Source organism: Chiloscyllium punctatum, unplaced genomic scaffold (genome assembly GCF_047496795.1).
Source record: "Chiloscyllium punctatum isolate Juve2018m unplaced genomic scaffold, sChiPun1.3 scaffold_282, whole genome shotgun sequence".
Classification (NCBI taxonomy): Eukaryota; Metazoa; Chordata; class Chondrichthyes; order Orectolobiformes; family Hemiscylliidae; genus Chiloscyllium; species Chiloscyllium punctatum.
Genome location: NW_027310016.1, coordinates 142251 through 286429, shown reverse-complemented (window position 1 = coordinate 286429; position 144179 = coordinate 142251). Strand labels below are relative to the sequence as shown.

General features: G+C 44.2%; 1 long non-coding RNA gene and 3 other non-coding genes across 6 annotated transcripts; 3 read left to right on the top strand and 1 right to left on the bottom strand.

Annotated features, from left to right (window-relative positions):
* The first annotated feature begins 27720 nt into the window (after positions 1 to 27720).
* On the top strand, positions 27721 to 27792 carry trnah-gug (transfer RNA histidin (anticodon GUG)). Its single transcript has one exon. It is a non-coding gene; the product is annotated as a tRNA-His (tRNA).
* A 25579-nt stretch (positions 27793 to 53371) lies between these two features.
* trnah-gug (transfer RNA histidin (anticodon GUG)) lies at positions 53372 to 53443 on the top strand. The gene has a single exon. It is a non-coding gene; the product is annotated as a tRNA-His (tRNA).
* Positions 53444 to 78492: 25049 nt separating this feature from the next.
* On the top strand, positions 78493 to 78565 carry trnad-auc (transfer RNA aspartic acid (anticodon AUC)). Its single transcript has one exon. It is a non-coding gene; the product is annotated as a tRNA-Asp (tRNA).
* Positions 78566 to 81523: 2958 nt separating this feature from the next.
* Positions 81524 to 127631, bottom strand: LOC140472218 (uncharacterized). Of its 3 annotated transcripts, XR_011957475.1 has the most exons (5): positions 118275 to 118338; positions 114824 to 114932; positions 108452 to 108558; positions 82156 to 82225; positions 81524 to 81735 (listed from the first exon to the last, which is right to left on the bottom strand). It is a non-coding gene; the product is annotated as an uncharacterized lncRNA (long non-coding RNA). The 3 variants fall into 3 exon arrangements; XR_011957476.1 differs by lacking the exon at positions 118275 to 118338 and adding an exon at positions 127608 to 127631 and having other exon boundaries at positions 81524 to 82225; XR_011957474.1 differs by having other exon boundaries at positions 81524 to 82225.
* Between the last annotated feature and the right edge of the window lie 16548 nt (positions 127632 to 144179).

The window sequence follows — 144179 nt, the reverse complement described above, 5'->3', positions numbered from 1 at the left end:
ATGTCTTGGTACTTATGGACACCAACGATATAAGTAGAAAATGAGATGAGGTCCTCAAAGAAGAATTCAGGGAGGTAGGAGGGAAGTTAAAGAGGAGCACCTCAAAGGTAGTGATCTCGGGAGTACTACTAGTGCCACGTGCTAGCCAGCGTTGAGATAAAAAAAAACAAGACAGGTTGAACACATGGCTTGAGAGATGGTGTAGAAGGGAGGGGCTCAATTTGTTAGACATTGGGGCCGGGTCTGAGGCAGGTGAGACTATTACAAAATGGACGGTGTACATTTGAACCAGACTGGAACCAATGTCCTTAGTGGGTTTTTTTGTTACTGCATTTGGGAGTATTTAAACTAATGTGGCAGGAGATTGGGAACCAGAATAGAAAACAAGTAGGCAGTGATGTGGAGACTGTAAGAATTATGAAGATTGCATTCATAAAGGGCAGAGTAGGCGGAGAGTAGATGAGAACAAAAAAACTGGTAGCCTAAAATGCATCTCCTTTAATGCAAGGAGATTAGTGTGAAAGGCAGATGAACTTAGGGCTTGGATTGGTGCCGAGGAGTATCATGTCATTGCAATCACAGAGGCTTGGTTGAAGGAAGGGCATGAAAATTGGCAATTAAACGTTCCAGGATATAGACGCTTCAGACCGGACAGGGAGGGAAGTAAAAGGGAGGGGTGGAGTTGCGTTGCTGGTCAAGGACGATATCACAGCTGGGCTAAAGGAGCACACTATAGAGGTCTTGGATAGTGAGGCATTATGGGTGGAGCAGAGAAATAGAAGGGTGCAGTTACAATGTTGGGGCTGTATTACAGGGCTCCCAACAGTGAGCATGTGGTAGAAGAACAAATAGGTAAACAGATTATGGAAATATGTAGAGGAAATAGGGTAGTGGTGATGGGAGATTTTATTTTTCCCAACATTGACTGGGATATACTTCACGTCAGAGGTCTGGATGGGGTGGAATTTGCAAGAAATGTCCAGGAGAGTTTTCTACTGCAGTATGTCAATAGTCTGACGAGGGAAGAGGCCATATTGTGCCTAGTACTGGGGTACATGCCAGGACATGTGGTAGAAGTTGCGGTAGGGGATTTCTTTGGGAACAGTGACCACAATTCTGTATGTTTTAGAATACTCATGGATAAAGAAGAGAGTGGTCCTAAGGGAAGAGTACTAAGCTGAGCCAAGGCTAATTGTATCAAAATTCGGCAGAAGCTAGGAAATGTGGAATGGACACAGCTATTTGAAGGGAAGTCCACATTTGAGACGTGGGAGGCTTTGAAAGGTAGGTTAAAGATAGTGCAGGATAGGCATGTCCCTTTGAAGGCAAAGGATAGGAAGGGCAAGATTCGTGAACCGTGGGTGACAGGAGAAATTCTACGACTAGCAAAGAGGAAAAGGGAAGCATACATAAGGCTAAGGGAGCTAAGAACAGAACGGGCCCTGGAAGAATATCGGAAAAGTAGGACAAGTCTTAAACAAGGAATCAAGCGGGCTAAAAGGGGTCATGAAATATCTTTAGCGAGCAGAATTAAGGAGAAGCACTAAGCATTTTATTCTTATACAAGAAGCAAGAGAGTGACTACATAAAGGATTGGTCCACTAAAGGATAACAAAGGAAGGCTGTGTGTCGAACCAGAGAGAATGGGTGAGATTCTGAATGATTACTTTGCATCAGTGTTCACTGAGGAGAGGAACATGAAGTATGTTGAGATTAGAGATAGAAATTTGATTAGTCTTGATCACGCTGACATAAGTAGCGAAGATGTGCTGGGTAGGCTAGTGGTTATTAAGGTGGACAAATCCCCAGGACCGGATGGGATTCATTGCCACGGAGTGCAGTGGAAGCCGGGACGCTAAATGTCTTCAAGGCCGAGATTGATAGATTCTTGTTGTCTAGAGGAATTAAGGGCTACGGGGAGAACGCTGGGAAGTGGAGCTGAAATGCGCATCAGCCATGATTGAATGGCGGGGTGGACTCGATGGGCCGAATGGCCTTACTTCCACTCCTATGTCTTATGGTCTTATGGTCTTATGGATCTATCCCACGTTGCTAAGGGAGGCGAGAGGGGAAATAGCTGGGGCCCTGACAGATATCTTTGTGGAATCCTTAAATACAGGTGAGGTGCCGGAGGATTGGAGGGTCGCTTATGTTGTCCCCTGTACAAGAAGGGTAGAAGGAATATTCTGGGTAATCAAAGATGAGTGTGTATGATGTCAGTGGTGTGAAAGTTGCTGAGGAAGGTACTGAGGGATAGGAACTACTTATATTTAGAAAATAATGGGTTTACAGTGATAGGCAAAATGGCTTTGTGCAGGGGAGATCGTGCCTTACCAACTTAATTGAGTTCTTTGAGGAAGTGAGCAATTTGCTAGATGAAAGAAGGGCTGTACATGTCACATACATGGACTTTAGTAAAGCGTTTGATATGATTCCCCATTGTAGACTAATGGAGAAATTGAAGTCATATGGTGTGCAGGATATTCTAGCTAGGTGGATAAAGAACTGGTTGAGAAACAGGAGACAGACAGGAGTTTCACGAAATGGTGAAAGGTGACCAGTGCTGATCCACAGGGGTCAGTGTTGGGGCAACTGTTGTTTGTAATATAAATAAATGATCTGGAAGAGGACACTGTTGGTATGATCAGCAAGTTTGCAGATGACACGAAGATTGTTGGAGTAGCAGAAAGCATAAGGGACTGTCAGAGAATTCAGGAGGATATAGAGGGACTGGAGATTTGGGCGGAAAGTGGCAGATGGTTTCAATCCAGACAAATGTGAGGTAATGCATGTAGGCAAGACTAATTCTAGAGCGAATTATACAATGAACGGAAGAGCCTTGAGAAATGTTGATAAGCATAGACATCTGGGAGTGCAGTTCCATTGTACTCTGAAGGTTGCTGCACAGGTGGATAGAGTGGTGACGAAGGCATATAGTATGCTTGCCTTCATTGGACGGGGTATTGATTATAAGAGCTGGCAAGTCATGTTAAAATTGTACAAAGCATTGGTGCGGCCACATTTGGAATACTGTGTACAATTCTGGTCGCCACATTGTCAAAAGGATATAGACGCCTTTTGGAGGGTTTTGAGAAGGTTTACGAGGATGGAAGGTGCTAGCTATGAAGAAAGGTTGAGTAGGCTAGGTTTATTTTCATTAATAAAAAGGAGATTGAGGGGGGACCTGATTGAGGTTTACAAAATCGTGAAGGGTTTAGGCAGGGTGGATAGAGACAAGCTTTTTCCCAGGGTGAAGGATTCAATAACAAGAGGTCACACTTTCAAGGTGAGTGGTGGAAAGATTAAGGGGGATACATGTGGCAAGTACTTCACACAGAGAGTGGTGGCCGTTTGGAATGCGTTGCCAGCTGAGGTGGTAGAGGCAGGCATGGTAGATTCATTTAAGATGCGTATGGACAGATGAAATAGATGGAGAGCAGAGGGATACAGATGCTTAGAAATTGACCGACAGGTTTAGACAGAACATTTGGATCCGCTCAGACTTGGAGGCCGAAGGGCCTGTTCCTGGGCTGTAAATTTCCTTTATTCTGTTTTGTTGACATATACTTTCCTTTTCATGTTGTATTTGTTAGAAGGTGAGATGTTGGGAAGTGCTTTAGGCAAAAAGGGCCCGAATGTCCTTGGTCACACGTCACGGATCGAATTCATTTCGGGCATCCATTCACCAGGACAAGAAATGAAATGTCAGCCTTCATTACAAAATGAATCATATGTGGGAGTTGTGGAGTGTTGTTGAGGCAGTATTTCGGCTATTGTGGAAAGTTTTTCTGACCTTTATAAATCAATGGTCTCCTTGTCACAGAAGCAGTGCAAAGCTGTTTTATCAGAATAATCTCTCGGATGATGGTAACACGAAGAGAGTGTAAAGGAAATGGATGCTTAATTTGTAGCATGGTGAGAGAATAAGAGTTGACTGCATTGAAACTTGAAGATTATGGACGAACACACATTATGTTCAGAGATAGACATTGATGGCACAAGAAATACATTTTCCCCAAGATATGTGCTTCTTGATAATTTATGTACTTCTGTGAAGCTCCTGTATTGGTTGGGAGAGAGCTTTAGGCTCTGAATGAACTCTCATTGCCTCAATGTGCAGTTGGTGTGTGACCCTGCACTGAAAGTCACATTGTTCACTAATCTGTCAGCAGCTGCAATGCCTAACTCCTGAAAATGTTAGCCGCTCCCAACAGCTTCCATAGGGAATACCGGTCTGGCTTCTCGGAGATGTCCTCTCTCCTCACCATCAACAAACCATATTAATGTATACATTGTGGACCATTAGCAATGGAGCCAGGAGGAACGACATGGAGCAGTCTATCCCTGCAGTGTCTGTTTCATTGGTTTGTCTTGTTTGGTCATAAATAACATCGTCTTATTTCTGTACAATGGGCTTGAGTGGCTGAATGGCTACCTCATGATGTCATGGGAGACGCTCAAGAACCTGACTGGGCGAACCGTGGTTCCTGTTTAGCAGCTCAATGTGTTTGACTGGACTCCTTACCTTCCTGTGTAATAGTCAGGATGGAATGAATGGGCTATCCCTATTCTTATCCAATAACATTGATGGGCGGAATGACCTCCTCACATTCCAGTGAAGTGAGCTTGAGTGATGACGGAGCACCTCTCTTTACTCCGGTAACGCACAGTGTCCAGCAGGACTGTTACATGAATGTTACAGACACTTCAACAGCACAATCCTGAATGTTGTCCGGGTCTTCCTGCACATGGACACAGGCTGCTTCAGGAGGTGAGGGGGGGGGCACATTATTCTAAACCTTACATGATTTTCAGTCACCATCTCCACTTCTGAGATTCTGATGGGGGGAAGACACCGAGGCGCAAATGAGGATGGTTGTGCTGTGCATCTCCCGCAGAGATGTCCCGAGACTCAGGTGGGACATGTCAAAGAACCACAACCATCTTCTTTGTGCTGAATCACTCCAACCTGTGGGGAGGTTACACTTCATTTCCATTATGTTCAATTTTCTTCAGGTTCCTTGATACCATCCTCAGTTAAACACTGCCTTGTTGTCAGGGCCAGTCACCTGGTTTTTATATATTTTGTTGATGTCAATAGGTCATGGTGTATAGTTGCGGTGTGTTTCCTTCTCACAGAGGGGAGTTATCGTCGGGACTTCACTCTTCCACAGAGGAAGGGGAGATAGATCATTGAGGTAGTTGGAAGAAGGGATGGATGGATGGTTGAAACGGCTGACGCTCCAGGAGTTGGGGCTTAGAGCAGATCAGCCATGATCCAATTGAAGGGAAAGGCAGACCGTAGGAGCAGAATGACCTACTCCTGCTTCTCATGTTCTTGCATTCTGTTATTGGAAGGTTCATCGTTTTTATTTTCCTGGAAGTCCTGTGAAGGAATGTTGTAGTCAAAGAGACCAGAGGATTTTGTGAGCAATTTCTGGGTACAGTATGTGGTCATTATTCACTATGAATCTGGGTCAACAACATGACAATTAAATGGAGACAGAGGAACTTCCGTAAAGAGACAGGAGGGGACTGTTTCACAGTAACAGCAACTCTTTTTCCCAAGAACGTTTTTCAATCCACACTAAATCATTTTGACTGTATTCAAGGGATAAATGATCACCTCGGTTTCTGTGCACCAGGTAGTAGGAATAAGTGGTCTCCAACTGCTCGTGAATGGCCGATTGAGGGGCTGAATGGAATGGGGCGAAGTAGGACTGAGGAACAGGAGTGGGCCCCTGCACGACCAGGCACTAAGGTTGTGGCTGATCAGATTGTGATCTCAGCCCCACGTTCCTATCTGCAGTTCATTATCCTTGATTCACTTTCCCGTCAAATATTTAACTAACACACCTTTAAATAAATGCAAACACACAGGTACCACAAACCTGTGGGTAGGAGAAATTCCCACTCAAATGGCCTCTTGAGAATTTCTCCTTATCCCTGTTCCTACCGAGGTTAGAGAGTCATTGCTTTTTTTTCTAGTCACACTCCTCCAGACATCACGACAAATTATCAGTGTAACTACCTGTGTGATATGATAAATGATATCCATCTCAGACTGGGTCAGGTTCAGTGTTAGGAACAAGTCAGATAGGTTTCTTAAATATGTAAAAATAACTAATCTAAAACCAAAGCAAAGTTACTCGAATTACGATGGATACATAAATGCAGTACAGTTTGAACATCGACAATATGTACATCAACATTTATTTTTCAATAAATCTGAGACACAGAAACATGTATACGAAGACACACGCACATGCATGCAAGCACACACTTCTGAAGGCAAACAGAAAAAAATGGAACTCTGTAGAATATTAATTCAAAAGACCTCTGTCCAAATAACAGTTAATTTCAGAATAAAAGCAAAATTGAGAGAGTTTCAATTGTTATTCTGCCTATGAAGTGATTCTGCCTCACAGAAGCTGCCAACACTGGGGTTTCCTCATGGAACAGTTTGATTTGGCTGAATTCCCTTTGCTGCAGGCAGTGGAGAGATTCCAAGGAATCCTCAACAGGAACCCTCAAAGAGTGCTAAAGATGGCTGATTGGTTTTCAGCTCTCATATGTTGCTGTAGAGACGTACAAGTAGAGACGGAGAAATGGCTGTTGTTTCTACGACAGTTTGCATTTGCTCCCTCCCTGATCTGAAACATGCAATAATGTGACCCAAACACCAACCTGGACTCGGTACGATCTGGTTGAATATTCTCCTGATTGAATGACTCCATCCCTGTTACCTGCTTCATTTAGGAATAATCTGTAACTTATAATTTGAAGGTATATTTATATGTGCCTACATGATTTTTGTACAATAAATTCATGTCTTCATAGTACCTGTGTTAAAATGAGTATGTTGTTTTCTTAAATTAAATCCATAGTTTTATTCTCCCATCCCTCAGCTACGCCCCAATACACTCTCCTCAGGGTCTTATATGGTTCAATATAATCAGCTTTCATTCTCAGGTCTGAAGTACTCTGACCTTGTAGAGGCCATGAGGCCCATCGATGCGGGATCAACCAAGGTTATTTTCTGAGGCTGGAGGAGTCCAAACCAGAGGGCAAAGACTTAAAGTGAGAGGGGAAAATTTAAAAGATACCTGAGTGGTATCTTTATCACATAGAGGGTAGTGCGTGAATGGAGCGAGCTGGCAGTGAAAGTGGTGGAGGCTGGTACAATTACAACAGTGGAGGGGTGGATGGGTATATGAATAAGAAGGATTTAGAGAGTTATGGGTCTAATGTTGGTAAATGGTTTTACATCAGATTGGAATATCTGGTCGGTGCAAATGAGCTGGAATGAAGGGTCTGTTTCCATGCTGTATGACAGTATGGTTCTATCAGGCCTTCATTCTAACAAGGAGTAAAGTGAAGCATCTGTGAAAAGCTTCCAAAACAATTGCATATTTTTTCTCTTTCAATTTCAAGGTTCATTACTGCATACAATACATTTGATGTAGTCTCAGCATTGTCATGTACAGATACAGTAAAACATCCCGGTGATTATACCCGATAGCTTTTGCATGAAACAGCATCATTCAATACACTTCCCTAATCCCTTGCTGAATCTGCTGACTAGGTTTATATGGCTCATGTACCGAGACACACACATCCCTCCGTACCAATGCGTTCTGCGATATTCTCTCCATTTAAGTAGGTTACTGTTATTTTATCTGTTTTACAGAGCACTGACTTCCCTTAGCCCTTGTTATACTGTTTTCTGCCAAATTTGCTCACTAACTTCCCCTGTCGGTATCCCATTGCAGAGGCTCCATATCCTGTTAAATGACTGTCTTGGCAAATCAGCTAAATGAACTCCAATCCAATCAGTCACCTCATCCAAGTCATTGGTATAGATTGTAAATTGTTGGTAATGTCACATTGATTCCTGAGGCATTCCACCAAGTTACAACTTTGCAACCTGAATATAAACATTTATCCTGAATGTTTGTTCCCTGATAGTTTACCAGGTTTCCCCTGTTGCTGGCCAGTAAGCTAGAAAGGTAGGATGGCCTCATCCTACACTATGTAATGGACTTAGCTGGCTCAATAACCTCAATCTATTCCTGTGTGAATCCTTAGAGGGCAGAATGGTCTCCGTCTGTCTCATTATAACGATGCTGACTGGCTAAATGGGATCTTTCTTTACCCCTGTAACATTATTGAGTGTCTGAGAAAACAACATATCGGTTAGGGGCAGCAGCTGGCCATTCAGCCCCTTGCACCTGCTGCACCATTCAGAATGTGCATTGTTGATGTGATTGTTACTAAACATCCCTTTCCTGTCTGTACCCAATAAACATGGATTCTCTTGTACATCAAAGATCTATGGAACTGAACATTGCTACTTCGGCATGAGAACACCACAGATTACACAACCCTAAACAGAAAGGAACATCCCTTTCTCAGTCTGAAATGGGAATCTCCTTATTCTCAAAATATGGCCCCTTCAAACAAACACCACGCTTTTGATATAAAAGGAGACAACAATTAGAAACAGATATTGATCACTCAGCTCCTCAAGCCTGTCCACTTTCTCATTAACTCTCCTAAATCACATACTTACCAAATGAGCCTCCACTGACGTTGTGGAAAGACGATTCCAGGCACCACATGATCATATGAGCAATGAACCCTGGAGCAGAATTAGGCTATTCAGCCCATTTTTGTCTGCCACGACATTTGATCGCTGCAAAAATATTTCTCAACCCCATTCTCCTGCCTTCTCCAACTGACCATTGATAACTTATTAATAAAACGTATATATCTCTGTATTAAAGACAGTGTGTGCCTGTATGTGGGGGTATGTTCATGTGTTTGTGGTTAAACGTCCATATCTGTGTGCGTACCTCTGTGTGCATACGTTATGTATGTTAGTGTCAGTATCTCAGTTTGTGTGTACCTCTGTCTGCATCTCTGTGCAAAGTTGTTTTTGAAGTAAATATAATGAAATTGGAATCAAAGTCTCCCCCCTCCACTGTCTCTGTCTGTCCCTGTTGTTTGCAGAGTTCATAGAATTCCTAAAGTGTGGAAACAGACCCTTCGACCCAAAACATCCACACTGACCCTTCGAAGAGTACCCCACCCAGACACGTTTAATTACAATCCTATGTTTACTCACCACTAATGCCCCTAACCTATACATTCCTGGGCACTATGGACAATTTAGCATGGCCTATTCACCTAACATCCACAACTTTGGACTGTGGGTGGAAACAGGAGAATCCGGCGGAAACCCATGCAGACACGGAGAGAATGTGAAACTCTACACAGACAATCGCCCGAGGGTGGAATCGAGCCCGGGTTCCTGGTGCTGTGAGGCAGCAGTGCTCGCCTCTGAGTTTAGTGATTAGATACATACAATACTTCCCTCTGCTGGCCTCTCCATACCACTGCATCAATGGCAGAGTTTTCAACTCACTCAGAAGATAACAAATCCTTTACTGTGAAACTCTCAAATTGCACGGTCGTTTGATTTTTCCAATAATATCTTTGGAAGCATAGAGCTGTTTTGTCCGACACTGAGCAATGTTATTCCTGCGTCACTAGCAACACTACTGGGCCTTTTTCAGGACTTTTCAAAACTTTCTCCCATAAGTTTTAAACAGTGCAAGTCACAGAATGAGAAATCAATTCATGTCATCTCCTGACAAAATGGATCACTCAAAGGTGAACATTTCCATTCTGACAGGCCCAAGTATATTTTCAACCTTCCATCTACCAGCATTGTGTGTGCGAGCCTGCTCGTGTTTGCGTGTGTGTGTGTATTCATGGTGCTGTCAGTTTGGATCATGCTATGAGCTCTCTCACTCTCTCCCTCCCAGACTGAATCCTCGAGGGTTGTCACTCTCTGCCACTGTCACTGCAGTCGGGTGGGGAGGCCAGCTGAGGGAGAGATTGGTTCATTTTCAGCACCACAGAGACGGTCAGACCTGCACTTACATACAGATACTCAGAGTCAAATACAGACACACAGGTACGGGTGGTGGTGGGGAGAGATGGATATCGGGCACTCCACCACCCGGCTTGTCCCTTTCTGTCCTATTCCAGGCTGTTTCTCTTGGAATGCGAGAAATGGAGGGAGGGAGTGAAGGTGTGAGTGGGGGTCCCTGCTTTTCCTGCTGGCATGGGTGTGGGGGGGAGGGTGGAGATGGTGATGTGTCCAGTGGTAGTCAGTCCATAGTGTTGTATCCAAACAGTGTTCTTAAAGAGAAAGATATAGTGGAGGGGAAAGAGAGCGAGAAGGAAGGTGCTGCTTGCAGCAGTGAGAGGGGTGGAGCATGAGCCTTGTTCGGGGGTCGGTGCTATAACAGATATACAGTGAGTGTGAGGGAGCAGGGAGAATATGGTGACCCTTATCCTGTGTTGCTGGACATTTCCTCAGACCGCAGATACTGCACTGAGCTGGGTGGTGAGCTCAGACCATGCTCGGTGGGTCTGGTGGTGTGGCCCCTCTGGGAAGAGAATAGTCCTCCTCTGTACTAGCCCATTCACCAGGACCTCCGTGCCCCTGTCGACAAACCGTGGTTTAATTGCCCCTCAGCTGCCATGCTCGGGATAAACTGTGCAGGTCATCTCCGAACAGAGAAATCTCAACCGTGTGCCCATTGGTCTTTTAAAGATGGTACTCGTGTCAGGGATCATGGAATATCCAGGGGCATCTGTGCGATGGTGAGTACGTCCAGCCATGATGGGTGGGAGAATCGGGCTGGTATTGAATGAGAGGGACACCATGGGGTGGGGTGGGTAGTTAATGAGGTGAGTTCCATAAGATAGCACCAGGAAACTAGCTCAGCCTCGTACAGACAATCCCTCTGTCTCACTCAATGAAAATGTCACTGAAACAAATTATTGTTAGTTTCAACCCAATGAGTCAAAGACTCTGCTGACCCCAATCCCATTTACAACGCTGCAGCTGTTTGACCAATGCTCTCCATCACAGAGAAGGAGCTAAACGTCACTTTACCTTTGGGAGTTAAGGCAGTGGGGAGGGGGTGGTTGAGGTATCGGGGGGGGGAGCACATTATGGCAAGTCATTATTATGCCATAGTTTCAAAATAGAGATGGAAAAGCATGAACCATGTCGAAAACTTAAAGTTCTAAATTGTTGAAAAGCCAATTTTGATGATATTAATCAATAATTTTCCAAAGTCGATTGGGACAGATATTCGCAGAGAAGGGGAGAAGCGGGAAGCCTTCAAAAATGACACATCAGGAGGAGAGAGACATTATGTCCCTGTTAGGGTGAAGGGTAATGGTAGGGTTCTTGGTCAGGTGGAGGAACAGAGGGATCTTGGGATCTATGTACATAGATCTTTGAAGGTTGCCACTCAGGTGGATAGAGTTTGTAAGAAGGCCTATATAGTATTATCGTTCATTAGCAGAGGGATTGAATTCAAGAGTCGTGAGGTGATGTTGCAGCTGTACAGGACTTTGGTTAGGCCACATTTGGAGTACTGTGTGCAGTTCTGGTCGCCTCACTTTAGGAAAGATGTGGAAGCTTTGGAGAGGGTGCAGAGAAGATTTACCAGGATGTTGCCTGGAATGGAGAGTAGGTCATACGAGGATAGGTTGAGAGTTCTCGGCCTTTTCTCGTTGGAACGGCGAAGGATGAGGGGTGACTTGATAGAGGTTTATAAGATGATCAGAGGAATAGATAGAGTAGACAGTCAGAAACTTTTTCCCCGGGTACAACAGAGTGTTACAAGGGGACATAAATTTAAGGTGAAGGGTGGAAGGTATAGGGGAGATGTCAGGGGTGGGTTCTTCACCCAGAGAGTGGTGGGGGCATGGAATGCGCTGCCCGTGGGAGTGGTAGAGTCAGATTCATTGGCGACCTTTAAGCGGCATTTGGATAGGTACATGGATGGGTGCTTAATCTAGGATAGAAGTTCGGCACAACATCGTGGGCCGAAGGGCCTGTTCTGTGCTGTATTGTTCTTTGTTCTATGTTCTATGTAAGGCTGGTACGTATAAGGAATTCTGTAGGATTGGAGAAGTTGAGGTTCTGGTCATGGATAAAAGGGAAGCGTGTGTCAGGTATATACAGCAGGAATTGAGGTTTTTTTTTCCTTAATTCATTCACGGGATGAGAGTGTCCCTGACAAGACAAGCATCTATTACCCATCCCTAATTGCCCAGAAGGCAGTCAATAGTCAACCACATTGTTCTGGGTCTGGAGTCACTTGTAGGCCAGACCAGCAATGGATGGCAGTTTGTTTCCTTAAAGGGTGTCAGTGAGCCGGATGGATTTTTCTGACAATCGGAATGATCATCATTAGCCTCTTAATTCTTGATTTAACGTGAATCACTAGAAGAGTCTGAAGGCAACAAGAGTATAGTTAAGAGGGAAATTGGGAGCATAAAAAGGGGACATGTGATAGCTTTGGCAAATAGAGTTAAGGAGAATCCAAAAGAATTCTACAAATACGTCAGGGACAAAAGAGTAACTGTGGAGAGAACAGGACACCCTTAAAGATCAGCAAGGCTCCCCATGTGCAGAACCACAGGAAATGGGGGAGGTACTGAACGAATATTTTGTATCAGTATCTACTGTGCAGGAGGATATGGAGGCTGGAGAACTTGGGAAATAAGTATTGACATCTTTGAAAGTGGCTGCATTACAGAGGAGCGGCACGGTGGCACAGTGGCGCAGTGGTTAGCACTGTTGCCTCACAGCGCCAGAGATCTGGGTTCAGTTCCCGCCTCAGGTGACTCTCTGTGTGAAGTTTGCACGTTCTTCCCGTGTCTGCGTGGGTGTGCTCCGGTTTCCTCCCATAGTCCAAAGATGTGCAGGTCAGGTGAATTGGCCATGCTCAATTGCCTGTAGCGTTAGGTAAGGGGTAAATGTAGGGGTATGGATGCGTTGCGCTTCGGCGGGTGGTGTGGGCTTGTTGGGCCAAACGGCCTGTTTCCACACCCTAATCTAATCTAGCTGGAGGTCTTAAAACATGCAAAGGAAGGAAAATGTCCTGGATTTTATTGGATGCACGCTTGAACTCTGTGGGATGCTAGGAAAGTAATTGCTGGGCCCCTTGCTATCATCAATAGCCACAGATAAAGTGCCGGAAGACTGGACGTTGGCTAACGTGGTGCCACTGCTTAAAGGATTTATTAAGGGTAATACGGAAAAGCCAGTGAGCCTGACGTTAGTGGTAGGTAAGTTGTTGGAGGGGATTATGAGGCATATGATTTTCAAGCATTTTGAAAGGTAACGACTGATGAGGGATAGTCAACATGACTTTGTGCAAGCAATATTGTGTCTCACTGACTTGACTGAGATTTCTTTGAAGAAGCGACTAAGAAGATTAATTGAGATAGAGTGGTGTACATTATCGATATGGAATTCAGTAAGGCGTTGAATAACATTGTACATGGTCATCTGTTTAACAAGGTTGGTTCATATGAAAGCCATTTGGTTAAAAAACTGGCTCAAAGGTCGGAGACAGAGGGTGGTGGTAGAGGCTTGCAATATCCTGGCAAAGGTTGCAATGCTCCCCCTACTGTGCAGACAGTCCAGTTTATGTAGTAATCCACTAGCACGGCCTGCACAACTCTCCATCTTAGCCATTACCTTACCTCAGTTCAGAATTTGAGGCAATGGACCATTCTAGCCGATCGGGCAATGTCTCCATTCAATGTTTGTTTTCTTAACATTGTCTCCCTTATCCCGTTATTCCGATCCCCCCATCTCCTTATCCATATTTTCCGCAAGTTACCAATTATTTTTTTTTCTGTATCTTTCCCTGGCCTTTAGTTTTGAATCCCTCGTGCATCGAGTGCTGGCATTGTGAATCTCAGAAACAGTGAAATGGTGGATGTCAGGCTGTTGTTCACTTCCCGATGTGTCCCATGTGGTTCTCCATGGACAGGTGTTCCAACAGATTTGACTCTTATGTTTAAAAATTGGTATGCGCCTGTCTCTCTCAGTTGATGTGCGGTCAGTAACACGAGGAAAATCCTGGAGTATAATTGTAAAGGAACAGGCATCTAACTTGTAGCTGAGGGGTTTCTGACTGACTCCTGCTATTGAAAAGTTAGTGGAGGGGCTGGGGATGGTTTGCTGGATGTTGTGCTGTGAGCTGCCTCAGACATTCAGGGAGACCTGAGGATTTGCTGACCCAACTCTGGATAGAGCATGGGGACTGTAGTTACAGCTTCTAGGTCTGTAACATGAACAACAAATGGAGCAGAGGCTGCAGAGAAGGGAAGCTCTGAAACCACAGAGTGAGTGTATGTGGGGAAAGAGATTTGCTGGATCTGTCTATGTTTTTGCCTGGACAAGCACATACTCTCACTCTCCCCATTACACACACTGATTCCATCACTGTCACACTGACCCCCTCACACTCACACCATTACAGTCACCCTGACCTCCCCACACTCACTCCATCAATGTCACACTCACCCCCTACACTCACTCCATCACCGTCACACTCATCCCCTCACACTCATTCAGTCACCCTCACCCTGACCCCCACACACACACTCCATCACCGTCATCCTGACCCCCTCACACTCACTTCATCACCGTCACCCTGACCCCCTCGCACTCACTCCATCACCCTCACCCTGACCCCCTTGCACTCACTCCATCACCGTCACCCTGACCCCCTCACACTCACTCCATCACCGTCACCCTGACCTCCCCACACTCACTCCATCACCCTCACCCTGAACCCCTCACACTCACTCCATCACCGTCACCCTGACCTCCTCGCACTCACTCCATCACCCTCACCCTGACCCCCTTGCACTCACTCCATCACCGTCACCCTGACCCCCTTGCACTCACTCCATCACCGTCACCCTGACCTCCTCGCACTCACTCCATCACCCTCACCCTGACCCCCTTGCACTCACTCCATCACTGTCACCCTGACCCCCTCACACTCACTCCATCACCGTCACCCTGACCCCCTTGCACTCACTCCATCACCGTCACCCTGACCTCCACGCACTCACTCCATCACTGTCACCCTGACCCCCTCACACTCACTCCATCACCGTCACCCTGACCCCCTTGCACTCACTCCATCACCGTCACCCTGACCTCCTCGCACTCACTCCATCACCCTCACCCTGACCCCCTTGCACTCACTCCATCACCGTCACCCTGACCCCCTCACACTCACTCCATCACCGTCACCCTGACCTCCCCACACTCACTCCATCACCGTCACCCTGACCTCCTCGCACTCACTCCATCACCGTCACCCTTACCTCATCACACTCACTCCATCACCGTCACCCTGACCCCCTCACACTCACTCTATCACCGTCACCCTGACCTCCCCACACTCACTCCATCACTGTCACCCTGACCCCCGCACACTCACTCCATCACCGTCACCCTGACCTCCTCGCACTCACTCCATAACCGTCACCCTGACCCCCTTGCACTCACTCCATCACCGTCACCCTGACATCCCCACACTCACTCCATCACCGTCACCCTGACCTCCTCGCACTCATTCCATCACCGTCACCCTGACCTCCTCACACTCACTCCATCACCGTCACCCTGACCACCTCACACTCACTCCATCACCGTCACCCTGACCTCCCCACACTCACTCCATCACCCTCACCCTGACCCCCTTGCACTCACTCCATTACCGTCACACTGACCCCCTCACACACACTCCATCACCATCACCCTGACCCCCTCACACACACTCCATCACCATCACCCTGACCCCCTCACACACACTCCATCACCATCACCCTGACCCCCTCAAATCCAATTATAATTGTGTTAAATGCAGTCACTCTGGCCTCCGCTCTAGATTTCCGCTGTGTATTTTCTTGTTGTCCATTTTTAAAACAAGGCTTCAATGAGCACAAATTAAGCATCAGTGAGCAGGTTGGTGCTGAGGACGTGTTACTTCATACTACTGTAGATGAGATCTTCCATCACTTTATTAATGATGGGGATTAGAGCAATGGGGCCGTCATTAATTGTCTGGTGTTTTGTCTGTGTATGTACAGGACACAGGATAGTTTCCCACATTGTCAGGTAGCTGCCAGTGCTGTATCCCAGCAGGAACAGCTTGAATGGAATGTTATAAGGGCCCACAGCTGTTGCAATCTCCAATCTCGCCAGCCACTTGCAGATACCATATGAAATGTTTTGGATTCGCTTAAGACTGCCATCTGGAGGAGACTGAAATAGATCATCCCTTCGAAACTTCTGTTTGAACATTTCTGTGAATGTTTCAACCTTAGCATTTCTATTGTTGTGCTGGGCCCTTCCATCATTGAGGAAGTTCGTATTTGTGGATCCTCCTCCTTTGAGTTGGTCGATTGACCACGGCTATTCACCCTGACTGCATTTGACAGGATTGCAGAGATTAGCTCTGATTTGTTGGTTCGATCAGTCTGTCATTTGAATCTTTTGCTATCTGGTGAGTAAGTGGCCCAATATGTTTAGCTCACCTCATTTTGAGGTGTAGCTGGTGCTGCTCGTGGGAGGCCCTCCTGCATTCTCAATTGAACAAGGGTTATCCCCTGGCATGATGGTCAGGGCAAAGTGAAGCATATGGCAACAGTGACAGTGAAAATTGTGCTGGAATAAAATTCTACTGCTGTTGGTAATGTTGGGGTGTATCTGAATAGGATACTCTTTGTAGGTTTGGTGCGGACTTGTTGACTGAAGTGCATGGTTCCACATTGTAAGGACTTTATGATTTTTATGATTCACGTAGCACAGCCCAGTACTCAGTTACTAAAGATTTCCTGTTTAGCATGATGATACAGAGGATATTCATAATGTAAAGTGAGACTTTGTCTCCAGAAATACTGTGTGCGGTCGTCACCATTCACAATAGAGTCATCGATCAATGTGTCTGCAGCTTGTCGGTTGGCGATGATGAGATCCAGTCTGTTTCTATCTCTGTCATTCCCTCCTCACCCGGTACAGACCCAGTCTCACAACTATGTCGTTTTGGATCTGACCATCTCTATCAGCAATGCTGCTTCTTAGTGGTGGTTTTGAAATCGCCCACCCAGTATATATTCTGCAGCTTTGACACTGTCTCAGCGCTTCCACCAAATGTTGTTCAATGTGGAGGGATATATCTGATGCATCCCTGGATATATCTGATAATGACCAGGAGAAGTATCCACCTTCATACATTCTAATAGGTGCAACAGCACCTCTACTGTGATATGGACTGTTCCCCAGATATGACCACTAACTTCCCCAAGATTTTATGCCTTTCTTCATGGTAAACCCAGAGGAGAAATATCCATTGAAGACCTCGCCCATTGCCTGCGGTTCTATGCATACATGTCCACTTTGGTCCTTGAGGGGTTCAATTATCTCCCTCGTTATTGTTTTTTTCAATATACTTTTAAAAATACCCCTTTGGATTCACCCTAGTCATCTCAGCCAAAGTTGTTTCATGCTCCCTTTTGTCCCTACTGGTTTCCTTCTTCAGTAAACTCTTGTATCCCCTGTATACCTCCAGGGCCTGCCTTGTTCCCAGCTGCCGTTATCTGAGCCATTCCTCCACCTTTCTTTTCTGCTCAAAACCTCAATATCTCTTGTCATCAAAGCTTCCCTCTTCCTGTCCTTTCACCCTCGCAGGTACATCTAGATATTGAACTCTCACTGTCTAATTTTTAAAGTCCTCTCATTTGCCAGAGGTCTCTTCACCTGCAAACAAACTGGTCCGACCAACCCTTGCAGGCTCCTGTTTAATTCCATTAAAATTCACCTTATTCCAATTTAGAACTTGAATCTGTGGACCAGGTTTGTCCTTCTTCATAACTGTTTTAAAATTAAGAGAACTGTTGTCACTGGTCCCAAAGTGCACCCCCCACTGTCTCCTGTCCTGCCCTATTCCACAAGAGTAGGTCAAGGTTTGCCCTTTCCGCCTAGTGCCCTCTCCATACTGCTTGATGATACTTTCCTGATGCACTTTTTTTTAGATTACTTACAGTGTGGAAACAGACCATTCAGCCCAACAAGTTCACACCGACCCGCCGAAGCACAACCCACCCAGACCCATTCCCCTACACCTAACACTACATGGCCAATTCACCTAACATGCATATTTTTGGATTGTGGGAGGAAACCCACGCAGACACAGGGAGAATGTGCAAACGGAGGGTCGCCTGAGGCTGGAATTGACCCCAGGTGTCTGCCGCTGCGAGGCAGCAGTGCTAACCACTGTGCCGCCCACTTAACCAATTCCTCCACATCAAAGCCCTTATCCATCTGGCAGTCCCAGTCTATGTTAGGAAAATTAAGATCGCCTATTATGACAATCCGTTTCCATCTGCAAACCTCCTCATTTTCCCAACATTTTTATTCCTTTTAGGGGCCTAGAGTACAACCCAAATAATATCGCGATCCCTTCTTATTTCATAGCTCCACCCACAAAGCCTGACTGGATGATCCTTCAGTTATTTTATCTCTGATTATTGCCGTGATACTTGCCTTAATCAAAAATGCAACTCCCCCTCCCCTCCTTCCACCACCGCTGTCCCGCCTAAAGCACCTGTACCCTTGCATGTTAAGCTGCCAGTCCAGTTCCTCCGTTAGCCATGTTTCTGTAATGGCTATAATATCCCAGTCCCACGCACCTATCCACGCCCTGAGTTTATTGGCCTTACCTGTCAACCCTTTTGTAGTGAAATAGATACAATTTAACCAACAGGCATTCCTTGCTCCCTGTCATGTTCCAGCCTGACCTGCCTCTTCACTTGACTGTTTCTGATTACTCTATCTCTTTTCAGCCTCGCACTTGCCTCCCTGCTCTTGAGGATACCAACCTGTGCCAATCTCGTTTGAACCCTCCATTGGAGCACAAGCAAACCTGCCTGCCAGGATATTGGTCCCACTCCAGTTCAGATGCAACCCAGCCATCTTGAACAGGTCATCTCTCCCTCAGTAAAGATCCTAACAATCCAAAAATCTGAATTCCGGCCTCACAATTTTTTTAGCTTCACATTCATCTGCTATATACTGCTGTTCTTACCCTCACTAGCACATGGCACTGGAAATCATCCAGAGATTGTCACCAACAAGTCCTGGCGTTTAACATTTTTCCTCGCTCTCTATAATCACACCGCAGGACCTCATCCCTATTTCTACCTATGTCATTTCCGCCAATGTGCTGTTCCCCCTCCCCCTTGAAATATTTCTGCACACATCTGTGACACCCTGGATCCCGACACCTGGGATGTTACACACTCTCCTGCATTCCCATTTTCGGTCACAGAATCTCTGCCTGCCCTCAACCCCTAACTATCGACTCTCCCACCACGAAAGCCCTTTTTATCTTTACCATTTCCCGCTGTGCCCCAGAGACAGTTGTAGTGCCACCAACCTGACTACTGTTGCTTTCCCCGAACAGTCATACCCCCAACACAATCCAAATTGGTATAGCTGTTTTCGGTGGGAATGGACACAGGCGAACCTACACTCTTTGCCTTTCCTGATGGCCATCCGCAACTCTCTGCCTACACCTTAGGTGTGACTACCTCACGAAAACTCTTATCTCTGATGCGCTCAGCATCTTAGATGACCCTGAGTGCATTCAGTTCCAACTCCAGCTTCTCTTCAGTATTTACGAACGAGAGGGACTGTATTGTTGAAGAGGAGAGTGTGAAACGGACTGATAAGCTAGAAGAGATATCTGTTAGGAAGGAAGATGTGTTGGACATTTTGAACAACTTGAGGATAGACAAGTCCCCCGGGCCTGACGGGATATATTTCCTAGGATTATGTGGGAAGCAAGAGAGGAAATTGCAGTACCGTTGGCAATGATCTTCTCGTCTTCACTGGCAACGGGGGTGGTACCAGGGGACTGGAGAGTAGCGAATGTTGTGCCCCTGTTCAAAAAAGGGAATAGGGATAACCCCGGGAATTACAGGCCAGTTAGTCTTACTTCTGTGGTAGGCAAAGTAATGGAAAGGGTACTGAGGGATAGGATTTACGAGTATCTGGAACGGCACTGCTTGATTAGGGACAGCCAGCACGGATTTGTGAAGGGTAGGTCTTGCCTTACAAGTCTTATTGAATTCTTCGAGGAGGTGACCAAGCATGTGGATGAGGGTAGAGCAGTGGATGTAGTGTACATGGATTTTAGTAAGGCATTTGATAAGGTTCCCCATGGTAGGCTTATGCGGAAAGTCAGGAGGCATGGGATAGAGGGAAATTTGGCCAATTGGATAGAAAACTGGCTAACCGGTCGAAGTCAGAGAGTGGTAGTAGATGGTAAATATTCAGCATGGAGTCCAGTTACAAGTGGAGTTCCGCAGGGATCAGTTCTGGGTCCTCTGCTGTTTGTAATTTTTATTAATGACTTAGATGAGGGAGTCGAAGGGTGGGTCAGTCAATTTGCAGATGATACAAAGATAGGTGGAGTTGTGGACAGTGAGGAGGGCTGTTGTCGGCTGCAGAGGGACTTAGATATGATGCAGAGCTGGGCTGAGGAGTGGCAGATGGAGTTCAACCCTGCCAAGTGTGAAGTTGTCCATTTTGGAAGAACAAATAAGAATGCGGAATACAGGGTTAATGGTAGGGTTCTTGGTCAAGTGGAGGAATAGAGGGATCTTGGGGTCTATGTACATAGATCTTTGAAGGTTGCCACTCAGGTGGATAGAGTTTGTAAGAAGGCCTATGGAGTATTATCGTTCATTAGCAGAGGGATTGAATTCAAGAGTCGTGAGGTGATGTTGCAGCTGTACAGGACTTTGGTTAGGCCACATTTGGAGTACTGTGTGCAGTTCTGGTCGCCTCACTTTAGGAAAGATGTGGAAGCTTTGGAGAGGGTGCAGAGAAGATTTACCAGGATGTTGCCTGGAATGGAGAGTAGGTCGTACGAGGATAGGTTGAGAGTTCTCGGCCTTTTCTCGTTGGAACGGCGAAGGATGAGGGGTGACTTGATAGAGGTTTATAAGATGATCAGAGGAATAGATAGAGTAGACAGTCAGAAACTTTTTCCCCGGGTACAACAGAGTGTTACAAGGGGACATAAATTTAAGGTGAAGGGTGGAAGGTATAGGGGAGATGTCAGGGGTGGGTTCTTCACCCAGAGAGTGGTGGGGGCATGGAATGCGCTGCCCGTGGGAGTGGTAGAGTCAGATTCATTGGCGACCTTTCAGCGGCATTGGGATAGGTACATGGATGGGTGCTTAATCTAGGATAGAAGTTCGGCACAACATCGTGGGCCGAAGGGCCTGTTCTGTGCTGTATTGTTCTATGTTCTATGTTCTATGTTCTATAACAGGGTCTTCCAGGAGCTGCAGCTGGGCACACTTCCAACACGCATGTAGTCATCAGGGATAATGGAAGTCTTCCTGAGCTCACACCTCCAGCAGGAGGAACAGGCGACGGCCCTACCATCTTAACCACTGTCAGACTAAAGAAGAAAGTTAATAGACGTTAACTAAGCTAACCTGTTGTTCGCTGAAGCCTCTCAAGCCTAAGTCTTACTGCTGACTCTGCAATTTTACCATCACGCCTCTATATACTCCTCTGCATATAGTTCTGGTTCTAGCTGGATGGCGACACTACAGGGATGCAGTGTGTGGGCATCATGCCTCCTGCACCTGACATTCCCAGGCAGTCACCCGTCCAAGTACTAACCAGGCCTGAGTCTGCTTACCTTTCAGAAACAGACATTTTCAGACTAGTATGGCAGTAGGACTGAAGCACGCCATTCTACCAATCCATAACAACCTGTGCTTCAGCTGCAGGTCACTGCCTGGCCTTGGAGGGTATCTTGCTGAGGGTTTCCTTCTGGTAGTGGTGACTGTGCCGATGAAAGTTTTCACCCAAACATCGCATCCACGTTGTTGTAGCTCTCTGCTGGAACTCTCTGTCTATTAGAACTGCACGTGTGATTTACTTGCATCCATCAATTGCATTCCAAAGTGGATCTCACTCCAGAGGGACAGATGGTGATGTTCCAGTGAGTACAGGGCTATTGGAAAAAAAACTACCATCAGACATTGGAGCAACAGATTCCCATCCATTCATTGAATCTGCTTTTCCTTTCAATTTGGTTGTGTTTAAACTTATAATCCTTCATTCAACTTTCCTGCTTTTTCCCGGTAACCCTTGTTTAAAAAAAGTCTCTCTCAACCTTGAAGATATTTAATTATCCAATCTCAACAGCCTTCACAATTTTCTACAGCATGGTGGCTCAACGGTTGACTCTGTGGAGTTTGCACCTTCTGCATGTGTCTGCGTGGGTATCCGGTTTCCTCCCACAATCCAAATATGTGCAGGTTCGGTGAATTGGCCATGCTAAATAGCCCCTCTGCATTCATGGATGTGTAGGTTAAGGGTAAATGTTGCATAACGGATTTGGGTAGGGTATTCTTTGAAGGGCCCGTGTGGACTTGGAGTGCTGATGGGCCAGTTCCCATGCTGGAGGGATTCTATGAATTGTTTCCCTCCCACTGATGGGAGATTTGGTGGTCTCAATCCCTTGTCTTATTTCTAGCACACTGTGTGAAAGTTTAATCTACATTAGATGTTGTCTTGTTCCTTTCACACCTCATCTCCAGTCAGTGAAAACAATAAAATAAGGAACGTTTCAGAGTCTGTCATTTCTTCCCTCATCACCAGCCTAAGATATCAGCTCATCCAGATTAGGGATTTGCCCACACTCTATTCCACATGAACTTCCAATTCTTCCTCAGCCTCCCGGTCAAACTGCTCAAGGATCACATGGTCACTCTCCCTGAATCCGGTAACTGCTTCTCGACACTGAAGACCGATATGAAATACATGACTACCATATTATGTGGCTCCGTTCAAAGGTTGCCTCCTCAGTCCCTAATACTACCCATTCTTTCCCTTGTCAACCTCTTCCTCTTAATAAACAGAGAGAATATCTTGTGAGTCTTGTTAAACTTGCCTGCTGATGTTTTACCACGCCACTTTTGCTCTTCTTACTTTCTTAAGGTGAGCCCTACACTTTCTATGCTCCTTTAGCATCTTCATTGACCTGCTCACTTTATATCTCCATTAAGTTTTTTTTTCCCTTCTTCGGAATAATTGTAGACATACAAAGTTCTCTGGGCTTGTGTTTTCTCATATTCATCTTTGGTGTGTTGACATTGTCATCAATTTCATTTTGAGTATGTGACATTCCCCACCCCCAGACTCCAAGCCCCAGCCCCAAGTTGTTCTGCTACAGTTTTAACCAGAAGAAACGGTACTTTGGCCACATGCTGTCTTCTTTGAATAAAATTTGCGTCCCCAATCCAAAAAACTTTAATTTTTTAACCTTTTCCTCAACAAACTTAAAATATATGATGTCATGGTCACTGGTCCTAAAATGGTCTCACAATCCTGCCTGAAACACCTGACTGACTTCATTCCTCAGAATGAGGACGCAGATTTTCACCGGCCCTTGTTGCATCTTCTACATGTCAATATAAGGAGTTCCTGGAAAAAAAATCAGGCCATCTCTCTCCCTCTTAAAAAGTTATCACTGCCCCAATGAATGTTGGGAATTGACCTGCCTGAATGCAATGATCCTATTATTGTTCTTACACGCCTCAGTGAATTGGTTATATATCTCCTCCTGTCCTTTCATTTTTCTGGGGTCTATAAAATATCATTTGAAGACATTTCCAAGATATCATCCATCCTTTCAACAATACCTGACTCCTTCATAAATATTGCAACACCACTTCCTCTTTGACACCCTGTCCTGTCCTGCCGATAGTTCCGGTAGAACAGAAAATTGAGTTGTTCGCCCTGACCTCCCTCAAACACGTCTCTGTGATGGCAAAGATGTCCCTCCTCCATATGTCAACTCATTCCCTTATCACATCAGTCTGTCTGATAATGCTCCCAGCATTAACGTAAGCTGGAATATAACACCTAAAATACTTTGTACATCGGAGTTCTTCAAACATTCACTGTTTATTATCAGACTGCCCAAACCATGAATCAAAATAATAACTCCTGGTGTGAATGAATATTTGTTGAATTGTAATTTGTTTTTTTTAAAAAATGTGTAGTCATCAAGTGCAACTTTCCAGAGCAGTCAGCTCCACATACAATGAGTTTCTGATGGTTAATTCCCTGTCAGTGTGCAGAGGGGACAGCCCTCAGTATTGGAGAAACTGAGGACTGCAGTGGATAGAGATCAGAGTCGAAAACGTGGCGCTGGTAAAGCACAGAAGTTCAAGCAGAATCTGTGGAGTCGATATTTCGGGCATAGGCCCTTCATGATGACGGCATTGGTGCATTCCATTTTTTTTTATTCCATGGTTCACAGGAACCAGATTTGCTCTGGAAGGCAGCACTGTATATGACACTGAAGTGGAAAGCAGTCAATCAGTTGTTTGGACAGTGTGTAGACAATTTGATGGTAAAGACTGATTGATGGACAAACATAAGTATAAATAAATCCCCTGGGTCTGTGACGGAAGAGATTGATGTGGCATTGGCGATGATCTTTGCATCCTCACTGTCCACTGGAATAGTGCCAGATGATTGGAAGGTGGCAAATGTTATTCGCTTGTTCAGGAAAGGGAACAGGGATAACCCTGGGCATGATAGAACAGTCAGTCTTACACCAGTGGTGGGCAAAGTATTGGAGACGGTTCTCAGAGACAAGATTTACGATTACATCGAAAACCATAGTTTGATTTGAGAGAGTCAGCATGGCTTTGTGAGGAGCAGGTCATCCCTCACTCACCTGATTGAATTCTTTGAAGATGTGAAAAAACACGTCGATGAAAATCGACCAGTAAATGTGGTGAATAAGAATTTTAGCAAGGCTTTTGATAAGGTTCCCCATTCTAGTCCAACCAATCCATGCTGAACACACTGCCAAACTAATCTAGTCCCATCTGCCTCCTGCTGTACCCGCTGAGTGGTTATAATGCCCTTGTAGTGTTATTACTGTGGTGTTAATCCAAAAACCCAGGTAATATTTTGGGAACAAAGGGTTCAGGTCCTGGCATGACTGGTGTTGGAGTTTGAATTCAATAAGCATCTGGAATTGAAGAGTCTCGTGATGACCTGAAACAGTTGTGTAGAAAATCCCATCTTATTCACTCATGGAGTTCGGGAAGCAACGTGCCATAGTCATCTGCTCTGTCCCACAGGAGACTCCAGACAGATAATATCGTGGTTGACTCTTAAATGTCCTCTGGGAAATAACTGACGTACTAGGCATGAATAAATTTATTTTAAAAATCCCACTTTCACATTCATGTTTGGAATCAATTGTCCATTAAATGTTGCAAACGTACCCTCATCCATCACTTCCTCAGCAAGTTAATTGCACACGTAAAACACCTTCCCTAAAAAAATGCCTCATATGCCTTTTTTAAAAAAAAAAATCTCTCTTTTCATCTTAAACATATGCCCTCTCGCCTTGAAATCCCCCTCCTGGGAAAAGGCCGCTATCATTAACTCTAAACTTGCCTCTCAATAATTCATAAACTTCCGTCAGATCGCCGCTCAAACCCCTAATGTAGAGTGAAAACAGTCTCAACTAAGAGAAAATGAGAACTGCAGATGAGAGATCAGAGTCGAGAGTGTTGTGCTGGGAAAGCACAGCAGGTCAGGCAGCATCTGAGGAGCAGGAGAATCGACGTTTCGGGGAAGAGCCTGGTGAACGACACTTGTGCGAAAAAAAATATTCTCCTGCTCCTGGGATGCTGGCTTACCTGATGGGGTTTTCCAGCACCACAATCTCGAATCTGAAAATAGTCTCAGCCTATCCAGCCTTTCATTAGAACTCAAACCTTCCACAGGCAACAAGCGTGTATACCTTTTCTGAACCTACTCCAGCTGAATAATATCATTCCAACAACTGGGCGACCAGAACTGGACAGAATATTCCAGAAGAGGCCTCATCAATGTCCTCCAAAACTTCAACATAACGTCCCGACTCCTATACACAAAGGACTGAGCAATGAAGGGAAGTGTGTTAAATGCCTTTAAACCATCTTGTCTGTAGGTAATGCAAATGACAAGGAATTATATACCTGCGTCCCGAGTTTCCGTGTTCTCCAACATACGCATAGCCATACTCTTTTTGTTGTACCAAAATGCAATACCTTCCATTTATCCAGATTGAACTCCATGTTACATTTTTCAGTCCAACGACTCATTGGATGAAGATCCTTTTGAAACTTAGATAATCTTCCTCACTGTCTACAATTCTGACATCGCCTATAAACCTACAAAGCACGCCTGCAGTGAGTTCCACTGTTTTCTGATATCGATCAATGATTCATATTTACTTGTCGTGGCCGTGATTTAGCAGTGTGCAGGTCATACAGTCATGCAATTAACCATGAGAAAGAAAGCCGCAGACTACAGGGAGATATTAAATAATTGGAAATAAAAGTGGTGAAAGCAATTCATTGCAGGGAAGTTGGTGATAATGAAGCAAAATCCAACTTCAAACCAGCTGCCCACGCTCCAGTTGTGGCACTCAGCTGTCTCAGCAAGATGCACTGTAGATTGCTGTTATTATAAACGGGAACAAATTTTCCCTTCTGCCCCGCCTTTGACCAGAAGCACTCCCAACATCGGAATTGCTTGCGCCTCTAAACCATCATAGAAATACCGTGCATTCTCCGGTTGTGTCACAGGAGCCATTGAGTATCTCTGCGACCTCATTCCCATCTTGATTTCAAGTTGGTTATTTGCAACTGCGCCACTCAGTTCCTCTGATTCAGGGGCTGGGAACTGGGACTATGTGGCAGCAGTGGTTACTGCCTTGTGTGGGGAAACTCGTGAAGTAACCGATGTTAAACTGCATTGCTTTTGAAGTATACATTTCAATAAAAGCTTGGTAAAAACAATGACTGCAGATGCTGGAAACCAGATTCTGGATTAGTGGTGCTGGAAGAGCACAGCAGTTCAGGCAGCATCCGAGGAGCAGTAAAATCGACGTTTCGGGCAAAGGCTCTTCATCAGGAATACAGGCAGAGAGCCTGAAGGGTGGAGAGATAAGTGAGAGGAGTGGGGGGGTGGGGAGAAAGTAGCATGGAGTACAATAGTTGAGTGGGGGAGGGTATGAAGGTGATAGATGGTGGGGGGGAGGGCGGAGTGGATAGGTGGAAAAGAAGATAAGCAGGTAGGACAAGTCAGGACACGTCATGGGGACAGTGCTGAGTTGGAAGATTAGAACTAGGGTGAGGTGGGGGAAGGGGAAATGAGGAAACTGTTGAAGTCCACATTGATGCCCTGGGGTTGAAGTGTTCTGAGGTGGAAGATGAGGCGTTCTTCCTCCAGGCGTCTGGTGGTGAGGGAGCGGCGATGAACGAGACCCAGGACCTCCATGTCCTCGGCAGAGTGGGAGGGAGAGTTGAAATTTTGGGCCACAGGGCAGTGTGGTTGATTGGTGCGGTTGTCCCAGAGATGTTCCCTGAAGCGCTCTGCGAGGAGGCATCCAGTCTCCCAAATGTACAGGAGACCGCACCGGGAGCAACAGGTACAATAAGTGATATTGGTGGATGTGCAGGTAACAAATGCTGCACTGTCCACAGAGTCTTTGATGTTTTGGAGAAATCTATTTATCTCAGCCTTCAGCACATTAACGATTGAATAACCACAGCCTCTGAGGGCACCGATGTTAAACGGTCAGCCCATTCTGAGTTCCCACATATCTGCTACTGTTCGCTAAGCACTGATATTGTGCATTTGGTGCTCTGCCTAACATTTCTTATGATACTGTACTTATGGTGCATGCTAAGAGCATTTGTCTGTGGGGTGCCGTGATCGTATAGTGGTTAGTACTCTGCGTTGTGGCCGCAGCAACCTCGGTTCGAATCCGAGTTACGGCAGTAATCGCTCCGTTTGCCCCAGTCTTTTGTGAAACACAAAGGAATCAGTTATTTTAACGTTTTGATTTTCTCGAAGGTGATTTTATTTTCCTTCAAGCTCTGCTCGCTCACATCTCTGTGGTTTCATATGTCAGAATTCAAATCCACCCGTTCTCAGAGATTTCTTCCCTCCTTCGATCACTAACCGAACTTTCCATCCCATACCCCCATTTCATTAATTTGGAGATGCCGGTGTTGGACTATGGAGTACAAAGTTAAAAATCACGCAACACCAGGTTATGATCTTACAGGTTTAATTGAAGCACTAGCTTTCGGAGCGCTGCTCTTTCATCATGTGTTTGTGGAGTCATTTCCTATTTCACTAAGGCATTGCAGAATCTATTACAGACTCTCCCATTAATACCGATCAGTCTGTGTGGCTGCGGTCACTGTTGCTGGGTGAACGTGCCCCAACCCCACCATCGGGACCTACAGACTATTTGATCCATTTGGTTACCGCTGTTGTGAGTTCAATAATCATGTAGCAGCTTTTACCGGCATGGACCAGATATTATTGGGGGTGGGGGGGGGGGGTCAAGATCAGGAAAATGGCACAGAACAGTATCGCAGAAAAGCGACTTCATTGGATATGTTCAGTTTCACTGCTTTTCTGCAATGGCCGAGAGCAATTACCACTGAACACTGGACTGTTTATTCAGACACCATGGACTCGGGTTTGACTCAGACCATGCTAGGTGGTAGAATTAGGATTCAATCAATATCTGGAATTACGGATCTAAAAACTCCTATATATCCATGTTCAATTGTTGAAAAAAAAATCTGACGTCATTTAAGGAATGAAACTGCCATTCTTACCTGCTCGTGCCTTCATGTGACTCCAGACTCACTACAATATGGTTGAGTCTCAACAACCCGCTGTGCAATTAGGGATGGCAATAAATACTGCCGAACCAGCGACGCCCTCATAGTGTAACGGAATAGAAAAAAAGTTCATTCGGCTCTATCTAGATTACTTTGCGCAGTTCTGCAATTCAGAGTACTGCATGGATGTGATCGCACTGGGAACGTTGCAAAAGATTCACTGGGATATTGTCTGGGCTGAAAACTTTCAGTTGTGAGGAGTTCACTGGGGTTGTTTGTCGCCGAGCAGAGGAGATTGGAGAAGTCATGATTGAGATGTACAAAATAATGAGGGATATGGATAGAATAGACTGAAAGAAATGTTTGTTATTGGTGGAGAGTTTGAACACTGGGGCCAAGAGACTTCGGAAAAAGGCAGAAAGTTTTGAGTAGATTTGCGGAAAGGGTCAGAGAGGCGGAAATTGTTCTAACCTTTAAAAAAAATGGAGATGTGAATTTGTGATGCCAAAATAAATAAGACTATGCGCTAAACGGTGGAAATCTTGATTCAGGTCGTAAAGCAGTTGTGTTGGACAAGTGCGGCTACAACAGGCTGAAGGGCCACCTTCGATGTCGTTGTCCTCCACGGTATCGTGGTTAGTGTCTCCGCCTGTCACAGGGCACAACTCTCCGCTGGGGGCAACGGAAAAGTTTTAAACGTGTCGCTTTGTTCGCATCTGAAAGTTATTAATGCTTGGCCTTCCATTCTCGATTGGATATGTCACAGGGAGGACAGTGCTGTCTGAATCAGCGTGGAGACGGACTGCAGCTCCTGGGGAGAGAGAGTGTCAGTGACAGTGCAAACACGTAACTTCAGCAAACTGCACATTGTGTTTGCGTTGCAATGAAATCCATTTTATACAGTTGTTCCTGACTGATGTGTTTATTTAAAGCAGGAATCTGAGGAAGAAAACAAAGTAAACCCATTCAGATCTGAGTGCAGAAACATTTCCAGCAGCACTAATGAGGTTGTACAGCGTAGAACCGCGTTTGGATGGATTGAATTCGGGTTGGTGGGCGCAGCAGGCTTTCACTAGGATGAGTTACCAGTGTGTAAAACCATTACACATGATACAGATAGTGTTCAATGTGATGGTACACTACAGTGTTTCGCAATGCTCTTAAGTCTGTAGGTTAGGTAGATTGGCCATGTTAAATTGCGCTGATGTGTCCAGGGAGTGACTTCAGTAAGTTAAGTGAATTATCCAGTGATAAGCTCAGCAGTCACACGATGCCAGATTTTATTCCAGCAGGTTTATTTGAAATCACAAGCCAGAGGTTGCAGGGATAAAAACAGGAGCTAGATCTGGTTGAGATGCTGTTCAGAGTGTCCCTACAGAATCTATTGGCTGAATTGTACTTTCTGCATTGTAGGGAATCTGTGATTCTATCAGAGGAAACTGCCAGCGTTTACTGGGCTGTTAAAACATTGGAGACGATGCTGAAGGCGTTTAATCGGGATGGAATTTTATTTATTTGTGTTTTGGAAAATTTGAAACTAAACCAAGGAAAACCGAATGGAAGTTTTCCGGAGTATTTGAGGTTTGGAGAGAGGAAATATGTGGTAAATTCACTCTTTCAAGTTCATAACTTTCTGAAAGTCAAGATTTCAAAACCATTGATGTAGGACAAAGAAATAATGGGAACAGAATTTCTGTCACTCAGACAATCCGTTTCCAAAATATTTGGAAAGGCACATTTAAAGACACACAAGCAGCGAGTTTCACCAGGAGAGAGACAACCTGTGGCCAGGTAAAAGTGTAAAAGTGGGGTGTAGTGGGTAGAAGGTGCGAGGAAACAATGTCTAATTTGGACGACTTTAGATGTAAAGAAATATCGGAAACGTCTGCAGCTGAATAAGATTCAGCAAAAAAAAAACTCAAAGTCGTGAAAGATTTCTATTAATATTCCACATGAAGAATTATAAATGGAACTGAGCAGATTTTGTATATTGTCAAGGAAAGCTATTCCATAATGATTAGGAAGTGACCCGTCTCTTGGAGACCGATTTCCTGCTTTAATCCCATGCCTTAAAGATGGGAGGATGATCGCCATGATGTTGGGTTCATTTGATACCCACTGAAACCTGTCAACGTAACTGAGCATCAAAACTGGCATCGTGTTTTGTAGTTTAACCTTTTGTTTTTCTCATCAGTATTTTCTTTAAGCTGAAATAAATTCGGAGCAAAATTGAATACAACATTAAGCGTTCCAATCATATAAATCCAATTCACTTCCGATCATTGGAATGAACAGAGTGAAGGTGCAGCAAAATTAATAAAATGAAACGAACAAAACTGCATTTTCGGGAATTTTACCCAGCTTACGTTCAGCCATATGAGAAAGCCCATTGAGCTAAAACATCACCTTCACTTCTCTCTCCATATATATTTCTTCACGTGAGAGAGAAACTGTCTAAAGAAATTATGCGTCAAGATTAAATGTGTGTGTGAATGTGACGGGAATTTCATGTTTGCTGGTTCATTCTGAGACAGTTCCGACTCGGAATAAATCAAGGACAAGGTATTCCTTCCAAGGACGAGGTCAATTCCTTGGATTTTGCTGGTATTATTATTCCGCTGAAAACAGTAACATAGTGGTGTGGATTCGATTCTGCTCAGGGAATATCTTATCCCCTAGGTGCCCCGTATGTAATCTTGATGTGGTCACATGTGAGCCCCTTTGCAATGGGCTGAAGTGGCCCAGAGGTGAAGGCGGCAGGTTGCTCTTCCGTTGCGCATGTGTGGATTTGAATCCTACTCGGGCTGTTACTTCTATCAAACGCAGCTGTGGTTTCCCTTTGTGCCATCATCTTCAGTATACATTGGATGGAGAATCTTGCGAATGCCCTTCATTGCACCGGAGATTTGTGATAAATCAATACCTCATCAAAGGAAAGTAAAGCAATTTGTTTATGTTGTAAGTTAAATTGGATAATGAATTTCCTCCTTTCATTCCATCTTGACTTTCTATGAATTTACCCATAGAAAGTGAAATAAATAAGGAGAAATCGGGTGCAATAGTTTATCCAGTGGGATTGTGAATTTTAATGTAATACTCCACACAAAGTTCTGATCAGTATTTCAGACAGTCAATTGAATTGAAACCACAGAAAACATTTCCAATGAAACGAATCTTTCATTCTTTCTCAACCTTTTGCTGTATGAAACATCCCGCGATCCATCATCCAGCATGATCACCAAGTTGGCAACAATATAAGATCCACAAATTTTCTTTAGTAATTACAACTTCTGCACATACCCATCTGCGGTGTGCCCAGTGCCATTTGTTGTCTTCAGGCCACAGCACATTTCTTGTTCATGAACTTATGAGCCTAGTTCCTGATCTGTCTGATCAGTTTGAGAAACCGTTTCTATCCCTTCATCCCATCCCCTCAGAACTCTAAATTTATCAATAAAATAAGGCGTTAGACCAAATGATGTAGGATTGGAAGTCGGCCAATCAGCCCATCGAGTCTGCTCCACCATTCAATGAACTCATGGCTGATCTGATAATGCTCAACACAATTCTTCTGCATTGCCTCGACAAAGCTTCATCGTCTTTCTGATTAAATATCTGTCTGGCACGGTTTGAAAATACACAACAACTCAGCCTCAACAATAGTTTCTGCAAGTAGTTCCACCGATTCACTGGCCCCTGAGCAAAGAAATTACTCCTCATTTCTGAATTAAATAGGCAATATCTAATTCTGAGTTCATGTCCTCTGGTGCTCTCCTCATACCAGAGGGTAAACCACCTGCCCATAATTACCCTGTCAGGGTCCCATGAATATTGACCGTTTATGAATGTCATTATGTTATTGTGTGATTATAGAGCTCCACTCCGCCTCCTTCGTTTCAAGGAGAATAATCCCAGCCTAACCAATCATTCCACGAGGCTCCATTTTCTCCAGTGTTGACAACATGTTCGTCCCCGGCAGCGTCCTTACATATTATTAAGGCAGGGGGAGACATTTATGCGAATAAACGGTTGAAATTTCAAGCATAGACGGGAATTGGAAGTTGAAATCAGACAGCGACTGGAATCAGATTAGTCCACACAAGGACCAAATCGAGTAATGATAACTCTGAGAAATGAGACTCTAATCATATCCCACTGACATTGAATGGCTTTACTGTACAAATTACCCTGTGTAATCGTCCACAGCGCTATTATTTTGGGCAAAAACGGATAGAAGCTGGCTACATAAACACTTTGACAACAACAACATGTTCTTGAGACATTTTTTGATTATAAAAACAACTCATTGTTCCGTGAATCCTACATCGTTTGCAAGGCACAAATGGGATGTGGAACATAACTCTCTCCATTTGCCTAGATGGGTGTAGCTTCAATAACACTTAAGGAAATGGACACCGTCCCCGACAATGCAGTCACTTGAGTGTACCCTCTTCAATACCTGCAATATTCATTCCCCACACTGCTAAGGCACAATTGCAGCAGAGTGCACCAACTACAAGATGCACAGGAGTATGTCATTTGGGCATTTTTGACAGAACCTTCAAAACTCAACAGCTGTACGGACTATAAGGACAACGAAAAATAATAAGGAAGATGCAACGAAACGCCACCAGTTTCAAGTTACCCTCCAAGGCCCATAGCACCCTGACTTTGAAAGGAATCAGTGATAAACCCATTGGTGAAATTGTCTTGATGGGCAAAGTTGCATCCTTCAGCCTTCCATATTTTATCTTACATTTTTAAAAAAATGTTGATTTATGCGGTGACCAGACTTGTGCTCAGTCCTTTAGCTGTTCCCTAACCTGGTAGTTGCTAACGTTCTGCTATGATCCACAGCCTGTGATCAACAATAGAAAATATCCGAAAACCCTCTCAATCAAATGTTTCTCCTCAAGATTAGAGTGGTGTTGGAGAAGCACAGAAGGTCCAGAAGCATCTGAGGAGCAGGAAAAATGGACGTTTCAGGCAAAAGCCCTTCATCAGGAATGAGATTGCAGCATATGGATGGAGAGATAATTGGGAAGGGTGTGGGGCTGGGGAGAAGGTAGCTAAGAGTACTGTAAGTGGATGCAGTGGGGGGTGAACATGAAATGTCAGAGAAGAAGGTGCAGTGGATAGGTAGGAATGAAGATGCACAGGTGGGACAGGTCAGGAGGATGGTGTTGAGCTGGAAGGTGGGAACTGGGGTAAGGTAGGGGGAGGGGAAATGAGGAAATGGGTGAAGTCCAAATTGATGCCATGGGTTTGAAGAGTTCCGAGGCGGAGTATGAGGCTTTCTTCCTCCAGGTATCGGGTCGTGAGGCAGTGGCGATGCAGGAGGCCCATGACCTACATGTCCTCGGGAGAGTGGGAGGGGGAGTTGAAATGTTTGGCCATGGAACACTGGGGTTGATTCTTGCGGGTATCCTGGAGATATTCAGAGACGTTCTCTATGAGAACATATCTACTCTCTCCAATATAGAGGAGACCACATCGGGAGGAATGTATACAAGAAATGACATGTGTGGAAGTGCAGGAGAAATTTTGATGGAAGTGGAAGCCTCCATTGGAGCCTTTTACAGAAGTGAGGAGGTAGATGTGCGTGCAGGTTTTGCAAATCCTGCAGTGACAGGGGAAGGTGTTAGGAGGGAAGGGTGGGTCATTGAAGGGTGCGGACTTGACTAGGTAGTCACGGAGCAAACGGTCTTGGCAGAAAGTGGATAGGGGTGGGGAGGGGAACATATCCCTGGTGGTGGGATCCGTTTAGAGGTGGCGAAACTGTCGGAGGATGATGTAATTTTTGTGGAGGTTGGAGGGATAGAAGATGAGGAGCAAGGGGGTTTTGTCCTTGTTGTGGTTGAAGGTGTGGGGTTCGTGAGCGGAGGTACAGGACATGGATGAGGTGCGTTGGAGGGCATTTTCAACCACATAGGAGGGGAAGTTGTGGTCTTTAAAGAAGGAGGCCATCTGGTGTGTTCTATGGTGGAACTGGACCTTTGGGAGCAGATGCGATTGAGGTGGAGGAATTGGGAATACAGGGCAACATTTGCACAAGAATTGGGGTGGGAGGAGGTATAATCCAGATAGCTGTGGGAATAAGTGGGTTTGCAAAAAGTGTCAGCAACATTGACCTCGTGGGATATATTTCCCTCCCCACCCCTATCCACTTTTCACAAAGACTGTTTCCTCCACGACTACCTCGTCAAGTCCTCGCCCTCCAATGACCCACTCTCCTCACCACACCTTCCCCTGCCACCACAGGAATTGCAAAACCTGCATCCACACCTTCCCTCTCACATCCTTCCAAGGCTCCAAAGAGCCTTCCACATCCATCAAATGTGCATGTGCACTTCCACACATGTCATTTATTGCATCTGTTGGTCCCGAAGTGGTCTCCTTTACATTGGGGCCAACAGACACCTTCTTGCAGAGCGCTTTTGAGAACTTTTCCAAGAGACACGCAACAATCAACCCCAATGCCCCATGACCAAAAACATCAACAACTCGCCCCCCCCCGACTCTCCCGAGGAATTGCAGTTCCTGGGTCTCCTCCACCGCCATTCCATCACCACCGGACGCCTCATTTTCCACCTCAGGACCCTTCAACCCCAGGGCATCAACGTGGTCTTCACCAGTTTCCTTATCTCCCCACTGCCACGTGATCCGAGTTCCAATTTTCTAGCTTGGCACCATCCTATTGACCTGTCTCACCTGTCTAACTTCCTTCCTACCTATCCGCTCCACCCTCTTCTTCAACCTATAACCTTTAACCCCATCTCCATTCACCTCTTGCACTCTCAGTTAAATTCTTCCCAGACGCAGTCCTCCCGTTTATCTCTCCACCCTCGAGGCTCCCAGCTTTATTCCTGATGAAGAGCTTTTGCCCGAAATGTTATTTTTTTCTGCAACTCGGATGCTGCCTGACCTGCTGTGTTTCTTCAGCACCACTCTAATCTTGATTCTGATTTCCAGCACCTGCAGTACGCACTTCCGTCCAACTGATTACCCTGTCCATTGATCTTGAATAGGCCGTTGCTAAAGTTCCAGCATCATTTCCCTGCTCTTACATTCCCATCTGCGGTCAAGAACAGAAAGTATCTCCAACCCCTCGAGACCACTTGATCCCTTGTCTAATCAACTTCAAAGATTCGTGAATTACTCCAATTTCTCTTTTATTACTTTAAACCACTCAGTATTCACACTTTTATCATTGATCCTCCCCAAATTCATTCTCACCCACTTCACTGGATTGAATTCCTTTCAGCACATTTTTTTGCCAATTGTTTACAATCTCCCTGCAGTCTATAGCTTTCTTCCTTATGGTTAACGACATAACTAATTGTTACCTGATTTGTAAGCTGCTAAATGATGGCCACGACAAATAAATATAAATCATTGACCTATATGAGAAAACAATGGAACTCATAGAAGCCATGGTTCATAATCTTGTAGAGGACACCAGAATTGGAAACTGTAAAGAAAGTGATCGAAGTTTCCAGAAGGATCTTAATCCAATGTGTCTTTGGGCTGAAAAAATCCACATGGAGTTCAATCTGGATAAATGGATTTGGCTACATCAAATAAGAGTAAGGCTTATACAATTAGTGATCGGGCATTGCATAGTGTTGTGGAAAACGAAGGCCAGGGATACAGCTAAATATTTATTTTGAGTTTGCTTCACATATAGACAGTATGGTTAAAAAAATTGTCATCCTGCCTGCGTTGCACAGTCCTTTGAGCGTAGGAGTTGGTATGTTATGTTGAATTGAATAGGACATTGTGTAAGCGCTCTTCTGGACTGCTGCATCCAGTTCTTGTCGCCCAGTAATAGCAAGGAAATTATTCAGCTGAAATAGGTTAAGAACAGGTATACCAGCATATGGCTAGTGGGGAAGGTTTGAGTTATAACGAAAGGCTGGATAGGCTGAGAATAGTTTCACTCCAGCACTGGAGTTTGAAAGGGGACCTGATAGAAATTTATAAATTATTGAGTGTTCGGCTCGAGTTAACTGTAACTGTCTTTTCTCCAAGGAGGGGCACTTCAAGACGAGAGGGCAAATGTTTTCGGTGAAAAGAGAGAGATTTAAAATAAGACATGAGAGACTTTTTTAACAGAGGATGGTTGATGTGTGCAATTCACTTCCTGAGGCAGTGGTGGATGAAAGTACATTTACAATATTTACAGGATATTTGGATCGATAAATGAGTTGGAAAGTTTCTGTGGGATTAGAAAAAAGCTATTCATTCATACCGAGTCCATTATTTATTGTCCAGAGGGCAGTTCAGAATCAACCACGATATTATGGATCTGGAGTCACATACCAGCCAGACCAGATAAGTATGGCAGTTTCCTTCCCTATCAGGCATTAGTGAATCAGATCTACAACAACTGATTCAACATCATCATTAGACTCATCAACTCGAGGTACTTATTGAAATAAAATTCCAGCATCTGCCATGCCAGGATTTGAACACGTGTCCACAGAATTATATCTGGACATTCATATTAACAATGCAGTAATAATATTACAAGGGCATTATTAACCCTTAGCAATTACAGGAGCCGTCAGATGCGACTCGTTTAGTTTGGCATTTTGTGCAGTATGAGCTGGAAGGAGTGAAAGGCCTGTTTTCATGCGACGTGAGTCTAAGACTTTGACGCTATGAAACCGGCAGCTGGTTGGGATTAACAGCAGCATTGACAGTTTAATTGACCTCCGTTTGGTATATGTAATCTTGCTGGCTACGCTGGAGTTTTTATTGGCCATTGAGCCCTTCCCACACACGGGACTGTTGAACAGTCTGTCCCCAGTTTGACTGAGAAAATGAGTTTCCACTCAGCAGGTATTTGAATTCTGCATTGCCCTGGTTTCTCTGTGATATCGGTGTCTTTGTCTCTACCCAGGGTGACCGATTGGTTCAAATCATGGCCACGCAGACGTAAGTCCCGTTGTCCATGTTGTGAATATGTTTTTATTCTTCCTGATATACCCACAGGGTGTGGATGTCGCTGGTCAGGACAGCATTTGTTGTTCATTCGCTGCTGATTCGCTGCTGTCTCGCTGCACGAGAGACATGGATTCGATCCCAGTCTCGTGTGCTTGTGTGAGTTTCCTCACACAGTCTGAAGGTGTGAAGGTTACTGGGATCAGCCATGGGAAATGAAGGGGAATGGAATAGGTATGGAGTGTGGGTGGATAGGATGTGCTTCGGAGGGATGGTGACGACTGGAATGGGCCGAATGGCCAGCCTACGCACAGTGTCGGCATTCTTGGACTCAGGGTCAGCCATGTGGTTCTGCACCTGGAGTCACAAGTAGGCAGGATTGGGGCAAGATGGTAGCATCCCCTGTATAAGGGTCATGCATGAATGGGATGCAGGAAATTAAAGTCATGTTCTCTGTTCCTGAGGTCAGGCTTCCATTCCAGGTTTTATTCGTCGAACTTTAACATTACCAGTTCCGTGTCTGAGTCCCCAAGAATGACTCGTTTATTATATAACCACAACACCACCTTCTCCAGGTTCCAGCATTTACTGGGAACAAGAAGCTGATCCTGAGCTGATGCAAACATAAACAGCTGCTACTGCCAATGTCAAGAACATTGATCCAAATAGGAAAATGAAATTTCGGACATTGCCACCCCAACTTTAAAGGTCCAACACCTTTTAGATAAGCAGTTGGCTGTATCAACAACATATACTGCTTATGGCTATAACAGAATAAATGGGGGCAAGTATTCCCTTCCGCCCCGCTTTTGACCAGGAGCATTCCCAATATCAGAAATACATGCGCTTCTCTCCCGTCATTCCATCCCAACTTCCAATTGGATCTTCTTGGCTGCTTCACACAGTTTCCCTGATTCCGGGTCTGGGACTGGAATTAAGTGTGATTGCATGCAGCAGTTGGTACTGCCTTGTGTGGGCAAAGTGATGGAGTAGCCGATGTTCAACTATAATGCTCTTGAAGTATACGTTTCAACAATATCCTGCACTGTCCCATGAGTTTGGAGAGTTTCATTAATCCCATTCTCCAGTACTCTTATTCAAGGAATCTCCACAGTCTCTGGGGACGTTAAAGTTAAAGATTCAGCCCATTCTGAGTTCCCTCATGCTTGTCGCTAAAGTCCTGATATTGTGTATTCTTCCTGACATTTCCTCTGCTACTATTCTGGCTTCAGTTGGCAAGTGTGGTCTGTGGAGTGCTGCAACCATTTAGTATTTCGTTTTCTGCGTTGGGATTGCTGCGACTTCGTATCGAATCCACATCATAGCGGTCAGTTCTCTCAAAGTTTATCTTTTGATGAAACACGGTAAGAAATAACTCGTTTTTACATGATAATGTTCTCCGAGGTGATGATTTGTTTTCCATCGAATTTTGTTCTCTGATATTTCAGCGTTTCATGTATCAAGAATTAAACTCAAAAGTTCTCGAAGATGTCCCTCTCTCCCACTCGCCCTCACTCTCTTTTCCGTCCCTCGTCCTATTTGACTGAGGAATTGCACAATCTAACATACACTTTCACGTTGATACCGTCCAGTCTATGCCATTGCACTTACTGTTGCTGGGCGACCATGCCCCAATCTCTTCATTGGCACCTTCAAATCATTCGATCTGTTTGGATATCGTGGCTGTGAGATCAATTCTCTTTTAGCAGCTTTTACTGACATGGACCAGAGATTATTGGAGCGTGAGGTTCAATAAATGAGCACAGAGAATAATTGGGGAAAAGCGACTCCATTGGAAAAGATCAGCCATGACGGCTTTCTGCAATACCCTACTGGTATTATCGCTGTTTTGTTAACACAAAAGGCCAGGTCACATTCTGGTGAGATAGGTTCGATTCTCACCACACCACGCCGGTGGTAGAATATAAATGCAAGAAATACCTCCAATTAAGAATACGCTAAACCCGTTGTGTGTAAAGCCCATCTGTTTCACTAAAGGCCTTGAGGAATGGAATCGGCCGTCCAGAACTGGTCTGGCCTCCATGTGACTCCAGACCGCTAGGCAAGATATGCTGCAGAGCCACACTGCATGCTGGCACAGAATGTAAAAAAAGGTTCAATTTGATTCTACCTCGACAATTATCTGCAATTCACATAAGTCCAGGGATGTGATCACACTGGGAAAGGTGCAGGAGAGATTCACTCGGATAATGTCTCGGCTGAAGAGATTTGGTCATGAAGAGAGACAGGACAGACTGGGGTTGTTTGTCACAGTGCAGAGGGGTTTGTGAGAAGGCATGGTTCAGATGTACAAAATAAAGAGGGGTATGGATAAGGTAGACTGAAAGTAACGTTTCCCATCGACGGAGAGATCGATCACAGGGCGGCAGAAATTTAATGAGAAAGACAGAAAGGTTTAAGTAGATGTGTGGAAAAGCGGTATAGGCCGGCGGGTGTTGGAATTTGCAACACTGTGTCTGTAAGGGTCAGAGAGGCAGGAAACCTTAGAACCTGAAGAAATATTCAGATGTGAATATGTTCTGCCAATAACTATAAGGCTATGGGCTAAACGATTCGAGTCGTTAAGCAGTTGTTTTTTTGACAAATGGAGACACAACGGGCTGAGGGGTCACCTTTGAAACTGTTGTCCTCGGTAGTAGAGTGGTTCGTGTCGCCGCATGTTATGTGGGAGGTAGGAGATCAATTCCTCGATGGGGCAGTGCAAATGTTTTAAAACTGTCGCTAATATCTAAAGTGCGGGTTATTAATGCCTGTCCTTCCATTCTCCATGGGACATGTCACAGGAAGGACAGTGCTGTCTGAATCAGTGTGGGGAAGGACTGCAGCTCCTGGCGAGACAGAGTGACAGTGATAGTGCAAACACGTGACTTCTGCAACCTGATGCTTCACTGAACTAAACTCCAATTCTGGTGTGGTTCAAACCCACAAACCTTGCACCACAGAGCTGCAGTCGCCACAATTTTACTGCACCCAAAGTTGCCGTTGTCGTGGTGGAATTGTCAACAATCACCAGGAGATTACGGAGAGTTTTTCAAGGAGAAGATCTTTTATTTGCAAATAAAAACCGTGACACTCAGAATAGAAATTCTTGAATCCCCCCGAACCTCAGGGTCCATGGCATAGAGTCATAGAGTCATTGAGATATGCAGCATGGAAACAGAACCTGCTGTCCAATTAGTCCATGCCGACCAGATATCCCAACCCAATCTAGTCCCACCTGCCAGCAACTGGTCCATATTCCTCTAAATCCTTCCTATTTACATGCCTGTTAAACGTTGAAATTGTACCAGCCCCCACAACATCATCTGGCAACTCATTCCATACACGTACCACCCACTGTGTGAAAACAAAGTTGCCCGTTAGGTCTCTTTTTTATCTTTCCCTTCTCAAACTAAACCTATGCCCTCTAGTTCTGGAATCCCCGACCCAGGAAAAAGACTTTGTCTATTTATAATGTCCATGCTCCTCATAATTTTGTAAACCTCTATAAGGTCAGCCCTCAGCCTTCGAAGCTCCAGGGAAAAGAGCCCCAGCTTGTTCAGCCTCTTCCTTTAGCTCAAATCCTCCAACCCTGGAAACTTTCTTGTAAATCTTTCTGAACCCTTCCAAGTTTCACAACGTCTTTCCGGTAGGAAGGAGACCAGAACTGCACGCAATATTCCAACAGTGACCTAAATAGTATCCTGTACAGCCGCGACATGACCTCCCAACTCCTGTACTCAACACTCTGACCAAAAAAGGAAAGCATACGCCTTCTTCACTATCTTATCTACCTGCGACTCCACTTTCAAGGATCTAAGAACCTGCACTCCAAGGACTCTTTGTTCAGCAACACTTCCATGGACCTTACCATTAAGTGTATAAGTCCTGCTAAGATTTGCTTTCTCAAAGTGCAGCACCTCGCATGTATCTGAATTAAACTCCATCACTTCTTCCCTTTTCTTGAATCATGTTTTTTTAGCTTATCAAAATGGCCAACTGTGTTAGTCAGAATTACCTCATTTCAACTATACAATAAACCAATAGTGTTAGTTCCCATTATCGTTCTACTTCTGCCACTATGCTTTTTCATAATTCTACTTAATATTATTCTACTGTCACTACTAGGTATTCTACTGCCACCTGTGCTGCAATGATCTTCCATCCCAGACTAACCTGTCATGATTAGATATTTAGCTACCCTATCTACCACAATGTTTTCCTGTCCCAAACTGACTCGACAAACTACTGATTAGATATTTAATGTCATGTCCTGCTACAAGCGTCTCAAGCAGGCTGACTCTACTATCAATTTATTATTTAAAGTCATGTCCTAAGTATTTATTGTCACGAGTTGTCCCAGCCTGCCATGATGATATTTAGTAGGTGAGTCGGACGTTATCAATTGTTATTATCTCAGCCTGCCATAGTAACCTTTCAGCCCAGTCTGACTCTGCTAATTGGTGTAGCAGCATTCCACTATTCTTATCCCATCCTGCCACACTGGCCCCATCCTGCCCCAGTGATCTTTTGACGCGAGTAGCATTCCACAGACCCCTTGTAACAGATCGTCAGTAGTTTCCATGTCTTTACCCTTTCCATGTTTTCATGCTCTGTATTTTCTGTACTGTGTTTGGATTTTTCATCAGACTTCTATTTATCTTTACCCCACTTTCTAGTACCTGGTCCTTATCCATGTGTGCTCTAACTTCTCAAGTATTCGTCTAAATGCTCCTGACGCATAGCTTTACCACACGTTCAAACAGTAAATTCCAAATAAACAACACTCTCAGAGTGAAAACGTTCTTCCTATCTCTCCTCTGAACATCCTCTTACTGGGGTTGGACGGAGATCCCTGGTTGTTAACTCTTCCCATAAGAAGTTTGTTCCTATCACACATATCTATCCCTTTAATGTGCAGCTTAATCACTTCCTCACTCAGCCCACCCCGCTCTCAGAGAAGGCGCCTGAGCTGAGCTCGTCTGTATTCGCCATGGCGATAGTGTCGTGCAGGAAAAGTATAACAAGTCAGGCAGTACCCTTGGAGCGGGAGAATCGACGTTTTCTGGCATAAGTCTTTCATCAGAAATGAGTCTTCTGGGTGGGGACTGAGAGGTAAATGGGAGGGGGTTGGGGTTGGGTGTAAGATAGCTGGAAAAGCGAATGGTGGATGGAGGCGGGGAGAAGGTGATCAGTCAGAGGGCGGGGAGATGAATGGATCCGGAGGGTGGTTCTGAGTTTGAATGCTTCAGACTGTGATAATGTCGGGGGAGGGGAAATGAGGAAGCCGCTGAAATCTACATTTATCCCGTGTGGTTGCAGGGTCCCAAGGCAGAACGTGAAGCGTTTATCTTCGAGGCGTCAAGTGGTAACGGTTTGATGGTGGTTTATGCCCGAAACGTCGATTGTCCTGCTCTGCAATTCACATGACAGGAGAGATGTGAAAACCAAGGACTGAAAAAAAGGAGAAAAACGTATAGATTTAGAGTTTATGGAAGTCGACACAGTGCAGACAGAAACCATTTGGCCAGTTGAATCTGCACTGTGCCATGGAAGAGATCCACACTCCCCCACGCTATCTTTTTAAACCCGCATTTGTGATCCCCCTACAAAAATAGAAATTACTCCCAAAGCTTAGCGAGTCAGGCAGCGTCAGTGGAGAGAAATCAGAGTTAACATTGATAATTCAAAACAGTTCCAAGGAAGAGTCTGTTGTCCCGAACTGGTCATTCTGTGTTCCCCGAGCTGTAATTCTGACTTTTGTCTCATATTTACAGCACTTACAGTCCTATCAGATTTTGTTTGCCATGTACCTGAATTGCACACCTTTGCACAGTGGGAAGGAATTGGAGCAGCCAGAGGAAACTCACACGGGAGACAGAGAGCAGGAGTGTGCAAATTCCACACAGTAAGTCACACAAGACTTGAATGAAGCCGGGTTTCTGACGCTGAATGGTACAGTTTCACTCACTGAGCCCTCCCAATATACCAGCGCACGTCCTGGAAGCGAATTGAACCCGACCTCACGCAGTGACAGGCGGTGGTACTACCCAGGAATTCTGTGCAAAAAGAAGCCGATTTGTTAATACTGGAAATTAACATTCGCTAAACTATCCGAACTCTTTTTTAAAATTACTTGGACTTTTGCCTTGTATGTGTTGGCATCACAAATTCACATCTGAAAACTTCTGAATGTTATGAGGATTTCTGCCTCTGCAACCTTTGCATGCACTGAGTTCCAGATTTTATTCAACGGCTGTTTCAAAACATTTGTCTGCACATTCACTCAAATCTTTCCTCTTCTATTTTTATATCTATGCCACCCTAACCCTGCCCCCGTGATCGATCTCACCATCCTAGAGAAAAGTTTATTTCAATCGACGCCATCCATATCCTTATTATTTTGTACATCGCAATCATGTTTCCTCTCAATTTCTTCTGCTCTAAGTAAAACGCCTCCAGTTTATACAATTTCTCTTCATAACTGAAACTCTTCTACCAGACAATATTCTGGTAAATCTCTGCTGCATCATTTGCAGTGCTATCATATCCGTGCTATCATGCGAATTGTAGAACTGCACACAATAGACAAGATAGAGCTAAATAAGCAAGTGAAATAAATGATGTAGAAGTCCACAGAAAGAGGTAGTTTCGAATAAAGTTTCTTTTCCTCAGTGCTGCCCTGCGTCCTTTTCCAGAGCCTGATGTTCCAATAATCTCTGGTCTATGTGGTAAAAACTGCTACATGTGAATTGATGTCACAACCATTGTATCGAAATGGATTGACTGATTTGAACACGAACACGTGTTTCTTCTATAACGGCACAGAGGCGCAAGAAATGCCAAAGCTGGGAGTGCTTCTGGTCAAAGGCGGGGAGGAAGATCATATTTGTCTCCGTTTATTAGATTATTAAAATACAACAGCAGCATTAACCGCACCGCAGAGTAGCTCAGCTGAAGCGTGCTGGAGCCTTGAGCAAGAGGTCAATTAATTGAAAGCCTTCTCTGAAATTTTCCTTAACAATGCGCTGTTTTGTTACTTTGACAGTAAGACCTGTTTTTGATCACATCGTCTCCACATCAGCCGCTTGCTCCCAGTAAACACTCCAATCCAGCGTACATCACTTACATTCCGACACAGCCACATATTATGTTCTCATTCCCTCTGTGATAATTAGAATTGACTATGTCATTCTCTGAGATGCAGCAATGTAACATGAAGTTGGCAGAGTATTAACAAAGAAGAACAAAGAACACAGAGAAAATTCACAGCCCTGGAACAGACACTTGGGGAGTTGAAACAATAGCAGTGAGGATTCTGAGAGGTGTTCAGGAAAAAAGAGATCTTGGAGTAAACATTCAGAGATCCCTGAAGATTGTTGCACAGGGAGATCAGATGTTTGTGAGGCTTTTGGGATATTTTCTATTGGTGACCACAGGCTCAGGATGATATTCGATCTTTATCAACCGCCAGTTTAGGGAACAACTTAAGGAATGGGCACAAGTCTGGTCCATGCAATAATCAACATTTTTAAAAATTGTAAAATATAAGGTGGATGGCTGAAGTATAAGTCTTTGCCCATCAAGACCGCTTCATCACTCAATGAATTTACCACTGATTCCTCTCCAAGTCATGCTGGTATGTGCCTTGGAGGGTAATTTGTAAATGGTGACGTTTTAGTGCATCTTCAACCTTGTCGTTATAGTCGGTACAGTTTTTGAGCTTTGACGGTTGTGTCAACAAAACCTGGATGACTTACTTCAGGGAATCATCTAGGAGGTGCTCTCTGCTGCAATTGCGCCTTAGCAGTTCAGGGAATAAATATTCCGGTGTTGAACAATGTACACTTATGTGACTGTATTGTCGTGGAGTGTGTCCAGTTCTTTCAATGGTATTGAAGTGAAACCGATCTAGCCAAATGGAGAGGGTTCTGTTAAACGTCTAATTTGTGCGTTGCAGACGATGTAGCCTTCACGGTGAGAAGAGTTGAATTAATAATCAAACAAAGTCGACCGATGGACATTATTTTGGAGTCAACTTCTTTATATGTGTGATCCGGTTCCATTTCTCCTAAATACTAGCTCCCAGGACGATTACACAGAGGAATTCAGCTACAATGAAGCCTTTAAAGGCCAATCGAATATGATAAGATTCACTTTGGTCAGAGTAATCATTGCTGTATTTGGTCCTTATATACCTCAATCCGATTCCAATCACTTTCTGATTTCAAGTTCCAATTCCGTCTGCACCTGAAATTTCAACCCGTTTCCTCGCCGAAATTTCTTCAGCTTTCTTAATAAATGTAAGGACGCTGCAGGGGACAGCAGATATTTACAAGTATGTTGCCAACTCTGTATCAAATGGAGCTCGTGAACTGATTGGTTTGGCTGGGCTTTTTCTCCTCGAAACAATGGAGGTGGAGGGGAGAATTATAAACGTTCAATATTCGTGGAATCTTGACTGGGGAGAAACGGGCATGTGGTTTTCCCCATGCTGTGAGGAGAGCACCAGAGGACATTATATAAGAATTAGATATTGCCCATTTAATTCAGAAATGAGGAGTAATTTCACAGGGACCAAAAGATCTGTGGCATTTTTCACCAATCGCTGTTGAGACTGTGTTGGTGGGCATTTCCAAACTGTGCCAGATAGTTAATCAGAAAGATGATAAAACTTTGTCGAGGTCAGTGAGCAGAAAGTAATTAAAGATTATCAGATCAACCATGATTTCTTTGAATGGTGGTGCAGACTCCATGGGCACAATGGCAAACTTCCACTTGCTTAACATTTGCTTTAACGCCTTATTTTATTCATAAATTCAGAATTGTGAGGGATAGGGATGAAGTGATAGAAAAGGTTTAATAAACAGATCAGACAGATCAGTAACAACGCTCATAAACTCAGGAGGAAGAAATGTGCTATGACCTGGGGGCAACGAATGACACTGGGCCCAGCACACGTGGTTGTGCACTGAAGCTGTGATTGCTGAAGAAAGTTGGTAGACCTTATACAGTTGGCAAGTCAGTGATCACGCTGAATGATGGATCATTGTATGATTCACACACAGCAGAAATTTGTGAAAGAATGAAAAGTTCATCTCATTGGAGAGGTTTTCTGCGGTTCCAATGCCGAGTGACTGTTTGAATAACTGATCAGATCATTGTGTGAAGTGTTAGTTTAAAATACTCATGAACGACCCCACTGGATAAACGTGCGCTCTTGTTATTTGTTTCTCTTTCTTTCGACGAAAATTCATAGAAAGACAAGATGGAATGTGGGGCAGAAAGAAAAATGCGTTCAATCTCATTACACCAATTTAATCGAAAATTGAATGGAATGACTGCTCTCACTCATCATTTCGACTTTAATGTGGTGTCGATTATTCGTGAATCACTTATGCAGTGAACGGCAAGAACAGAATCCTCGAACCAGTGTATACGAGTGGTGCAAAGAAAAACTGCTGGAGAGGTTTGTGAAGTTAGCAACCAGAGTGTGGCTCTAACCCGTGAATGTGGAGCACAGTGGTATAACAACCCACCACCATAATCGCTCAGTCTCCTCAGCACTATTTGTAGAGGTGTGACTTGTAACCTCATCAGGTTACACGTGGTGAAAGTCATGGAAATTTCCAGAGTGGAATCGAATCCACACCATGGTGTTTCTGCTTTCACCAGAATTATAATAACAACAAATATCAATAAATACCCATGTTCGCAGAATGAATAGCTGTCATTGATACATTCTGAGTCAGAACTATGTCAGAGTGAAACATAGAACAAGAATTTTCCGTCATCTTCTCACCTACGTTTGACTCGTAATTTCTTCAGTCACTTTCTCTCTCACGTGAAGAAGCAGCCATGGAGAGAGAAATAAAGGCGATGTTTTGGCTCAATGGCCTTTCTCATGTGGCTGAACCTGAATTGGATTAAATCCCAAGAAGCACTGTTTTATTCATTTCATTTTATTTTTGCTGCAACCTCACAATGTTCATTGTAATAATCGGAAGTGAATTAGACTTATCTCATTGAAATGATAAATGGTGTATTCAAATTTGCTCCGACTTTATTTCAGCTTAAGGAAAATACTGCTTAGAGAAACAAAGGGTTAAAGTGCAAAAGAAAACCCAACAGTTTTATTGCTCGTTGCTTTGGCAGATTTCACCGAGTATTAAATAGACCAAACATCATGGTGTTTGACCTCACATCCTTAACGTATTTGATTAAAGCTGGAGGTATATCTCCAAGCAACTGATCACTTCCTTTTCATTATGTAATATTTTCCCTTCACAATAAGAAAATCCACTCAGTTCCATTTACAATGGTTTAGGTGGAATATTCTGCCAAATCTTTCAAAATCCAGAGTTTTTGGAACCGAATCTTATTCAGCTGCACGTGTTCACGAAATGTCTTTATATTTAAACTTAGGCATTTTTTCCCCGCAACTTCTGACCAACTACATCCCACCCCACCACCTTTATCTAGCCACTCGCTATCTCTCTCCTTGTGAAATTTATTCCTTGTGTTTCACCAAATGTGCCTTTCCAAATATTTTGAAAAACAGATTATCAGAGTGACAGCGATTCTGCTCTCATCATTTCTTTGTCCTTCAAAGGTTTTATCAAAGGCTTTGAATGCCTGACGTCGAGATGTTTACTTACTTGACAGAGGGGATTTTCCACCTATCTACTCTGTCCAAATATTTCATAAGCATCATTAAGTCTTCCTTAGAACAGGGATAACTGTTGTAAATTTTCCAAGGCAACAAGTGAATAAAATGTTATCCTCAGTACACCCCGTCAGCATCGTCTCTCATGGTGTTACACCCCATTATTTACCGTCATTACCCTCTCCGATAGAATCACAGAATCCTACAGTGTAGAAAGGGCATTTAAGTCAATCGAGCCGGTGTCGACACCCTGAAGGGCATCTCACCCAGACCTAGTTCTCCTCCCTATTCCCGTGTATTTCACCTGAAGAAGGGGCAGCCGTCTCCCTTACGATTTCAAATAAACCTGTTGGACTATAACCTGGTGTTCTGTGACTTTTGACCTTGTCCCCGCGTAACCCATGGTTAATTCACTCTTAACATGCTTTATTCAATCCTTGGACACGAGAGGGCAATTTAATTTTGCTAATCAACCTAACCCTCCGAGCGAACAGCAGTGCGAATTACTGAGTAAATGTTCCATCATAGTGAGCAAATGGTGGATAATTTTTATTAGCTTTATACCCTGGTAACTCAGCCTCATCAATGCAAATCAACCCAAATTCAATGTATCGAAACACTACCCTTTACTCTACAATTTCATTCGTGCTGCGGGAAGTGTTTCTGCACTTCTATTTGAATGCTTTTATCCTGTTTATTCCTCACCTTCGTGCATGCGGTAAACACTTCAATCCGGAACAAATCTGTCAAATGGTTTTCATTCCATCACAGTCACAAGATGCAGCTTGCAAAAGTCACATGCTTGCACGTTCACTTACACTCTGCCTCCCTGAGAGCTGTAGCCCTTCCCCCATGAATCAGGCAGCAGTGTCCTACCTGTGACATGCCCCATCGAGAATGGAAGGACAGGTATCAATACCCGCACTTGGAAATGGAGTGACAGTTTAAAAATATTTCCATTCTCCCCAGCGGAGAACTGAGCCCTGTGACAGGCGGGAACACAAACCATTCTACGACCAAGGACAAGAGTGTCAAAGAAGGCCCTTCAGCTAATTGTGGCCACACTAGTCAAAAACAACTGCTTAATGAACTGAATCCCATTTCAATATGTTTATCCCACAGCCTTATATGTTTTGGCATCACACATTCACATCTGAATATTTATTCAGGTCATGAGGGTTTCTGCCTTACTGAACAATACAGACAACGTATTCCAAATTCCAACCCCCCCGCCCCCCCGCGCTGGCTGATAAAGCTTTTCCGCACATCTTCTCAAACTACTCAGCCTTTCTCCTTAAATCTCTGGCCCCTGCTGATCGATCCCTCCATCAATGGGAAACTCGTTCAGTCGACCCTGTCCATACCCTAACTCAGTCATATCTTGTCTACGTCTCCTTTGCACTGCGACAAACACTCCACTCTGCCCTGTCTTTCTTCCAAACTGAAACTCCTCAGCCCAAACAATATTCCAGTAAATATCTCCTGCAATTTTCTCAGTGTGATCACATCCCTGCTATAATGTGACTTGCAAAATTGCACAACAACACTCTTGCGTGAGCTTTATGAGCAGTTGTTTTAAAATTTCTGAACTAGTATGAGGGCGATTCTGGCTAAGTAGAATTTATTACCCATTCCGAATTGCCCAGAGGGCAGTTGAGACTCAACCATATTGCTATGAGTCTGAAGTCACATGCAGCCCAGACCAAGTAAGGATAGTAAATTCCATTCCGAAATGACATCAGTGAAACAGATTTTTTTTCAACAATTGTCAATGGATATATAGTAGTCATTAGATTCTTCATTACAGATATATATTGAATCCAAATTTGACGATTATGGTACGGTGGGATTCAAGCTCGAGTACTGAGACTATTACCTCGGTCTCTGGATTATCAGTCCTATGAAATTATCACAAGACCAACGCAGAAAGCCACAAAGCTGATGTTTTCCGATAAAATGTGTTTTCACCAAAACTGCCCTGGGTATTTTCCATGAGCCTGACGCTCCAATTGTCTCTGGCCTATGTCAGTAAAAGCTGCTACATGGGGACTGATTTCACAACCGCGGTATCCAAATGGACCGATTTGTTTGAAGGTCCCGATGGTGGGATTGGGGCACGTTCACCCAACAACAGTAACCGCAGCAGCAGCACAGACAGAACAGTATGAATGTGAAAGAGAGTGATAGATTGGGCATTGCCTCAGAGAAATGGGGGGAGCGGCAGAAAGGAGGTTTAATGATCGTGGGAAGGAGATAAATCTCCGACAACGGCTGTGTTTGAATCCTGATATATGAAACGCAGAGATGTGGGAGAGCGGAATTTGAAGGTAAAACAATTAATTTCTTAGCATTTATCACAAAAAAAGACAACGGAGGGAACACCTAGTGTCGTGATTTGGTTTCAAATCGAATTTGCTGTGGTCACAGTGCAAAATACCGACAACCACGATCACAGTAACCACAGAACAGGATGCTTGCAAGCAGCAATAAATATGCTAGCAGAGGAAATGTTCGGAAGAACAGCACATGTACTCAGCGAACAGTGACAGATATGTGGGAGCTGAGAATGGCCTGAATCTTTCAGTTCGATGTCTTCAGAGGTTGTGGCGATCCCTTGAATGAGAATGTTGAAAACTGAGATTGATAGCTTTTGACAAAACATCAAAGACTCAGGGGACAGTACAGGATATTGTTGAAACGTATGCTTCAATAGCATTTTAGCATAACATCGGCGACTTCACCAGCTTCCTAAAGTTGTAATCGGTGTTGCAGATAATCTCACACAATCCCAGTTCCCAGCCTCGGAATCAGAGAAACTGCGGCACAGCCGCCCAGATCCAAACGGAATTGGGATGGGAATGAGTCGCGGAGTTACTCTCTGGCTCCAGTGATGCAACAGGTGAGCGTGCAGTCCTTTTATGATGGTATGGAGACGCAAGAAATTCCTAGGTTGAGTGTGGTCCTGTTCAAGGGAATGGTTGTTCCCGTTTATACACTCATGGCGGTCGACAGTGCATCTTGCTAAGACAGCTGAGTGGCACAACTGGAGCGTGTTGAGCCGTGAACTTTGCAGTGGTGAGTTTAAAAGATGATTTTGCTGTTTGGATCTGTGTTTCCGACACTGGCGGTGGCAGCAACATTCGCTTGTATCAGCTCAGTATCAGTTTCTTCCACACAGTCAAGACTTCAACCAGGAGAAGGTGGTGTTGGGCTGATATTTTAAACTGGTCATCCCTGGCGACTGGGACACGTGGTTGGCTCCTTACTGTCCTCTGGGAAATAACTGATGTGCTAGGCATGATTAAATTTATTTTATTAACCCACATTCCCATTCATTTTTGGATCCAATTGTCCTTTAAATGTTGCAAATGTACCCTCATTCATCACTTCCTCAGCAGGTTAATTGCGCACGTAAAACACCTTCTCTCGAAAAATGCCTCACATGTCTTTTTTTAAAAAAATCTCTCTCCATCTTGAACATATGCCCTCTCGTCTTGAAATTACCCTGCTGGGAAAAGGCAGCTATGGTTAACTCTTACTTACCTCTCATACACTTCCATCAGGTCGCCGCTCAAACCCCTAACCTAGAGTGAAAACAGTCGCAACGAGGAGACCGTGAGAAATGCAGATGAGAGATCAGAGTCGAGATTGTTGTGCTGGGAAAGCTCAGCAGGTCAGGCAATATTTGAGGAGCTTGAGAATCGATTATTTGGGCAAGAGCCTGATGAGCGACACTTGTGCGAAAGGTTGATTCTCCTGCTCCTCGGATGCTGCCTAACCCGTTGTGGTTTTCCAACACTCCGATCTCGAATCTTAAAATAGTCCAGCCTATCCAGCTTTTCATTATAACTCAAACATTCCACACACGGCAATATGCGTGCATTCCTTTTCTGAACCTGCACCAGCTGAATAATATCATTCCTACAACTGGGCTACCAGAACTGGACATAATATTCCAGAATCGGCCTCATCAATGTCCTGAAAATTTTAAACGTAACGTCCCAACTAGTGTATACTAAAGACTAAGTAATGAAGGGAAGTAAGTTAAATGCCTTTGAACCATCCTGTCTGTATGTGATGCAAACTACAAGGAATTATGTACTGGCATCCCTAGCTTCCGTTCCTTTTGCTGTACCAAAATGGAATACCTTCCATTTATCCAGATTGAACTCCATGTTACATTTTTCAGTCCAACGACTCATTGGATTAAGATCCTTTTGAATCTTAGATAATCTTCTTCATTGTCTACAATACTGATATCGCCTGCAAACGTACGAAGCACGCCTGCTGTGAGTTCCACTGCTTTCTCATATAGATCAATGATTCATATTTACTTGCAGTGGCCGTGATTTAGTAGTGTGCAGATCATACAACAGTTAATCATGCAGTTAACCATGAGGAAGAAAGCCGCAGACTACAGGGTGAAAGCAATTCATTCCAGGGAAGTGGGTGAAAGTGAAGTAAAATCAAACTTCAAACCAGCCACCCTTGCTCCAGTTGTGGCACTCAGTTGTCTCAGCAAGATGCACTTTCGCTTGCTATGTTATTATAAACGGGAACAAATTTTCCCTTCTGCCCCGCCTTTGACCAGGAGCACATCCAACCTCGGAATTGCTTGCGCCTCTAAACCGTCATAGAAATACCGTGCATTTTCCGGTTGTGTCACTGGAGCCATCGAGTATCTCTGCGACCTCATTCCCATCTCGATTTCAAGTTGGATCTTCGCGACTGCACCACTCCGTTCGTCTGATTCAGGGGCTGGGAATTGGGACTCTATGGCAGCAGTGGTTACTGCCTTCTGCGGGGAGCTGGTGAAGGAGCCGATGTTAAACTGCATTGCTATTGCAGCATACATTTCAACAAAAGCTACACTGTCTCCGGAGTCTTTGATGTTTTAGAGAAATCTATTTGTCTCAGCCTTCAGCATATTAATGATGGAATCACCACAGCCACTTGGGGCACTGAAGTTAAACGGTCGGCCCATTCTGAGTTCCCACATTTCTGGCACTGTTCGCTAAGCACTGATATTGTGCATTTGGTGCTCTGCCGAACATTTCTTATGATACTGTACTTATTGTGGCGATGGTGTGTGCTTATATGTGAGGTGCTGTGATCGTATAGTGGTTAGTACTCTGCGTTGTGGCCGCAGCAACCTCGGTTCGAATCCGAGTCACGGCAGTAATCACTCTGTTTGTCCCAGTCTTTTGTGAAACACAAAGGAATCAGTTATTTTATCATGGTAATTTTTCTCCAAAGTGATGACTTTTTCCTTCAAGTTCTGCTCGCTCACATCTCTGTGTTTCAGAATTCAAATCCACCCGTTCTCAGAGATTTCTTCCCTCCTACAATCACTAACCGAACTTTCCATCCCATACCCCATTTCATTAATTTGTGGATTCCGGTGTTGGACTATGGAGTACAAAGTGAAAAATCACCCAACACCAGGTTATGATCTTACAGGGTTAATTGAAGCACTAGCTTTCGGAGCGCTGCTCTTTCATCATGTGTTTGTGGAGTCATTTCCTATTTCATGAAGGCACTGCAGAATCTAACACTGACTCTCACATTGATACCGATCAGTCCGTGTGGCTGCGGTCACTGTTGCTGGGTGAACGTGCCCCAACCCCACCACCGGGACCTACAGACCGTTTGATTCATTTGGTTACCACTGTTGTGAGATCAATACTCATGTAGCAGCTTTTACCGACATGGACCAGAGATTATTGTGGGGTGGTATGGGGTGGGGCGGTCAAGCTCAGGAAAATGGCACAGAACAGTATCAGGGAAAAGCGACTTCATTGGATCAGATCAGTTTCACTGCTTTTCTGCAATGGCCGAGCGCTATTACCACTGACCACTGGGCTGTTTATTCAGAAACCACGGACTCAGGTTTGACTCCGACGATGCTAGGTGGTAGAATTTGGATTCTATAAATATCTGGAAATACGAATCTAATAACTCCTGTTAATCTATAGCCAATTGTTGAAAAAAAAACAAATCCATCTGACGTCATTTAAGGAATGTAACTGCCATTCTTACCTGGTCGGGCCTCCATGTGACTCCAGACTCACTGCAATACGGTTGAATCTCAACTACCCGCTGTGCAATTAGGGATAGCAATAAATGCTGCCAAGCCAGCGACACCCTCATACTGTAACAGAATCGTAAAAAAAGTTCATTCGGCTCCAGCTAGATTACTGCGTGCAATCTTGCAACTCACAGAAGAGCATGGATGTTATCGCACTGGGAATATTGCAGGAATGATTTACTGGGATATTGTCTGGGCTGAAGAGTTTCAGTTGTGAGGAGAGATTGGACAAACTGGGGTTGTTTGTAGCCGAGCAGAGGAGATTGGAGAATACATGACTGAGATGTACAAAATAATGAGGGATATGGATAGGATAGACTGAAAGAAGCGTTTCTGATTGATGGAGGGATCGAACACTGAGGCCAAGAGATTTCGGGAAAAGGCAGAAAAGTTTGAGTAGATTTGCGGAAATGGTCAGAGAGGCGGAAATCCTTCCAACCTGAAAAAAAAGAGATGTGAATTTGTGATGGCAAAACATATAAGACTATGTGCGAAATCATGGAATACTTGATTCACATCGTTAAGCAGTTGTGTTGGACAAGTGCGGCCACAACAGGCTGAAGGGACTCCTTCGATGTTGTTGTCCTCCACAGTCTCGTGGTTAGTGTCCCCGCCTGTCACTGGGCTCAATTCGCCGCTGGGGCATCGTAAATGTTTGAAACCTGTCGCTCTTTTCCCCACTGAAGTTTATAAATGCCTGGCCTTCCATTCTCGATTTGATATGTCTGAATCAGCTGGGGAAGGACTGCAGTTCCTAGGGAGAGAGAGTGTCAGTGAAAGTGCAAACACGTAACTTCAGCAAACTGCATATTGTGTTTATGAAAACCATTATATAGAGTTGTTCCTGACTGATTAGTTTATTTCAAGCAGGAATCTGAGGAAGAAAACAGAGTAAACCCATTCAGATCTGAGTGCAGAACCATTTCCAGCAGCACTAATGAGGATGAACAGCGGAGAACCGCGTTTGGATGGATTGAATTCGGGTTGGTGGGCGCAACTTGCTTTCACTAGGTGGGATTACCAGTGTGTACAGCCATTACACATGATTCAAATAGTGTTCAATGTGATGGTACATTTGCTCAGTGGTTCTCACTGCTGCTAATTCTGTAGGTTAGGTGGATTGGCCATGTTAAATTGAGCTGATGTGTCCAGGGAGCGAATTCAGTAAGTTAAGTGAATTAGCCATCGGAAACGCAGTGATAAGGTCAGCAGTCACACGTTGCCAGGTTTTATTCCAACAGGTTTATTTGAAATCACAAGCCAGAGGCCTGCGGGGATAGAGAAGGGAGCTCGGTCTGGTTGAGATGTTGTTCAGAGTGTCCCAACAGACTCGATTGGCTGAACTGTACTTCCTGCATAGTAGGGAATCTGTGATTCTATCAGAGAGGACACTGTCAGCGTTTACTGGGCTGCTCAGGCATTAGAGACGATGCTGATGGCGTTGAGTGGGGATGGAATTTTATTTATTTGTGTTTTGGAAAATTTGACACTGAACCAAGTAAAACTGAAAGGAAGTTTTCCAGAGTATTTGAGGTTTAAAGAGAGTAAATAGGTGGTAAATTCACTCTTTCAAGTTCGTATATTTCTGAACGTCAGGTTTTCAAAACCATCGATGTAGGACACAGAAATGATGGGAGCATCATTTCTGTCACTCAGAGAATCCACTTCCAAAATATTTGGAAAGGCACATTTAGAGACACAGAAGCACTGAGTTTCACCAGGAAAGAGACAGCCTGTGTCAGGTAAAAGTGTAAAAGTGGGGTGTAGGGGGGGAGAAGGTTCGAGGAAACAATGTCTAATTTGGACGGCTTTAGATGTAAAGAAATATCGGAAACGTATGCAGCTGAATAAGATTCAGCAAAAAAAATCTCAGAGTTTTGAAAGATTTCTATTAATATTCTAAATGAAGCATTATAAATGGAACAGAGCGGATTTTGTATCTATTCAAGGAAAGCTATTCCATAATGAATAGGAAGTGAACCATCTCTTAGAGATCGATTTCCTGCTTTAATCCAATAGGTTAAAGATGGGAGGACAATCGCCATGGTGTTGGGTTCATTTGAAACCCAATGAAATCTACCAAAGTAACTGAGCATCAAAACTGGCATCTTGTTTTGTAGTTTAACCTTCTGTTTTTCCCATCAGTATTTTCTTTAAGCTGAAATAAATTCGGAGCAAAATTGAATACAACATTAAACGTTCCAATCATATAAATCCAATTCACTTCCGATCATTGCAATGAACAGAGTGAAGTTGCAGCAAAATTAATAAAATGAAACCAACAACACTGCATTTCCGGGAATTTTACCCAGTTCAGGTTCAGCCATATAAGAAAGCCCATCGAGCTAAAACATCACCTTCACTTCTCTCTCCATATATACTTCTTCACGTGACAGAGAAACTCTCTGAAGAAATTATGCGTCAAGACTAAATGTGCGTGTGAATGTGACGGGAATTTCATGTTTGCTGGTTCATTCTGAGACAGTTCCGACTCGGAATAAATCAAGGACAAGGTATTCCTTCCAAGGACGAGGTCATTTCCTAGGATTTTGCTGGTATTATTATTCTGCTGAAAGCAGAAACATAATGGTGTGGATTCGATTCCGCTCAGGAAATTTCTTATCCCCTCGGTGCCCCGTATGCAATCTTGATGTGGTCACATGTGAGCGCCTTTGCAATGGGCTGAAGTGGCCCAGAGGTGAAGGCGGCGGGTTGCTCTTCCACTGCGCATGTGTGGATTTGAATCCGACTCTCGCTGTTACTTCTATCAAACGCAGCTGTGGTTTCCCTTTGTGCCTCGGATCTTTAGTATACATTAGATGGAGAATCTTGCTAATGCCCTTCATTGCACCGGAGATTTGTGATAAGTCAATACCTCATCAAAGCTGTAATTAAGCAATTTGTTTCTGTTATAAGTTAAATTGGGATAACGAAAAAGAGTGCAACGTTTCTTTCCTCCTTTCATTCCATCTTGACTCTCTATGAATTTACATCGAATGAAAGGGGAACAAATAAGGAGAGATCGGGTGCAATAGTTTATCCAGTGGGATTGTGAATTTTAATGTAACACTCCACACAAAGTTCTGATCAGTACTTTAAACAGTCAATTGAATTGGAAATGCAGAAAACTTTTCCAATGAAACAAATCGTTCCTTCTTTCACAACTTTTTGCTGTGTGACTCATGGCGCAATCCATCATCCTGCGTGATCACCAAGTTGGCAACAATATAAGATCTACGAATTTTCTTTAGCAATGACAGCGTCTGCATATACCCATCTGTGGTGTGCATATTTCTTGTTCATCAGTTTATGAGCCTAGTTCCTGATCTGTCTGATCAGTTTGATAAACCTTTTATATAACTTCATCCCATCCCTCAGAATTCAAAACTTATCAATAAAATAAGGCGTTACATCAAATGATATAGGATTGGAAGTCGACCATTCAGCCCATCGAGTCTTCTCCACCATTCAACGAACTCATGGCTGATCTGATAATCTTCACCTCCATTCTCCCGCCTAACCTCGAGAATGCTTCATCGACTTTCTGGTTAAATATCTGTCTGGCACAGTTTGAAAAAACACAATAAATCAGCCCCAACAACAGCTTCAGGAAAGAGTTCTACAGAATCACTGGGCCCTGAGCAAAGAAATTCCTCCTCATTTCTGAATTAAATAGGCAATATCTAATTCTGGGTTCATGTCCTCTGGTGCTCTACTCATGCCAGAGGGAAAACCATCTGCCCGTATCTGCCCTGTCAAGATCCCACGAATATTGGAAGTTTATAATTGTTATTATGTGATTATAGAGCTCCATTTTATGTAGTGTTGGCACCATGTTTGTAAATCGCTGCTGCCCCGTATACTGTCCATACATATTATTAAGGCAGGTGGACAAAATTATGTGAGGCAACGGTTGAAATTTCAAGCACAGCCGAGAATTGGAACTTTAAATCAGCGAGCGATTGGTATCAGATTGGTCCACACTAGGACGAAATAGAGTAATTTTAAATCTGACAAATGAGAACCTAATCATATTCCATTGACATTCAATGGCTTTACTGTAACCTAATTCCCCTGTGTCATCGTTTACGGAGCAAGAGTTTGGGAAAAACGTTTTGAGAACGGCGATATAAACACTTGCACGACAAAAACATGTCCGTTGGTAGACAGTTTCGGATTGTAAACCCAACTCATTGCTCCGTGAATCCTACATCGTTTGCAAGGTAAATGAGATGTGGAACAGAATTCTCTCCATTTGTCGAGATGGGTGTGACTTCAAAAACATTAAAGGAACTGGACACCATCCACGACAATGCAGTCACTTGATTGTCCCCGATTTAGTACCTGAATATTTATTCCTTTCACCGTTAAGGCACAATTACAGCAGAGTGCACCAACTACACGATGCACTGGAGTAAGTCACCCGAGTATTTTTGACCGAACATTCAAAGCTGAACAAGCTGTACTAACGAACAGAACAAGGTTGGAACATTCAACGAAACACCACCATTTGCAAGTTCCCCTCCAAGGCCAATAGCAGCCTGACTTTGAACGGAATCAATGATAAACTCATTGAGTGGTGAATCAGTCTTGATGGGCAAAGTTACATACTTCAGCCCTCCATCTTTAATCTGAAAACTTAATAAATGTTGATTAATGCAGTGACCACACTTGTGCTCCGACCTTGAGCTATTCCCTAAACTGGTGTTTGCTAAAGTTCTACTAGCTGAAACATTCTGTGGTCAACAACAGAAAAATCCAAAATCCCTCTCAATCAACTTATTCCCCTCAAGATGAAAGTGGTGCTGGAGAAACACAGCAAGTCCGTCAGCATCTGAGGAAAAATCAACGTTTCGGGAAAAGGCCCTTCATCAGGAATGAGACAGTCTATAGGGTGGAGAGATAAATGGGAGGTCGTGGGTTTGGGGAGTAGGTCGCTGAGAGTGCAGGAGGTGGATAGAGGTGGGTGTTGACGGTGATATGTCAGAGAGGAAGGTGGAATGGATAGGTGGGAATGAAAATACAAAGGTGGGGCAGGTCAGGAGGACGGTGCTGAGCTGGAAGGTCAGAACTGGTGTCAGATGAGGGAGTGGGAATGAGGAAACTAATGAAGTCCACATTAATGCCATGGGGTTCAAGGGTCCCAAGGAAGAAGATGAGGCATTGGGTAGTGAGGGAGTGGCGAGGGGGTGGCTCAGGACCTGCATATCTTCAGGAGAGTGGGAGGCGAAGTTGAAATGTTTGGCCATAGGTTAGTGGAGTTGATTCTTGCAGGTATCCTGGAGATGTTCTCGGAAGTGCTCTGTCAGAAGATATCCGGTCTACCCAATTTAGAGGTGACCGCATCTGGAACAGCAGATACAACAAATGACATCTGTGGAAGTATAGGTGAACCTTTGATGGATGTAGAAGGCTCCACTGGAGCCTTGGACAGAAGTGAGGGGTACGATGTGGGTTCAGGTTTTGCAATTCCTTCGGTGGCAGAGGAAGGTGCTGGGAGGGAATGGTGGGTCACTTGAGGGCATGGGTAGTCACGGAGGGAAAGGTCTCTGAGGAAAATGAATGGGTTTGGGGAGGGAAATATATCCCTGGTGGTGGGGTCAATTTAGAGGTAGTGAAAATGTCGGCAGATGATGTGATCTTTGCTGAGATTGGTGGAATGGAACTTGAGGACATTCCTCGTGTCCTTGATCTGTCCTTGTTGTGTTTGGAGATATGGGGTTCATGGTTGGACGTGCAGAACATGGATGAGATGTGTTAGAGGGCATCTTCAACCATATGGGAGGGAAGGTTCCGGTATTTAAAGAAGGTCATCTGTTGTGTTCGGTTGAGGAACTGGTCCTCTTGGAGCAGATGTGGCAGAGGCGGAGGAGTTTGGAATACAGGATAACATTGGTGCAGGAGGTGCGGTGGGAGGAGTTGAAGTCTAGGTAGCTGTGAGAGTCAGTGGGTTTCTAAAAAAACATCAGTAACACTGACCTCCAGGGATATGTTTCACTCCTTACCCCTATCCACTTTCCGCAAAGACCAGTCCCTCCATGACTACCTCGTCAAGTCCACGCCCTCCAATGAACTACGCTCCCCTCCCAGCACCTTCCTCTGCCACCACAAGAATTGTAAAACCTGCTCCCACAAAACCCCACCTCTGCCCTCTGCCCAAAGAAGCTTCCACATCCATGAAAGATTCACCTGCACTTCCACACATGCCAGTTATTGCATCTGTTGCACCCGATGAAGTTTCCTCTACAGTGGGGCCACCAGACACCTTCTCACAGAGCACTTCAGAGAACATCTCCAGGACACCGGCAACAATCAACCCCAACGCCCAGTGACCGAACACTTGTACTCCCCCCTCCGCCACCCTCCCGAGGACATGCAGGTCTTGGGCCTCCTCCACCACCATTCCCACACCATCCGAAGCCTAGAGGAAGAACGTCTCATCTTCTGCCTCATGACAGTTCACCCCATGGCATCAATGTGAATTTCACCAGTTTCCTCATTTCCCCCCGCCTCCCACCTTACCCTGGTTCCAACCTTCCAGCTTGGCACCGTCCTACTAACCTGTCCCACCTGTCTATCTTCCTTCGCACCGATCCACTCAAACCTCTTCTCCAAACTAACACTCTTATCTCCCCCTCCATCCACCTATTGCTGTCTCAGCTAAATTCTCCCAAACCCCACCCCACCCATTTATCTCCCCAACCTCGAGGCTCCCAGCCTTATTACTGATGAAGGCCTTTTGCCCAAAACGCCTTTTTTTTCTGCGACTCGGATGCAGCCTGCCCTGCGGTTCTTCTTCAGCACCACTCTCATCTTGACTCTGATCTCCAGCAGCTACAATACGCACGTCCATCCAACTAATTCCCCTGCCCATTGACCTTTAGCGATCATGAATGTCCACTCCAAGATCTCTTTGTCTGTCTACACCACACAGAATACTCATTGCTTTTGTTTCTTCTCCCCAATTTCGTTAACACTCATTGGTCTGAATTCAATGCAATTCGCCATTTTTCCTTTCCATCTTATTGATACATCCCTGCAATCTCTGTCATTCCTCGTCATAGTCAACTACACGACCAATTGTTAAATCATCAGCAAACCTCTGAATCATGGCTCCTACAACTAAGTCTAAATCATTGGTCTACATCAAAAAAAAAGTGGAACTCCACTGCAAACACGCATACAAACATGGTTCATTGCTGGTCGGGGTTAACAGCTGCGATAACAGCAAAATCGGCCTCCTGCTGTTATTTGTAAACTTGCTGTTCACTCTGTCAGTTGTTCTCCAGCGTGATCACTTCTCACATGTGGGTGTGATGAGTGACCTGTGCGCATTGTGACTGAGCAAGTGAGTTTACACCTCAGCGGGTAATTGAATCCCTTCCTGCAGTCACCCCATGGCCCTGACTTCTTAGCGTTGCGGGTATCCTTTTGTCTATTTAGTTTGATAAACAGTTGAATTCGAGTCCACACAGGCACGATTCCCATTTCCCCCGTTGTCCATATATTTTTGTGCTTCCTTATTTTCCCACGAAAGGTTGTTATCGTTGGTCTGAAGACCATTAGTCCTTCATTCTTCATTCCCCTTGAACTGAGTCAGGGAGAATTTATGGGTGAACCACATTGTTGTGGGTCTGGAGTCCCATGTTGACAGGACTCGTTATGGTCGGCAGATTTCCCTTTCGAAGGGACATGAATGAATGAGTATTCAGCAATGTAATGTTATTGTCTCTGTTTCTGAGATTGGGTTTATTTTCCAGATTTTTTTCATCGAATTTAAATAACAGCAGCTGCCACGTTCCAGTCTTCAAAGTTTACTAGCCCAATATATCGCCGCTGCACTAACAACTCCCTGCTGCATTTCTCCATTCAAAGAATGACATTGTCAATTTAGATTATCCCAGACTGAGAGAGAATACTACGCGTTCCTGTGTTAGAATGGAAGCAATGTACAATGGATTGGAGTGTTTACTGGACCAAGAGAATGATGTGGAGACGATGTGAGCAAAATCAGTTCTTACTGTCAAAGTAACAAACTTCCACTTTGTTGAGGAAATCTCTTAGAATGCTTTCAATACATCAGCCTCTCACTTAAGGCTTCAGTAAGCTTCCTCTGAGCCAATCCTCAGTGCTGGTTAATGCTGCTGCTGAATCTTAATAATATAATAACTTGAGACCAAGATGCCCTTCCACCTCGCCTTTGACCAGAAGCACTCCCATCCTCAGCATTTCACACGCTTGAATAAATAGACAATGTCGTTTCACTGGTGTCGGGGAGTCCAGAACTAGAGGGCATAGATTTAAGTTGAGAAGGGAAAGATATAAAACAGACCTAAGGGGTAACTTTTTTATACAGAGGGTTGTGCGTCTTTGGAATAAGCTGCCAGAGGAAGTGGTGGAGGCTGGTACAATTGCAACATTTCAAAGGCATTTGGATGAGTATAGGAATAGGAAGGGTTTGGAGGGATATCGGCAGGGTGCTGGCAGGTGGGATTAGTTTGGCTTGGGATATTTGGTCGGCATGGACGGGTCGGACCAAAGAGTCTGTTTCCATGCTGTACATCTCTATGACTCAATGACCGCACCTTTACCAAATTTTGTCACTGGTGCCATAGAATAGCTTCATGTGCTCATTTCCTCCCCCACTTCCGGGTTGATGTTAGCGGACGTGCCACAAGGTTTGCCTGATTCTGGTTATATGAACAGGGGTTATGTTACTGACTGCAGCAATGGGAACCTCCTTGTGTGGGTAGGTTAGTGAAGCAAAATTTGAAAACTCATTGCTATTGAAACATACATTGCACCAATATCTCGCACTATCCTCTGAAACTTTCTGTTTCTTGAAATCCATCAAACTCAGTCTTCAACATGCAGTCTGATGGAACCACCACAGCGTCTGAGGATATCGAATTTAAAATTCAGCCAATTCTGAATTCCCACATACCTCCTGTCCCTCGCCTAAAATATTGTTGTGCATCTGCTTCTCTTCCTAACATATATTCTGTCACTGTAATTATTGTTATTTTTAAACGCGTGTCTCTGCATGACTCAGTGATGGTTTCAATGATAAAATATTCTGCATTGTGGCCGCAGTAAGCTCGTATGAATCCGAGTCACTGCATTTTATTCCTTGTGACTCATGCAGAGGAAGCACAGAAAGAAATTCGTTTATTTTACTTGAAAACATTCTCAGACATTATGATTACTTTGCCAACAAACCCCTCTCACACACACACATCTCTGCGAGTCATATATCAGGATTTAGACTCACCCCTTCTCAGAGTCTTTCCTCCCTCCCGCAATCACTTAGGTCTTTTACGTTCCCCCTCCCATTTCCCTTACAATCATTTTCACATTGACCCGGTTCAGTTGGTGTTGTTGCGCTCACTGTTGCTGGGTGACCATGCCCAAGTCTCACCATCGGGACCTTCAAACCAGTTGATCCATTCGGATACCGCGGTTGTGAGATCAATCCTCATGTAGCTGCTTTCACTGAGATGAACCAGCGATTATTGAAACATCAGGCTCAGGAAAAGGGCACAGGGCAGCATTGAGGAAAATAAACGTTTTTTTAAAAAAACAAGAGTTTTTTGTCGAATTGTGCATCATTTATTTCACTTGTTCATTCGGCTCAAGCGAGACCAATGTGTGTAGCTATGCCATTTATATTAGAGCAGGGATGTGATAGCACTGGAAACGATGCAGGGGAGATTTGGTAAGTTATTGTCTGGGCTGAAGAAGTGAGATTGGACAAATTAGAGTTGTTTTTCTTTGAGCAGAGGAGATTGTGGGGGGCATGATTAAGATGTAAAAAGTACTGAGGGATATGGATAGAGTAGACTGAAATACATGTTACACTTTGATGGAGGCTTCGATCACGGTTGGCCATCGATTCAAGGTCAGGGGCGGCAAGATGAGAGTGACGTGGAAAACCGTTTTCACCCAGTGGGTGGTTGGAATCTGGTATCGAGTGTCTGGAAGGGTCGGAGAGGGAGGGATCCCCATAACCTTCCACAATATTCCGGTTGGAATTGGGGATGGCAAGACATACAAGGTTATGGGTCAAGTTATTTGAAATGGAGTGTGGACAGTTCAGTGATTGTTATTAATAGCTGTCCTTCCATTCTCGAAGGGACATTTCACAGGAAGAACTATTCTGTTTAAATCAACGTGGGGGAGTACTACTGCTCCCGCGGAGTCAGAGTGACAGCGATAGTGCAAACACGTGACTTCTGCAAGCTGTTCCTAGTGTCAGTGTTGGAATGAAAATCATTAAATACTTTTGCTCTGTAGTGAGCTGTTTTTTTAGAGCAGGTAGCTCAGGAAGATATACATTCTGCCCTTTCCCACTAGCCCATATCACTGAATACCGGCACTATTCTGCAATCTTCAATACCCAGTATCGAGTTCAATTATTTTAGATACTGTACACCTTCTTACACCTTACTGCCCCACCTACACATATCATTCGTTCCAAAGGTGAATGGTTTGGCTCGGAAATCTCTCCTAGATGCAATAAACCTGCTGATTTTGTTCAGATATTTCTGCTTTTCTTTAGATAATTTTGTTCTGTTCTGATTGACCGCCTTCAGGAAGCGTGTGTTTGCACGGGAGGGTGGTCAGAGGAGATTTACCAAGGTGGTGCCTGAGCTCCACCATTCCTCCTGCAAAGATAAGGGAAAGTGAGGGCTGCAGGTGCTGGAGCTCAGAGTCGACAGTGTAGTGCTGCAAAATCACAGTACGTCAGGCAGCATCTGAGGAGCAGGAGAATCCATATTTCAGGTACAAGCCACCGCTATTTCATTATCAGCCGATTCCTGGACGAAGAACGTCTCATATTTCACCTTAGGACCCTGCAACCAGACGGGATAAATCTGTATTTCAACAGCTTCCTCATTTCGCCTCCCCATCATTATCCCAGTCCCAATTAGCACTGCTCTCTGGACACGTCCATCAATCCCCCCTCTGAATTATCACATTCTCCCTCACCTTCATCCACTTTCCCATCACCTGACCACCAACCCCATTCCTCTCCCTCAATCTCGACTCAAAATCTTCATTCCTGATGAAGGGCATATGACCGAAACATCGATTCTCCTGCTCCTCGGATGCTGCCTGACCTGCTGTGCTTTTAAAGCACTCCACCCTCGCCACTGCAAAGCTCGACTGGGGCTCTTTATCTGAGAGCGGAGAAAGCTGAGAGAGGAATTTACTAACGTGCACAGAATGGGGATAGATATGTGTGACAGGAAGAAACTTCTTATGGGAAATGTTAATAATCAGGGCGATAGATGAAATGCTAGAGAGGGGATGTTCAGAGAAGATTTAGGAAGAATGTTTACATCCTGAGAGTGTTGTTTGTGTAGACCTCACTGTTTGAACGTGTGGTGTCTTCAGGAGTTATTTGGCCGTACACTTTAGGAGCTAGAGCATGCACGGATAAGGACTAGTTACTGGAAAGTGAGGCGAGGATAAACAGATGTTTGATGAAAAACTTGAACACCATAACTTTGGGTGCAGCAAAATGGAGGCTAGTACAGCTCTGTGGCACAATGAGAGACGTGTTGGACATCTACTGCATTGTTAAGATTGCGATTCAAAGTGTGTGGGCTTGAGTCCCACCAGAATTGGAGTTTAGTTCGGATTTCAGCTGAATGAATGATTGTTCCACCGACACATCATCAGTTCCCATCGTCTGGAATTCTCGTCCCTGCTACTGACCAGAGAAGTTTCCTCACTTTCTGGGTGGTGAGTTTTGAAGGAATCGTATCATTTGAAATATGATCAGCCCAGAATCGGCTGTTCTTTCACAAAACTCACACTGCAGAAGCCCACTGTCTCGAAACACATTTCCCTTCCACAGTTACACAGAGGTTTTCGGTTTATTCAGTGTCTTTTTCCCTTTGGGCGACAGGTTGTTGTGGATGGGCTGGGAAAAGACATTGACGTGTTCAGTCAGCCATAAGGATATCAAATGGCGGGGAAGCTCTGGCGGGTGTAATGGCCCCCCTCCTATTCCTCTCTGTCTGTGCTGTTTCTGACAGAGGGTTTTAAACAATAACATGATAAGGACCCTGTGAACCTACACCACGGAATACCAAGGACCTCCCCTTTATCCCACTGCTCTCACAGCTGGAATACACAGCTCCTGTTGCAGCTTTAGATCAGACAGTGGAGGATTCTCCCAGGCGCTCTGTCAGACTGCATGCTCCTTCACACAGGTTTCCAACTGGGCACATGGACCAAACGGCCGTGTAGATATTGGGGATTCAGGGACAGATTTCCCCTTTGCCTGGCTAGAGTTCTGGCCACAGTAATAAACATGAATTTGGGACATTCAGTACCTTACCCTGGATTCTTATCACTTTAATATGTAAACTGAAATTTAATTTACTCTGCTATAACATTCTTATATCTTCAATATTCACGAAAACTGTACAACATGTCCTTGGATGTAGCCATGGTAAAGTTTGGTGATGAGTGCAGTATGTTTCATGTTGTCGGTAGGAACTTGCAGAAGGAAGTTCGGGAAGTGTCGATGAATCGAATTCTGTGCTAAATTGAAGCCGACCCAATGAGAAGCCCTGCGACATCGATAACGTCACATGGTAAACAACGCAGCGAGCCACAGAAACCCAGTTTTAAATCCCATTTTTCTGTGTCCCGTTTCCTGAACCTGATGCTCAAAAGGTCACAGGTCCATATCAGTTCCTCCTCTTCTGCCTTAGCATTAATTCCAGAACTGCAGCAAAAGTCGAACAGGCGGGTCGAAGGTCCCAGAGGTACGAGTAGGGCACTTTGTGGGCTTGCTGCCGGTGGGCTCCAGTGGAGCAACTGATCAGCGCATGGTACTGAACAGTGTGTTAAAATGCCGCAGTTGTAATTTCAATCCTTATCTAAAGCTGCTTTTACTGACGTTGATCAGGAATTATTGGAACATCAGACTGAAGTTTAGTTGAAGAGTAATGTCAAATAAAGCAGAATCTATTCGAAAACGCCAGTTTCTGATTTGTGGGATTTTTCTGTCTTTGGGAAGGGTGTCAATTATTAACCGTAAACCTGCACATATTCACCAGGTGATTATCCATCTGTGGATCGAGAAACAGAGGTGATATTTTAGATTGATGACCTTTTTCAAATCTCTGACACTGCTCTGGATTACATTCTTGAAATGGCTGTTCAACTCGTTTCATATCATCCTGTTTGCTGCAAACTCACACAGCTCATTCAACCATTCGAAAGGAATTAGATTTATCTCTTTGGGTAGATTGAATGTTGTCAGCGTATCTGGTAAAGTCATGACAAATAGTTTTGCTGCTGTGTGGAACAGAGGTTTCCAACAGGAATAAGGATGATTCTTGTCGCTGGATTTTTCGGACAAAGATCAGTGAGAATTAAATGGACTCAGTCCCGTTCCTGGTCATTGTGAACAAATGTTCAAGGCAACAGATGGCAATAATAATGATGTTTGACATTGACAGGTCCATTCCCACTCACTACAATCACATTGTATTACAGATCACGTGAGCGGAGGAGTTGATGATCCTTATGGCAAACTGAGACAGTGTGACAATTAACCCCATGTTGTTAGTCTCACTCTATCCCATAAGCCAGTTAGCAACGGACTGAGCTAACCGGCTCCCATTTAATGCAAAGCTAAAACAAACAGCTCAGTACATTAACAATTTGTATTAGTTCACGTCGAACCAGCTGCTACACCTTTCAACATCATCAGCACTTCTTACACTTAACATGTTCAGTTGCAGGTATTATGCAATTCCTTTCTGATGAACGCTAAACAATTTGCCTCCCCATCCAGGCAGCCCAGAATCCCTGTCCCTGTTAAATTCGCTCCTTGTGTGCCTGCACGTGATTTTTCAACTATTCTGAGATCATCTTCTAAAATGATTTTTTTCTTTCTGAATAATCAATTCCGATACATGGATACAAAAAAAAATCAAATTCGGCCAATCAGTTAAAATTATGCCCCAATCAAGTTTGAATTTGATATTTTTACAATGTTAAAACCAATGAAACGATCCGGCGTTTTGTGGGACAAATATCGGACATTTTGAACAGTTATCCAGAGCGGCAAAGAATAGCAAAGAGAGCAGCTAAAATACCAAGAGATGGAGAATGTTAGTAAAATCTCCAAGAGGTGCCTATCTGGAGAAATAGATTGCATAGAAAAAAAACATTAACACCGACCTGGATAAAAAATCTACAGAGGAAGATACAAAGAGAAGATTCGACAACTAGATGGTTTTTAAAATTGATTTTTTTATAAAATGTTAATGGGCTCGGGGTTGGGGAAGGTATTGTAGAGCAGAAGGTTAAAGACCGGTTGAGAGAAAATGAGTTAAAAGTAGTTATAAGTTGATTATTCTCTGTCAAATGTTAAAAAAAACAATAATGTTGTTATTTTTAACTTTAAATTGTGATTTTAGGGATCGTTGTCTGCCTCTTGAATTTTAACAGAATACAGCACGGCGTGAATCCTTTCTGTTTTGCTATTTGACATTAGAGAGGGGTTTACCTCGTCAAGTAACACCGGTTTCTGTGGTTGCTTTGTTGTTTCGCTCATTGTGCATTTCGCCTCATTAACGATTTTGAAGTTGTCCCCTCTACACAAAACGTCCGTGCTTTTGTACCATTGTACAAGAGGTGCAGTGTGTCTAAGCGACAGGACACCCGACAATAACATTCGACGCTGATTCTATCTATCTATCCTGATAGTGACCCAGGAAACAGCACTGCGCTCTCTCCTCGAGTCTGGAAAACACTGATAATGTTACATCCCGCTCTCAAGGGGCTTCTCATTCCATTGCTTTCAATTCCTCACAAAACCCGTTTCAACAGATTTTGTCACTGAGTCATTTCTTTGTTTGTGTTCAAATCCTGTGAGCAGAGGGTCATAGTTGGAGCATGATGAGCCCATAACCCAGAGGGCTGACCATATTCTGTGCACTGTACTCTGCTGTTCATCATTTCACGAACAGCAGGTAGATGTATCTATGCTCTGCAAATTTTCACGCCTGTTTTAAGAAACAAGATAAACATTTCCTGGTTCCTGCTTTTGTTGTCACACAGACCAAGATTTTAAATGCTGGGAACATACACTGGTCGAGACTGTTTGCTCTCCCACATCTGTTTTCTCCCCAGGGGGTGTTCAGATGATGGTCTCAATCGCTTTATTCTGTTCCCTGTCACTCTGATATGATGTGAGCTGTGAGATCTGTTCTCTGCACTGGGGGTAACGTGATAAAGCTTACACACATCAGTTCCTGTGTAACTGAGCGACAGGACTCGCTGCAGTAACATCCCATGCTGAGTCAGACAGCAGAGCCCTCGCGGTGACTTCGAGAAGGACATGTTCCCGATGACTGCGAGAGATTCTCTCTTTCCCAGCAGTTCTGCACTTTTCTATCAGTCTCAGATGGCGTTATTTGCACAAGGTTCCCAAAAGAAAATGAGTTCCTGTGCATGCATGATCTCCGTTTTGTTCAGTTTTCCAGAAGTTCCATAACTCCCACTCCCTCTAACCCCCTCCCGCGCTCCATAAGCCTTAATCTGGTTAATAGGAAACTGAACAGCAAACACACATTGCTCTCCCACGACACTGATTGCTAATAGAAGACGAGTTCGTCCAGCTCCCATGGTGGGAGCCCGCTCGTGGGGGGAACTGGCCAGCACAGCCTCCTGGGAACCGGGAGTCAGAGCGGCAAGGAGCTGTTATTCAAACTCAGTGCTGCTTCACTCCAAAACAACAGAAGAACTTTTTTTAAAAAAAAAACAAGGAAACTCACCTGATTTATGGATATATGCTTCTGTTGCGGTTCTGGTTTGTTGGTTTGGGGTGTGATGTCGCCTCGGGTGGGTGATGTAAGTGGAGTTTTGCATCCAGCTCTATTTTGGACTCAGGTATAACTGTGATGAGATCGAGGTCACATCAAGGTACCGAAGCTTAAAGACATACACAGTGCCTTCTTCTAGACCGTTACTAGAGTAGAAATGGATTCCCTAACTTCAAATGATGCTGATCCTGTTAATGTGGATTTTGCCGAGTGCACGTCCTGTGCGGAGTAACCTGAAAGCCTTTATCTGTCCAAAATGTTGTTTTTCTCATGCTGTGATCTGCATGCCCTTGATTACTATGATCTGCATTTACCAATCGCAAACAAAAGTTTTCACTGTACTCAGGTTCACGTGACAATCAAATAAAGTCAATCAATCAAACTACACAGACACTTCCTTATTGTTTGGTGCCAGCACAGTGAAGGTGGCTGCATGGCCTCACTTTGCACTGTGACATATTTTGTGATTCTGAGTGAAATCACAGTTAAATCAACAGAACGTGGCAAGTTAGTCGCAGGTTATATTGACACAGCCGGGACACATCTGCACCACAGAGTGTCGCACAATAATAGTGAAGACCTTTTGAAATCATCCTCTGAGGTACATGCCACACGCCAGACAAAAAGCTGAAGACTGTGTGAAGCTGCTATGGTCAGCGCTAACAGAGCGGGCCAGCGGGAGCGTATTGGGCTCATAACCATGAAATTAATGGATTGAAAACATCCTCTACTCGACAATTCCTTGTTTCAGTGTGTGTACTGTACCCGCCAGTGTTTCTCTATAATAGATCTCCATTCTATGCATTGCGTGTTGTTTCACTTTCCGCTTCCTTTCATTCAATGTATCTGAAATGAATATTTCATACCGATACACAAGGGAAATTTGCACAAATGAGGAAACACACTTGTGAAGTCCTGGAAGCTCTTTTCCTGTTCTCTGTAGGTGTGCTCTGATCGGATTCACAAAATCTTTTGCCAGAGCTGGGAATAAACTGATGAAGGTGAGACACATCAGTTGTAGACTGCTCTATGCGCATGACGCCCTGCAGTTATTCCCCACTCCGTTTCACACAGCAGTGTTCTCCCTGTGAAATGAAAAGTTGTGAATTACAATTCGATCAATTTGTTGGAGACAGAATTGCGATCCAGGCACAGCTCCACATTATTACGACATACATCACCAACTATGAATAACCACAGGGATATACAAGCGGCAGAGAGTCACTATGGACTCGATGGGCTGAACAGCTTCTGTCGGCGCGTGAGTGACTCCACACATTGATGCTGTCCCTCTTCCTGTCTCTGGGACAGAGTGGCTGATGGTGAAACAAAGTCTCATTGTTAACTCTATCTTCTGCGTTAAACTGTCTGCAGCCCCGCAGCTCAGGGACGTGGAGATGGCTCTCAGTGAGTGAGACTTTCACTCGGATCGTTTTTATCTGGGAAAGTTCGGGCTCAGATGTTCACTGCTGCCCGATTGCAGCAAAGAAGCCGATGTTACTGTTACAAAAACCTTTCTGCAGGATTGCTGTGTGAAGATGGATTTTGAACAGCAAACAGGCTGCACAAAAATGCCCTCACATGAATTTACTTGAGGGTAGAGAGTCCGGAGTGCATTTGTGTCTTACCCGCCAGCTCAACATCTTTATCGCTTCTCAGATAAATGATATTTGCAGGAAGCTCCCAATCAAACTTGCTGATTCCCAGCACTTGATGGAACTGGCTGTGCCGATGAGAGCGAGCTTTAGAATGTAACCGCGCTTGCCTCCCCTCACACTGCTTGCCGGTGGAGGGAAATAGCTGAATACTCTGCCGATGGAGACAACTTAGTGCAAACGGAAGGGATAAACAGCACTGTCCCGTGAACAAGGAGATGGAATGACAAGGCGATATTCTTAAATACTTGGATGCTTAGAAATCCGAGAACAAATTGGGATGTAGTTGGAACTGACCGAATCTCAGCTGGTTTGATGTTGGCAATGTAAGAGTGTCTAGGGCACGATCTTCGCCTAGCAGCTTGTGTTAATACTGGCATGGGAGAATGTCTGACTTCAAATCGCCATCGAGCCTTGGTTGTTTGGTTTCACTTTTTCCCGGTCGACTGATCAACTGTTTGATAAAAGGATGTAAATCATTAAGTTGCACCCTTTGAAATACCTTTGAGTTTTGGGGTCAGAAGTGTCATTATAGTGGGCATGGCACAGTACCACATGTGGTGAAAGTGAAACAAGTGCTAGAGGATGTTCACCCACAGAACCCCACTCTGAGTAAATCCACCATCTAGATATTCACACAGTTCTGGGGGTGAAACCTCAGGAAGTGGGGACGTGAAATGATTGAAAACAGCGCTGAACAGGTTGATGAGAATGGTGCTGTGTACGAGGAATGTCAACAATAAAGGTCATTTGGAAAGTTGGGACAGGTCTCCTTGGAGAGCAGAAGGCCAAAACCTGGCCTGGTTAAACCTTTCCAAGACATGAGTGGGTTAGACAGAGGAAATAAGGAAGGGGGAATGCTCCCTACGCCTGAAAGAATCGAGAACGATTCGGCAGAGTTTTAAAGACATTAGTAAAAGAAGAAAAATGTACATGAGGAGAAATGTTTTCACAAAGGGAATGGTTAGGGTCTGACATTGACAAAGACGCAGTTTCAATCGAGTTGTTGAAAAACTAATTCAATGTTCATGTTGAAAGTAAAATGTGTAGAGTTACAGGGAGAAGGCAAGAGAATGATACGAAAAGAGAATCACATTTATCTCTGTAGAGAGCCAGCGCAGCTAAGGTGTTTTGTTACACGTTTGTGATTCTGACTGGAATCACAGTTCGACCAACAGGATGGTGGGAGTTAAACAACGGTGATATTGGCAAAGCCGGGACACATGACACAACAGAATGTTACCCAGAACGTACATGTCACAGGGAGGATGGCGCTGTCTGAAAATCCTGCAGGGTCTCCTGCGGATCAGACACAGGAAATTTCACTATTCGAACTGAATCAGCGCTATGAAGGATAATCAAGGAGCCGGAGGATCCAGCTTCAGAACTCAATTACTAAAGAAGCTGAGGGTAGATTCCCCCCACTGCAGTTTCTGTGGCTGTTGGGTGTTCAAATAAAAAGCAGAACCGGGAGTTTGCTTTGTGGAGACAGGCGCCAGTGTCCATCTTGTCATGGTCGTGTTTGCCTCCCACACGGTAAATCGTGGGCTCAAGCTGCTTTAGGTTGTAGGCAAGTTGAGGTTTTAACAAATTGGGTATGACCCCTAAAGAGTTAACTGTGGTGTGGGAGAGTGCAGATTTTCTCAAAGTGTCTGTGCTGTCATGGCAGTGTTCGCCTCCCGCACGCAAAATCGCAAACAGCTTTATGTTCCAGGCAGGTTGAGTATTTACAAGAACCGAATGGAGACTGTTATTACATTGCTGTTGTGAAACAAAGTCCTGTCGCAGCCGTTACGCTGCAGGGAAAGTCGTCCCACCATATTCCACCTCGCCCTACGATCCAAACATTGACGACATCCTTGTCTATATTTTGTCATCAATTTCACGTGTTTTTTATTACGTTTTCAAGACGTTAATGACGCTGGACAACGACAAGCTATCGGAAACACAAAGGTGAAACGTAGAATGGCTTCAAGTGCTGGATGCCACAGAGCTGCAGTACGGCGGCCTCGGCTGGTTTCTGTAGTGTAGTGCTCATCACGTTCGCCTAACACGCGAAAGGTCCCCAGATCGAAAATGGTCCAAAACTGCTTTGTTCTTCAACTGCAGCCTTGCACATGCACAAGAACGGAGCTTTCCCATCTGCAAACCTGCCTTCGAATTGGCTCGAACGAATCTGCTCACGTAGTGAAATGTAAGGCAGCTCCATTTAATTACTGTGCAAAGCAATGTAAAGTTTTTCACCAAGCTGGTTCTGATCAAATGCCATTCTCTTTGAGAGTGTATTTCCCGCGTTCTGATCCTTTGTGCATTTTCCCTGTAGTCAGGTGTGTTTCGTGTTCCGTGTAAACGTGAAAGTCGTCCTGTTTCGAGCAATGGGTGAAATCGTTGAGCAAAGCAAGAATCGAAATTGCAGTCATGTCAAGCAGCTCATGGTTATTTGACCAAAGTGTCTCTGCTGTCATGATCGCGTTCGCCTCCCGCGCGGAAAATCGCAAATAGCTCTGCTGTTCCAGGCAAGTTGTGCCTTTACTGGAACCGAATGGAGACTATTGTTTCATCGCTGTTGGGAAACAAAGTCTTGCGGTGACTCGACTCGTCGTTATTTGGTTTTCTGGCCAATGGGAAAATCGTTCCAATGAATTTCGGTGTCATATCTTATTGAATTTCTCCCATTTCCTTCATTTCCGTCCTGGAGACATCGGAAGGAAAAGGTAATCTAATCGAGACTGTGATTGTTGAAATTCACTTTTTATGGCCCGTTCTTATTATGTTCTTTCTTTCTCTCTTTTCAGTAATCTCTGGAAAGTGGAGGTGCACTAAGGCTGCAGTATGTTTGAAAGAGTAGTTTGGAATTGCCCTGTTGTTAGTTGTGAGATTACTTTATGACTCATGCACTCGGACTGTCTCACATTTAGTATTCATGCATCTCTGTGTCTGAAAATGGATTAGGTATGCCAGTTTTGTTTGTGTTCCGTGTTAAATGCTTTCTGTTTTGCGATTCGCTCAGGACATTACGAGTTAACTTGGTTTCTGAGGTAACTTCCAGCAGCAAAAATCCTCAACTGAGGGTCTGGGAAAATTTCACAGAGTATGGTCAGTCGGGGCAAATGTAAGGAAGTGGTTCGTTTCTGCAGTGTTTCACAATACTACCTTTCCCCGAGCAGTCGAACAGACTAAACGATTGTGCCACAGACTGCGACGGCAAGCTCTGCTCAAAAGTAATCTTTTAAAGCCGGTGTAAGCAACACGACGTTATTGGGGTACACCGCGTGGAAACAGATACTTCGGTGTATCTCATCCATGCTCACCACATAACCAAAATTAAACAAGTCCCGTTCCCCACCATTTGGCCCCAATCCCTCTAAACCCATCCTGTCCAGAAACTCATCCGATTACCTTTGCAATTTTCTGAGTGTAATAGCCTCCTCCACTTCCTCTGGGAGCTCATTCCAAACACGCACAACCTTCTGTGTGGGAAATGTGCCTCAGGTCCTTTGTCAATTTCAGCTCACTCACCTTAAACCTATGCTCTCGAGTTTTCAACTCACCCTAATATGGATAAAACACTGAAATACTCAGTTTACAACCCTTCCGTAAGATCATATCGCAGCCGTTACGCTGCAGGGAAAGTCGTCCCAGCTTATTCCACCTCGCCCTACGGTCCAAACATTGACGAAATTCTTGTCTATATATTGTCATCAATTTCACGTGTCTTTTGTTTTACGTTTTCAAGATGTCAATTACGCTGGACAACAACGAGCGATTGGAAACAGAAAGGTGAAACGGAGAATGGCTTCAACTTTCAGTGCTGGATGCCACTGAGCCGCAGTAGGACGACCTCGGCTGGTTTCTGTAGTGTAGATGTCATCACGTTCGCCTATCACGCGAAAAGTCCCCAGTTCGAAACGGAGCAGAAACTGCTTTGTTCTTCAACTGCAGCCTTTTACATGGACAAGAACGGAGCTTTCTTGCTTGTTTTCCCATCTGCAAACCTGCCTTCGAATTTGCTTGAAGCCATTCTGTTTGAGAGTGCAGTTCCCGCGTTCTGATCCTTCCACGAAAAGCAGTACCGCACTTGCATTCCTTGCGCAGGCGGCCCGGTTCAAAGGCAGGGAAGAAGCTGATGCGCTGGTGTCACAGCGCACCACGGATTCCTGAACTTGTCTGTCTGTCAAATGTACCCCAAAGTCGTCTCTGAAAGGCCTCTTTTGGAAGCTGTCTGTCGTTATTGAACGCGCGAGAGTTGGTACCAGATTCCTGATTCATATTTTGGGGCAGTTCGCCCGTTAGTGGCTCATTCAATCAGCAACAGCAATGAAATAATTTACACTCTCAGAGGAACCTTTGGACTTGTGCTTTCATAGCGCCGCTAATATTAAGGTGCGCCCCGAGATCTAAGCTATGTTGGAACTGAAACGGAGGAATCGACAGAGAGGCTACAGAATGACATCGCATCCATTTGGTTTTCTTTAAATCACCGACGAGCAGGAAAATGTAAACGGGGAGGGCGAGTGGGGAAGTGAGGCAGTTGCAGCTCTGGTAAAAGTCCTTCTTTGTGATTCACTCCGCAAACAGAGACGTGAAGGTGACTCAGAGGCGTGTGAGCTCTTCACATCGAGATCAAAAGGCACTCATGGGCAGTTAGCACCTCTTCCGGAGTGGGGGTGGGGTGAGCTAATTACCTTTTGACTTCTGTTACTATGTTCAGAAACTGCCTTTTAGATTGACTTGAACAGAAACTGCATTTCTAATAAGCACCATGTAATTTAGCAAAACTTATTGAGTCGCTTCTCGTCGATTCCCGCACAGGTTTCCAACTCAGTTGGTATCCACGTGGCTCATGTCCAGGAGTGAACATCTCTGCAGCAAATTGCACGGTTAAAGTAAAAGGCACGGAAAGTGGCATCTCGAACCGGCCCCGAGGTCAGAGCATGCTCACAATGTGATCTGTCGTTCTCGGATTGTAATGCGAGCTCCGGTTTTAGGGTGGAGAACATTCTTTGGGACCCTTCTTCTGCAAAACAGACACAGTGACTGAATAAATGCTGCACGGTATCATGTGGAACACGGCCTGTGCAGCTTTATGCATTTTCCCTGTAGTCAGGTGTGTTTCGTGTTCCGTGTAAATGTGAAAGTCGTCCTGTTTCGAGCAATGGGTGAAATCGTTGAGCAAAGCAAGAATCGAAATTGCAGTCATGTCAAGCAGCTCATGGTTATTTGACCAAAGTGTCTCTGCTGTCATGATCGCGTTCGCCTCCCGCGCGGAAAATCGCAAACAGCTCTGCTGTTCCAGGCAAGTTATGCCTTTACTGGAACCGAATGGAGACTATTATTTCATCGCTGTTGGGAAACAAAGTCTTGCGGTGACTCGACTCGTCGTTATTTGGTTTTCTGGCCAATGGGAAAATCGTTCCAATGAATTTCGGTGTCATATGTTATTGAATGTCTCCCATTTCCTTCATTTCCGTCCTGGAGACATCGGAAGGAAAAGGTAATCTAATCGAGACTGTGATTGTTGAAATTCACTTTTTATGGCCCGTTCTTATTATGTTCTTTCTTTCTCTCTTTTCAGTAATCTCTGGAAAGTGGAGGTGCACTAAGGTTGCAGTATGTTTGAAAGAGTAGTTTGGAATTGCCCTGTTGTTAGTTGTGAGATTACTTTATGACTCAAGCACTCGGACTGTCTCACATTTAGTATTCATACATCTCTCTGTCTGAAAATGGATTAGGTATGCCAGTTTTGTTTTTTGTTCCGTGTTAAATGCTTTTTGTTTTGCGATTCGCTCCGGACATTACGAGTTAACTTGGTTTCTGAGGTAACTTCCAGCAGCAAAAATCCTCAACTGAGGGTCTGGGAAAATTTCACAGAGTATGGTCAGTCGGGGCAAATGTAAGGAAGTGGTTCGTTTCTGCAGTGTTTCACAATACTACCTTTCCCCGAGCAGTCGAACAGACTAAACGATTGTGCCACAGACTGCGACGGCAAGCTCTGCTCAAAAGTAATCTTTTAAAGCCGGTGTAAGCAACACGACGTTATTGGGGTACACCGCGTGGAAACAGATATTTCGGTGTATCTCATCCATGCTCACCGTATAGCCAAAATTAAACAAGTCCCGTTCCCCAGCATTTGGCCCCAATTCCTCTAAACCCATCCTGTCCAGAAACTCATCCGATTACCTTTGCAATTTTCTGAGTGTAATAGCCTCCTCCACCTCTTCTGGGAGCTCATTCCAAACACGCACAACCTTCTGTGTGGGAAATGTGCCTCAGGTCCTTTGTCAATTTCAGCTCACTCACCTCAAACCTATGCTCTCGAGTTTTCAACTCACCCCAATATGGATAAAACACTGAAATACTCAGTTTACAACCCTTCCGTAAGATCATATCGCAGCCGTTACGCTGCAGGGAAAGTCGTCCCAGGTTATTCCACCTCGCCCTACGGTCCAAACATTGACGAAATTCTTGTCTATATATTGTCATCAATTTCACGTGTCTTTTGTTTTACGTTTTCAAGATGTCAATTACGCTGGACAACAACGAGCGATTGGAAACAGAAAGGTGAAACGGAGAATGGCTTCAACTTTCAGTGCTGGATGCCACTGAGCCGCAGTAGGACGACCTCGGCTGGTTTCTGTAGTGTAGTGGTCATCACGTTCGCCTATCACGCGAAAAGTCCCCAGTTCGAAACTGTGCAGAAACTGCTTTGTTCTTCAACTGCAGCCTTTTACATGGACAAGAACGGAGCTTTCTTGCTTGTTTTCCCATCTGCAAACCTGCCTTCGAATTTGCTTGAAGCCATTCTGTTTGAGAGTGCAGTTCCCGCGTTCTGATCCTTCCACGAAAAGCAGTACCGCATTTGCATTCCTTGCGCAGGCGGCTCGGTTCAAAGACAGGGAAGAAGCTGATGCGCTGGTGTCACAGCGCACCACGGATTCCTGAACTTGTCTGTCTGTCAAATGTACCCCAAAGTCGTCTCTGAAAGGCCTCATTTGGAAGCTGTCTGTCGTTATTCAACGTGCGAGAGTTGGTACCAGATTCCTGAATCATATTTTGGGGCAGTTCGCACGTTAGTGGCTCATTCAATCAGCAACAGCAATGAAATAATTTACACTCTCAGAGGAACCTTTGGACTTGTGCTTTCATAGCGCCGCTAATATTAAGGTGCGCCCCGAGATCTAAGCTATGTTGGAACTGAAACGGAGGAATCGACAGAGAGGCTACAGAATGACATCGCATCCATTTGGTTTTCTTTAAATCACCGACGAGCAGGAAAATGTAAACGGGGAGGGCGAGTGGGGAAGTGAGGCAGTTGCAGCTCTGGTAAAAGTCCTTCTTTGTGATTCACTCCGCAAACAGAGACGTGAAGGTGACTCAGAGGCGTGTGAGCTCTTCACATCGAGATCAAAAGGCACTCATGGGCAGTTAGCACCTCTTCCGGAGTGGGGGTGGGGTGAGCTAATTACCTTTTGACTTCTGTTACTATGTTCAGAAACTGCCTTTTAGATTGACTTGAACAGAAACTGCATTTCTAATAAGCACCATGTAATTTAGCAAAACTTATTGAGTCGCTTCTCGTCGATTCCCGCACAGGTTTCCAACTCAGTTGGTATCCACGTGGCTCATGTCCAGGAGTGAACATCTCTGCAGCAAATTGCACGGTTAAAGTAAAAGGCACGGAAAGTGGCATCTCGAACCGGCCCCGAGGTCAGAGCATGCTCACAATGTGATCTGTCGTTCTCGGATTGTAATGCGAGCTCCGGTTTTAGGGTGGAGAACATTCTTTGGGACCCTTCTTCTGCAAAACAGACACAGTGACTGAATAAATGCTGCACGGTATCATGTGGAACACGGCCTGTGCAGCTTTATGCATTTTCCCTGTAGTCAGGTGTGTTTCGTGTTCCGTGTAAATGTGAAAGTCGTCCTGTTTCGAGCAATGGGTGAAATCGTTGAGCAAAGCAAGAATCGAAATTGCAGTCATGTCAAGCAGCTCATGGTTATTTGACCAAAGTGTCTCTGCTGTCATGATCGCGTTCGCCTCCCGCGCGGAAAATCGCAAACAGCTCTGCTGTTCCAGGCAAGTTATGCCTTTACTGGAACCGAATGGAGACTATTATTTCATCGCTGTTGGGAAACAAAGTCTTGCGGTGACTCGACTCGTCGTTATTTGGTTTTCTGGCCAATGGGAAAATCGTTCCAATGAATTTCGGTGTCATATGTTATTGAATTTCTCCCATTTCCTTCATTTCCGTCCTGGAGACATCGGAAGGAAAAGGTAATCTAATCGAGACTGTGATTGTTGAAATTCACTTTTTATGGCCCGTTCTTATTATGTTCTTTCTTTCCCGTGTAAGGCCATCACGTTCGCCTTACACGGGAACGGTCCCCAGTTCGAAACTAGGCAGAAACTGTTTTGTTCTTCAACTGCAGCCTTTTACATGGACAAGAACGGAGCTTCCTTGCTTGTTTTCCCATCTGCAAACCTGCCTTCGAATTTGGTTGAACAAATCTGCTCTCCTCGTGAAATGTAATGCAACTGCATTTCATGACTTTGCAAAGCATTATAAAGTTTTTCTCCAACCTGGTTCTGATCATATGCCATTCTGTTTGAGAGTGCAGTTCCCGCGTTCTGATCCTTCCACGAAAAGCTGTACCGCATTTGCATTCCATGCGCAGGCGGCCCGGTTCAAAGGCAGGGCAGAAGCTGATGCGCTGGTGTCACAGCGCACCACGAATTCCTGAACTTGTCTGTCTGTCAAATGTACCCCAAAGTCGTCTCTGAAAGGCCTCATTTGGAAGCTGTCTGTCGTTATTCAACGTGCGAGAATTGGTATCAGAAGTCCTGAATCATGTTTTGGAGCACGTTAGTGGCTCATTCAATCAGCAACTGCAATGAAAGAAATTACACTCTCAGATGAACCTTTGGAGTTTCACCAGAGCTGCAACTGCCTCACTTCTCCACTTGCCCGCCCCGTGAACATTTTCCTGCTCGTCAGTGATTTAAAGAAAAGGAAATGGATGCGATGTCATTCTGTAGCTTCTCTGTCGATTCCTCCGTTTCAGTTCCAACATGGCTTAGATCTCGGGGCGCACCTTAATACTAGCGACGCTATGAAAGCACCCCTTTTACCTCAGTGTGGTAACAGCCCAAAAATGACCCTCTTAAGAGTAACCCACCCAAACACTTTTCCCGATCATATTTCTTCACATTTATTTCTGACTAATACACATATCCCTGAACACAATGTGTAATTTAGCATGGCCAGCTCACCTAACCTGCATATGTTTGGATTGTGGTAGGACACCACAGGAAAGTCACATAGACTTGGGGAGAACGTGCAATGTCCTCACGGTCACCCGAGGAGGGAATCAAACCAATGTCCCTGGCGCTGTGAGGCAGCATTGTTCAACACTGAGGTACCATGTAATCTTATGCAATAAGTAAAATCAGTGAAAGATACGAAAAAATAAGTTTCAAATAAACACTCTCCGATATTGTCAAAGCATGTCAATCTTACAGTCAATACGAATAGGTGTGTGGAAAACCAAAAAAAAAACAAAATCTCGGCAAATCATGTATAAACAATAATTAACAATTTAATTTGATCAAAGGTCATAACATTATTTAGACGAATTGCAATTTTTAATAACAAATGTAGGTAATTAGCTGACTAATGAACACTTGGAAGTGGCATATATTTACTTAACGCTGAAGAAAGCGACTTGTTTTCCCCCTTGTTACACAGCAGAATAACAATGTGTGTGTGTGTGTTCGAAATGTTTGAATCAATCTGAAATTTTCTCGCCTCTCCAAATCCAGGCAGCATCCTGGTAAACGCCCTCTGTACCCTCTCCAAAGCCTACACACCCTTCCTGGAACATGGCGAACAAAAGTGAATACAATACTTTAAGTATGCCTTAACCAAAATGTTAAAATGTTACAACATGACTTCCTGACTCTTGTAACCAGTTTCCTTACCAATAAGGCAAGCATGCCATTTGCCTTCCTAACCACCTAATTACTTGCATGGTCACTTTCAGGGAGCCATGGTCTTGAACGCCAATATCCCTTTGAATAATAAAACTGTTAGGGTCCTGCCATTAACTATCTACTTTTTTTTAACATTTGAGCTTCCAAAGTGAAACACCTCACACTTGTATGGATTAAACTTCACCTTTAATTACTCTGCCCATATCTGCAATTTATCTTTTTCCTGCTGCATTATTTGACAACACTCTACAATGTCCCCAACTGCACTGAACGTTATATCATCTGCAAACTTATTAACTCACCCAATTAGATTTTAAGCCATGTCACTTCTATATAATTGCATCGCAAACAGAAGGGTTCCAGTACAGATCCCTGTGGAAAAAAGACAGATAATGAGGGAAATGCAGAATTCTTGAAAAATGAGGTTTTTTTCAATGACAGAATAATTCTGATGAATAATCTTCTAAAGTGCGACTTTTAAAAAAAAACCAACATTTTAATTCTGAGTTTATTGATCTTAACGAATATCCAGTACAAACTGCTTTGAAAATATTGTATCATTTTAAGTGTTGCGTTCTCACATTAAATATTATTTAATTGTCATTTCAATAATCACACCATCATGAGATTTACATTATCGTTCAATCCATTATTATTAGAGACAGTATCATAATGAAATATTGACATTCTATTCAGGTCAACACACCTGCAATCAACCAAAGTTCTCTCATCCAACACTCATTTTAACTCTCTTATTCTCTTTCATTTGAATTCTCGTATTAATGGAAGGATCATTAATCAGTCTTATCAATTTAGAAATTGCTAACTATTTTTCACATAAATATTTCATTTTTTTTCCAACATATTGCACAATTACATCGCAATAAGAGTTTTCTCATCATTATTAAATTTGTTATCAGCCATTTTAAAACTAATTATTACCAAAATCTAACCGGTAATCATTGTTGAAATCCAAAATCTCCAGCTGTATATGTGGAACTATGTCTCAGTACATCAACTGATACAAACAATATTGCACTCTACAATCTCTTAATCTTAGCAAAAATAATTTTAAGTGTGGAATCTTAGCTGAATTGAATTGGTTGTAAGAAAAAGTGCAGTCTGAAGAAAGGTCACTGGGCCCAACTCTCTCCACAGATGCTGCCAGACCTGCTGAGTTATTTTCCAGCAATTACTGAGTTTGTTTGTGATTTCCAGCATCCACAGTTTTGTTTACATTTTTGTATTGATTGTATTTCACTTCAATTCTAACATTGCTACGTTTCTGATTATTACAATAAGAGCTAAGTATTTTTCATGTTAAGCATTATTTAAATTTCACGTATTCCTTGTGTAAATAAACCAGAATTAACAAATGTTTGTTCTATGCTTTTACAATAAATCTTGAATTCTTAGAAATCACATTTTTTTGAAAATGAGGGAAGTAGTTTTTCGCTGAGTAGTCACATTGAATGACTAATGCTTTATTTCCAATGCATGTGCAATAAAAAGCAGGTTAATTTTAATTTATGCAGATGAATAACTGCTTCAAACAAATTGACTTACTTGATTATCATGAGATTTATGTTTATTTAAGACCATTGTTGCTTCGTTCCATCATTATTAGAAATTACTAATTCTTTTTATCGGTCCATTACACACTGGAACTGTCTAATACAATCCTAGTCCAATTATAACAATAAATATCTGAGCAGTTTTCCTTGTGAATAAACACAGTAAGTATGTGATTATAGTCCTGCCCTTCCTGCATGGGAATATTATGGAGGGCTCTGGTAATGTGTGTACTAGTAGACCAGGAGCCATGGGTTCAATTCCCCCTTCAACAGAGATGTGTCAAAACACCTCAGAGTTGATTAGAAAATATCTAAGTGTCGACTGAATTGCTTTTCAACCAACATTGTCTCAACTTGTAACTGTTGTTCATTATAATGATCACAACATCTTGAATTTATTTGCTTCACATCACTGATTAAAGACTGAATGTTATTACGCTGCTTCTAAATACCTCTCAACTTTTAATAACTTTGCAGTCTTAAAGATTCTACGGTGTAAATAATATTTAAGGTAAGGGGGAAAGATTTAAAAGGGGACTGAGGGGCAACTTTTCCACACAGTGTGTTTCACATATTGGGATGAGCTGTGAGAGGAAGGGCAGTGGCTGGTACAATTACAACATCTAAAAGACTTTTGGACAGTTTATTGGATAGAAAACGTCCAAAGGGGTATGGGACAAACACAGTGAAATGGGACTAGTTTAGTTTAGGAAACCTGGCCGGAATGCCAAGTTAGGCTGAATGGCCTGTTTCCGTGCTGTATCAATCTAGCATTCTACAATTCAAACTTCACTGTGATTGGTAAAGGAAAGAACAAACGGGTGTTAATTCTATTTTGTATCCATAAAAAAGTGACATGAATTTAAAATAATTTTGCTCTTATTGTGATTAGAAATACAATGAATGTGAGCATTGAAGTGAAATATAATTTAATCAATTCAACTGTGTTTCCATGGTTAAAATAAAAATTGAATATTCACAATCATTGTGAGTTTGTACATTGCAATATCTTCACATTACTTCATGTACTGAGCCATTATTACACATTTATACCCCCTACTGAACTGAACATTAATTAGATATTAGCAACACTTAGATTTTCGAAAATCTATCAGTACACTTGTAAGAAGGAGAAATTTAATTTTGCTACATGACTGTGCAATGTGCAGACATGAACAGGAATAATTTGCATAATCTCGTGACTATATCGTGTTAATAAATAATTTACTTCTCAGGTACTGAAGCAGTCCAAGTCCAAGTACAGCGAGATCTGGACAATATCCAGGCTTTGGCTTACAGGTGGCAAGTAACACACATGCCACACAAATGCAGGCTATCACATATAAGACATAACCTAACCACCATCCCTTGACATTCGATGGTGTTACCATGACTGAACACCCACTATCAACATTATCCTGTAGATAATCATTGATCAGGAACTGAATTGGTCTCACCACATAAACACAGTGGCTACAAGAGTAATTCAACTCCTGGCTTCTGAAATCCTGTCCAAACGCTACCAGGCACAGTCAGGATGTGATGGAATACTCCCCACTTGCCTGGATGAGTGCAGCCCTAACGACACTCAAGAAACTTGATACCATCCGGAATAAAGCAGCCCGCTTGATTGGCACTGCTGCTACTGAGCCTCAGTGATGGTGAGGGTGGATGATTGTGGATGTCCTAGCTACAATCTCTGCCTCTTCTTATTAACAAAGATAAAAGAATCTTACATTGCTCAACATTCTCATCAAAACAGAGTACAGTATTCACCCCAGCCCTCTTTTATACCAACCAGCAGCATTTCCACCACCAATAGCAGCTTCTCTTAAAATATTTTGTCAGTAACTTGTAATTAACTGGTTACTACAATTACAACTGAAAATGTCTTGCTGGAAAAGCACAGGTCAGGCAGCATCAAAGCAGCAGGTGAATCGACGTTTCGGGCATAAGCCCTTCTTCAGGAAGGTCCTGAAGAAGCAGTGAATCACATTTTGAAATGATCTTTCTGAACATAATATAGATCAGATTAAAACTGAAGTAGGTGTCTTACACAACTTGCTGCAAGAACACAGACAGTAGAATCTGAGGTGATCATGAATATGTGGGGGTGAATGTGGGAGACAAGCTGGGACTGTATTGGAGTAGTCACTGCGAGAGGGAACAAATGCTGGATGCAGGGTTTCAGCAGCTGATGGACTGACGCTGAGGTGAGCCATCGGAAACTGAGCAAGTGACCACCATCTAATAGGACAGAGAAACTGATCCATCAGCCTGAAACTGAGTGACCACGTTGCTGTCAGTGACTCCAACACAAGTGAATGGAAACATTGCTCAGAGCCTGTTTCTGTAACATTCAACACAACCAGGAAATGGAAAGTGAATAATGAGCTGAAAACAAAGCCACTGCTCTGTTAGAGTCTAAACATTTCAATATTCAGTTATTGAACATTATTGACTCTCAGACTATTCTAACCTGCAGAATCACAGTAAAAGGGGAAAGTTAACAATATTCTTGGCAAAGACAGAATGAACCAACTGCTTGTATAAAAACAGCTCAGAACAAAGGGACTGAATCCTCCACAAACTGACAAACACAGGTACCATCATATTTATAGATAGAGACTGGAATTCGTGAGAAAAACCCTTCCCTGCTGATGGTGTGTAGTAGACACCATTCTCAGTGAGAACTGCCACTTACTTCCTTTGAAAGGAATCTCTGTTTTCCCTCAGAAAAGCAGGTGTGTCGCGCACTTACAGACTGAATTACAGACAAAGGAAACCTGATCAGGGACTCGCAGGTTAATTAAGCTATTCGTGATAGTCCATTGCACACAACAAGAGCTTAGAGCACAACAGATTCTAGTGAAACCAACAATGCCATGAAAAAGGTGAATTCGTCTTTATAATCATGCAGCCTCTATCAATCAAATAATCCCAGTCATCTTCTAAACATTTTAAAACTATTAATACCAATGTATACATATTTATTTACTTTCCTAATTTCGTCCAAAAAATATATCTCTTTAAAATATATTTTAAATGGTCAATTCATAATCACCATTCATTTCCAATTATTCTTAGTGCAAAACAACTTGCAAACTAAAATAGTTTTCACGTCAATAATGACACTGGAAACTTTGTTATGTAGTTTACCCATATTTCCAAATATTGTTTTGGTTCATTATTGCAGTGAAGCTAAAATTAAAGTCTATTTATTTTCTCTGATATCCTTCCATTACTTTATTCCCTTATAAGAATGCTTATGGTGTAATGGGTGAGAAGCATTAAAATAAAATTGAATTTTCAATGCAAGAACTGGAACAAATAATCACATATTATGGGTTCATTCATTGTCGTTGATTATCAGGTTTATTTTCACTGTATGATCACACATTAAATTCACTTAAATAATCACAGTACAATTCTCACCTCTATAGATATGTCGAGTGAATGTCAACCTATTCTTATTTTAAGTAAAACCAAATTTACATTTTGCTCTGTTTTATTCCAGGAATGACAGGATGTGTTACATTATTATGGGAAACAGGAAAAAGTGAAGGTGGTGGCTCTCAGACGTGAGGCCTTAAAGCCAAAGGGCCAGGTGGTAGTTACAGTGGTGGGGGAGGTACCCAGTGCCCCGCTGTCCTCAGAAGGCAGTGAGGATGGTGACACTGACTGGAACAGGTTAGATGGTGAAATGCCCATGTATTGACAGAGGGACGGTAATGGGTGCGATCACCCACCACCCTGTAATGCCCAGAAGGTCAGGTCCATGGCACCACTGAGTATCAAAGGTCAACTTGGAGAGACAGTAGGGAGCAACAAAGGGAACTGACAGAAACCAAACATGAACAGTTCACCTGCTGAATGACAGATGTTGGTGTGTCAACACCCAGCCTGATAGAGAAATGGTAGTAATGGGCCTTATTGGGAGAATATGTATGAATTAGTTGAGGTACAGTCTCACCGATGATGTTGTTAGGCCAAAATACCCTGACGTGTACATCAGAACCTGTCCCTGCAATGAGAATATGGGGGTGTGAGCCGGTTCCCCCCAGTGCACAGCCGACCAGTGTCTCCAGGCATTTACAGATATTACAGGGACACACTGGGGAGGGGACAGGCTTTATGGGCTAAAATAACCTTGGTGACTCAGGGACCCAAGGGTAATATTGAGGATCATACAGAGAGGAAGCCTGAGGTGTGTAAGGACCACGGGGGATTACCAAACCCCAACCTGTGATGATGATATCAGTTTGTTGTTTTTAAACTGGGACCCCATTTAACTGTAATCATAAACATGGGACTCCCAGTGGGAGATAATTCTAACCACTTTCTGAATTGGGCCATGGGAGCTGAGGCAAACTCAGAAACACAGAGGAATAGCTGCAGTACAGGGAGGGTAATCAGACTCACAGTGTTACAAGGGAAGCAGGAAAGGGCACATAGACAAGGAACGTAGGCAGAGAGAGGGAGATAGATGTTCACATTGTGTGTGCGCATCTGTTCACGTATGGAATATGAATATTCATTGACGCTGTGTTTGGGAACCAGTAGAATAAATATTCATAAAAGGAGCATCTATATCAGTTACCGATACGGATTTGCCCCTCACCCCTCAATTACTAAAATGAGAGCAGTTGGAGAGGGAATCGAGGAAGCTGGATGAAATGAACCTCTCCCGACGCAGATCACGGATATGGCAAAATATATTCAAATATGGGGGTGGGACACTGAGGAAGGGACCATTCTGGGAGTTGTCAGTTTCGAACAGTTAGGACCAACTATTGATGCAGAGACACAAACTGTAATATGGGAACAACCTGGTCAGGCCCGGGACAGGAATCAAAGGAGAGGCGACATCTCCTGAGTAGTTACCTTGCAGGGAGACTGGAACAGTCAGGGAATCTGGGGAGTTATAGCTAGGACCCAAACAGCAGTGTGGGTAACTCAACCAGGAATGCGGGTTATTACCTGAAGATCCTGTAAAGATCAAGGGCCCTCTCACTCCCCACACAAACAGAATCCCATCAAAGCTGGGGCCAGGAGGCAGTAATTGTGACAGTAACAGATCGACAGAAGCAGTGAATAGTCAGACCGACACTATCCCAGACTAACTCACAGAAGCCGGACGGCTCATTCCACCTCATTGTTGAGTATACCTCCTTCAGTAAATCCGCCACTAAGGAGTATCCTACATTAGCGAACCACACCACTGTATTTAATGGATTGAAATCGCAAAAGGATATAGTCTCAGACCTTGATATTGTGAATGGGTTCTGGTCCATACCTGTGCACCTGGAATCCCAGAATAAGCTGGCGTTTACTGGCTGAGGAAAGCAGTACATCTGGATCCAGTTACCTCAGGGATCCCACAATATTCTACAATATCCCACCGACATATGGCTGATGGAGTTAGTCACATTGATCTTACCAACACCTCATTACCTCAGTTGGTGAGAAAGACCATATCCAGATATTAAACAGAATACAGGGTCAGGTCAGGCAGGCCGGGCTTAAAATTAACCCACAGACAGTGGGAAGGTAGGGAGAGATGTACCTGGGACATCACATCAGGGAGATCAAATCAGGAAGGGAGGGGGACAATCCCAGCAGAACGACAGAAGCCCTGACAGAAGCACGGACATTAGCCAGGGGTCAGGGAGTCAACATGTACACATGGACAGTCAGCATGCCTTTGGCATTGTTCATGACCATGTGTTGGCCTGTGCTCGGTAAGGGTATATCACCCTGTTTGGGGGCCACATAGAGCACGAAGTAGAGGTCAGGGAGTTAGTGGGAGCAGCTAACTTTCCCAGTGAAGCAGCAATAATGAAGATTAGAGCTCACAGGGTAGTAGAAACCCCACACCAATGGGGCAGTAATTATGTGGGTAAGGCGAGTGAAATACTGACTGAAACAGGGCAGATATTTGGGGAAGGTCAGTGGCAGTAACTGCAGAAGTGGGTAAGGAAAGTTTAAAGACCTTCGCAGATACAGCCCCACAATTGAGAATAATTTCATCTAAAGGCTTATAATTCTAGATTTGCATTGAAATCAAATTCCACATCTGCTGTGATGGGATTCGAATCAGTGTCCCCAGAAAATTACCTGGGTCTCTGGATTAACAGTTCGGCAACAATAAGGGTGGAAACCAAATCCTTGATCAAACAGGTAGAAATTAAGGAGAGCTGATAGAATGGAGGAGAATTGAAGGGAATGGGGGAAGAGAATGACCAAGTTTAGGTTCAAGGCAGCTGAAATTAAAGCAACCAACAGGGAGGAGAATAAAAGAAGAAACACTCACACAGCTGGAATTGGATAAATGCAGATACCTCAGGGAGGTGTGGAACTCGGCTGGGAGGACAGGGTGAAGGCACGGGTAGGTTTAAAAGCAGTTAACCACATTTTGAAATGATCTTCCTGAACATAATATCGATCAAGTTAAAACTGAAGTAGGTGTCTTACACAACTTGGTGCAAGAACACAGACAGTAGAATCTGAGGTGATCATGAGTGTGTGGAGGTGAATGTGGGAGACAAGCTGGGACTGTATTGGATTAGTCACTGTGAGAGGGAACAAATGCTGGATGGAGGGTTTCAGCAGCTGATGGACTGACGCTCAGGTGAGCCATCGGAAACTGAGCAAGTGACCACCATCTAATAGGACAGAGAAACTGATCCATCAGCCTGAAACTGACTGACCATGTGGCTGTCAGTGACTCCAACACAAGTGAATGGAAACATTGCTCAGAGCCTGTTTCTGTAACATTCAACACAACCAGGAAATGGAAAGTGAATAATTAGCTGAAAACAAGGCCACTGCTCTGTTAGAGTCAAAATCATTTAATGTTCAGTTATTGAACATTATTGACTCTCAGACTATTCTAACCTGCAGAATCACAGTAAAAGAGGAAAGTAAACAACATTCTTGGCAAAGACAGAATGAACCAACTGCTTGTATAAAAACAGCTCAGAACAAAGGGGCTGAATCCTCCATAAACTGACAAACACAGTTACCATCAGTTTATAGATAGACAATGAAATTCTTCAGAAAACCCTTCCCTGCTGATGGTGTGTGGTAGAAACCATTCTCAGTGAGAATTGCCACTTATTTCCTTTGAAAAGAATCTCTGTTTCCCCTCAGAAAAGCAGGTGTGTTGCGCACTTACAGACTGACTTACAGACAAAGGAAACCTGATCAGGGACTCTCACTAATAGCTTAATTAACCTGCAAGTCCATTGCACACAACAAGAGCTTAGACCACAACAGATTCTAGTGAAACCAACAATGCAATGAAAAAGGTGAATTAGTCTTTATAATCATGCAGCCTCTCTCAATCAAATAATCCCTGTCAACTTCTAAACATTTTAAAACTATTAATACCAATGGATACATATATATTTCCTTTCCTAATTTCCTCCAAAAAAATCTGACTATTCTCTTCAAAATATATTTTAAATTGTCAATTCATAAACACAATTCATATCCAATTATTCTTAGTGCAAAACAGCTTGCAAACTAAAATAATTTTTATATCAATAATGACACTGGAAACTTTGTTATGTAGTTTACCCATATTTCCAAATCTTGTTTTGGTCCATTATTGCAGTGAAGCTAAAATTAAAGTCTATTTATTTTCTCTGATATCCTTCCATTACTTTATTCCCTAATAACAATGCCCATGGTGTAATGGGTGACAAGCATTAAATAAAATTGAATTTTCAATGCAAGAATTTGTACAAATAATCACATATTATTCTGTTCATTCATTATCGTTGATTATGAGGGTTATTTTCACTGTATGATCACGTTAAATTCACTTAAATAATCACAGTAGAATTTTCACCTTTAAAAATATGTAAAGTGAATGTCAAATTATTAATGTTTCAAGTCAAACCAAATTCAAATTTTGTTCTGTTCTATTCCAGGAATGACAGGATGTGTTACATTATTATGGGAAACAGGAACAAGTGAAGGTGGTGGCTCTCAGACCTGAGGCCTTAAAGCCAAAGGGTCAGGTGGTAGTTAGAGTGGGGGGAGGTACCTCATGCCCCGCTCTCCTCAGAAGGCAGTGAGGATGGTGACACTGACTGGAACGGGCTAGATGACAAAGCGCCCATGTATGGACAGAGGGACGGCAATGGGTGGGATGACCCACCGCCCTGTAATGCCCAGAAGGCCGTGTCTACGGCACCACTGGGCATCAAACCTCAAACTTGGACAGACAGGAGGGGGGCAAGAAAGGGAACTGACAGAAACCAAACTGAACCGTTTATCTGGCTGTACGATAGATGTTGGTGAATGAATACCAGCCTGATAGAGAAATGGTAGTAATGGGCCTTATTAGGAGAATATGGATGAATTAGTTGAGGAACAGTCTCACCAATGATGGTGTTAGGCCAAAATCTTTTAGGCCAAGATGCCCGGACGTGTACAACAGAACCTGTCCCTGCAATGAGAGGGTGAGGGTGTGAGCTGGTCCCCCCCAATCACAGCTGATCAGTGCCTCCAGGCATTTACGGATATTACAGGGATACACTGGGGAGGAGACAGACTGAATGGGCTAAAATAACCTTGGTGACTCAGGGACCCAAGGGTATTATTGAGGATCATACAGAGAGGAAGCTTGAGGTGTGTAAGGACCATGGGGGATTACCAAACCCCAACCTGTGATGATGAAATAGGTTTGATGTATTTTAAAGATGACATGGGACCCTATTTAACTGTAATCATAAACATGGGACTCCCAGTGGGAGATCATTCTAACCACATTCTGAATTGGGCCATGAGAGCTGAGGCAAACTCAGAAACACAGGGGAATAGCTGCAGTACAGGGAGGGTAATCAGACACACAATGTTACAAGGGAAGCAGGAAAGGGCACATAGACAAGGAACGTAGGCAGAGAGAGGGAGATAGATGTTCACATTTTGTGTGTGCCTGTGTTCACGTAGGCACATGAATATTCATTGACGGTGTGTTTGGGAACCAGCAGAACAAATATTAATAAAAGGAGCACCTATATCAGTTACCGAGACAGATTTGCCCCTCACCCCTCAATTACTAAAATGAGAGCATTTGGAGAGGGAATCAAGGAAGCTGGATGAAATAAATCTGTCCCAATGCAGATCATGGATACGGCAAAATATATTCAGATATGGGAGTGTGAAACTGAGGAAGGGACCATTCTGGGAGATGCCATTTTAGAACAGTTCAGAGCAACTATTGATGCAGAGACACAAACTCTAATATGGGAACAATCTGGCCAGGCCCGGGACAGGAAGCAAAGGAGAGGCGACATCTCCAGAGTAGTTACCTTGCAGGGAGACTGGAACAGTCAGGGAATCTGGGGAGTTATAGCTAGGACCCAAACAGCAGGGCGGGTAACTCAAACAGGAATGTGGGTTATTATCTGTAGATCCTGTAAAGATCGAGGGCCCTCTCACTCCCCACACAAACTGGATCCCATTAAAGCTGGGGCTGAGAAGGCAATAATTGTGACAATAATAGATTGAGAGAAGCAGGGAATAGTCAGACCAACAGTATCCCAGACTAACTCACAGAAGCCAAACGGCTCATCCCACCTCACTATTGATTACACCTCCCTCAGTAAATCTGCCACTAAAGAGTATCCTACAGGAGTGAACCACACCACTTTATTTAATGGATTAAAATTGCAACAGGATACAGTCTCAGCCCTTGATATCGTGAATGGGTTCCTGTGGACCTAGAACGGTCAGAATAAGCTAGTATTTACTGTCTGAGGAAAGCAGTAGACCTGGATTCAGTTCCCTCAGGGACCTCATAATATTCCAGTATATCCCACCGATACATGGCTGATGGAGTGCGTCGATTTAATCTTACCAACACCTCATTACCTCAGTTGGAGAGAAAGAACATATCCGGATATTACACAGAGTATTGGGTCAGGTCAGGCAGGCCAGGCTTAAAATTAACCCACAGAGCGTGGGAAGGTAGGGAGAGATGTACCTGGGACATCACATCAGGAAGATCAAATCAGGAAGGGAGGTGGACAATCCCAGTGGAACGAAAGACCATGATTTCAAAACTATTCACCCCCACACCATGAAGGGGGTAAGGCAAACTTTAGGATTGTTTAATTATTGGAGGACTTTTTTGGAGAATTACCCAGAAATGGCAGAACCATCACGAGCCCTGACAGAAGCACGGACATTAGCCAGGGGTCAGGCAGTCAGCATATACACAGACAGACAGCATGCCTTTGGTATAGTTCATGACCAAGTGATAGCCTGGGCTCGGTGAGGGTACATCACCCTGTCTGTGGGCACGTAGAGAATGAAGGCCAGGTCAGAGAGTTAGTGGAAGCAGCTAACTTTCCCAGTGAAGCAGCAATAATGAAGATTAGAGCTCACAGGGAAGTAGAAACCCCACACCAATGGGGCAGGAAGTTCGTGGGTAAGGCAGGTGAATAGACAATAGACAATAGGTGCAGGAGTAGGCCCTTCTGCCCTTCGAGACAGCACCACCATTCATTATGATGATGGCTGATCATCCTCAATCAGTATCCTGCTCCTGCCTTATCCCCATAACCCTTGATTCCACTATCCTTAATAGCTCTATCCAATTCTTTCTTGAAAGTGTCCAGAGACTTGGCCTCCACAGCCTTCTGGGGCAGAGCATTCCATACACCCACCATTCTCTGGGTGAAGACGTTTCTCCCCAACTCTGTTCTAAGTGGCCTACCCCTTATTTTAAAACTGTGTCCTCTGGTTCGGGACTCACCCATCAGCAGAAACATGCTTCCTGCCTCCAGAGTGTCCAATCCTTTAATAATCTTAGATGTGAAATACTGACTGAAACAGTGCAGACATTTGAGGAGATGGCAATGGCCGTAGCTACAGAAGTGAGAGAGGAAGGTTTAAAGATATTCCCAGAAACAGTCCCACAACAGGAGAAACAGGAATGGGAAAAGGGTGCGGCAGTAATAGGACACGTCAGAGTCTGGATGACACAGCCGTTCCACTACACTGTATAAGACAAACATTATTAAAACATATCATGGGCTGGCCCATATTGGGGAGGATAAAATGCAATATCAGATGATCCACTACAATCCTTGCCTGGAACAGGGAGAAATACAGCAATGTTTCGTTGAAGGTGTGTAGTCTGTTCACAGTGTGAGCCAGGGAAAGCAATAAAATGGAGGCAGCAGCAGGGACCCAGGGGTCCATGGGAACAATTACAAATGGATTTTACACACACCCCCATCCCAATCCCAGGGAAGGAAATCCTGCTGGGTTTTAATAAATAGGTTGACTCAGTGGGTGGAAGCATTCCCCTGCAGATTCTGACCATGGGACAAATGTTACAGGGAACATAGCTAAAGAGCTATGTGCCCTGTTTGGTACTGAACAGAAATCCCATCCCCCATACCACCCCCAGAGCTCTGGGACAGTAGAAGGAATGACGCAGACACTGAAAGCTAGTCTGACTAAGGCTCTCGCAGAGACAGGACAGCGATAGGTTAAAGTACTATCCAGCAGCCTAATGAAACTGAGGACAACTCCAGCAAAGCGGACGGGACTGTCCCCCTTTGAATTAGTGACTGGATGGACTATGCAGATGCCACAGGGTATGGTAGTGGGAGGGCCGGAGATGTGTGGTAGTGGGAGGGCTGGAGATGTGCAATGACAAGGATAGGGTTAAACCATTTGTGAAAGAACTGGCAAAGCAGCTGCATGAGCTGAGAGAATCAGAGACTGGGAAAGGAAACGTGGAAATATCCGAGCTGACATTCCAAACCCTGGAGTTCAGGTCAGGGGGAAAAATATTACTGGAACATATGAAGTAAACACATCAAAATGCTGGACTTACCTGGGGGGGACAGAGAGGGACCTCTCCCATCATGTATAAGTACGGAGCTCTGAATAAACGTTGGTCATGCTGCTCAACACAGAACTCAAGGCTCCTCTTTGATATTTCTCCCAGCAACAGTTGTGCAGGGGCATGTTGCTGGCTGGAGGTCTATGGCTAGTGCTGTTCCACAAGGATCAGAACTGGGACATCAGTTGCTTGTAATGTATATAAATGAAAAGTTTGAAAATGTAAACGTTTTAATTAGCAAGTTTGTAGATGGCACAAACTGTTGAAGTTGTGAATCGTGAAGAATGATGGCAAAGGGTTCAGCAAGAAAGAGATGAGTCAGAAAGTTTTGTGGAGAAATTGCAGATATATTTTAATTCAGACAAGTGTGAGGTGATGCATTTTGGAAGACACAAAGCAAGAGGAATGTATACAATAAACGGAAGGGTATTGAGCAGCTCTGATATACAGAGGGATCTTCAGTTGAAAGATGAAAGATCCCAGAAAGTGGTGAAGGAGGTGAATGGCAGGCTTGCCTTCTTCTGTCAGGGGAGTGAATATAAAACTATAATCAGGCCACCTTTGGGGTATTGTGTGCCGTTTTGATCACCACATTATAGGAAGAATGTGAAGGCTTTTGGGAAGGTGGAAACAGGTTTACTAGGATGTTGCCTGGATTGGGAGAGGTTCGAAAATCTTGGATTGTTCTCTTTGGAAAGTCAATGGCTGTGGGGTGATCCAACTGGCACAGAGAGAGTTTGTAAACCATGGTTTACTTCAGAAATTGTATCTCATGTTAAGAAGAAGAAAGAGGCTTTTATGTTGATGAGGCAAAATGATACAGATGAAGCAATAGAGAGTTACAGATCAGCTAGGAAGGATTTAAAGAGAGAGTTAAGAAAAGCAAAGGGAGGACACGAGCTGTCTTTAGCAAACAGAATATAGGATAACCATGACATTTTCTATAGGTATGTGAAGAATAAAAGGGTGATTAGGGTAGGAATAGGGCTAATCAAAGACAGAAGTGGGAAGTTGAGTTTGGACCCTGCAGAGATCGGAGAAGTGCTAAATGAATATTTCTCATCGGTGTTTACACAGGAAAAGGAAAATATTGTAGAGGACAAAAATGAGGTGCGAGATATTAGACTAGAAAGGATTGAGGTTAGTTACGCACAGGTGTTATCAATTCTAGAAGGAGTGAAAGTAGACAAGTCCCCAGGACTGATGGCGTTTATCCGTGGATTCTCTGGGAAGCTAGGGAGGAGATTGCAGAGCCTTTGGCTTTGATATTTGAGTCATCATTGTCTATGGGTTTAGTACCCGAGGACTGGAGGATTACAAATGTTGTGCCCTTGTTCAAGAAGGGCAGCAGAGATAACCCAGGTAATTATAGACCAGTGACCCTTATTTCCACTGTAGGAAAGATTTTGGAAAGGATTATAAGAGATAACAGTTAGAATCATCTAACAAACAACAATTTGATTTCTTATAGTCAACATGGTTTCGTCAAGGGCAAACCTCATTGAGTGTTTTGAGAAGGTGATCAAGCATTTAGATGAGACTATGCAGAACATGTTGCGTATTATGGTGGTGCAAGGAGAGAAGATCAATGATTGATAAAAATTCTGAGGGAAATAAAGTTGCAGAGTTTGGGGTACGTATGGGGAATGAGAATATTGGATTCTGCCACAGAGAGCCAGCTTGGATTTGATGGGCCTCTTTCTGTGCTATAATGCATTTTATTTGGACTTGTTTAACTTGCTCTGGTCACCGATTAAGTTGTCATTTAGGTCAATCTGCTCAGCGTTCCTACTCAGACCAATACAGGCTGTCCCTCCACAGCAGGAGATTATGTTTAGTGTTTTATACTGGGTTCTTTGTGGGGGGGGGGGGGGGGGGGGGGAGTGGGCAGGCAAACGGTGTGTTTAAAAGTCTGCTTGCATTTATCTGAAATGGCAAAACACCAGTGCAGCCACACTCGGGATTGACTCTGGAAATGTGGGGAATGCCAGAAGGGAATTCTTTACCCATCCCACCTGCAAATTGGCCAAACCAGTCAGATTGGGGAGCTGTTCACCTGCTCTGTATGTGTGGGTGGGGGGAGGGGAGATGGGATTCACTCAGGCATCCATCCTGCTGAAACACCAGTCAATTTACTGATAGCCACAGTTGAAGGATTTTTTTCTCTTTTTCATGCCAAGTAATGAACAATGGTTTTGGCAGCTCAAAGTTGTGCACATAGAGATCTTAGCTTTGGAAATGTTCACAACATTGTTGAACATGCACAGATTCACACTGGGTACAGATTTTTATTTTCCTTTATTCATTCACAGGATGAGGGTGTCGCTGGCCTGGCACCATTTACTGCCCATCCCTAATTGCCCAGAGGGCAGGTAAGAGTCAACCACATTGCTGTGGGTCTGAGGTCACAATGTAGGCCAGACCATGTAAGGATGGCAGCTTCCTTCGTGAAAGGGCATTAGTGATCCAGATGGGTTTTTCTGACAATCGATTAATGGTCATCATTAGACTCTGAATTCATAAGTTGTTTTTTATTGAATTCAAATCCCCCCCCCACCCCCATCTGCTGCAGCAGGCCTTGAACACAGGTCTCCAGAACACTATCTGGGGTTTTAGATTAACTGTCTCACGACAATACCACTCAGCCAAGACTTCCCACATCGCTGTCCATCTGCACAGAGTGAACAGTGATTGTCTGGTTCATCAGAACTGGGTAATCACACATACGTTTGCTCAATGATTGCAGGAGTTGGATGTTGATTGGCTGTTGACATACATCTCCGAACCATGTATTCTGGGGTTTGTTTCTGATGATGATTAGAAGCATCATCAGTCTTGTCATCTTTTGGGGATATAACCAGTTTCAATTAGCTTTCTGTTAAATGCATGGCAATCAATTCTATCTCACAACTCTCAGGCAGATTAGTTTTTGCAGAAGAACTCTCCTTCTCCCCAACCTCCTCCATCCTCACCTCCAACAGTACAATAATTTCAGTGTCTCTTTATGATTATGAGTGAGACAATCTGATCAGCTGCTTCTTTCCCTACTCCTATGTCAAGTTGGATCTTAAACTCCCCTTACTGCAGTTGTGATCCTGCATCATTGTACAGTGTTGCTCGTATTTCATGTCTTGGCCTATCAGTGTTCATGAAACTGCATGTAGTATATGGGGCCAACAGTGTAAGAGTTTAGCTCTTTCCTTCCAACAACAGCAGTCGAATTGTACTCCAACAAAACTTACAGAATCATGGCCAAGCATATCCCCCAACTTACCTCTGCCCATCAAACCAGAGTATCAATCCTCATTCAACCGAGAGAATTCAGGAGGGCATGTCAGTAACATCAGCATGAATACCTAACAATGAGGTGTTAACCTGATGAAGTTCCCAAAGAGGACTACTTGTGTGCCTAACAGCATAAGCAGCAAGTGATAGACAGAGTGAAGCAATCCAGGAAACAACAGAACAGATCTAAGATCTGCAGTCCAGCCACATCCAGTTGTGAATGAAGTCAGAGCACAGCTGGAGTTCTGAGGACAGTTCTCTTCAAGATATTAACCAACAAGAATCTCAGACTGGATTAATTATCATAAAACTCAAGTCCGTTTGATATTCATATATTTACAATCAGTGTTCAATTCACCAAATGTAGCTGAAGGTAAAGATAATCTTCAAGTGACTGTAACAGTGGAGACATCTGAATACTTGATCAGCAAATTAAAGCCTGTTGTGTTTAGATAGTAATAATTTTAAAGAGATTTTAAAAAGTATGGTGACTTGAGTATAATGGAAGAAGTTGATTGGTGGGCAGCTGATAATCTTGTTTTAATCTGAAGTTAATTTAGGATTAGTTAACAAATAAACACATGGTAGGGAATCCCAGCCCCATGGAGTGCACATCCAGTTCCATGTGGGAAAACCAGGACACTTGTGTGAGTGACAACCACAAGAACACAGAGGTGACACGGGAAATGTCAGGAACACTCGTTTGACTGCGGTTAAAGTACTGCACACACTTCCGATCCCCTTATTCCAGGGTTAATGTGATCACACCAGAGAGGGTACAGAGGAGATTGATCAGAATGTTTCTACAATTGGAAAATTTCTGCTCTGAAGAAAGGTTGGATAGGCTGGCGATGATTTCCAAGGAGGATGAGCTGAGATTTAATTGAAGTGATAAAATGCTGAGGAATCCAGATCGAGTGGATAGGAAGGAGCTATTCATTAACTGAGAGGTCAGAAACTGGAGGATTTAGATTGAAACTAATTCCCAGAAAGAAGGGGAGGGGAGAATTCATTTCACTCAGAGATAATGGAGCAGGAACTCATTGATGGACTGGCAGAGGCAGTAACCAGCATTACATTAGAATAAAAGGACATGGATATAACTGAGATGCTGGAACATGCAGGGCTGCGGACTAAAGTCTGCAGAATGGGATCATTGTGATTGATTTAACATTTCTCCAGAATATTAAATTCTCAAATTGGACTTGACTTTATGAACATCATCCGACCTGAATTCCAAATGTCAGAATAAATTTATCAGAAAGTTCAGCACAGATCGAGGCCACTTGGCCTATCCTGCATGTGTTGGCTGTAATAGAATGACCCAGGCTTTACAGCGTTCTGTACTCACCAATGAGAGCAACAATTTCAGACTGTGTACTCTGCCCTCTATGTTGTTATAATCTGTTTTTTCAATGTATTTCTTTGACAGCTGCTCACCTTGTTCCCTGGTTTCTTTCCCAGCCCTAACTCCATTCCCCATGGCCTTGAGGGACTACCATTTCTGCAATTTAATTTCTCCTGCCTTCCCCCGTGTGACAGACTGTCTTTTTGTCCTTGCCTCACCCCCACCTTGCTCACAACTTGTTCCATTTCTGATGGTTCCCAGATCTCTGTGACTTCATTGCGCACCCTGGGTCAGGGGCACGAGTTTTGATTTCTCTTCATGAGATAATTGGAAATCTGTCTGGCTGCAATTTCCCCCAGATTTTATTTTGAAAAAAAAAGGGGATTTGCGTCAGACTCAAGTATTTGTGAGCCTTCATCCACAATCCTGAGCACTTAGACATTATATGGGACCCTCCCACAGATGTGCCAGTTTGATGGATTGGCTGTGCTAACATGGCCTGTAGTGTGTAGGTAAGGTGGGTTGGGTTAGCCATGCTAAATGTGGGGTTATGGAGGTAGGGTGGGACAGCAGGTCATTGCAGACTCGATGGACCAAATAGCCTCTTTGTGCGCCTAAGGGATTCTGTAATTCTAACTAGTTGTGATTGTTGTCACATTTTCCTAAGTGCAGGTTCATTCAACGCAGGTACACATGCTACCTTTTGTGTTTCTGTGTGTGCCCATAGTGTTAGGTAAGGGGTAAATGTAGGGGTATGGGTGGGTTGCGCTTTGGCGGGTCGGTGTGGACTTGTCCACAGTGTCCAGGATTGTGCAGACTCAGTGGATCAGCCATGGGAAATGCAGTGTTACAAGGATGGAGTACTCCAGGGTGGGATGCTCTTTGGATGGTTGGTGGGGTTTGATGGGCCAATGCTCTCCTGCCACACTGTTGGGATTCTATTCTATGATTGAGGATAAAGGCTATTCTATGATTGAGGATAAAGCAGGTTGTCCTTGGAGAGGCGGTAATAACTGGAAAGCTGAATCCAAAAATCACCACCTTCACCAAAGGAGATTTTCGGAAAATGACAGATAGTCAGGTGGATTAGCGTTCCAATCTTAGATAGTGAGGAAGCGTGTAGGAGATAATGAATTTGCAATTTTAAACTGAGGGGAGACAGTGATTTATGGTTTTAGATTGCGTCGTACATTCGCAGTGTCCAGAGTACGCTGTTGTGAATATCCATCCTGTACTTTATTACAAAGCCAAGGTCACTGACGATGAAAACCAAAACACCCAGGAAACATCGCCTCACCTCGTAATCTGATAAAAGAATTCTGATAAGTCTGGTTGACCTTAGAACAAAGATGGAAAGTTGGACGATTAAATCCAATCCCAAGATCCAGTGCTTAAACAAAAGGAGACTACAATAGGATGAGGCAGGAGTTGGCTAATGTAGACTGTAAACAAAGACTTTATGGTGGGAAAGTTGACCGACAGTGTGGGAATATCAAATAAGGAGACCAAGGAGATTAGAAAAACTTTAAAGATCAACAGAAAGCGAGATGGGATTGGGGGAGAAAAGTGATTAATAGCTATCCCCAGGGCTGGAATAACAGTTTATACTGCCAGAGGGGAACATGTTGTTTGGGGAACATATGGCCTCTAATTGTTGAAGCACTTAACTGTTACCATAGAGATAATCCTGATCAAGTTAAAAATCACAGCACACTCCAAAAGCTTGTCCTTCCAAATAATCCTGTTGGACTATAACCTGGTGATGTGTGGTTTTTAACTTTGTCCACCCCACCACCGGCTCCTCCACATCAGAATCCTGACAGAGAGCCCCACGGAAACTGAAGTGCCTGTCAGATACTTGAGGGAGCCACGGGGGCGTGGGGGAGGTGTGTGTGGTTTCACCACAAAGTGCTGAACTGAATTAGACTTTCTAACTCGCGTTGCCATGGAGATAACACTGAGAGACAGTCTCTGTTCAAAGTCCCAAACCACAAAGGTATAAGAGTGGGAGCAGCACATTGGACAGGCGGGGAGTTACCTGATGCTGCCTGAAGGCGTTTTGTATGTACACTATCCATGTAACTGCCATGTCTCATCAATAAAGACTCAAAGAAGACCTCTCAGAGTTCTGTGCCCAGTTATTCCTATCCTGCAGGGTTCAGGAATATGAGTACACAGCAGTCAGTCTTCACAGTGGAGGATATGAAGAACATGCCAGTAATTGATAAGGAGATTGAGGAAGGTGAGGACCTAGATAATAACCATTACCGTGAAAGAGTTAGAGCTGGGCAAGTTAATGGAGCTAAAGGTAGACAAGTCTCATTACCCTGATGGAATACATCCCAGGATACCAACAGAATTAGTGGGAGAAATAGCAAATACACTTAGAATAGAGTCTGACAGCAGAGACAGGCCCTTTGGCCCAAACTGGCCCATACCGACCAGAATGTCCATCCACGCTAACCCCATTTCACTGCACTTGGCCTATTTGCTTCTGACCCTTTCCTATCCATGTATTTGTCCAAATGCCTTTTACACGTTGAGTGTTCCTGCCTGAACCACTTCCACTGGCAGCTCCTTCCATATACATTCCACCCTCTGTGTAAAACAGTTGCCCCTCAGCTTCCCTTTTATTCTTTCTCCTCTAACCTTAAACTGATCTAATCAAGCCGTCCAATCCTTGAGTTCCTGGGAAAAAGACTGAGTGCATTCACCTTATCCATGCCTCTCATGGTCTTATACACTTCTAGAAAAGAACTCCCTCAGTTTCCTCTGCTCGAAACATAAAATCCTCGCTTGTCCAACCTCTCCCTATAACTCAGACCCCTGAGCCCTGGCAACTTCCTTGTAAATTGTTCTGCACTTTTTACAGTTTAAGAACTGAAACCTACATTACATTCATCATATTTCCAGTATTTCCCCACAGCGCTGGAACCAACGTGACAATGCCAATGGATTACAATCCATGATCGAGAATGAACCCCTTTACAACAATCCCGTTCTCAGTTTCTCTCTTCTTTGAACTGAAATCCAAACCAATCCCCCCACACCTTTCCTCCACACCCAGTTCTCACACACTCTCTCTTCGAATTCAGTCTCCGAGCTCCTGAAGAGAACCATCCTGCATACACTGCTTCCTGCACACTCTGGCCAAGACCCATCTGACTAAAATGACCCAAATTAGAATTCTAATTGCAGGCCCATCCTTGTCCCTTTCCATAACAACCCGGAATCTTCACAAAACAGTTCTTATAACTTTCTGCAAAACACTGCACCACTGATAGTCTGATCACATGTCAGGGTAGCAAAAAAGGGGCCATTCCCCTGGGTCCTGCTCCCAGAGGGATGAAGCTGCTAATGATAGATTAATCCCTCACACCCACAGCCTCCTTCCCAGGCACTGATCTATGCTACACATAGTCCCACAATTGGCCAGCACTGCGCCCGTGCACTTGTCTCCCCTATTACAGCACGTGCTCCCGATCATACAGGAGTCCGGGTGATTGACAGCAATTGCTGCCCAATATATGAGAATCCCTACAGTATGGAAACAGGCCCTTCGGCCAAACAAGTCCTTACTGACCCTCCAAACAGTAACTTACACAGACCCATTCCCCCTAACTAATGTAACTAATACTATGGGCAATTTAGAATGGCCAATTCACCTGCCCTACACATCTTTGGATTGTGGGAGGAAACCGGAGCACCCGGAGGGAACCCGCTCAGACACGGGGAGAATGAGCAAACTCCACACAGTTGTCCGTGGCTGGAATCGAACCCGGGTACCTGGTGCTGTGAGGCAGCAGTGCTAACTACTGAGCCGTCTCTATAGGGTGGAGGGGGCAGGGCTGGAGTACTGGGATAACGAGATTGTAAACCATGAATGAATGTGCATAACACTGGGGGATGGACAGGTCAGTGACGGACAGGATCAGTGCAGCAGCAGGAGGGGATCCTGGACAAACTGAGCAATGGGTGAGTCTGACAGGAGAGAAACTACAGGAAGGTTCTGCTTGGAGGCTCAGGCAGGGACAGCTGGGAGACTGTATGGCCTGGTGGCTTGGGCAAGTTTACGAATCAGCCTCTTCAAAGATGCAGTTTCTCAACTCTGAGCCTGATCCCCCTCGTCCAGAGATAAGGACACTTACACTATTTCCTGGTGGGCAAGGGATATAGGGACTCAATACAGACTCACTGACAAAATGCTGGCGTACTTGAACTTCATCCAGAATATTAACCCCTATAACTGGGCAACGCAGACCCCAATGTACAGAGTTAAATCCTGGATACTAATAACAGCTTTGCGCATGGGAAATCATATCTCATGAATTTGACTCAGTTTTTTTGAAGAAGTAACAAAGAGGATCGCTGAGGTCAGAGCATGGACATGATCCACATGGACTTCAGTAACGTGTTTGACAAGGTTCCTCATGGGAGACTGGTCAGCAAGGTTAGATCGCATGGAGTACAGAACTGGCCCGAAGGGAGAAGGCAGAGGGGGCTTTTCAGGCTGGAGGCCTGTGACCAGTGGAGTCTCACAAGGATCGGTGCTGGATCCACTACTTTTCGTCATTTATATCCATGATTTAGATGTGAACATAAGAGGTATTGTAAATAAGTTAGCAGATGACCCCAAAATGGGAGGGGTAGTAGACAGTGAAAAAGATTACCTCAGAGTACAAGAGGATCTGGATCAGATGGGTGAATGGGCTGAGGAGTTCAGTTTAGAAAAATGCGAACTGCTGCATTTTGGAAAAGCAAACTTTAGCAGGACTTATACAATCAATAGTAAGTTCCTGGGGAGTGCTGCTAAACAGAGACCTTGGAACGCAGGTTCATAGTTCCTTGACAGTCGAGTAGCAAGTAGATAGGATAGTGAAGGCCACAGTTGGTCTGCTTGTCTTTGCTGGTCACAGCATTGAGTAGAGGGGTTGGGAGGTCATATTGTGGCTGTACAGGACATTGCAAAAGTTGCTGAATCAATATCGCATAGAATTCTGTTCTCCTTCCTATCAGATGGATGTTCCTAAACTTTAAAAGAGATCAGAAAAGAATTATAGCATGTTGCCAGGGTTGGATAGGCTGTTTTTCCTGGAGCGTCAGAGGCTGAGTGGTGACCTGAAAGAGATTTTTAAAATCAGGCTGGGCATGGATAGGGTAAATAGACAAGATATTTGCCCTGCAGTGGGGGAGTACAGAACTCGGGGACTGGGAGGGAGGGTAGGCAGATCGAGAGGGGTGGGACCGAAATGGATGGGGAAAGAGCGGGGGATAGAGAGGGGTGGCACAGAGACAGGTCGGGACAGAAAGTGGGATTAGAGGAGGGGGGTGGGGTTGCGACTGACAGAAAGGGTGAGGCGAACAGACCGGGGTGGGGGGGGGGGGAGTCGGGGGAACAGGCCGATTGGGAGAGGTTGTGAAGAGATGGGCCGGTGGGGAAAGGCCGACAGAGGGAGGGGGAACAACAGGCCAACAGAGGGGGGGGGGTACAGACAGAGTAGGGGTAGATGGGGGGAGAGAAAACAGAGCGGGGGGAGACAGGGGGAACAGAGAGGGAAGATGGAGAGTTATTTTATAAATCTAAAACTCAATTCTGTTCCAGTTTTCTCCTCCTCACCTTAATTCCTTCTAAAGGGCTCAGAATAACTGCATAGTTCTTGGAAAGTAGAGTTTCAGGGAGATCAGGTGCTGAACATGGCATTTGGGACAATAACACTGAATGTAATATGCTGATCAATAAATGTACTCTGGTTCGATTCCACTGTCTGTGTGGTGTTTGCACATTCTCCGTGTTTCTGCGTGGGCTTCCTCTGGGCGCTCTTAATTTCCTCCCACAAATCCAAAGACATGTAGGTTAGCTGGATGAGCTTTGGGTAATGGTAGGTTACAGAGTTAGGGTGGAATGCTGTTCCGATGATTGGGATGCTCTCATGGGCCGAAAGGCCTGCTTCCACACTATAGGGATTCTGTCACTGAGTATAGGGATTAGGAGTCACGTTCTGGTTGAGTATGGCATTGGTGAGGCCAGTTTTAGAATACTGTATTCAATTGTGGTCTCCCTGATTTCAGAAAGATGTTACCAGAATAGGACTCAACCTCTGAATGACAAGCTCCTGCAAAGTGTTGACAGACAAACAGACCGTGCAGTGTGGGTTGATAGTTCCTTGAAAGTGTGGTTGAAGGTAGACAGGTCAGTGAAGGTGGTGTGCAGTATGCTAGCTGCTATTGGGCAGTGCATTGAGTATAGGAGTTAGGAGATCATGTTTTGGTTATACGGTTTATTGGCTCGGACACTTTTGGAAGCCCCAGACTGCTTTCAATTCCAGTCTCCCTGCGAGAGGAAAGATGTTGGGAAACTTGCAAGAGTTCAGAAAAGTTTTACTAGGGTGTTGCCAGTATTGGAACATTTGAACCACAGGGAGAGGCTGAATCGGCTGAGGCTATTTCCCTGCAGCACTGGACACTTTAGGTGGCTTTATCGAACTTTATAAAATAATGAGGAGCAATGATAGGGTGACTCGTCATGGTTTCTTTTTTTCCTCAGGGTAGGGGAGTCCAAACAAATGTGAATCTTTTTTCCAAGGTGGAAATGACAAATTCTAGAAGAGAGATGGCAAGTTTAAAGGATATGAAAACCGAAACAACTGAAGTTGCTGTAAACCAGGAAGAGAAGCAGAAGTTTCTGGAAAAGCTCAGCAGGTCTAGCAGCATCTGTGAAAAGAAATTAGAGTTAATGTATCTGAGGAAGGGTGACCAGACCTGAAACTTGAACTGAACTTTCTTCACAGATGCTGCATGACCTGCTGAGCATTTCCAACAACATCTGTGCAAGGTTAAAGGGAGTTGTTTGGAGTATATACCTGAGACTAACTTTATAAAGTGTGAGTGAGACCACATCTGGAGTAATGACAGAAGTTTTGGTCCCTTTATTTAAGGAAATACATCATTCCATCAGAGGCATTTCACTGAAGATTGACTGGGATGATCCCTGGTTTGCAGGGATTATCTTTTAAGAAAAGGCTGAAGAAGTTGGGACTCTACTCACTGGATTGGGAAGAATGAGAGGGGATCTCATTGTAACATGTAGGAATCTGAAGGAGTTTGACAGGGTAAACAATGGGAGGATGTTTCCCATCATGAGGGAGTCTGGAACCAGATTCTGGATCAGTCACGGGTTCTGTTTTGGATTCGTCAAGTTTAAGGCAACACTGACACGCGTCAGGGGTTTCAGTAGCAATGGAGCTGGGGTGAGGTGTAGACAAGCAACATTTTAAGAGATTGTAATTCCTGGTGTTTGTGATTGTGTAGATGTCTGATCAGAAGTTCACCTTGGGGTCAGATATGAGAGCAATATTGTCAAGAGTGTGGTTCTGCCTCAGACAGTTCCCAGGGAGAGGGAGGGGCTCAGCAGTAAGGGAAAGTAATTTGTAATAGCAACTGAAGGCAATGGGTTTAACCATTGTAATGTTCCGTTGCAGGAAATTGCAGCCAATCGCGTAGTGGGAGTGTGATGAGCAGTTTGATAACTGAGTAAAGGAGAGGGATGATGGGGAGGGAGAGCTGGGCATTGTCAGTGTACATGTGAAACCTAACACTGTGCTCTTGGACGATGTCACCTCCTGGTAGTATGTAGGTGAGAAACAGGAGGGACCGAGGAGAGATCCTTAAGGGACACCAAATACAAGGAATTCAGAAAGGAAAGAGAGAGTCGGGATGGAGTAGGTTTTTCAAACAATGGTGGGTTCAAATATTAGTTTGTAGCAGAATGGGAGAGAAGGACATAACCAGAAAAGACAGACAGGTAGAACAAGGAACAATATCTGTGAATTGGGGAGGGGGGGTGATGAGGAGGAGGAGCAGCCCAACTCCAAAAGCACTATTTCTACATCAGTGACATCACCCAACTCCACCCTAGTCTCAGCCCATTTACTGAAACACTCGTCCATCCCTGTGTTATCTCCAGACTTCATTATCCAAACACACTCCTGGCCAGCCTCCCACATTCAACTTCCATGTAATCTCGAGAGTTATCTAAAACCCTACTGCCGAAGTGCTCACTTGTACCAAAACTTGTTGATCCATCAAAAGGCTCCTATTAACAAGCAACAATTTAAAATTCTCACCCTTGATGTAATTCCTGGCTGTGAACATCCCTGTCTCCCTGCACCACACAACCTGTGAGACCCCGACAACTCATTTTCTTTCAGACTCCCAACGATGAGTTTATTCATTGCTTCACCTGTCTGGCTGTTTCTACTGTTGCCAAGGCAACGCGCTCTGGAATTCCCACCCTAACCCCCTCAGACCTGCTTTCCTCCTTTAAGGTATTCCTGAAAACCTGCTTATTTGGCAATTCTTTTGATCACCTGACCTAATATCCCCATCTGTGGCCTTATGTCAGAAGTTCTCAATAGTATTTCTGTGGAATTATAACCATGATAAAAAAAACTGTTGTTGATTTGCACATACATTGTCAACTCTTCAATGTTACTGAGTGAATAATCTATAACAGCTCTTACCCAAACACATTGTGGGAACACCTTCACCACACGAACTGCAGCTGTACAAGGAAGTCAAACATCACCTTCTCCACAGGCAATCGGGCTTTGGCACTGATCACTGGTATCTGTGGAGAGAGAAACACACAGTTGAAATTTCAGGGAGTGCAAAATGCATTATAGGGAGGGAAAATGGTGCAGAATTTGGGAAATTCAAATTTGTGTTTTACAATGTGCACTAAGTTCTGTAAAACCTCTCATCCCATACCATGAAAATTTCCTTCTCTTCCTGGTCAATATGTCTTTCCTTTCCCCTGCCCTTCACCTTCAAACATTTCCAATGCCTTGGTCACAACAACACTGTGCTGTCTGTGAAGTTTATCACGTGGTTGAGTATTGTCCCGCCCCTCATTCACTCCGATTGGTCGAAGGACCAACTTGCACCTCTCGCTCCCGTCCCCCACTCTTATTGGTCATGCGCTGACATCAATAATCCGAGGCCATTGTGGGCTGGAGCATGCTCAGTGCTTCCTGCTTTTGCTGCTGTTCAACAGGTATGAGAGAGAGGGGGCTCATCCCTGTTTCTCCTGATGTCAGACAATAACAACAACTACCTGCATTGTATGGAGCCTTTCACATTGACAAATCTCCTAAAATGCTTCACGAATGATGGAAACGTTGATTAAAGAGAACGATTTTTAGATACATATTTAAGGCGGACAGAGGGGTTTAGGGAAGATATTCCAAAGTTTGTGTCCTCGGCAGCTCCAATCGTGGAGTGATATAGGTGGGCAACAGCTTACATTGGAGACAGTTAGTGGCTAACCATAGGTTAACAACCTCATGTCATAGCCCCCTACCCCACACACCAGGCCCTGTTCTCACAGCCTGCCATTACACACTACCTATGGTAAGCCACGAACAGTCTCCATTAACAGCTAATGACCCTCCCCCAGCCAGATCGTTATCCCCTCCTTTATCCAACTGTTCTTCTCACTCTATCCCCATCTATCCTTTACTCCTTTTATCCTCCCCCCCACACTAACTTCTGCACATAAACTGACTTTTTTTCCGCAGTAACATCTGTCCTGAGGAAGGGACACTGGATCTGAAACTTTAACTCTGATTTATCATCACAGATATTGCCAGACCTGCTGAGCTTTTCCAGAACCTCCTGGTTGTTGTTTCTGATTTACATCTTCCGCAGTTCTTTTGGTTTTAATTTACCGGGAGTTTGTAATTCAGGTCCAACATCCTCTGTCCCAGTCTCTGCTGTCTCTCCCAACCCCAAACAGTGACACTGCACCTGCACAGCTCATGGACATGTGTTGTCTTGCTGGCCACACCCCTCATTCACTCCCATTGGCTGCAGGACCACACCGACTCTCCTCCCATTGGTCTGGAGCTGCCATCAATCAGCCGGGCCCCATTGTGATGAGGGTGGAGGGCTCCTCCCTCTCTCTGCCCCGGGATGAACTTCATCATTCACACTGAATGGGGCAGTGTCACAGAGCACAGGGCCTGGGGGCTATTCAGCCCATTGGGGCTGTACTCTCTCCCTCCGGAGATGCTGCAAGTCTGTCCCAAGTCTCCTCCCATGTGCCCTCGGCCCCCCAAATCTTTCCTTAAAAAGTAAAGTTCCAAATCTGTTTCAGAATACCTGCTGAATCTGTGTTGTTCAGACTGTTCCAGATGCCCAGAACTTACTGAGGAAAATAGCCAACAAAGAGACAGGCATAGCTGGGGCCCATACATGTGCCCATGGCTACCCCTTTGGTCTGGAGGAAGTGGGAGGATCCTTGGAATCCTCTCACCTTAACAATTTCTCCTTTGAATCCTTTGAACAGTTGATCTTCCGTAATTACACCAGCACCACTCCCCACCTCTTCCTCCGCTACATTGATGACTGCATCGGCGCCACCTCGTGCTCCCGCGAGGAAGTTGAGCAATTCATCAACTTCACCAACACATTCCACCCTGACCTTAAATTTACCTGGACCATCTCTGACACCTCCCTCCCCTTCCTGGACCTCTCCATCTCCATTAATGACGACCGACTTGACACTGACATTTTTTACAAACCCACTGACTCCCACAGCTACCTGGATTACACCTCTTCCCACCCTACCTCTTGCAAAAATGCCATCCCGTATTCCCAATTCCTCCGCCTCCGCCGGATCTGCTCCCAGGAGGACCAGTTCCACCACAGAACACACCAGTTGCCTCCTTCTTTAGAGACTGCAATTTCCCTTCCCACGTGGTTAAAGATGCCCTCCAACGCATCTCGTCCACATCCCGCACCTCCGCCCTCAGACCCCACCCTTCCAAACGTAACAAGGACAGAACGCCCCTGGTGCTCACCTTCCACCCTACCAACCTTCGCATAAACCAAATCATCCGCCGACATTTCCGCCACCTCCAAACAGACCCCACCACCAGGGATATATTTCCCTCCCCACCCCTTTCCACCTTCCGCAAATACCGTTCCCTCCGTGACTACCTGGTCAGGTCCACGCCCCCAAACAACCCACCCTCCAATCCTGGCACTTTCCCCTGCCACCGCAGGAATTGCAAAACCTGCACCCACACCTCCTCCCTCACCTCTATCCAAGGCCAGAAAGGAGCCTTCCACATCCAAAGTTTTACTTGCACATCCACTAATATCACTTATTGTATCCGTTGCTCCCGATGCGGTCTCCTCTACATTGGGGAGACTGGGCACCTCCTAGGAGGCACTTTAGGGAACATCTCCGGGACACCCGCACCAATCAACCACACCGCCCCGTGGCCCAACATTTCAACTCCCCCTCCCACTCTGCCGAGGACATGGAGGTCCTGGGCCTCCTTCACCGCCGCTCCCTCACCACCAGACGCCTGGAGGAAGAACGCCTCATCTTCCGCCTCGGAACACTTCAACCCCAGGGCATCAATGTGGACTTCAGCAGTTTCTTCATTTCCCCTTCCCCCACCTCACCCTAGTTCTAAACTTTCAGCTCAGTAATTGTCCCCTTGACTTGTCCTACCTGCCTATCTTCCTTTCCACCTATTCACTCCACCCTGTCCTCCTTGACCTATCACCTTCATCCCCTCCCCCACTCACCCATTGTACTCTATGCTACTTTCTCCCCACCCCCACCCTTCTCTAGTTTATCTCTCCACGCTTCAGGCTCACTGCGTTTATTCCTGATGAAGGGCTTTTGCCCGAAACTTCGATTTCGAAGCTACTTGGATGCTGCCTGAACTGCTGTGCTCTTCCAGCACCACTAATCCATCAAAACCCTTCCTATTCATGTACCCAATTGGAAGCCTTTTAAATGTTGTGATTTTATCAGCCTCCACTCCTTCATCTGGTAGCCCCTCCCATACACACACCACACTCAGCTTGAAAACGTTGCCATTTAGATCCCTTTTAAATGTTTGCCCTCTCAACTTAAACCCAGGTGCTCTAGTTTTGGACCCACCTAACCTGAGGAAATAGGACCCCTGCTGCCCACCTTATCCACGCCCCTCGTGATTTTATAAATCTCCATGAAGTCACCTCTCAGTCTTTGACTCACCAGAGAAAATAGCCCCAGCCTATTCGGCCTCTCCCTGTAGGCCAAATCCTCCAATCCTGGCAACGTTTTTGTAAATCTTATCCAACATCCTTCCCAGAACAGAGTAATTCAAACTGAAAACAGAATTCCAGAAGTGGCTTAATCAATGTCCTGTCCAGCCACAATATGACATCCCAGCTTCTGTATTCAATGTATTGACCAATAACGGAGAGCATTAATGGAGTCCCATTTGCCAGCGGTTCACCCTTATCCCTCTAAATCCTTCCTCTTCATGTACCCAATCAGATGACATTTAAATGCTGCAATTGTACTAGCCTCCACCCCTTCCTCTGGCAGTTCATTCCATACTTGCAATGCCCTCAACATGAATAAGATGCCCCTTAGATCCCTTTTAAACCTTTTCCCTCTCACCTTAAGCCTGTACCCTCTAGTTCTGGAGCCACCGAACTTGGGAAAAAGTCCCTGACTGCTCACCTTATCCATGCCCTTCTTGATTTTATAAGATCACCTCTTAGCCTCCAACCCTCCAGGGAAAATATTCCCTGCTTATTCAGCCTTTCCCAACAGCTCAAACCGTCCAATCCTGGCAAAGTCCCTGCAAATGTTTTCTGAACCCTTTCAAGTTTCTCAACATTATTCCAAGAACAGGGAGATTGGAACTGAAAACAGAATTCCAGAAAAGCTGTAATCAGTGCCCTGTCCAGCCACAATATGACGTTACAACAGCTGCATTCAATGCATTGACCAATAACGGGGAGTGTACTAAATGCTGCATTCACTCCCCTGCCTACCTGTGACTCTACTTTCAAGGAACTAGGAACCTGCACTCCAAGGTCCCTTTGTTCAGCAATGTTCCCCAGGACTTTACCATTAAGTGTATAAGTCCTGCCCTGATTTGCCTTTCCAAAATACAACAGCTCACATTTATCTAAATTTAACTCCATCTGCCATTCCTTGCTCCAATGGTCCATCTGATCAAGATCCTGTTGTATTCTGAACCAACCTTCTTCACTGTCCACTACACCTCCAATTTTGGTGCCTTCTGTAAACCTATTGACCATACCTCATATTCACATCCAAGTCATTTATTTAAGGACCCAATATCCATCCTTGCAGCACATTGCTGCTCACAGGCCTCCAGTCCGCAAAGCAACCCTCCATCATCATCCTCTGTCTCCTACCTTCAAGGCAGTTTTGTAATGGCTTGCTCTCCCTTCATTCCATGTTATCTAACCCTGCTAACCAGTCTGCTTTGTGGAACCTTGTTGAATGTCCATATAAACAACATTCACTGCCTGGCTTAATCAATTTTCTTTGTCACTTCAAAACACTCACTCAAGTTAGTGAAACACAATTGTGCATGTACAAAGCCACATTGACTCTCCCTGTTATTCCTTACCTTTCCAAATAGATGGATATCCTGTCCCTCAGAATCCTTTCCAACAACTTGACTTCAGGCTCACTGTTCTCTTGTTCCATGGCCTCTCCTTACCACATTTGAAAATAATGGCACCTCACCTGTCGTTATCAATGATACAAATACCTCAGGAGAGGTCCAACAATCACATCCCTAGATTTCCAGAAAGTTCCAGGATACACCTGATCAGGTTCCAGGGCTTTATCCACCTCGATGTGATTTAAGACATCCAGTCCCACCTCCTCTGTAACATGGACACTTTTTAAGTTATCACTGTTTAATTCTCCAAACTCTCGAGCTTCCATATACTTCTCCAGTATAAATGACGTGAAATATTTGCATATCATTCGCACCCCCTGTGGTTCCATAGACAGCCTTGTTGACCTTTAAGGGGTCCTATTCTCTGGTCCAGTTAATCTTTTGTCTGTGATATATTTGTTTAATCTCTTTGGATCCTATTCCAGGACATCCCAGAAAGGCCTACTTCAAGGACCGTAATTTTCCTCTGACTTGATCAACAATGCCCTCCAACACATACCCTCCACTTCCCGCACCTCCGCCTTTACCCCACCCCTCCAGCCACAATAAAGAATATAACCCTGCGGTCTTCACCTTCCACCCCACTAATCTCCAGATACAGCACACTAACCTCGGTTATTTCTGCTACCTCATGTCAGACCCCACCACCAGAGACATATTTCCCTCCCCAACCCTATCTGTGTACTACAGAGACCATTCCCTCTGCACCTCGCATGTTCGGTCCACACCCTCCCACCAACCCATGCTCCACACCCTTGACCCTCCCTTGCTGCCACGGGAATGTAAAACGTGCGGCCACACCTCCCTCTGACCTCTGTCCAAGACCACAAAAGGATCTTTTCACATCAGGCAGAGATTTGCCTGCACATCCCAAAACCTCATCTACTGCAGCTAGATACTATGAGAAATTTAAACATGGCTCATTCAACTAACCTACACATCTTTGGACTGTGGGAGCAAACTGGAATACCCGAAGGAAACCCTCACAGACACTGGGGAGAATGTGCCAACTTGAACACAGGCAGTCACCTGAGGCTGGAATCAAACCCAGGTCCCTGGTGCTGAGGAAGCAGTGCTCATCACTGAGCCACAATACTGTGGGATCTTTGGTGCTGATGTGATGCCCCACTGATACCTCAGTCACTCACCCTGCCTCATGTCCTGATGACAGAGTGAAATTATCGCTAGACAGTTAATCCAGAGACCCAGATAACGATCTGGGGATCTGGGTTTGAATCCCATCATGGCAGATGGTGGAACATGAATTCAATAAATATCTGGAAAAAATAATCTAGTGACGACAAGGAATCCATTGTCAATTGTTGGAAAAACTCATCTGGTTCACGCACGACCTTTAGGGAAGGAAAATGCCATCCTGACCTGGTCTGGTCTGCATGGGACTCCAGACCTATAGCAACGTGGTTGACTCTTAACTGCCCTCTGGGTAAACGCAGCAATAAATGCTGGCCGAGCCAGTGACAGCCTCATCCTGTGAGTGAATAAAGAAAACAGGTCAGGTTTTGTTCCTTCTCTAGTAGGTACATCCTACAAACTGAATCTGAAATGTTCTCGTACACACTGAACAAATACCTTTCCAGCCAAGCCCTTAACACTACAGCACTCTGAGGCCATGTAAAGTTCAAACCCCTTATCATTGCAACTACATTATTCTTACAGATAACTGAGATCTCTCGGTAAAATTTTGTCTCAATTCCCTGCTGACTACTGGGAGAGGGTCTATAATACAATCCCAATAAGATGGTCATCCCTTTCTTATTTCTCAGTACCAACCAAATAACTGCCTGGATGTACTCCGAGGAATATCCTCCCGAAGCCCAGCCGTAACATTATCCCTAAACAAAGATGCCACTCCCCCTGCTCTGTTGCCCCCTTTCTAACCTTGCTATAGCATCTATACACTGGAACATTAAGCTGTTAGTCCTATCCATCCCTGAGTGATGCCTCTGTAATTGCTGTAATATCCCAGTGCCATGCTCAAAGCCATACCCTGAGCCCACCTGCCTGACCTGTCAGGCCTCTTGCACTGAAATAAATGCAGTGTAACTGGTCCGTCGCACCTCATTCTGTGGCTTGCTCTTGCCTGCCTTGACAGTCTGACTGGTGAACAGTACCAGTCTCAGACTCACCTCTTTTCTCACTATCTCTTCAGGATTACCCCGACTCCCTCACTGGTTTAATGCCTCCCGAGTGGCACTAGCAAATCTCCCTGCTCGTCAGGACCCCAGGCTTTCCCCTTCCCATGCCATTGGTACCAATGTACAACGACCTCCCACTGGTTATCCTCCCCTTTGAGAAGATTCTGAACCATCTCGGAGTCATCCTTGACCCAGGCACCACCCCATTCTGATGTCTCACGGTCAGCTGCAGAAACGGCAGACTGTGCCCCTGACTAGAGAGTCCCCTATCACCATTGATCACGTGGAACTGGATATACCTCACATTACAGTAGAGCCAGTCTCAGTCACAGTAACTTGACTGTCAGTGTTACATTCCCCTGAAAGTCTATTACCAACTACATTTTCCAAAACAGTATACTTGTTTGAGAGGGGTGATAGCCATAGAAGACTGCTGTACTACCTGCCTACCCCTCCTAGCTTTCCTGGAGGTAACCCACCTACCTGACTGTATCTGCAGTATCCTGCAATCCTGAGACTGCGACCTATCACACCCCCAGGCCTCCTGTCAATTCCTCACTGTCTTTAATCATTCCTCCACCAATCCATGCGTTCCAATAGGATTTACAATCATACTTCCTGCAGACATAATCATCAGGATCATGGAGACTCTCCCTAATCTCCCTCATCCGACAGGAACAGCACACCACTCTACAACAGGCCATCTCTCCGCCTTAAGAATCTACAGACCAAGAAAAAGGCACAGTCTTACTGCTGGAAAAATACTGCCCGAGAATAACAATGCTTATGTTTTATATTTTAAACATTTAATCAAGAAACTGTAAGACATTAAAAAGAAACCCTCACCTTACTCACTATTGTAGATTTAATAAAGTTGAACAGACTAAGATTGATGTTTGAAGAGACTGAAACCCACTGAGCTGATCCCCGGCTCGGAGTACTTCCAAGGGTGAGGACTCTCGGAGGGCAGCTGTGAAATGACACTGTTTCTCTTCTCTGTCCACTCCATTTCCAGAGATGTTTATAACTTCACAGCCAGTCAGCAAAGAGAGGTCACTGCTTGGTTTTATTCACTGGGGGTTGCCTTTGCTGCCCAGACCAGTATTGATTGGCCACCTTTGTGTTGGAGAAAGTGGTGGTAGACTGTCTTCCTGAAATGCTGCAGTCCATGTCCACCACAGTGATGTTTGGACAACAATCACCCTCCTCCATGTCTCTGTAATCCCCCTCCACCCTCACTGTCTCTGTAATCCCCCTCCAGCCTCACCTCCCTCCCTGTCTCTGTAACCCCCCTCCGGCCTCACCGCCCTCCCGGTCTCTGTAATCCCCCTCCAGCCTCACCACCCTCCCTGTCTCTGTAATCCCCCTCCACCCTCACCACCCTCACTGTCTCTGTAATCCCCCTCCGGCCTCACCTCCCTCCCTGTCTCTGTAACCCCCCTCCGGCCTCACCGCCCTCCCGGTCTCTGTAATCCCCCTCCAGCCTCACCGCCCTCCCTGTCTCTGTAATCCCCCTCCAGCCTCACCACCCTCCCTGTCTCTGTAATCCCCCTCCAGCCCCACCACCCTTCCTGTCTCTGTAATCCCCCTCCAGCCCCACCTCCCTCCCGGTCTCTGTAATCCCCCTCCAGCCTCACCGCCCTCCCTGTCTCTGTAATCCCCCTCCAGCCCCACCACCCTCCCTGTCTCTGTCATCCCCCTCCAGCCTCACCACCCTCCCGGTCTCTGTAATCCCCCTCCAGCCCCACCACCCTCCCTGTCTCTGTAATCCCACTCCGGCCTCACCTCCCTCCCTGTCTCTGTCATCCCCCTCCAGCCTCACCACCCTCAGCGTTTCTGTAATCCCCCTCCAGCCTCACCACCCTCAGCGTCTCTGTAATCCCCCTCCAGCCTCACCTCCCTCCCTGTCTCTGTAATCCCCCTCCAGCCTCACCACCCTCCCTGTCTCTGTAATCCCCCTCCAGCCTCACCACCCTCCCTGTCTCTGTAATCCCCCTCCAGCCCCACCTCCCTCCCGGTCTCTGTAATCCCCCTCCAGCCTCACCACCCTCCCTGTCTCTGTAATCCCCCTCCAGCCTCACCACCCTCCCTGTCTCTGTAATCCCCCTCCAGCCTCACCACCCTCCCTGTCTCTGTAATTCCCCCTCCAGCCTCACCACCCTCCCTGTCTCTGTAATCCCTCTCCAGCCTCACTACCCTCAGCGTCTCTGTAATCCCCCTCCAGCTTCAGAAATTACATGTCCGTGATGTAAGATTTTTATTTGGATTCATTTTTGTTTCTTTTACCTCAAAAATGAAAAATAAAAAACCCCAAAAACAAAAAGAGTGAAATATTTACCCCCCCAAACAGATTTCTGTGGAGTGACCTTTTGGAGAGGCTGACACATGGACATTTGAGTATTTTATCACAAATTGTACATGTAGAATGAGGGAACTTTTTTTTTAATCTCTGCTAAAAAGGGAGGTAATGGCCAGATGGTATTCTTGCTAGACGAGTAATATATGTAATGTTCTGAGGATTAGGGTTAGAATCCCAACATGGCTGATGGTGGCATCGGAATTCAATACAATCGCGAATGAAAAGGCGAATGATGACCATGAAACTATTGTCGATTGTTAGAAAACACCCATCTGATTCATTAATGTCCTTTTGGGAAAGAAACTGTCATCCTCACCTGGTCTGGCCGACAAGTGACTCCAGACCCACAACAATGTAGGTAACTCTCAACTGCCCTCAGGGTAAACACCCACATCAACTGAGTGAATAAACAAAAAGAGATTTATTTTTAAATCGCGGAGGAGAGCTTTTTAAAAATAAAACTGTGTTTTCAAAATTTAAAAAATGATCACCTTGGTTGGATGGCACTATAGACGCCGCAATAATCAGAGTGAACTAAAGGAACATACAGAGGGATCTCAGATATAAAGTCAGAATAATAAGGTGGTTATAGTAGACGAATCAATTTTGCAAACATTGACTGGGACGACCATAGTGTGAAAGGTTTGGTTGGGAAAGAATTTGTTAAACGAGTCCAAGAAAATGTTCTTTATCAATATGTAAATGTTCCTATCAGAAAGCAAGCAACACCTGACCTTTTCTTGGCTGATCAGACAGGGCAAGTGACTGAAGTGACAGGACGGGAACAGTTTGGGTGGGAGGAAATTGTGGGCACCATGGAGAAATATTTGTATAATCGATAACTACGGGTGAGCTACCTGATGACTGGAGAGTGGCTCATGTGCCTTTGTTTGTGAAGGGATAGAAGGAGAAACCTAGGAACTGTAGACCTCGGAGTCTGACTTCAGTGGTGGGTGACCTGTTGGAGGTCATTCAGAAGGATAGGGTTTACATGTATTTGGAGAGTTAAGGAATGATTAGGGACAGTCAACATGGTTACACAAGAGGGTGTCTCACAGACTTGATTGAGCTTTTTAAGGTAGTAACCAAGAAGATCGACGAGGGCAGATCATTAGACATTGTTTATTTGGACTTCAGTAAAGCCTTTCACAAGGTTCTGCATGGGAGACTAATTTGTAAAGTTTGATCACATGGGATTCAGGAAGAGCTTGCCAATTGGATACAAAACGAGCTTAACGGTAGGAAACAGAGTGCAATAGTGGAGGGTTGCTTTTCAGACTGGAGGCCCGTGACCAGTAGTGTTCCACAGGAATTGGTGCAGGGTCCATTTTTGTTTGCCATGCGTGTAGATGTTTTGGGTAAGAATATACAAAGTATGGTTTGTTTGTGGGTGACATCAAAATTGTTAAAGTGGACAGTAACAAAGGTTATTTATGATTACAAAGGGATCCTGATCAATTGGGTGAATGGGCTGAAGAGGGGCAGACGGAGTTTAATTTGAATAAATGTAAGCTGTTACATTTTGATAAAACAGACATCGACTTTAGCCTCATTAATTAATTTCACTAATTAAAAGTAAGGCCTTGAGTAGTGACAAAGAACAAACAGACCGAGGGGTTCAGGTCTTGTGTCATTTGTAGAGAGGGTGGTTCAGAAGGTGTTTAGCACATCTACCTTCATTTCTCAGACCTTTAGGTAGAGGAGTTGGGACGTAATGTTGAGGCTGTACAGGATGCTGGTGAGGCCTTTTCTGCAATACTGCATCTAGTTCTGGTTCCCTGTTATAGGAAGGATGTTATTAGAGAAGGTTCAGAAGATATTTCCCAGGATGTTGCCATGCATGGAGGGGTGGTGTTGAAGGAGTGGCTGGATAGGCTGAGATTTCTGTCACTGGAGTATCGGAGATTGAGGGGTGAACTTATAAGAGGTTTATAAAATCATGGAGAGTGTAGATAAGATGAATGCCCGGGGGGTCGCAGAGGGATTGAAGACTCGGGTGCACACATTTTGAAGAGAGATGAGAAAGGTTTTAAATAGATTTTAGGATGTTTTATAGATATCCTAATCGATATTAGGATATTTTTCCATTTGTGGAATGAACTGCAAGGGGAAATGGGAGCTGTGAATACAATTACAATCTTTAAAAGACCATGGGCAAAAGTTCATAAATAGGAAATATTTGGAGGCAGGTGCAGTTAGTTTCGTTTGGAATTATAGTCGACATGGATTGGTCAGAACACAGGGTCTGTTTCCATGCTGAATAACTAAGACTCGAACTCTCAGTGTCTCTGTAAATTGCTCCATGCTCACAACTCTCTCTATCACTGTCACTTCATCAGCTTCACAACTCTTCCTTATCTCTGTAATTCCTCTCCAGCCTCAGAACCCTCACTATCTCTGGTACAACAAAACATCTGTCTCTGTAACATCATCCATTCTCACAATCCTCCTTGTATTTGTAATCTCCTCGAGCCCCACAATCTCTGTGCTAAGTGCCTTTCTCTAATTCCAGCCTTGAGGATAGCCCATTTTTAATTCAGATTCATGCACCCTGAGCTCCAGAAATTACTACTAAACCTCTCTGCTCATTTTCCTCATCAAAACATTAATTAATCCTGTATCATCTATTCTAATATCAAAAGGTATTAGATGATCATACAGGGTATGTGTGCTTGATGACCAGTATGGATAAGATGGGGGCACTGTGTTTAACAGTTTTATACCAGAGACTCTGGCCCCATTTTATTCCGTGTTTCTCTGTGATTCTCTCTTTTCGAAGCAGATAGGAGTGGGAAGCAGTGGAGAATGTAAATGATACAGAGTCTTCATAGTGAGAAGATTCCACCACCATGGGATGTTTACCCTCCAGCTCCACAATGTCTGATAGCCTATCCAAGCTATCGCGGATCCTGGCACCAGGGAGGTAACATACCATCCTGGATTCATGTCTGTGGCCATAGAAGTGCCTGTCTGTGCATTGACTATTGAATCCCCTGTCACTTTAGCCCTGCCACTCTCTTTCCTCCTGGTCTGTGTAGCAGACCTTTCTGTGGTGTCATGAACCTGACTGTTGCTGATTTCCTGAGAGGCTACCCCACCCATAACCTCCCAACAGAATCCCAAGTGGTATATCTGGACCTGTTTGAGAAGGGGATAACCACTGGGGACTCCGCACTCCCTTCCTGTCTATTTTCTTGATCTGACGGTCACCCATTCCCTTTCTGCCTGTGTAGCCCTCACCTGCAGTGTGACTAAGTCACTAAACGTGCTGTCCATAACATTCTTAGTATTGCAGATGCTCCACAGTGAGTCCACTCACAGCTCCAGGTCTGAAAAGCAGTTTCCCAGTAGCTGCAGGTGGGTTCACTTCCTGCACACATAGCCGTCAGGGATACTGGAAGCGGCCCTTATTTCCCACATTGTGCAAGTGTAGCACACCACAGGTCTGAGGGCTCCTATCTCAATGTCTCTCTTTATTCATTTAGTTACTCCCATTAAGAGAATTTAAATGAACTAGCAACCTTCCTTCACACAAATATTTCTATTAAAATCAAAAGCACCAATCTTTACTTAACCTGTTATGTTATACTTTAAAAACTGTTAAGAAATACTCCGCAGGTATCACTTAAAAACTGGCTGTTCCCATTGGGATCATGTGAGTTTCTGAATGGCCTGAACCAAAACGGAGTTTCAGCTTCACCTTCTCCCTGTCTCACCTCACTCTGTTTACACCCAACTCCAGAACACTCTCATTGAGCCAAGCAGCCCTCACAGTGCAGCCCTGTCATTTTCATTGTCTGCTCACACCTACACTGCCCTCAGCCTCCTGTACTGTTCCAATGCATCTCAATGGGAGCTCAGGGACAGCACCTCATCTTTCAGCTCAGCCCTTTGTAACCCCAGAGTCAACATGGACCTCAGCAGTTTCTGGATGAACAGACAGTTGTCAGAATCTGGAACATTCCACCTGAAAAGGTACTGGAATTTGAGTCCAAAAGGATTTTTAATGAGAAGTTTGCAGGTAATTGAAAATAAAGAGTTTATAGGTTAACGTCATGAAGTGGGTGATTGGATCGAAATCTGACAGTTCTTACAGAGATGAGGTGTAGTTTGGATAAATCTGTGCTCCCTCTCAGGCCAATATCTCCTTCCTCAGCTGCAGGGCCCAGAACAGAGCACACACCCAAAGGGTGATCCAACCACAAATTTGTACATCTTTCTGCTTAACAAAAATATTAGAAATATTTTCCCACAAACAGAACAGACAAACGCTTCTCTTTCCACATTTAAATGCCAATGATATTCAGATCCTGATGACTCCATCGACTGTAAAAACTTGCTTTTGAGATCCCAGCCTCAATTATTCTGATTTAATATCCTATGAAATGAATTCACAAAACAAAACTCACAGTCAGTGCAGGAAGAATAGTAAAGACATATATTTCTCTTGGTATGTGCTTGATGTGTAAATGCCTCTCTTCAAATCACACCCCCCATCCTAGGAAGAGGACATGCACATGTGCCTCACCTGGACCTTACCCCTAATAAAGATGGCGACCATATCCCAGGTCCTATCACCGCCTGAGGGCCGCAGACATTTTCCCATCTGCTGCAAACGCGGGACCCAGAGTTTCTAATTCAGACTTACGAACCGCACAGTGTGTAATTAAAACTTCCCAGTCTAAAGTGACTCATTATCTCCCTGTCTCAGAGGCCACTCTCCCCTTCCCTGTTTGCGTCTCCCACATTCACCAACGACCGTGTCACGTGGCACTGCATCAGCTGAGTTACTGGTAACGTGTCATCCCACTGGCCACGCCCCTCATTCACTCCCATTGTTTGGATGACCAGCTGGTTCCACTTGGTCCACCAGTCCCACCATTTTTTCCTATTGGTCCGAAGCTGCCACCAATCAGCTGGACCCCATTGTGAGGTCAGTGTTGGGATCCTCCCCCTGTCTGAATCAAACCCAGAAGGTGTATGGATGGTGTCAATCAGGAACAAGCAGAAGGTGCTGGGAAAGCTCAGCAGGTCTGGCAGCATCTGGGAACAGAAATCTGTCCAGTGGCCCTTCCTCAGAACCGGAGCTGGGAAAATTAGAATCCTGACAATGTGGAAACAGGCCATTCGGCCCAAAAGATCCACAGCGTTCCTCCGAAGAGTATCCCAACCAGACCCATTCCCCTACCCTATTACTGTACATTTCTCCTGACTAATGCACCTAACCTACACATCCTTGAGCATTATGGGAAATTTAGCTTGGCCAATTCAACTAACCTGCAGATCTTTGTACTGCAGGTGATAGGGGTTAAAGAGTAAATAATAGGGAGGGACAGAACCCAAAGAGAAACCAGAACATTTGGAAAGACAAAGGAGTGGATTACGATCTGGCTGGGGGGTGCATAGCTGTTAATGGAGGGGACAGGAACCTGTGTCTGGCAGCATCTCAGTGGAGGTGGCGGAAATGGCGACTGATGATCTACGTTCTGCTGCAAAAACAGACCCCGAGCTTCCAGCTGCCTGTCACTTTAACACATGAGCCTGTTCCCTGGCCAACATCTCTGTCTCACGCTTACTGCAGTGTTCCAGTAATGCCTGAACATACCAAATTGCCCCGTTTTTCAAGGACTGCAATTTCCCCTCCCACGTAGTCAATACCATCGAATGTGTCTCCTCCACTTCCCGCACCTCTGTCTTTGAAATCCAAACCTCCAACTGCAAGGAGAGAACCCTCCCCAAGTCCTTACCTTCCACCCAGATACAACACATCATCCTCTGCCATTTCCACCACCTACAATCAAACCCCACCACCAGATTCTTAAGGGGTTTTACAGGATAAATAGTGAGAGGGTGTTTCCCATCACGGGGGAGTCGGAAACCAGATTCTGTGTCAGTCACGGAATCAAGGGTTCCGTTTCAGATTCATCAAGTTTAAGGTGACACCGACGCGGGTAAGGGGTTTCAGTAGCAATGGAGCTGGGGTGAGGAGGAGACAAACAACGTTTAAGAGATTGGAATTCCTGGTGTTTGGGATTGTGTAGGTGTCTGATCAGAAGGTCAGCTTGGGGTCAGATATGACAGCAATATTGTGAAGAGTGTAGTTCTGCCTCAGACAGTTCCCAGTGAGAGGGAGGGGCTCAGCAATAAGGGAAAGGAATTTGTAAGGCAATGGGTTTAACCATTACAATGTTTCATTGGAGGAAACTGCAGCTAATCGAGTAGTGGGAGTGTGGTAAGCAGTTTGACAACTGAGTAGCAGTGGAGTAATGGAGAGGGATGATGGGGAGGAAGAGTTGGGCACCGTCAGTGTACATGTGAAACCCAACATGGTGCTTTTGCACAATGTCACCTCCTGGCATTATACGTGAGATACAGGAGGGACCAAGGACACCAAATGCAAGAAATTCAGAAAGGAGTTGGAGAGTGGAGATGGAGCAGGATTTTGGGAGAGAAGGGCATAACCAGAAAAGACAGAACAAGGAACAATATCAATGAATCGGTGAGAGGGACTGATGAGGAGGAGGAAGAAAGAGAGTTGGAAAGTCTGTAGTTTAGTGAGATTAGGGTAAAGGGTCAAGATGAGCTCTGATAAGGTTTGACCTGAGATTGGAGAAAGATGTCAGTTTAGGACAAAAACCAGGAACACTACGTGAGGCAGTTTGGCTCCGTGGGTTAGTGGGAGGGAGGGAAGCAACTGATCGGATTATCTCAGTCTTAGTGACAAAGAAACTCCATGTGCTCCAAACTCTTGTTGTTAGAGAGAAGGATGGAGGATACAGGATGATGGACAGTGTTTCACAAAAAAACAAAACCTGGGTTAGTGATATTTAAAGTGAGTGAACAAACCTAATGTATTTAACGTTTATCCAAAATATTACAACAAATGACTGAAGTCCTGGTTCGAATCCCATCTTTGCAGATGGTGGAGTCTGAATTCAAGAAAAAAAAACTGGAATTAGGAATCTCCTGATCTCCATGAAATCATTGTCAATGGCAAAAAACATCCTGCCAGCCTGACAGTGGCCCAGCAATCTACTCACTGAAATAATCACTGCAAAGTCTCAACACAGGAATGAAACTGGATGGACCACTTGGTATCTATCAAGACACCAGAAAATACAACCACAGAATCAGCCCTCTCGATGGTGCAACGTCCTCCTCACTAACATCTGGATTTTGGTGCCAAAATGTGCAGAGCTGTCTCACAGACCAATCAAGGAACAGCCTGACATACTCATACTCACAAAATCAACCCTTACAGACAATGACCAGACACCATCATCACCATCCCAAGATATTGAGAGTGTGGTGATGGAAAAGCACAACAGGTCAGGCAGCGTCCGAGGAGAAGGAGAATCGACGTTTCGAGCCTAAGCCCTTCATCAGCCTGACCTGCTGTGCTTTTCCAGCACCAGACCGTTGACTCTGATCGCCAGCATCTGCAATCTTCACTTTCTCCTAAAATCTCTGGATATGTCCTGTCCCACCGGGAGGACAGACCAGGCAGAGGTGGTGGCACAGTGGTGTACAGAGAGGGAGGATTTGCCCTGGGAGTACTCAGCATTGACTCCGGACACCAGGAAGTCTCACGGCTCCTGCTAATTACCACGTACCATCCTCCGTCAGCTGATGAATCGGTTCTCCTTCATGTTGAACAACATTTGGAGGAAGCACTGAGGAAGTAAAATGGTGCCAAACATACTCTGGGTACAGGAATTCTATATCCATAATCGAGACGAGCTCTGCAACAGAATTACTGACTGAGCTGATCAGGTCCTTAAGGATATAGCTGCTCAACTGAGTCTGCAGCGGATGGTGAGGGAACCAACAAGAGGGAAAAACATACGTGATCTCATTGTTATGAATTGACCAGCGGCAGATACATCTGTCCATGACAGTATCGGTAAGAGCGACCATCACACATTCCTTTTGGAGACAAAGTCTTGCCTTAAAGTTGAGAAAAACCTCCATCGTGTTGAGTGGCACTATCACCACTCTAAATGGGACAGACTTTGAAGAGATGTACAATCTCAAACTGGACATCTCTGAGGCACTATGAGACATCAACAGCAGCAGAACTGTCCTCCAGCACAATCTATAATCTCATGGGTTTGTAAATCCTGCTCTCACCCATCACAATGGACAGGAAAGGAGGGCATGCCATGAGCAGCACCAGGCAGACTTAAAAATGAAGTGCAAACCTGGTGAATCTACCAAACAGGACTATCTGCATATCAAACAGCATCAGCAGCAAGCAACAGAGCTAAGTGATCCGATATCCAATGGAACAGATCGGAGCTCTGCAGTTCTGCCACACCCAGTTGTGAACGGTGAGGGCCAATTAAACAACTCACTGGAGGAAGCATCACAGATATCCCCACCCTTACTGAAGGAGGGGCCTCACACATCCATGCACCAGATAAGATGACAGCATTTGCAGCAATCTTCAGCCAGAATTGCAAAGTGGGATGATCCATCTCAGCCTTCTCCAGTGGTTTCCAACATCACAGATGTGAGTTTTAAGCCAGTTTGATTCAGTTTGAATAACATCAAGAAATGGTTAAGTAGTGCAAAGTCTACGGGCCCTGCCAATATTCTGGCAATAATACTGATGGTTTGTGCTCCAGAACTTGCCACCCACCAAGCCAAGTACCCCTCCAGCACTGACATCGACCAACAATGTAGAACAGGCATGTTCAACACAAAAACAAAGGGCAACTCAACCCAGACAATTTCTTTCTAAAAGTCCACACTCGATCAGCAATAAAGTGATAGAAGTCGTCATCAACAGGGCTATCAAGCAGCAGCTGAGTGACACTTATTTTAGGCTCCACCAGGGCCACTCAGCTCCCAATTGTGATACTGCCCTGATTCACAACCTGACAACCAGCTGAATCCCAGAGGTGAGGAGAGTGTGATAGCTCAGTCCCAGTCCAAGACCACTTTTTCTTGCTGATTCCACCCTCCTCTCAGCTCATATACTCTCATCCACCTTGTGTTATCTCCAGACTTCATGATCCAAACACACTCCTGGCCAGCCTCCCACATTCAACCTCCCTGTAATCTCAAGAAAAACTAAATCTCTGCTGCCCAAGTACTCCCTCACACCAAAAATTGTTGATCAATCAAAAGGCTCCTATTCATAATCAATAACATAGAGCTACCGCGATGTACAGCATGGAAACAAACCCTTCAATCCATCCTGTCCATGCCAACCAGATATCCCAATCTCATCTCATTTGCCAGCACCCAGCCCACATCCTCCAATTTAAAATTATCACCCTTGATTTAATTCCTAGCTCGCTGCATCACACACCCTTTGAGACCTAGACAACCCATTCTGTTCGAGACTCCCAACGCTTTGTTAAATCATTATTTCACCTGTGTGGCTGTTTCTACAGTTGCTAAAGCAACAAGGTCTGAAATTCGCAGTCAAAACCTCACAGATCTGCTTTCCTCCTTTCAGACTTTCCTCAAAACCTGCTTATTTGGCAATGCTTTTGGTCACCTGACCTAATATCATCTTTCTCTGGCCTCATGTCTAAAGTTCCCAATAATATTTTTGTGAAATTATAAGCATGTTCTTGATTTGGACATTATCTTCAGACCTTTACTGTTGCTGTAATGAATACTCTGTAATGTCTCTTACCCAACCACATTGTGGGAGTACCTTCACCACACAAACTGCAGCTGTACAAGAAAGTTAAACATCACCCTCTCCACAAGCAACAGGGCTTTGACATTAATCACTGGTATCTGTGGAAGGAGAAACACAGTTGATGTTTCAGGGAGTGCAAAACAGATTACAGGGAATGAAAATGGTGCGGAATTTGATAGTCGGAAATGGAAGGAAAATACACTTGCTTGTTGGAAAAAAGAATTCTTGACTGTCAAACATTTTCTAGAAAAAAAAATCTGATAATAGAGCAGCACACGGTCAGGAGCTGGGCAGCAGTGAAAAGTTAACTTACAAGAATCTCTGTTAAAGTAATAGTAAAATACTAAACAGACCAAAAATACACCTACTGTTCAAGACTGAGGAAGCTAGATTTTGACAAAGTGGCCATGAGGGAGCCCAGAGGTGAATCAGAGCAATATTAGCTGTTCTGATCCCACAGTCATAGAGATGTATAGCACCGACACAGATCCTTCGGTCTAACTCATCCATGCCAACCAGATATCGGAACCTAATCTACTCCCATTTGCAACTACTTGGCCCATATCCCTGTAAACGCTTCCTAATCATATCATGTATTTATTTAGAGGCCTTTAACATGTTTTAATTGTACCAGCCTCCACCACTTCCTCTGGCAGCTCATTCCACCCACTGCATTAAAGAGTTGGCCTTTAGGCCCCTTTGAAATTTTCCCCATTCAGCCTAAAGCAATGCCCTCTACTTCTAGACATCACTACCCCAGGAAAAAACACTTTGTTCATTTACCCTATCCATGCCCCTCATGATTGTATAAACCTCCATAACATTACCGCTCAGCCTATGGTAGTCCAGGAAAAACAGCCCCAGCCTTTTATGCCTCACCCTGTAGCTCAAATCCTCCAAACCTCGCAACATCCTTGTAAATCTTTATTGAAACCTTTCAACTTTAACAGCACCCTTCTGATAGGAGGCAGGCCAGAATTGCACACAATATTCCAAAAGTGGCCTAACCAAAGTCCTGTACAGCAACATGACCTCCCATATCCTATATTTGATGCTATAACCAATAAAGGAAAATATACTGAAAACCTCCTTCACTATCCTGTCTACCTGCAACTTGACTGGCAAGGAACTATTGTTAGAAATGGGAAAAGTGTTGTTTTTGCAGATATAGAAAAAGCATACAGAAAAAGGGGTACAGCAAGAGAACTATTAACTCTGTAATAATTAGGGAAGAGAATCTATAATTATGGTTAATTGAATACTAATTTTAGTGTGTAATTATTATAAGTTTCAAATAAGTTCAATGTTTAAAATAAAGTTCAAATAAGTTTTGTTTAAAACTTGTGTTTTCAGCAAAACGCTGATATAACCAAAATGCTTGAGCTATACAAGTCAATGAAATATGCAGGGATGGAATGTAACAGCAGAGTTGATACAAAATGTTGAACCAGATCATGATGTACCTATGGATAATGGTACATGGACAAGTGAGAAGGAACATCAAGATATAGGTTTAGCCTTGTGTCAGCACTTACAGAGGGGAAAGTTGCCAACTTGGAGAGAAGGGGGCAATAAGAGTGGAGCACAGCAGGGCATTAATTGAAATCAATAAGATAGATTGGGTTGTATAGGAGCCAGTCATAGTCGGGAGAGATGACCTCACGCAACTAAAAAGGTACAACTGGTGTAGTAATTTGAATTTTTCCTCACTTCAATTGTTCTGTACAATTGGAGTCCGATTCTTGCAAGATTGCAGAATAAATTGTCTCGTTTCCAGTTTTGGTGGTCTCGTCTAAATTTTATTGAATTTGTTTTTAACACGATGAACCTCCAGTCCAAGGTCTCTTTTTTCTGCAAGACTCTCCAGGGCCTTGCCATTCAGTGTATATGTCCTGCCCTGATTTGCTTTTCCAAAATGCAGCACCTCACATTTATCTAAATTAAACCCTATCTGACCAATATCTCATTACAATCTGAGGTAACCTTCTTCCTTGTCCACAATACTTCCAATTTTGTATGACCTGCAAACTTATTAACTATACCTCCTATGTTGACATCCAAATCATTTAAATGAATGACGAAACAAATCCAGAAATAAACACCCATCTCTCTAGGTTTGAAAATGCTCTGTGTAAATCCTGTCCTATGACTTTTACCAGAGAAACGCTGCTCCTTTGCCCCCTACAAAGATGGCGGCTCCGCACGTGTCCAGTGAATCGTTGTCCCGAATAAAGATGGCGGCGCTCACTCAGCACTGAGGCAATTTCCCATTTACTGCAAACGCGGGACTGGGACGTTCAAATTTGTTTTCCGACGTGCACAATTTGTTTATAAAACCTCTCCTCTCATAGGAACACAGTTTTTCTGCCGTTTCCCTGTTTATTTCTTTCCTTACCGTATCCTTTCGCTCCATAACTTCCCGAGCATTCATTACAGCGACTGTGCTCCACGCGCAAGGGTGATCACGTGGTTTAGTCTAGTTCCGCCCATCATTCACTTTGATTGGTTGGAGGACCAACCGCCCCGCCAGGTCCTCCAGCTCCGCCCACCGTCCTTTTATTGGTCCGGTGATAACATCAATCACCCGGGGTCCCTTTGTTGGCTAGATCATGCGCAGTGTATCCTGCTTTAGCTGATACGTTGGGTAATGTGATGGGAGAGTTCACTGAAGGGAAGAATTGGAGAAAGTGGATCAGAGCTGAAAAATGTGTTGCTGGAAAAGCGCAGCAGGTCAGGCAGCATCCAAGGAGCAGGAGAATCGACGTTTCAGGCATTTCCCCTCCCCCCACCTTATCTCAGTCCCAACCTTGTGGATTTCTCCAGCTTCCTCATTTCCCCTCCACCCACCTTATCTCAGTTCCAACCCTCAGACTCAGCACCACCTTCTTGACCTGCAATCTTCTTGCCGACCTCTCCGCGCCCACCCCCTCTCCAGCCTATCACACTCACCTTGACCTCCTTCCACCTATCGCACTCCCAATGCCCCTCCCCCAAGTCCCTCCTCCCTACCCTTTATCTTAGCCTGCTTGTCACACCAGCCTCATTCCTGAAGAAGGGCTTATCCCTGAAATGTCAATTCTCCTGCTCCTTGGATGCTGCTTGACCTGCTGCGCTTTTCCAGCAACACACTTTTCTGCTCTGAAGGGAAGAATTCCCTTTGTGTGAGCTCTGCAGTAGATTTCCTTTATTCATGGAGGGAATTCCCTTCCTAGTCATGACTGAATCGCTGTGATTGATGAATCAATGCCATCTGAATCAGTACATAAACACCTCATTTTCACAACATCTGAGATCTTCAGCACATTGTATCATGCTCTTCTTTGGAGACAAAAAAGCATGAAATGGAGGCTCAAGGAATTGGAGCTGGAGTAGGGCATTCATCCCTTTCAGCTTGTTCCCCCATTCTATCAGATCATGGCTGGGCCAACCCAGGCCTCAACACCTCTTTTACGCTTGATTCGCATAGCCCTCAACTGCTCAATGTTTCAAAAATCTATCTGCCCTCTTTTAAAATAATTTGGGATAGAATCTGACCTTAGTGGTGGGAAAGATGCTGGAGTCTATTATAAAGGATGAAATTACGGCACATCTGGATAGTAGTAACAGGATAGGACAGAGTCAGCATGGATTTATGAAGGGGAAATCATGCTTGACTAATTTTCTTGAAATTTTTGAGGATGTAACTCTGAAGATGGACGAGGGAGATCCAGTAGATGTAGTGGACCTGGACCTTCAGAAAGCTTTTGATAAAGTCGCACATCGGAGGTTTGTGAGCAAACTTAGGGTGGATGGTATTGGGGGTAATTTACTAGATTGGATTGAAAATTGGTTGGCTGATAGGAAACAAAGGATAGTGATAAACGGCTCCATTTTGGAATGGCAGGCAGTGATGAGTGGGGTACCGCAGGGATCTGTGCTGGGACCGCAGCTTTTTACAATATATGTAAATGATATAGAAGATGGTATCAGCAATAACATTAGCAAATTTGCTGATGATACAAAGCTGGGTGGCAGGGTGAAATGTGATGAGGATGTTCGGAGATTACAGGGTGATCTGGACAAGTTAGGTGAGTGGGCAGATGCATGGCATATGCAGTTTAATGTGGATAAATGTCTGGTTATCCACTTTGGTGGCAAGAACAGGAAGGAAGATTACTACCTAAATGGAATCAATTTAGGTAAAAGGGCAGTACAGAGAGATCTGGGTGTTCTTCTACACCAGTCAATGAAGGCAAGCATGCAGGTACAGCAGGTAATGAAGAACCTAATAGCATGCCGGCCTTCATAACAAGAGGAATTGAGTATAGAAGCAAAGAGGTGCTTCTGCAGCTGTACAGGGCCCTGGTGAGACCACATCTGGAGTACTGTGTGCAGTTCTGATCTCCAAATTGGAGGAAAGACATTATGGCTATTGAGGGAGTGCAGCGTAGGTTCACAAGGTCAATTCCTGGAATGGCGGGATTACCTTACACTGAAAGACTGAAGCGACCGGGCTTGTATACCCTTGAGTTTAGAAGACTGAGAGGGGATCTGATTGAGACATATAAGATTATAAAAGGATTGGACACTCTGGCATCAGGAAACATGTTTGCGCTGATGGGTGAGTGCTGAACCAGAGGACACAGCTTTAAAATACGGGGTAGAACATTTAGGACAGAGATTGGGTGAAGAAGTTTCTCCTCAAGAGTGGTAGCTGTGTGGAATGCTCTGCCCCAGAGGGTAGTGGAGGCACAGTCTCTGGATTCATTTAAGAAAGTGTTGGGTAGAGCTCTCAAAGATAGTGGAATCAAGTGTTATGGAGATAAAGCAGGAAGAGGATACTGATTAGGAATGATCAGCCATGATCATATTGAATGGTGGTGCAGGCTTAAAGGGCAGAATGGCCTACTCCTGCACCTATTGTCTTATTGTCTATTGTCCAGAATCACTGATTCCCTACTCTGTGGAAACAGGCCCTTCAGCCCAACAAGCCACACTGACCCTCCAAAGAGTAACCCAAGACCCATTCGCCTACCACATTTAGCTTTCACAATTCCTTGGGCTGGAAAATTCTTGCAATTCACGGAGAGAAAAAAAATCTTTACATTTTGTTTTAAAATGAATGTTCCCTTCTGTAATGTCCCCTGATTTGAGGCTTCACTGGTGCTAGAAGATCTAGTCAATATCTACCCCGTCAAGCTCCTCAGAATCTTGTTTCCACAAGATCACCCCTTATTTGTTGAGATTCTATTGAATAATGACCTAACCTGTGTAGCTATTCTTGATAGGTCAACCTTTTCATCCTTGAAGCTGCTAAGTGAATCTTTATTGAATGGTCTCCAATGCTGGTTTATCCTTTATTAAATATGGGAGCTAACATTGTATACAGTACTCCAAGTGAGGTCTCAGCAACAGCCAGTGTGGTTAACCAATCCTCAGTCCATACTAATACATTACCCCGATATGGTGAGCTCCTGTATTATGCAATTAACTTTTATGTAGCACCTTATCATTTGCATTTTTGAATCCAAATGCAGAACATCATTGGCTTGCCCTTTATCAGCCCTGTTTGTTATCTCCTCAATGAACTGTAGCAAATTTGTCAAATACCATTTCTCTTTCACAAAACCCAGTCTACCATGTTTCAGGATAAGCTTTTCAAAATGTCCCGCTATTTCTGACTATTATATTCAACTCTGTTGTATTACCAAAACAGATATTAAAATAACTAACTGGGTGGCGCGGTGGCACAGTGGTTAGCACTGCTGCCTCACAGCGCCAGAGACCCAGCTTCAATTCCCACCTCAGGCTACTCTCTGTGTAGAATTTGCACATTCTCCCCGTGACTGCGTGGGTTTCCTCTGGGTGCTCCGGTTTCCTCCCACAATCCAAAAATATGCAGGTTAGGTGAATTGGCCATGCTAAATTGCCCGTAGTGTTAGGTGAAGGGGTGAATGTAGGGGAATGGGTCTGGGAGGGTTGTGCTTTGGCGGGTCGGTAGGGACTTATTGGGCTGAAGGACCTGTTTCCACGCTGTAAATAATCTAATCTAGTCTATAGTTTCCTGATTTCTGTCTCCCTTTCCTTCTTGAACAGGCTCATCAATCCACTGGATGTTCCCTGTATCCCTTGATTCTGGAATATTCCAATCGATGCCTTAAATGTCTCTGCAGCCAGTTGCTTAAAAATGTTTGATCCAGGCCATTAGGTCCTGTCTGCCTTTCGTCCTATTAGTTAGTCAATACTCTGTCCCTTGTGACAAAGACTGTTATAACATTTTACTTCCCATGAGTAACTTGCTTATTTGCTACCTTTAGGATGATAACGGTATCCTCCTTCATGAAGATCAATGTAAAATATCGGTTTAAATTATCTGCTGTTTCCCTGTACCCATTGTCAATTCCACAGTCAGAACCTCCAAGGGTTCGATGCTGACGTTAGATACTCAATTTTTAATATACCTGGACAACTCTTGCCATTCGTTTTTGTTTCTTGTCAATTTAATTACATGGTCAGTTTTCTTGCTTTTTACTCATCCGCTGCTACGTCATTTTTTCCTTGTGGGTACTGCCCTTGACTGCCTTTGTTACCCACGGGTGGTTCACCTTTCTCTTCGAGTTCTCCATTTTGCCCTAAATTAACTTTTGCTCAGCGTTATGTTTAAAAAACCCATCATATTACAGTGTCTGAGCATGTGATTTTTTTTAAACATTGGATGCTTCAATATTCTGATTGGGTTTTGCTGTTTCAAAGAAGAGCTGAGATCATCTGGAAAGGAGGTGGCAGCTGATTCACTGTTAATTTCCACAATTTGAATACTTGCAAATAGAAATTATTTGCAACACTGTGAGAGCAGGGGTCTAGCCAAGTAGCTATTTTAAAAAGGCGGCACAGTTGTGATGGGTTGAATAGGGGCCTCTGATTTCAAAAGCAAAATGTGATCCAAGTGGTTTCCTCCCACAATCCAAAGAAGTGCAGGTTCGGTGATTTGGTCATGCTAATTTGCCCATAGTGTCCAGTGATGTACAGCTTCCGTGCGTTAATCAGGGGTAAATGTTGAGGAATAGGTTTGATTGGAATACTCTTCGGAGGGTTGGTGTGGATTTGTTGGGCTGAAGGGCCTGTTTCCACAACATAGGGATTCAATGCTCTGAGTAATTTTGGGGATCTAACAGAATCCTGGTATGCAGAGGGTTCTCTGTTAGTTAAAATAGTATTGTACACTCAGCTTATGTTACCTTCTGAAGCAATTTGAGGTTGACTGCTCTGTACAATTTCTCAGAGCAGATGCTCTGGAACCAATCAGGGATCATCTGATAATGTGATTGATTAATGAGCTCAAAATAAGTGACCCTTTTGGTAAGATTCAATGCAGGTGATAGAATTTAGTTTTAGGGTGAGGACTTTGCTTCTTCAACTAGTATCCAAATTTAAAGGCAGTCACAAGGGTATAAAGTAAAAGTGAGCTAAACTGGAATGGGACTATAGTTAGAATGTTAAAGCAGAAGAATATATTCAGTTATTTTATTATTCTCAACAATATCTATTGACTTGTAAAAGAAATGCATGATGAACAGCAGTGCATAGCTCAGGGAATTATGAGGGATATGAAATTGAAAGAAAAGATGCACAAAACTGCAAAGATGATGGTAGACCAGAAGGTTTAAAAATTTCAAACTATCGAAGGATGAACAAAAAAAAGATGGAAGATAATTTGCCCCTTGTCAGAGAGACTGTTCTAACATCTTTCCTCCCATTAATACCTTGCTTATGTCCCATCTTTAGGGATGGTAGCAGTATCTTCTGGATTAGTAAGATAATTGGGCAAATTAACCCACGAGTTACTCAGCCTAAAACAAGGAAAGGTTTAAAGGGATATGGGCCAAATGCTGGCAAATGAGACTAGATTAATTTAGAATATCTGGTCAGCATGGATAAATTGGACCAAAGGGCCTGTCTCCAATTTGTACATCTGAGTCTAACTGGCCATCTGTTTTTTGAGAATCATCATTTTCTTTCATTGTTGGTTGATGCTACATACCCTTGCTCAGTGAAACCCTTTTTCTCTCCCATGTTGTTGCACATGCTGTAATAAAGGTTGTTTAGCTCGGTTGGCTGGATTGCTGGTTTGCAATGCTGTGATGCCAACAGCGCAGGCTCAATTCCTGCATCGGCTGAGGCTCAATCTTTTCAAACTTGTCCCTCACCTGAGGTGCGGTGACCCTCAGGTTAAACCACCACTTTTTCTGTCATGACAGAGCAGCCCTACTGCCTTCCAGGGCTATGGTGACTTTACTTTGACTCAGTTACAAGTGATTAGAAATTTTATACTCTTTATTATTTGGTGACTTTTGTTATGAAACCCAGCGACAGGGAAGGAAAATGTCTGATCATGAAAAGTGTGGATAAAGTAGGCTTGCAGGGAGGAGAAAATAAGGACTGCACATGCTGGAGATCAGAGTCAAGAACGTAGTGCTGGAAAACACAGCAGGTCAGGCAGCATCTGAAGAGCAGGAGAATTGATGGTTCGGGCATAAGCCCTTCATCAGGAATGAGGTTTGTGGGTCGGGGCTGAGAGATAAATGGGAAGGGGTGAAGTTTGGGGGCAGGTAGCTGGGAAAGCAATAGGTTGATGAAAGTAAGGGAGAAGGTGATCAGTCAGAGTGGGGAGTGAGGGACGGGTCCTGAGGGCGGTGTCGAGTTGCTAAAGCAGGAAGTGCAAAACCTGTGTCCACACCACTCCCCACACCTCGGTCCAAGGCCCCAAGGGATCCTTCTGCATCCATCAGAAATTTACCTGCACCTCTATCAATGTCATCTATTGCATCCGATGCGGTCTCCTCAACATCGGATAGACGGGACGCCTTCTTGCAAATCATTTCAGAGAAGGTCTCTGGGACACCCGCACCCAACCCCACTGCCCCGTGGCTGAACACTTTAACACCCCCATCTAAACCATCAAAGTCATGCAGGTCCTGCGCCTCATCCACCTGCAAACCGTTGCCAACCGACGCCTGGAGGAGGAATGCCTCATATTCTGCCTTGGGACCCTGAAATCACACGGGATAAATGTGGATTTCAACAGCTTCCTCATTTCCCCTTACCCCACATTATCCCAGTCCCAAGCCTCCAACTTGGTACCGCCCTCCGGACCTGTCCATAACTCCCCCTCTGACTTATCACCTTCTCCCCAACTTTCCTCCACCTATCGCTTTCCCAGCTACTGTACTCCAACCCCACCCCCTCCCATTTATCGCTCAACCCCTCGACACACAAGCCTCATTGCTGATGAAGGGCTTCAGCACAAAACATTGATTCTCCTGCTCCTCGGATGCTGTCTGACCTGCTGCGCTTTTCCAGCATTATACTCTCGACACTTGCCTTCACATCAAAATGCTACGAGTTAACTGTCAGTTTCATAGATATTTGTGGAATTGGTTTTGTTAATTGAGAAATTTGGGCTACTCCACCAATGATAACAGCCCTTAAGGTGAACAGTTCTTACAGGAAAAATAGCACTTAAAGGTCACGATGCTAAATGGGACAAATGTTTGAGCCAATTTAAGAACTTAAGACCGGGCATCAATGAGGCACTGTGGGCCATCATCAGCAGCAGAATTGTACTCCTCAATCTGTAGTCTCATGGTTTGTCATATCACACACTCAACCATTAGCATCAAAGTAGGAGACCAGCCCAGGTTCAATGGAGAGTGCAGGAGGGCATCCCTGAAGCAGCATCAGGCAGACCTAAAAGTGAAGTGCCAACCTGGTGAAGCTATCAAACGGGACTACTTGTGCACCAAACAACATAAACAGCAAGTGATAGGCAGAGCTAAGCGATCCCACAACCAGTGAATTAGATCTACATTCTGTAGTCCTGTCACATCCAGTCGTAAATGATAGTGGAAAATCTTTTATTTAAGAAAAAGCTTGCTGCAGGAGAACACTCTCAAGTATCCCTATCATCAGTAATGGAAGAGCCCAACACATTAGTACAAAAATTCAGGCTGAACCAATTGCAGAAATCTTCAGTCAGACGTGGATGATCCATTTTGGCATTCTCCAGCGGTCCCCAACATTGTAAATACCAGTCTTTAATTAATTTGATTCATTCCACACGATACCAAGGAACGGTTAGAAGCACTGGATACTGCAAAGATGATGGGCCTGACAATATTCTTGCATCAACCCGACAATATAGAAAATTGCCCAGATATGTCGTGTACACAAAGCAGAACCAATCCAACCTGGCTATTTCCTGCCCTATTACCGTCGCTCACCAGTAAAGTGATGGAAAGGGTCATCAACAATTCTAACAAGCAGCATCTGCTCAGCAATAACCTGCTCAGTGATGCAGAGTTTGGGCTCTGCCAGGGCCACTCAGCTCTTGAGCTCATTACAGCCTTGGTTCAAACATGGACAAAAGAGCTGAATTCCAGAGGGGAGGTGAGGTGACAGGTCTTGTCTTCAGAGCCGCATTTGTGGCACCAATGAGGCTGAGCAAAATTGGAATCATTGGTTTTTGGGGGCAAATTCTCCTCTGGTGTCATACCTGGGAAGTAGGAAGCTGGTTGTGGTTGTAGTAGGTCAGTCATTTCAGCTCCAGGACATCTCTGCAGGAGTTCCTCAGGGTACTGTCCTGGTTTCACTAATCTTCAGCTATTTCATCAATGACCTTCCCTCCATTATAAAGTCAGAATGTGCACTCACTGCTGAACATCCCCAATGTTCAGCACTATTTGTAACTCTTCAGATACTGAAGCAAACTATGTTTAAATGAAGCAAGGACTAATTAATATACAGGGTTGTGGCAAGAAATATTTGTACAACCCCAGTTAAAGACCATCTGCGATAAGAGACAATCTAACAACCATCCCTTGACAAAAATGTCTGTCACTGAATTTCCCTCTATTAAAACCCTGAGGGTTACCATTGACCAGAAACTCAACAGGACATACCACACCAACACAGAGTGGCTACAAGAGCAGGTCAGAGACTAGGAATACTGTGGTGAGCAACTCACCTCCAAAGTCTGTTCACCATTTCCAAGACACACGCCAAAACGGTGATGGTATGCTCGCCGCTTGGCTGGAATGGTGGGGTTCCAACAACACAAGAAGCTTGACACCATCCAGGACATGCTAGCTGTTTGATTGGCACCACATCCACATGCACTCACTCCCTCCACCACTCATGGTCAGTAACAGCAGTATGTACGATCTAAAGATGCATTGCAGAGATTCACCAAAAATCCTTAGGCAGCAACTTATAAACCTACAACCACTTAGATCTCAAAGGTCAAGGCCAGCAGATCCATGGCAGTTTTTCTCATCTGGTAATCCCATAACAGGAATTAGTTGCATTTAAGACATTATATAATTAACTAATAATTTGCAAAATTCAGTGTTACTAACTCAAATAAAGTACCTTCAGATAACAAGTGGACCATTGTGATATTTCTGCAGTATTGCCCCCTTGCTGAAATAACATGCATATGTCTGGAACCTGCCTTATTTAACCCTAAAACATCTGTTTTTAACTTGTATCTGGCACAATAAATGTTAAAAGATGATACTATAAAATCTAGACTAGAAATCCTAAATATCAATTTCCAAAATACTCAGTGATGGATTTTGAATTGATTGTTTCATACCCCACTGTGAAAGAGTGCAATGGAGTGTTGAAACCAGACCTCTAATTCCTCACCTGATAACTGGTAATTTATGATAGTCAAGTGATATTTGAAGATCTGTACTTAACGTGGAAAGATAAAAATCCGAAGCCCTAAATCAAATTGGTTAACTTAAACTGAAAACACACGAGGTGTATTGCTATAAAACTTTCTCTTAAATAGAGATTAATTTATGACATGAAGGGGCGGGGAAATACATTGTGTCAAGTGGATCAGAAGGTTTCAGTTATGATTTTCTGCAGATCTTTACAAAATGTGGGGTGAGTCCCTACTTGAGGTCACAACATGAAGTTTTGGTGTCATGAGCTCCAAGGTAGCAATGGTCAAACCCTTCACCACCCAGACACTCTGAGTTTTAACAATTTACAAGCCTTAAAATGGTGTCACGGTGGGAACAGTTTTGAAAATCTCTGACCTACTACATCTTTTAAATAATTGACATTGAGTTGTGCTGGAGTTTATATCAAATTCTTCATTGTTTTTAATCCTTTTAGACTTGGAAGCATTGTGATATCCTTTAATTCCATGACTTACCACTCGTTTCAGGCCCTGTTTTAGTTTTGTAAAATGAGAGTCATATTTATGCAAACCTTACTATGTGAACTGAATTTCACAGTTCAAACATTGAAAGAGTGAAAGATGGCAATTCTGTGGTTGCTCAGTGAGCTGCAGTCTTACATCTGCCTTGTCAAGTCTCTGCAGCCAGATCAGCAAAGATCAGAATCCCTGGGGCATTTCAGGAAATATCAGTAATACAGATGAAAGACTAAACGTTTCCCTCCTTGCCAAACATGCTGGTTGGTTGGAGATGAAGTACTCTGTCCTTATTCACATGACTGATTAGTGTGTTTGTGAGGTTGGGTGTGAAGTGGGATAGTAAATCACAGTGGTGTGAATTTGGAATATTGATTTAATTTACCCTCTTCTATTTTCTTTGCCTCATTCCAAAAGATTTGTCAACAGACAAACAGAATATAACTTTGCTTGTGAGTGTATCATCGAGGAACATTTCTTTATTCTGTATCCCAATGCTGCTGACATGCTCACCCTGTTTCAGAGGGATGTGTAACCTGTGGTTGGACCATTCGGAAGATAATACTTGAGATTCTCCTCCTATCCAAGTCAGAAAGTGAAATGGAGCTGGTGTTGGCTTTACTGAGCTCTGTTGCTATTTGAAGTTAACGAATCTTAGCAGAAGGAGTAGTGTTGAGCCAGAAGGTGTCGGGAGGTTGGATATAAAGTGTTGTATGGAATACTTGGAATTTTTGTTTAAAATGTCAGTTTAATAGTCCTTTCAGATTTTAGATTTTTATTTAGAATTGAAATTACTGATATCAAATATAATTCAGGGCTTAGTGCTGCATTTAGTGTCATGCTGGACAAGCTCACAAGCACTTTGGATGATTTTAGCAATTGCAGGAAATCTGTGTTGATTTCTAATTTGAATTTAATCTTGCTTCAGAGCTATTTAATTTCCCTTTTTTTATCTTTTCTTTTAAACTGCATTCAAAATTAAGTTTGTTACTTTAATGCTTTTCTGCAGCTCCTTCGTAGATTCCCACAGAAAAGACAATTCCATCTCCCTCTTTTTTGCTTTGGGAGTAGTATTTTTGCAAGTTGAATGTTGGTATTTCTATCTGTAACTGGGTTGTTAACCTACTATTTTCTTCCTGATCAGGTAAAAAGACATGGCATTGATGGAAGGATAACTTAATTGGGATTGTAACTGGATGAGCGACACAAATACTCTGGATTTATGAGCAGCTCAACGGCTGGACATTCTGCAATGAATAACTGTCCAAAGCCTGAGAGGCACTTTTTGGGAGTGTGATGGAACAGTCTCTATGTGCTTGGATGAATACTGCTCCAACAGCAAGGAAAAAGCTTGACATTGTCCTGAGCAAAGCAGCCCACTTGGTTGACACCCCACCCATTGACTTCTTTCTCAATGGCACACATTTGCAGCAGTGTGTACAATATATAAGATGCACGAAAGCAACTAACCAAGGCTGTTTTGACAGCACCTTTTAAACCCATGATCTGTGCCATCCTAAGACAATGGTAGCTACTGCTCCCTTACTAATGCTACCACCACCCAGTTCCCCACCAAGCTGCATAATGTTTTGAATTGGAATCATATCATCAAACCTGTACCACATCCTGACTGCAATGTGGGTGTACCTTCAAGAGGGCAGCATACCACCACTTAAGGGCAATTGGGAATGAGCAACAAATGCTGGTTTCATTGGCAATCCTCTTATTCCATGAAACCATCTTCAATAAAAGCAAGTAATGTAAATATATCCTGTGGTTACAATGCAGCTTTGTATATAATCTGCAGACACTGTGCTATGAACCTAACCTGTTTTAATAGTATTCTTGCTAGAACGCTACATTTAACTGAAAATTTATTCATTAATCAATCATGAGAGAGGAAACAGCTTTGTCATTTTGAAGCAATGTCATGGTATTTCATGATAATCCAGTTTAATTGAAGACCTCTTTGTCTTATACAGTGTGATGTGAAAGTTTCGATATAATGGCCTTGATTATATGGTAGGCTGCACTACATTTCTGAATAAAATGCACCCAGAATTACTGGAATTATTGAAAAATCATGCAGAATTTTACGTATGAATTATGTTTGTTGTGTGAATGTTGTAATATTGGAAAACTAATAGAAACTAGCACCCTCTCCCAGGGTGAATTAAATATCAAGGGAACTTTGTAATGATTGTGTTTATATAAATCTTTAAAGAGGCTGTTAAAAAAAATGAAGATTTTCTTTTGTGATCCAGATAAGAAATTGACATGTTTTAGAAATATTTGACTTTTTTTCCTGTTGGAAACATAAAAAGCAAGTGTTGTAGTAAGCCGCTTGAGCCTGCTCTGTCACTCAATATGATCATGGCTGATCATCCAAATGCAGACCTTGTTCCCACTTTCACCACATACCATTTGATCTCTTTAGCCCTAAGAACTATATCTAACCATTAAAAATATTCAATGTTTTATCCTGAAATACATTCTGTGACAGACTATTTTGTTAGTTCCCCACTATCTGGATGAAGAAATGTCTCCTTCTCTCCCTTCTGAATAGCCTAATCTTATATCCTTTAGACGATGCCCACTGGTTCTGGCCTACCCCACGATGAAGGCCAACATAACATTTGCCTTCACTGCCTGCTGCACCTGCATGCTCACTCTCAGTGACTGGAGGACAGTTGCGCCTCCCCTTTTCCCATTATATTCAGATAATTTCCCTTTCTGTTTTTGCAACAAAAAAAAATCACTCAACTTATCCAAATCACACTGAAGCATCTCTGTATCATCCTCACAGTCCATCCTCCTCACAGTTCACCCTTCCACCCAGCTTTGTGTCGTCCACAAATAGAAATAGTAATATATCCCCCATCTAAATCATCCGTATATGTTGTAAATAACTGGGTTTGAACCATTGATCTCTGTAGTACCACACTGGTTACTGGCTGCCACTCAGAAAATTCCCTGTTTGTTCCAGCTCTTTGTTTCCTGTCTGTCAACTAGCTCCCTGTCCATTGAAATACACTAACTCCAATCTCAAACCTGTTCTTTGGTCGGATGACCTGGTAGTTGGCTGTAGTGTTCCTGGTTGTGCAGTTGTTGGTACACTTCCTTGCAGTAATCTATTCTATTTTGAATGACAATGGCTTCTCCTTTATCTGCTGGTTTGATGGACAATGTTGTGATTGGTTTTAAGAGCCTGGATGGCATTGTGTTGTGAACAGGTGATGTTTTGCTCTGCATGGCAGGTACTCATGTGACTCAGCCAATGTTGTCTATCTTCTAAGTTGCAGGCAAGGATGCTCAGAGGCATGGTACATTGGGGAAACTGAGCAAAGGCTACAACAACGGATGAATGGGCACCGCACAACAATCAACAGACAGGAGTGTTCCCTCCCAGTTGGGGAACACTTCAGTGGTCCAGGACATTCGACCTCGGACCTTCAGGTGACCATCCTCCAAGGCGGACTTCGGGACAGGCAGCAGCGAAAAATGGCCGAGCAGAGCTGAAAGCTAAGTTTGGTACCCGTAGGAGGGCCTCAACAGGGACCTTGGGTTCATGTCACATTATAGGTGACCACCATTGTACTATACACACACACAGAGATACTCCTACACACACACACACACACACACACACACACACACACACACACACACACACACACACACACTCACAAAGCACTCCTATAGACACATGCATATGGACACACATATACACAGACAACACGCACATACACTCCCATACTCACACATGCACCCCCTCACAGACTTAAGACACTCTACACTCACTACACACACAAACCCCCCAACCCAGACAGACACACACAGAGAGACAGACAAAGACCCACATGCACACATATTTTGTGGGATGAATTTGTCCTTGCAGGGTTACATTTTACTTTACTCAAAAACTGCAAGAAATCATGTAAAACTCAGTTATCACACTTTTTAGATTAGAATCAATCTAAACATCATGGCATAGACAGAGAACACAGGGGTGTAACACCTTCAACATATTGTCTACCTCTCACCATTGGTAACAGCTAACCTGAGAATGCAACCTTTTTTAAAATGGTTTTGTGATTTACACATGAAAGAAGTGAAACTATCGTGATATTCTAACAGATGAAAGGCTTAACAGACAATCAATTTTTCAATGTATAATTTCAGTTATATCACACTGTAAATTTTTACTATAAATTCTGTGTGTTAGGATTGAGCCCTCCACTACCACCTGATGAAGGAGTGACACTCCGAAAGCTCGTGTGCTTCCAATTAAACTTGTTAGACTATAACCTGGTGTTGTGAGATTTGTAAATTTGTACACTCCAATCCAACACTGACAT